Source organism: Amblyomma americanum, chromosome 2, assembly GCF_052857255.1.
Source record: "Amblyomma americanum isolate KBUSLIRL-KWMA chromosome 2, ASM5285725v1, whole genome shotgun sequence".
NCBI lineage: Eukaryota > Metazoa > Arthropoda > Arachnida > Ixodida > Ixodidae > Amblyomma > Amblyomma americanum.
In genome coordinates this window covers 25,532,868-25,676,017 of record NC_135498.1, presented here as the reverse complement: position 1 = coordinate 25,676,017, position 143,150 = coordinate 25,532,868, and the positions used below count along the sequence as shown (strand labels likewise).

Sequence of the window (143,150 nt, the reverse complement as noted above, 5' to 3'; positions counted from 1 at the left end):
CTGCAAAGTTTTTCTCTTCTACACCTTATGCAAAGCCTGAAGACTCGACAAAAGGTAGCTGAAGACTGGTTCAGCAGTCATTGCATGCCTGAATACATGCTACTTGTGAAAACAACCTTACGTCTAGTCAGAAAACTGGAACAGAGAAAAACATCGATTTTTCAAGCCTTTCCCCAGTATGCAGTGTCACTGCAGTTTACGAAACAATTTTTTTTAGAGTATGCCCAAGTGGATTTCAGCAGTGAAACTTCGGGACGGCGTGGAAAATTGAGCATGCATGCGCATACAGTAAAAACAAATTTTTTTGGCCACCTGTCGCGATTTAAAAAATGCATCCTGCACTAAAGGAGTTAAACCTATAGTGCTGTTATTGAGCCATTTAACTGCTTAAAAGTTGATGAAGTTTGGCAATGCGCATTTTTTTTTTTTTTTCAGTGTGTGCATTTAGTGTCTCCACCTGTGTTGTTTTTGTTGCCTGACCTCTCTTGTGATGCCTGTGCAGGAGGGCGAAGGCGTACAGGAGCAGGAAGAAGACGAGCACATGGAGTTCTGCCGGGTGTGTAAAGACGGTGGCGAATTGTTGTGTTGTGACAGTTGTCCTGCGGCCTTCCACACCTTTTGTCTGAACCCCCCTCTGAAAAACGTCCCCACCGGAAAGTGGAACTGTCCGCGCTGCTCGGCAAGTGATCACCTCCTCTTCTCTCTTTGGCCTTCTCCGTTTTCCTCTCTGTCTCTCTCTCGCTCTCTTTCTCTCTCTCAGGGCTGCTCCTCTGTTTTGCGCAGTTGCCCTTTACATTCCTTTTTTTTTCCTGATTGAGTTCGAGAGCGGCCACCTTAGTTGTCTCTCGATTTTGCATCGGTGGGAGGAATGCAGCAGGGGACGTGGCAAGTTATAAAAGGCCAGAATTCTTGAAATGTTCAACTTTTCGTTTGACCTTGGGTAACGTTTAGTGCGCACGGTTGTTGTGTGAACGTAGCTTTGATGACACTTTCAAAAGGTTTCATCTGCTTTCGGTCAAACCTTAGAAAGTCGATCTTAAAATAGTGATGAAATGCTTGCTTCTTGAAAATAGGTGCACAAAGAGGATTGCTGCAAAGGTGTCGATTTTTGCTTGTGCATCACAAAGGCAGAGTAAAGCTACTTCTTGCTGTAGCTATTGAAAAACGTCGGCTTTATTAGAATGCAGCTATCTCAACACACTGATGAGAAGGTTTCATGCACCTCTTGCATGGCTGATTGAGTGTGGTCTTACATTGAAAAGCTACTTGTTATGATTTAGAAGAGTTTGAAAGATCCTGATAGCTGCCTCGTTCACTACCTGTGGGTGCCAAATTTGGTTAGGTTTTAACGCGAGAGTGTTAAAGGCACTGTTTCAGAAAATCCGGTGTCGGCATTGTGAGCGCCGTCATTGTGAGCGAAAAATCATGAGCATGGCTCAGGCAGTGGTGCCCAGAGAGCAACATAGGAGGCAGGTGGGCCACTTAGGTCATGTGATCTTGCAGCACCATCACAACCTGGCCACCGGGTAGGGAGCAAACTGTCCACCATGGCAGGTGGAAGTTAAATTAATGATTGATTGCTCGGGAAGACCAACCTGGAACACACAAGGCCCACCCGCTGGAAGCACCTGTCATCGCAGTGCAGTGGCGCGTTGCTTAACCACTGCACCAGGAGGGGTATTAGGACTCCCAGGGATCGATTAATGTAAAGTAGAGAATGACCTTCTGTATATATGAGAATTAAAAAATTAGCAAAGGGCACTTTGTAAATTCTGAAGTGTGTTCAGCGAAAGTCTGTGGCCATTCGACTATGGGCGCCATGCAACGACACATCTGGCGAAGGAGCGCCATCGCAGAGCGTACTCACTCCTCCTGCCGGTGCAGGTGATGTCGCTGTTGCTATGCATAGCTGTGCATGCGCTTCGGCGCCGCAACCTCTCGCCGAGGGGCGAGGAAGGTGCGCGTCGGTGCGAGGGAGGGTCGCAGCTGGCACTGTTCCAGGCTTTGGATGTAACGTACGGACGGTTGCCGCGAGTATTAGCCATTAAAGGCTTTGGCCTTAAAGGGACTATGCAATAAATTAATTGAGATTACGTAAAGCAGACGAGAGATAGGCATTTCATCACTCGTCACCCCAACGCAAGAATTTTTAATCTAGCATCAATAACACCGAAGATATAGACGATTAAAAATTATGCCCCTCCTCTCTCCCCTCAACTCGTACACGCGGCGCACCAGACAAAAATAAAGAGAACAGCTCTGTGACTGGGCCCCGCCCATGAATACGTCATTCGCTGACGTTCATTTTGCAACTTCCGGTTGTCGCTCCTAGCACCCCAGCAGCAGCGTTGGCGGCGTGATTGTGGCGCGCATCGGGTTTCTTTGCTTGTCGTCTGTTGTAGGTAGCAGTAATGGACCCAGACCTCGAGGCGCGACTGCTCGCTCTTACGGCCGCGATGGGCATCAAGCATTATGCGTTCACGCGGTACCGGCTGAACACCAGCGACGACAGTAGTGACTCGGCGAGCCACTGCGAGTGGCTCTGGAACTCCCGACAGAAGGAGGCGGCAGAGGAAAATTGAAACCATATGCGCGAAGGCAATGCCCTGGCTCGCGCTTGCCTGATAGGGTCGCGCGGCGGCACGAGCAGACGATTTTCACGGCTGCCGGAAGTGTGCCCGTGACGTCGTGGCTGCCGTGGCTCCAGCGAATGACAGCATGTGGTGGCCTGGCGAGGTCATAGGTACAGTGACATCTTTTTTCCCGATTTTAGTTTCAAAATTGGTCACTACGAGCACACCAATCGGCCCGCGAATTTTAAAAAACACGGTTTTTAAAAATTCATAATAAATTGCCGGCTCAGTTCCGAAGACTCATACTTGGTGTGAATGCTTCTTAGCATCATTTCTAAGCATTGAAAACATTTGCAAACGACTTTTTATTCATTGCATAGTCCCTTTACAATGCTATCGCGTCATACCCTTAAGGTGCTTAAGGGTTCCCTCCAATTTTGTTTTGAGAGTTCCGAATCAATTTCAATTGCCACGTCCCCTGTCACCTTCAAAATGCACCCTCAGATTAACACGCCAGGCTCTTTTCATGTCTGGCGCTACTAATGCTTGTAGCGAACCTATGCAGCTTATTTACTTCAGGCTGTGCTACCTTAGTTGCAGAAGTAGTCTTTGCTGTAGTTCAAGGCAGAAGTTTCTATGCAATCTGTTGAGTTTGAAAGTGGTGTTAATGAAAATGGTGATGCTTAGTAATCTAAGTGCCATTTGATTTTGAAGATCGCTGCTGGTTATTCCAATTGAACTGCTGCTTATTTATCACTGCTGCTTAATCCATATCTTTCTGAAACCATGAGGTGTGATCGGTAATGTTCCACTTGCTTGTGTTTGTGTCCGTATTGTAAGCTGCGAAAGTTGCAGGTTTCCAAGACTATTGCTGCAACTAAGGTGTCAGTTTTAACAGCTCCTGCCTGCAAAGCTTGCTACATTCAATAAGCTTAGCTGCGTTGTGCTAGTCAGTGCTGGAAGAAAAAACAAAAAGGAAGTTCGCCAAATTTTGACGTCTCAGTGCTTGGCTTGTGGTTTCCAGTACTTTGGTTCTTACGCCATTGGTTCCCCTGCACCCTTGCCATGCACTGCACAACTTACCTCTGTGTAGTCTTAAAAACGTCTTGTAATAGTGTCCCTCATATCTTGGATGAACTTTTACCGAGGGCAAAGGTGAATTGTAACCAGTGCGGCGTGGAGATCGTTAGGATTTACTTTTTTCATGGCGTGTGTGTCCCTCGGAAGACTAGCTTCTTTCATTCAAATTGCTCGTGATGTACAAAGAAGGGCACATCTCAGAAATTTGTGTCCTCTAGTCTGTTGTGGCAGCGCTATACCTAAGGCCCTTAATTTTCTGCTGTTCCGCAAAAAATTGCGGATTTTAGCATTTTTCGTGGACCTGTATGTTTGTGGCAGCGTTCTCTTTTTGAGGATATTGTATTTGTGGACATCAGTAGGAATGATGGAAGGATGTGAATCTGAATAATTCAATTGTCTGAATTCTCTTGAAAGGCAGAATCTGGTAAGAAACAAAGTTTTGCTGATGCCTTGACCTGTCTGCTCCCCCATTCACTCATGCAAGCTAGCTCGTCAAGTGCTGCTGCTCTGGCAGTAACGTACTCACATGGTGTGTATGGGAACAGCCATGATACTGGTGCCTGTTGAAAGTGGTATTACCATATTTGCATGAATATAATGTTTTTTTTTTAAAGTCATCTGCTTCAGAAAGTACCTTGCATTATAATTTGGACCAAGCTACTAATATAGCGTGATTTTTTTTAGTGTTCATTGAGTTTCCCACAGCAAGCTGACCCATTAGGCTCATGAGCTGCGAGGATAGGCCAACTTCTCGGTGACCTTAGGCCTTTGAAGCATAGCGCACAGCAAGCGCTGGTGTGAAAGAGTTGCTACAACTATGGAAAGAAGGCAGTGCAGGCCACTGAGAAGGAAGAGTTTGTAGTGAAAGAGCCACGAGGAGTAGGGAAGGCAAAAAAAAAAAAATAGAGCGAATGAGCACAGAAGTGTGCAGCATGAAATTCGAAGCAGCCAGGCAAGAAGCAGGCAAGAAGCGGCGGCGGTACGGTGGCCTCTTCTGCATTTAAGGCCGCATGCGATAATGCACTGGAGGCTTCCCATGCGATATCACGCACTCCTCATTCTTAATTCGTGTGAAATAGAAATTTTCCACTGCACAAAATTAGGGGCCTTAACTATACCTTTGTGTTCAGATTTTTATTGCAGATTTGTAATTTGAAGTGAAAAGTAATGAAGAAATGCTGACATTAATTGGAGGGGCGGGGTTTGTTTGATGAGCATAATATACATTCCTGGTTTAATAGCATCTACAGGGAACCACCCTTTGTGATAAAGTGGAACGCAATGGTTATCCTTGTGTCGCAATGTTCATTAGAGCAGAGGACACATGCTGCTTTAATAATTGAGTGAGACAGTCTCTCTCTTGCTGTTGTGCGTTTGAGAAGTTGCAATTGTAATTGCAAGGTTTGGTCCTCCTTCACTCTGCACGTGGCTTGATCAGAACTGGCTGCCTTTCTGCCTATCCTCTTTGGTTTATATTTACGTTAATCTTTTGCTGTCTTCTCTGTGCCTGCTTTGCACCGTTCCGATTGGGCACCCCACATATAGCTTTGGTAGCACTGGCGTAACTGTTAGGTTGCACATAAGAATCCTTGAATCATTATTTAGGTTCCCCCCATTTTTCTATCCACCTCGGCTTTGAATTGAAGAACCCCATTTTCCTTGGAACTCTGGATGGCAGTTTCAGATTTTTGGGTTTGATTTTTACTTCAGATTTTGTTCACTCAATTGCCTGCTTTGTGCCTATCTTCTAGGATTACAGAAGATTTACCGGCTGCCGGGCACCTCTCAGGTGTACCTGTGGCCTTTGTGTGCATCGGAATGTGGCTCATTCTGTTGTCACGTTCATTCTTTGTTTTGTTTTCCGACTGTGTGAGTCCTTTCCTTGAATGCACATTAGTGCATTATTCTCATGCTGCTTGTCTCCTTTTGTTTTGCAGGTCTGCCCTTGCTATGTTTCTTTCAGAACCTTTTTTTTTACTCATGGTAGTAGTTTGGGAGGTGGGTGGGTGAAAGGAAACTGTAACACGACTGCTGTTGAAGTAGTTTAATATGAGAGAAGTCGTCACTCTTCCTCGCGTGGCACGTATGTGCAATGATGCCGTCTTCATTACCAATTTCTCTCGTGTCTTTCCTGTCGTGGTTGAAACAGCTGCTTTACATTGTTGGGGTTGCCATCTTCTATAACTCCGTGGACGTGTGTACATGATGGTAGCATCTTTGCTGGCGTGAGCATTGGATCTTGGGGCTTCATTCATGGAAATCAGAATTCGTAAATTACCTGCAAGCAGTGCAGCATGCCGTGAGAATAAGGCAGGGTATTTTATGTTTTGTTTTTCCCCCTTTTGTCTTTTTTTTTTTAACATTAGAAAGTGTTTACATCTTCACCTCAAAGGATGCCTACTGCATTTCTGGTTTGGAAATGGCAGAGGGTTGAGCTTTGCTAGACAGCTGTTAACTTACTGTCTAGCTTTATGTAGCTGACTTGCAGGTTTGCACATTAGGGTGCAGTTTGTAGCAAATAAAGTGAAGAGAGATCGTTCAGAGATTCAAGAATTAAAAAAAAAAGGAAGACACAGAAAGGTGTTCCGATTCTAAAATGTGCTTTTCCTTTTTACCTTTTCCCCACCCGTCTCTCTTGTTCCTTATTTTCTTTCCCTCTCCCCACTCCCACTTTCCCCATTTGCTCCTCCCCATTGGTGTGGCGGGGCCTGGATGACGTACGCCACCAGGTGGAGCCACTCAAGGGCAAGGTTCAGAGGATCCTGTTCTGGCGCTGGGCCGAGGTGAAAGGAGACGCATGCGGCGACGCCAAGAAGGAGGAAGGCGGCAAGGCCGAGGACAGCTCAAGCAGCAATGGCCAAGTGGCCGCAGTGCCGTCCACGTCGACGGCGCCCCAGCCGTCCACCAGCAAGAAACCACAGCCAAAGCCACTGAGGGAGTTCTTTGTCAAGTGGCACGACATGTCCTACTGGCACTGCTCCTGGATCTCTGAGAACCAGGTGGGCTTGCATGCTGATCCATCCATATGTGGTATCCAGGCTTTATAAACTCCGCTAGTATTTTGCTTTCTTCTTTCAACAGAAAAAAGCCTGATGTGGGTGGAGCATGTTTCCCCCGTGCTTTTGTTTGCACTTGGAGATCGCCTTCTCCCCTTTCTTTTCTCGATTGCCCCTGTATGTCTATCTTGGGACAAACTTCTTTTTCGACTGACAGAGTTGAAGGAAATCAACTTTGTGTGCCATATTTAGCTTTTCTTTTTCTGTTCATTCGAAATTTTAAAGCCTAGTTACAGTTTCGGGAGCATTGGCAAGTATTAAACTGCACAAAGCTAAATAGTGGAAGCAGCCGGACCATTGTGGAGCATTATGCTTGTAGCATTATGTGGTAGCTATGGTAAAATGGTTATAAGTTTTATGAAAGGCTCAGATGTGAAACTCTTTTGAGAAAGGTCTTTGCATTTAGGGAACTGGACTTTGTTTTTGATGTTATACCAGCTCTTTTGCACAATTTGTTGAATACACTCCATCTCAAAAGTTGTCTGTAGCACTTTAGATGCTAACAGCTCTCTAATCCAATCCGGGCTGCAGGAACAAATAGTCCTTCAAATATTTGAATAGTGTTGAACTACTTTTCAAATAATTATTGCAGCAATTCGAAAGGTAGTTCTGGCTTTCTTTTTTGGAAAGCATTGTGAGTGTTGCATTCACTGGTTATTAAGCACAGAAAGTTTTCATGAACACAGCATTACAGAGGCCATCTGCAAAGTGGTCCGCCACCATTCACACATATTGTGTCTGCCGAGTCAGTTGAATCTTCTGCGTGCAGCAGCTGGACACTGGCTCTCTTTCCTTCCCAGTAATGGAGCCACGAGTTGCGGGACGATGGGCGTGGAGGAACACATTTATACAGCACGCAGCATTCAGCTCGGGCCACCGTAGCACCCACAGTGCTGCAAACGACTTGCGAGTTGGAGTGCAGGCCTTTGTGTTGTTTTATTTTGTCAGTACAATAGCCGACCGATTTTTCGTACTCCAATAATTCGGACTTGCGCGATATTCCGGACTTAGCTGAGGAACTGTCGTGCACCTCATTGGAGCATGTACATTTTCACGACTGATATTTCGAACATTCTGGGTTCTAAAGGTTCGATTTTTCGGACTAAAACGGATGCTAACTATACTGTGGAGATCGTTTTTCAACCGAAAGTTTGTTATTTCGGCCTAGTATAGATGCACGGGCATCGCTGTCACAACCAGCCTGTTGTTTGCCGCCGTGAAAGGCGCCATCTTGGATTTAAACGGAATCGGCGGGCACCGACGGAGTGAACCAAACAGACTGGCTTGGATAGGCTTGGCTATTTCTTCTCCATCGTTGCCGTGCGACATAATGGGACGCTTTCCGTTGCCATCGAGATGGTCTACAAAGAGCACGCGGTCACATTGAAAATGATTCAGCGGCACAGCTTCAGCACCCGCCGCAGCTTGGATAACGCCACTCGCGGTGCAGGGCAGCAAACGCGCTATGGGGTGGAGTGCATTCGGAGGCTCTGGCTTCCGCTCGCGTCTTCCCATAGTTTACCTCTCGATCTTCGCGAGCGTCGTTGCCCCATGCAAACTGACTGTTCTTGCTTCACGCGGTGGGTGCATTTGTTCGCGGCATGACTTGTGGCCGCTTCGCACTGTCTGGTGTCATGACATGAGAGTGCGCGGAGATGACAAAAGCATGCCTATGGCTCACATACAGTCTAATATTATCGCTTGTAGGAGGAATACGGGGAGCGGCGATTTTCGCGATATTGAAAGCCAGTTTTTCGCGGAAAAGTTATTTTTTTGAAGTTCGCAGTTTTTTCGGACTGTTCGATTATTCGGGCCATTTTCCAGGCCCCACAGAGTTCTAAAAATCGGTCGGCGACTGTATGTTGATTGGAACTCTGGCTATGCTATCCAGAGTACTTGGCAGTTTTCTTCAGTGTTTGGAACAAACCCCTCATGCAGTTGGATGTCTACCATCCGGGGTTGTATCGCAACTATTGCCGCAAGAACGACATGGACGACCCCCCGCTACCGGACGACGGCTCCAACGGGACCAGCGACAAGAGCAGCCGGGAGGAGAAGCACGCCAGGGACAAGAACTACCAGAACCTGGAAGAGAAGTACTACCGCTATGGCATCCGGCCCGAATGGCTCCAGGTGCACCGCGTCATCAACCACCGGACGCTGCGCGATGGCTCCAACCTTTACCTGGTCAAGTGGCGAGAGCTCTCCTACGACCAGTCCTCGTGGGAGGCCGAGGACCCCGGTGAGTTCGAGATCCCCGATCTCCAGAAGGCCATTCAGGACTACTGGGACCTGAGGGCCTCGGTCGAGAATGCCGACCAAGCACCCGCTACGAGCAAGAAGTCCTCGGGCGGGAAGAGTAAGTCCAAGAGCAAGAAATCTAGGGATCTTCGGGACGACGACTCCCGGGGGGGCCGAGGTACCCCAACGGGCCAGGTAGCTCCCGTGGACCCCAAGCGCAAGTACGAGTCACAGCCACCCTTTGTGCTCGAGAATGACAACGAGCTGCACCCATATCAGCTGGAGGGGGTCAACTGGCTCCGTTTCTCCTGGGCCAACCACACAGACACCATCCTCGCCGACGAAATGGGTCTGGGCAAGACCATCCAGACCATTGTCTTTCTCTACTCACTCTACAAGGAGGTCAGTGTTTGACCCGTTTTGTTTTGGACACATTCGCAGTTTGGAGTGAAATCGCATAAAAATGAAGGCTGCCATTTCTGCAGCTCGGTGATTTCAGGCTCTTCTGTCCTGCGTGTCTGCTATCGTCAGTTAATGTGCTGTATTAGGCTGGCTGGTATGTAACAAGTGGAATTTGTGTGGTGATAAATGGTGTGTTTACTCATGTGTGACGGGTGCGGTTTACATGTTGACATTGAAGGGTCCTGGCTTATGGATGTCGTGCAGCTGTCTATGCATCCATGTCTTGTCATGGAGTTTGTTAATGACACATAAAGTGTGCTTGTGAAGCATTCAATTAATTTTAATTTAATTTCAGTCTGATAGTGCAGTATAGCTTTGAAGCAGCTGTGGTTCATTCGTTTGGGATGTGTCATCGCACATGAGCTCTTTTCTTCAGCTTCTCTCCTAATGAGCTGCCACCAAAAGACAGTGTTTTTTTTATAGGGGTGTCAAGTCTTCATTGTGCGTTTGTGATTCAATACCTTCTTTGTGCACTGTCTTTGGTTAGTCTTTGTGCACTGCAACATTTCTGGTAGTTTTCCGTGTTGGCCACTAAATTTCTATCTCCTTTTGCAGGGCCATTGCCGTGGTCCATTCCTTGTGAGCGCTCCGCTGTCTACCATCATCAACTGGGAGCGTGAATTTGAAGTGTGGGCGCCGGACTTTTACGTGGTGACCTATATTGGGGACAAAGACAGTCGGGCTGTCATTCGAGAGCATGAATTTTCTTTCGATGAAAAGGCAGTTCGGAACCCCAACAAGGCCTGCCGCATGAAGGTGAGTGCTGTGGTGTGGCACAGCAGCGCAAACTTGAGTATGTGAAGGATCTGTGTGCAGGGATGCTCTGTGTGCTCAAAAAGCAGGACAAAAAAAGCAGGACATCAGTACGGGGTTTTGCGTGGCTGTTAAGGAGTTGGCGCAGGCAGTTGAAAAACGTACTGTTCACACTGATCACCCTTTAGTGTGGTGTTGCATTGTGGTGACGGCGCAGGGACAGTCGAGGGAAAACTCCAAATATTGGTATTAATGACCAGGAAGATTTATGGTTTGACAGGGAATAATCAGGTTTTCAGCTGGCCATTATTAGTGTATGTGTAGACAGTCTAGTACATTTGGTGGATAACATGGCATTTTGAGACTGCACTGCCAGCATTATTTTTTTCTGAGTATTTTTATTTTATTAGTGCATTCAGCACTAAAACTCATTGGCACTATGCAACTTTGTTGTATTCAGCAGAAACCAATAGTAGAAGTGAATTCATATTGTACACTTGATCGCTGATTTGGTCAGTGAGTTGTGATTTGGTGTTAAATAATGTAGGGGATAGCTATCCTGATTTGACTTTTCTCTTGGCCCCTCCATGGGCCGCTGAGCTATGCGACACTTGTTTTGTCAACCAAGGGAGCAGTTCAGTCATTGACAGAGCTCACCAGGCTGCAATAACCGCACACATCACGCCTGGCATTTGCCTGGAGTTCTGCTTTTTTTGTGTCACTGTTTTGTTTAGTGCCTTAAGTTGTAAATGAGATTTCTGCTTTTTCGGTGTTGCAGGTTTGAGTGTGCACTCTTTGTTATTCACCGAAGTTTCCCTGGCTCATTGCAGAAAGACTCAGCAGTGAAGTTCCATGTGTTGCTGACGTCATACGAGTTGGTGTGCATCGATGCCACCATTCTCGGCTCGGTGGACTGGCAAGTGCTGGTTGTCGATGAGGCCCATCGGCTCAAAAACAATCAATCCAAGGTAAGCAGGGTGCATCTTCTTCTGTTTTTCATTTTTCCGTGCTGGTAGTTGAACTTATTTTTTGTGGATTGGATTGTCTCTTGTTGATGCACGAAGAGTTGGCCATGTGTTTTTTTTTTTTTTTTCACTTTGGGAAATTAACAGTACACATTGTGGGCTAGTCAAAGTGCAGGTTGTGGTCTTGCACATTTGTAAAGCAAAAAATGATTTATTGGACACTATCGGGGGAGCCAGTATTGAGGTTGTTCTTGCTTTCGTGGTCTGCTTTAGCTGCTTTATTCTACTTGTGTTTCCTAAAGCTTCTCTGGGCCTGATTTCAATGGCAAATTCTGTGTATTCTCTGGCTCTGGTTTGAAAAAAAAAAAAATTATTTGAGATTTCACTTAAAAACTGGCTGCCAGGCTTTGTTGGAATGAATAACTTCTTTTTCAGAGCTTTGATACCCAAGGGCAAATTTGAGCTTCTGCACGGCCTGCTTTTTTGCCTTTGTTGAATACCGCCTCTTGCACCCATTTTGCAAGTCATCGGTCTCTGGCTCACTTGTATATTTTTTGTGCAGTTCTTCAAAGTGCTGAACAACTACAAGATCAACTACAAGCTTCTGCTGACTGGCACACCTCTCCAGAACAACCTGGAGGAACTTTTCCATCTCCTCAATTTCCTGAGCCCCCAAAATTTCAAGTAAGGTTTGCCAGCACTGGCTTCTTGATGCTGCATTGCCAGGCTATTTTTGAAATCGATAGCTTTATTTGCAAGTGATGCTTGTTTTCACTCAGTGAATGAATACATTAATTCTTTTGCATTTATTTTAATAAGCTAACACTGCATTTTAGATGTGCAGTACCTCTTGACAGTAATGCTAAATCCTCTCCAGTCTTTACCCATCATCGCTGGATATATGAGGCCACTGTAACAAAAAGAAGGGTTCTACCAGAGACCTTCGGTTGTTTCGCTTGGGCATCAGCTGTGGCCACATATCGCTGCTAATTTGCTTTGCTTGTCACTTCATCTGGCAGCTGCTCCCAATTAAGTATTCTTTCCCTCGTCCACTCTGTTACTCAGATACAATGCCCGTTGTCTGCTCTGTGTATTGCATGTCCTGCCAGTGTTCGTTTCCTCCTTTTAATTTCAGTTGAAATGTTCTCGAGTAGAGTTCACTCATTTTCTTATTCGCACTGTCCATCTTCCTAGACTCCTGAAACAGTGTTTGCCTACCAGATTGCAATACTGTCATGATTGAACAGCCCTACTTTGGTGCACTAATTCATCATGGTTTGCTGCCGCATTACCTCAGCCTTTTTTGTAGAGTCCAAGTTCTTTTTATGTGACAGCATAAGGGCCTCGTATCACAGGCGGAAAAATCCGGATTGTTCGAAAAGATGGCCGTTTCATGAGGTTCGCATAGATGGTGCCAGCCACACCAGCAGTGCATAGGATCTTCAGCGATGGAGCAACCGCGAGCAGCGCACCAACAGTAACATAATAAGATGCCAGCTTTTAGAGTTTGTTTCGTGTCTGGGAGTGACTGTTTTCAGTCGTTTACAGCCGCCAAACGGTTTATAACCTGTTTAACATTTTGGATTTGAAACTTGGCACCACTGTGCTTTGATGCTTTATCATGCTGCGTTTGCTCGTAGGTGATTGTTGGCTGAAACTCCGATGGTGCGCTGTGTCTGGGAATGAATGGTGAATGCTGAAACACGAAAGATGACACCGTATGAGTACCGCAGTTTCTGTGTAACGTCATCCTCGCACTTTGCGCAAGTTGTATCGCCTCCTCGAACTGTGGTGTCACTGTTCCGCATGTGCAGTGACCTCCAGGGATTCCTGAACGAGTTTGCTGACCTGGCCAAAGAGGAGCAGGTGAAGAAGCTTCACGATCTGCTGGGATGCCACCTTTTGCGGAGGCTCAAAGCAGATGTGCTCAAGGTGTGTGTCATGCACAGGTCTTAAGTTTCACCTCCTTGCGTGGTCTGTGGAGTTCATTTTTTTCGCTCTTGAAAGGATTTTTTTTTTTGCCACGTTGAGGGGAAGGGAGGGAGGGGACACTGCTGATCTATTTTTGCCCGTCTTTGCATGCTATATGATGACACCACATTTTTTTCTTTATCTCTTAGGGAATGCCCTCTAAGAGCGAGTTCATCATCCGTGTCGACCTGACCCCACTCCAAAAGTGAGTGACCCTTCCTTTTTTCACTTGCCGTGATCAGTGGCATGTGCCCGTGCATTACGTAGCGGGAACCATAGGGGGCACTGTATTCCTGCCGCACAAGCACGTTTAGAGATTATTGAAAGAGGCTTCCAGTAAGCCTTCAGGTGCAGTCAGTGAGAACACAGCTGTGTGGTCATGACTCAGTGCTTTTTGAAAAGCTGGCCCCACTATGGTGTCATGTGAATTCAGTGTGCACACAGAGTTGTAAACGGTAGCTTCTATGAATGAGGCTCCAGCAGTTAACAAAATCAGTGCAAAAAGCACCTGTTTGGGCCTATCTCATCTGAGTGTTAGTGTGCAGAGATATGTTCTGAGCATTTTTAATGAAGGCCTTGTGGTCAAAGCCTTTATATGCTGACTTGACTGTAGATATGCGTACATATTTTGCAAACATGCTGAGACTCATTACAAGGAAGCTGTGCATCTCATGAATGTTGGGCTTGATTTCCATTGCTTAAATGTGCCCTGAAAGCACCCTTGCAAGGAAGTTATTGCTTTGAGCAGTGCTTGGCGGCTTGCTGCACTACCCGCAATGATCACCATGTTATGACAGACCTTTTGACAATCTCTTCGGTATAAGCTGTTGACGTTTTTGTAGGGTGCTGCCTTGTCTGAGGGAAGCTTTTCATGCATAGCTGTTCACTCGAGTGGTCCGCTGGTGCGGCTTTCAAACTGAGGACTCTGTGTGGTGTCTCCACTTGCAGGAAGTATTACAAGTACATCCTGACCCGCAACTACGAGGCATTGAATGCCAAGGGAGGCAGCCACTCTGTGTCCTTGCTCAACATCATGATGGACCTGAAGAAGTGCTGCAACCACCCATACCTGTTCCCTGCTGCCTCACAGGCATGTGCATTTCCTGAAGTTTGCTGGGCTCGCATGCATAACTGAGGTTGTGTAACTGGTAGCCTGGCAGGAGGGCAAAAAAAGCGTGTTAAAGAACCGTCCTTGGCAAACGTTAGCTGTTCCAACTATGCTGGAACTGTGTTGAATTGGTAGGGAGTGAAAAATAGATATGCTCCTCTCTGACCTTAGCTTTTTTGTGCAGTAACGTTGCACAGTTCCAGTGTTCCCCTTTTCCTATGCTGTGCTCGTGTTGTTAAAAATCAGATCATCGTAATTTTGAGTAACAGTCACTTATATGACACTACAGTGAAAGCTTGTTAATTTGAACTCGAAGGGGACCGGAAAATTGTTCGAATTAGACGAAGTTCAAATTATCGAATGGGCGCTGCAATGAACAGTTATCGCGCCCCGCTGCGCGGGCAGAACCCTAAGCAGTCACATCTAGACTCGTTATCGTGAGCTAGGCGCTACTACATGTTTGTGGCAGGCATATTCTGAGAATTAAATTCATCCGGTACTAGTGGCAAATAAAATAAATTGATCGGCCAGTTATGCGCCAGAAACAAGCACTGGAATGCATTCGTGCGGGCAGCGAGCTTTAGTGCTGGAATATATGACGCTATTTATGCTCCAAAACATGTTGATTTACAGGGAAGGGTTGCCACAATTAAATAATCGGCGAAGTGCATTTGCTTGCGTTTCTTTTGCCGAGACTCCATCAGCATCATCTGCAGCTTGCCCAAAGCTCCTGCGCAGCGTAGAATTCTCATTGACATAGAAGTGGCGTGCTGCAACATCGAGCGCCGACTCTACTTCATGTGCACTTGGCGGTGGCATAGTCTCGTCGCCGCCGTCGGACTCTTCACATTCGGCTGTTCTCACCGCACGTGAGCCCTGCGACGTCTGCTGGGAGCATGCAGCCTCAATTATATCGGCGTCACTCAAGGGCTCCAATGTCTCCACGCTGCTGTCACGTAGCTCGCGCTCGCGGCACCAACAAAAGCCGGCATCGCCCGAACCGCCATACTACATTGTTTACACCACGTGATCGCGACCGTGGCACAACGAAAACCTGGAACGGCTCGCGCCGAAGCATCAGCGGCGCGGACGAGTGCTCCAGCAGCAAAAACCTGCTACGGCATGCGCCGGAACGCGGGCTGCGAGAGCCTCATGCATTAGGTTTTTTTCTTTTCCACTCGTTTTAAATTTCTGGTAAATTTGGAGCGTGTTTTACTCGCTATGGGTCAACTTCTATCTATGAGAAGCAGTGTCAGCCAGTGGCTGCTGGTTCGAATTGATCGTAACGGATGCCGACTTGTTCGAATTATCGGGAGTTTTCCCCTATTGAAATACACGGGGCTGTGCCGGGACCCGGGTGTCAGTTCAAATTAATGAGCTTTTACTGTACCACTGTTACACCTGAACTTTGTGGCTGAATACTGGGACTTGTTCTTGCATGTGATGTAAACCATCGTCACTGTCCAAGGAGTGTTGAGTACCTTGTCTTCTTTATGCAGACTGCTTATTGCCATCTTTCTTCCTCATGTATCGTCTGCATCAGAGGAAACTTGAGTCTACGCTGTGTCAATAGAAATTCGATGTATTAAGTTGTTTTTGTTCCAACAAGGTAAGATGTGCTTTGGATGTGAAAGTGCGTGGCTTTGAAGCTGTTGGCAGCCTTCGCAGCAGTCGTCTATTGTACTGGTCTTGACTTCATGTGCCTGCTGTGTATTGCAGGAAGCTCCGCGTATGCCCAATGGAGCCTACGAAGGTACGGCTCTCACTAAGGCATGTGGCAAGCTGATCCTGCTGCACAAGATGTTGCGGCACCTCAAGAACACTGGCCATCGGGTCCTTATTTTCTCACAGGTTTGTGCTTGTCACCCTCAGCTTCAGGCTGTAAATTGCCTTCTTGGTTTTTGTTGCACTCATACTCCTGGGTGTTGAGTAACAGTCACTTATATGACACTACAGTGAAAGCTTGTTAATTTGAACTCGAAGGGGACCGGATGAACTTCTTGAAGGCAGTAGATATATACCTGCCCCACCAGATCTTGTTTTGTTAAACGCCCTGGCCAAATGTTGCACTTCTGCATGGTCCCCGAGAACATACATTTCCTTGCCCTAAAGGTGCTTATCTGTCTTTTCTTAGGACCATGGGGTGATACGTTTATGCACATGCACTAGCTGTTGAGTAGCTTTCGAAGTTCATGAATGAACTCTTGAAGAGTGAAGGCCACAGTGGGCCGAACTGCGGTGGGAACAGTGGAGTGGGGAGGCAAAAAGGCCGACCACTGAGATTAAATATTTGAGGATGTGAAACACTGCTTTGCACATTGGTAAGGAAAATTGGTAATAAGAGGAAGAGGAAGCAAAAAGGCAGTTATCACACATCATGCAGAGCATTTTCCATTTTGGTGGAGAGAGCAATGGCTTGAAAGTTGGTGCTGTGTGATATTGTCTTTTTCGTAATCCTGGTCATACGCTGTGATTTGGGAAGATTCTTATTAGTGACGAGTGCCCTTGGGTACTCGAGGCATGTTGGAATGTTGTGGACACCACCAATGGTCTGGAGGTTTGTCAGGTCACATGGCAGGCTATACAGATAAGTTTTGTTATCAGTTAGGTGTAGTTTGCATGTGTAGAAATATGGCTGTACTGCCATTGTATTGGTTTTTTGGTGATGGGTTTGTCACGGTTTATACGAGCCAGAACTCCATTTTTTATGGAGTGTGAATGACTACAATTACTTAACAAGTGTTCATGAATACACAGTGCTGGTCATTGTGTTGAGGCTCGATCATTAATTACACTCATTTAACATTTCGGTTCATGCCTGATGACACACCAACTTTTGCCAAACCCTTGCTTGTATACTGATTTATACTAGTGGGCTCACTCATGTGAGCAGCTGGTTTAATTCGGGGTTTTGATTTCACATATCCTGCCTAATGCACATTGGCAACTTGTTAAGTGTGAATGTTCTGCCATGCCCTTAAAGTATAAACCGGATGCATATGCCACCCCAACTGGATGGTTTCACTTTCGCATTCATTGACTTATATTTGGGGTCGTTTTTTTTTTTTTTTGCCAGTAAAGGTTGTGAGCTGGGGGTCAGCTTTTACATGGCAACACACGGTAATCGTAAAGTACGTCCAATAAAGATGGGCACACCTGGAATGGGCACACCTGGAATGAAATTTTTTTTTCCAGAGTCCCTCTTTTTTTTTTTATGCTGTGCTCAGTTAATATGAAAACCCATCTAGTTCGAGTATATTTTGTGGTTGTTTACTGCATGTGCCAGAAGTGGTTTTGAAGCAACTGAAAGTCAAGTAGCGTCTACTTTTTGTTTCTTTTAGTGCAGTCTCTCTATTACAGCATGACGTTGTAGTGCCATTATGCTTCGGTGATCGTGCAACGCTTTCTTTTGCATTGTTTTGCAGATGACCAAGATGCTGGACATCATGGAGGACTTCCTAGAAGCTGAGGGCTACAAATACGAACGTATTGACGGTGGCATCACTGGCAGCCAGCGTCAAGAGGCTATCGATCGCTTCAACGGTAAGGCAGAGCAGGGTGCAACGGACTCTGAATGGTAGGATGGGCTGCTGGGACCCTTGTGTTAGGGGCCTGGCTACAAATCATTTTACCACATGCCTTATCAGTAAAAAGAGACATCGACGGCCTTGTAGTGTTCTGTTGGTTGCTAATATGGGCCATGCTGTTGTCCAAAATGAAAACTAAGCAGCTTAACAGGGGATGCTGCTCTTAAAGTGAAGTTTGTGTACCGTGTTTACAGGTTTGGGAAGATTGGTGTGGTCATGTCACCATGTGCATCTGCAAAAGGTGCGAGTGATGAGGGCACGAATTGTGCGCGCCATTTGCCCAGCTCGCTCACGCTGGTGGTCGCTTTTATGGGCAAACAGTTGTGAGAGGAAACTTCTGGTAACCTCTGCCATGCGCCGGAATCCGAAACTACAGAACTGTCGGCTGTTAGGTTTGCCGCTAGTCAGCCGGACCACATGCGAGGGTTCTGTTTCATCACCTTTAGCTACTGTATCATTGCGCATTCATTGCTTTGACTTGCACACGTGCTGTCATGTCATCCCGTGGGGGAACATTGTAAAGTGGGGCGGGGCAGGAGGGTGCATGTGTCAGATTTGGAGTCATTTTTTTTTCTTTTGAGCCAGCAAGGAGTGAGAGTTGGGGATTGACGTGTAAACAGCAATATGCACAGCAATTATATCTATATTGAGTGTTGCGATCTTTGTATAGTTTTTTAGGGAGTGTTTGCAAAATCTTGTGTAATTTGTGACCCCCTTTTTTGAAGCCTCGATGTGAAAAAAAACAAACAAAAACACATAAATTACATGAGTAAATATGGTACGTTGTATGTGCATTGTAGACAAGGCAAGCTGAACCAGGATTGCTGTTGCACTTCTGACGGGTTTTGCAGTGGCTCCCAAGAACTTTCTGTGTGATGGCTAAGTGTTCTTCAATGTGATGTTCACTAATGGCCACTTCTCATTTTGACCTAGCCCCTGGTGCCCCTCAATTCTGCTTCCTGCTGTCTACAAGAGCTGGTGGCTTGGGTATCAACTTAGCCACTGCAGACACTGTCATCATTTACGACTCTGATTGGAACCCACACAATGACATTCAGGTATAAATAGCATGTTTACTCATTTTTTCGTTTTCTTTGTAGGGCTGTTAAAAGAAATGTATTGTACTCTTCAGAAAAATATCACTCTTATCTTGTTGAACAAGTTAAAATTAGACCTATGGCGAAGAATGCCCATCATTTAGCGCCAGTTTTTTCATTAAAACTGTTTTGAGCCAGTCGGCACTTCATGGTGCCCTCAGTTTCACTGCATGCTTTGAAAAGCTTATATGCTATGCCCTCAGTATCTAAACCCGGAGCTTCCAGGTCATTTAGGGTTTGCGACTACTGTAACCATAACTGTCACCTTTTTAGCCCACATTGTCCTGAAGCCTGCGTAGAGGATGTGTCAGTAACGGCTCAAATGTTAATGCTCCCCAGTTTGCATGTTGTCCAAGGTGTTATGGAACCGTGCGACACTTAGTGCATGTGTGCTTGAGATCTGAACTGTGTGTACCTTTGTGCCGTGACAAATGCAGGCGTTCAGCCGTGCTCACCGTATAGGCCAGGCCAACAAAGTGATGATCTACCGGTTCGTGACGCGCGCCTCAGTGGAGGAGCGCATCACGCAAGTGGCTAAGAAAAAGATGATGTTGACTCACCTGGTGGTGCGACCGGGCATGGGCAGTCGCTCAAACACAATGTCTAAGCAAGAACTGGATGACATTCTGCGCTTTGGCACCGAGGAGCTCTTCAAGGATGATGAGGGCAAAGGTGGGTGCCCAGAACTTTGTTGTGCTCCTCCTTATTTTCTGATTTGCCTGCTTGAGTTGCCACAAGTGCATTTTGAGATCTCTTTGTGGTTTGCAGGGCACACTACTAACAACTCTGTTTTTGTTCTAAGTAAAAACCAATTATGTGGCTCTTTCTGGGTGTGTTGATGTTTGATCGGCAGTTTAAGACACATGTATTATGGAGAAAAATATTAGCATAATTTTCAATTCATCCTGATGATGCCAAGACTGAGGAGGACTTTGTGATCGCCATTTTGAAACGAATAGCTGTGTAGCCTAGTAAGGGGACAGGTGAGGCTGCAATGTGCTTTTCACAGTGAGGAGGTAGCACAAAAGTCAGAGTGATATGATATGCCAACTTTGATGCAATGCCCTTCACTGGAATTCATTGTAATTGAATGTCCATGCAGTTGTATCGAAGCTGTAACAAGAGTGGTTGTGTGCGTAGTGCTTCCTGGACTGAAAACAGCCCGGGAGACGGGGATGGTGAGCAGGCAGCACAAGCGCGGCTTTGTGTATAGTGGGTGTCCTATCCTCGTGTGCTGTGTTCAGTCTAGCCATGCGGACTAACTAACCCAACTCGCTGCACTGGTTTGTGCTGTCAGACTTGTGTTTGGCTGAATGGGAGAATCTTTCAACCTTCCGCGTGGCACTGCCGTGCAGAGGACACAATCCACTACGACGACAAGGCAGTCGAGGAGTTGCTGGACCGGACGAAGGAAGGGATCGAGCAGAAGGAGTTGTGGGCCAACGAGTACTTGGGCTCGTTCAAGGTGGCCGCCTATGTCACCAAGGAGGCGGAGCAGGAGGAGCCCGAGACGGAGGTGCTTAAGCAGGAGGCTGAGTCGGCCGACCCTGCCTACTGGGAGAAGCTGCTGCGCCACCACTACGAGCAGCAGCAGGAGGACATGGCACGCTCGCTGGGCAAGGGCAAGCGGGTCCGCAAGCAGGTCAACTACACGGACGCCATGGGTGCCCAGGACGATGCCACCTGGCAGGACAACCTCTCCGACTACAACTCGGACTTCTCCGTGCCCTCCGGTGCGTAGTGTCTCTCGTGATGTGGTCTTTCTGTTAACCTTTGAGTGCCTTTGCAGAGCACAGTTTTGAGAGTGCTTGTACATGGGACGTGGATGGAAAAAGACAAACGCTCAAACTGTCAGTTGTTGATTGTGAGACAGTGCTCTCTGAGGCAGTTGCAAGTAGCTCGCAGTCTGTACTTTTTGTTGTGCTAGCACTTTTTCTTTCTTTACTCTGCATGCAGCATGATCTTCAGTGTCCGTAAATGAGATTTGTGGTGTCAAACCAACCAGCTGAGCTCGCAATGCCATGGTGCCTTAGGCTGCTGTTGTGCGCAATTAGTAGCTCTTGTTATGCTGAGAATGAAAATAACGAAACTGGGCCTCCATTTAAGCTACACATTTACTTGTGGTGGAAGTCTAGCTATATCTGCAGTATTGTACCTTTTGTACTACCAGTGCTTGCTGTCCCATGCAACTGTTATTTCATGGGGCAGAATTTTTTTTTGAGACGAGCAAGCTCCCCATTCTGGATAGTGTCTCGTCAAGTTAGCATTTTTCAGGAATACTGCGGTAGACTTTTTGCATGCAAATGTGTTGATAATGTCGGGGGTTGGTGTGTTTTAATTTAAGCCTTTTTTTCTGATGCCTTTTTCGTCGTTTTTCTTTTCCCCCCCCCGAGTCTCCTCAGCACAAGTGCTGCTAGGGGCGCATGTATAAAGCAGCAGCACGCACCCGCAAGCAGCTGGTGGCACCCGCAGTGGAGCTGGGAGCACAGCAGTGGGCACAGAGGATCCGTGTCGTAGAACACAAAAGAGAGTCGTTTCTCGCAGCAATGGCTGACTGCGCTGCGCAGTTTTGTGTGCTGCGTTCGGTATGCAGCCTCCTCCTCCTCCTCCTCTCCCTGGCCCTTGAGACTGGGCCTGCACTCTCTCGCAGCAAGACACGGTGACGTTGAACCTCTGTGCCTGTTCTGTTGTCTCGGCACCTGCGCCTGCCAACTTCTCCTAGTGGTGTGCTAAAACCTGTTCTTTTGAACCCTGATTCTTACTTTCGATAGATGACAAAGAAGACGATGATGACTTCGAGGAGAAGAACGACGGTGAGTGGATGTTTCTGCTGCTGCTTCCCTCTTTTCTGATTGCATGGGCAGGTGTGCGTTAAATGTGCTTGCTTTTAGGCTGGTTGAGTGGGTTCTTCGTTGTTTAGCCTAAACACAGTCCCATTTTTATGCTGGTGCAAGCATCGGGTAGCCTGCCTGTATGCCTTTCTCTCTATTATAATATATTTATTTATTCATATTTATCTTTGAGAATACACTCTGTTGAAGTCGGTTGAGCTTTATGAGACGACAGAAGGAGCCGAACTACTGTAAAAGCCTGCCTATAATACGCACCCACATATAATACGTGTGTAGTTTGGAGATAGCAGAAAAGTTTTCATCCGCATATAATGTGAATAACGAAAGGCAGTCAGCTCGAGAACGTTCCAAAGTCGCAGAATCTGAATGTCCTCGAATACAATTTGTGTGCCACGCATAAAACGTGGGCACCAAATATCTGGCACAGCGAGAATGCACAGACTGGTTCCGGCATACGCACAGTCGCGCAGGCGTGCTTTCTTCGGAAGTGTCCATAGTCTGATCTTTAGTGATCATCGTCGTCAGATGTCTTCCGAGAGGCCCTTGTCAGAGATATCCTTCCGCAGAAACACATGTTTGGTACCATCGAGTGCATTCGATATCCTGCATTTCTTGAAATCACAACCAACGAGGTCCTCGGGAATGCTGGCCAAAGCGTCCGCAATCCAGCTGCACAGTGTGGCTGTAGAGGCCAGTGTCTGGTGTCAGTAACTGCAGGCTCTCCTTACCTCATCCAGACCATGTGGTGGCGCTTGATGCAGTACCGATGCTTTCGGCAGCTGCAGTTGCTTTTCTTTTAAAAGCAGCTGAGCAAGGTTTTCGCGGTCTCAATACCATAGATGTAATCGTCTTGTGCGTCGGGTGGTCAGGTCAGCATAGTCAGATGGCGTTGAAATCGAAACTACCAACCGACAACACTGCTACATTGCGCCTCCTCTCGCTCAAAACGTGATGGGGATGGCACTTGAAAATAACAAGACTGAACTGCGTATTTCAAAAATTCTTTGGATTCGCATTAAATGCGGGGTGGAAATTTGACATGTTAAAATCTAGAAGAAAAAAAAGATCTCTTATTATACATGGGTTTTTATGGCATTCAGTTGTAAAAGAGTGTAGAGGCAACAGGAGTAAATTGGCACGAGAAAAGATAATTAAGGAGGAGATCATTTAATACTCAGAAATATTTTTGGAAATCCTGCACACTGCGCGCAGTCGGTCAGTCATTCATTTGTGAGTTTCAGCTTTTTTGGGAACTTTGCCTTTTTGTCACATCAGAAGAACTATTCCTGTGTTGAAAGAGCAGAATGTGTTGGTTTGCTAAGCGTTTGCAAGGCTAAATGCAGTTCACCACTGCTGCTGCCAGGCAATAATGCCTGCATGCACAGACCTTCACAATGATGCTTTTTGCTTTTTTTGCATGTCATTTCTTTGCTGCAATCACTTCATATAAGGAAACAATTGCTCAAGCCTGCTGGCTGCTTGTTACTGCAGGATGCTAGTCTCCTTAACACTGCTATAGTGCAATGTGTACAAGTTAGGTGTCATGTTAATGAAACCTTTTTAACATTGAATCTGTGGAAAGTCAAACAAACCTTCGTGCATTTTTCATCTTATCCAGGTAACTCACCATAATTTGTCTCAAAGGTACTTTATATGCCAGATGTATTGTAGCCTGTCGTTGCATTTTGCAGCTTTAATGCAGCCACACTAAAGTAGTTGTACCTTTCATGTTTTAGGATAACAGACATGCTTAAGCTTTTCTATATTATGCAGCTTTAAAAATCTAAAAGCACAATTTGTTATCTTTACACTTGAGTTGGTAGTTGGCACAGTGAGGAGTAGGTCCATGTCACTAGTGCAAATGCTTGCATGCTCTGTCTACCTTCTCTAAGCAGAGCTGCAAAGCTTTGTAATCAGTTTGTGCTGCGCATGCTAATCATTTTTGCCCCCTCCCTCTGATATCCCCGCGCTTGCTCTGTGGGCGAGCAGGAGGTGCAGGAGAGAAGTCACGCAACCGCAAGAGCCGGGGCGGCAGTGAGAAGGACCGGCCTCTGCCTCCACTGCTTGCTCGTGTTGGTGGAAACATTGAGGTGGGCGCTTTTTTCACCGTGAAATAATTTTGTGGTTCTCTCAGTTTCTGTAGTAGCCAGGATAGTTGCTGCAACTGTGAGATGCCTTATTCATGTGCTGCTTGAAGAATACTCATTAGCCTGTAATGTACTGCGTAATTGCAGAGTAGTTAATAAGGGGGTGTGCACGATAGTTTTCCAGATAAGACTACCAATTTTGCTTCACCTGAAATTCTTTTATGTGGGCTGTTATAGCCAGTTTGGTTGCAAGCCTCGTTGTGCTACAACCCTCTCCTTATTTGTGCTTCCGACTAAACCTCTCATTGTACAAAAGAACCTCGGCTTTGCTCAGTAGGCCTGAGGAAAGACTGTGGTTGTAGACGTGTTTGTGGCTGCTGTAGATGTCCCATTGAGGAATTTCAAGTTATGGCACTTTTTTTTATTTTTTAGTATTGCAGTCACGCAAAAATTGATCTTAGCAAGTACCTGGTGCTTCCAGCTTCCTTTTACACTGAAGGTACTGCAGCCTGTAATGGCGGTCTTGATTCGACTTAAACTCACTCGTTCATTGCCTTATCAGGGATAGACAACCTTGTGTGGCATTGCAGTGCTCCATTTAACTGACCTTGTACTACCTAGATGGAAAGAAGCGCGAACAACCCGGTGCCAACATGCCCCGCTGTGGGAATGTATTTTCATCGTGCTTTTACCTGTGTGGTGCGAAAAGGACGTTGAAAGAGTCGTCCTAGAAAGCACGGTGAAAAAAAAATTGAAACAGCGGAGCGTGTTGGCGCCGGGTTGTTCGCGTTTCTTTCTTCCAGGTAGTACAAACAAATGCATAGCATCAGGTTCAGTTAAGCGGGACCTTGTATTCGTTCACCTTATGAAGTTGCGTTCACAGCACACCTTTTTTCCTGGGAGAAGGCAGATGATGACGTCTTACTCATCTGACTGCAGTCAGTCCACTCATTGCCAGTAATGTGCCATTAATGTGCACAAACCTTTTCAGCATTGCCCCGAAGAGCCAAGGGTGATGCTGCTGCAATGTGGACACATAAAACTTGCTGTGGCCGCTCATGCATTATTATTATTATTTTTTTTTTGCGTGACGGGACAGTCCAGACTATATGGGAACCTGGAGCGAGCGTGTGCCCTTTGGTTCTAAAGGCAGTCTGGTACATGCATTCTTCCATCTTGTGACGAAAGCCATTGACGTCTGATGCCCGCAAAATTGTGTTACTTGACAGTGCTGTGAATGCGTGCAGTTCAGTGCAGGAATATGCGTGGCATTGTTTCTGTGATAGCGTTGCGTCACATGCGTCATTGCTTGGCAGTATTTATGCCACCTTGTTTAAATTGGCAGATCGCCCTGCAATGCAAGGTAAGTGTGCAGACAGCCTGGTGGTGGTCGGTGGCTTCTCTTGCCTTGTTTTGGGCTAAGCTGGGCACACGGGTGTTGCCTATGCCTTTCTGGCACTGAGGTGTATACTCCTCTTTTTTTCAGGTCCTTGGGTTCAATGCCCGGCAGAGGAAGGCATTCTTGAATGCTATAATGAGATATGGCATGCCTCCCCAGGATGCTTTCAACTCTCAATGGTGAGTTGGCAGCTGGCTAAGCTGATGAAGTCTAGACCTATTGCGGATTCAGAGGTGTGTTTGTGGTGATTGACATTTGTTAGCAAATGCCCCATTAGAGTGCGCTTGTATGTCAGCTGCCCGGAACCAGCTTCTTAATACAAGTCTCGGTGGTTGTGGAAGGTACCCTGAAGGTGTATTGAAGTTGCCTTCTACAGTAGAACCCCGCTGCAGTAAACTCTGATATAGTAAAGTGAAACTGCGGTCCAATTTCACCTTCCATAGATGACTACTTTTTTTTTGTTATAGTAAAGGGCGCCTGGCCATGGTGACATACTTTCCATGCAGTAATGACAGCACGGCATGTACAAAGTCTGGGATCGCAGGGCCAATTTTCCTAGGCGAATGCTGTGTTTACTCGTGCAATTTGCGCACCCCTAATTTATTGCCTAGGTTTATAAAAATAAACTTTTACGCGCGCATTTAACGCCCCCTGCTGCACCAAACCACCAGCATGCACACGAAGGCGCAAAAGAGAGGCTTGGGAAGATCGGCGTGGCTGCATCGCCATGTGCAGCTGCAAAAGGTGCGAGTGTTGGAGGGACACCGCCTCGCCGGACCCCCAGAAATTCGGATTGTGCGTTGTTCACTCGCCTCACACGCGCTAGCGGTCGCTTTCCCAGACGAACAGTTGCCAAACTGCCGGTAACCACAGGTGCACCGGAATCCGAAACTGCTGAACCGTTTGCTGTTCGGTTTGCCGCTAGTCGGCGAGGCCGCACACGAGAGTGCCGTTTTATCGCCCTTTGTCCTCATTTGCCCCTGACTGCTGGCTGGCCTTGCATTTGCATCATTTTTTGTGGCCAGCGAGGTGTGTAAATTGGGGGGCTGGCGTAAAGGTGGCAATATATGGCATATATATTGTGCATTATGCTGTTTGACATGTTCGCGAAATCTTCGTGTAATTTGTGCACCCTCTTTTTGAACCCTTAACTTAAAAAAAAAAAAATGCGCATATTACGTGAGTGAATAGGGTAAGTACTAAAGGTAATAAAAACTGGCATTCTGCGAGATTGCTTCACCACCAAGCTTGAGAGCTGCGAGGGGAAGCCAACTGTTTGAAGGCCTTGGGGTCGTGAGGCAAAGCGCACGGAGTGCATGGGGAAAAAAAATGTAAAGCTGGCAATGAATGTACAGAGAACGCAGTGCGGGCCTCTCAGAAAGGAGAGTTAGTAAAAGTGCATTGAGTAGTCCGGCAGGGAAGAAAAGGGTGAACATCTCACCACGGCAGCATTTTTTCTGCGCTTGCCTGTGTCACCAGCGTCTCTTAACTGTTGCCTCTTAGCACTTTCCTGCCCCTGGGGAAAGTATTAGTTTTTGGGTGGCGTAGTAAATTTTTTCGTTAATGCTACTTGCTTGCTACTAAAATTTATAGCGTCGTTTAGCGGAGGAAATTGTCTTTCTAGTGGTATTTGCCCCAATGAACACTGTTTATTAAAAAAATATGAAAAAAATGAATTGAAAAAAATTTGCAACACTGCAGGAAAAAATATACAAAAACATCAACATAAAAATATTTTAGAATATGCATTTTTTTTTTTTCAAGAATGTGTGCAATGTTTCGGAAAATTTCAGCGTTTTATGCACAAAATTTGTCGAGGCGTAAATGAAAACGTTAAGTCTAATTAATGTGTATCGTGCCACCGTGCAAAACAGTTTCTTGATCCATTAAAACACAAATTGGTCGCACAGGTCTCACAGAAGACATTTGTGTTTCTTTTCTTCATAACATAGCCTTCACAACTTCATAACTTTTCTTCATAACATAGCCTGCAGTTCCTGTATCACTTTATTGCATGAAGATCGTAAGCGCAAGAAGATAATGGTGGTCTTTGGAGCTAAGACTGTATACTCCCGTCAAAATGCTTCACGGTCCCAGCTGTCTTATCATGGTACCCGCAATATCAGCGTTTCACCACTCATCTAATTTCAGCGTTCGGAGAGGGTAAACAATAGCTAATCGCTGAAGTGCTGGGAACGAAAGTGTTGTACTAAGTACAAAAATTGGATGGAGTTTTCCTCGTGGTTCCTTTTAATGCCGGTGGGACCGACATCCTTGCATGTACTGATGCTGGCCTTGTTGGGCACAATCTCTGCGTGCGCAGTTTTTATCATTGTACAAGTGAATAGTTTGTTGTGCCTGGCTGTAGTGGCAAAGCAGCGACAGTGTGTTTTAACGTTGTGCTGTTTTCATTCTCCACCCAGGCTGGTGAGGGACCTACGTGGAAAGTCTGAGAAGAACTTCAAGGCGTACGTGTCGCTCTTCATGCGGCACCTGTGTGAACCTGGCGTTGACAACGCGGAGACGTTTGCTGATGGCGTTCCCCGAGAAGGGCTGAGCCGGCAGCACGTGCTGACGCGGATTGGCGTCATGAGCCTCATTCGCAAAAAGGTAATGCTGTCGTGAAGGGGCACATACGCCAAAATTGATTTCAATGGCTTGGTTAGAACACTGTGCATGTCAGGGGTTCTTAATATTTTTAGCCTCATTGAACTCCAGTGGCTTTCAAAAGGTTCTGAGAGATCTCATGTCTTGAATTTTCTTTCCTGGTTAAAGTGAATGCAGAAACGAGCACAAGGTGCACAGCCCAAAATAAATATCCAAATTGAATTACTAATTACTGGCTGTATTGCAAGGCAGTCTGCTATAAATAATTATATTATGATTAGCCTTCAAATGATGTGGGTAAAGAAAGCTTGGAAGTTGAAAAATTCATAGGTTTAGGTGTTTGAGGAATTCAAGATGCACTTCAGGAGACCCAGTTTAAAAACCCCTGGCCTGCTTACAGTGGGTTGAGTCAGTAAAAAGTGTAATAAGCTCATGTAAGGGCCGCTTTCTGTTTCACTTTCTTTTAAAGTCATTTGAGGTGGCATGCAAATGCCACCTCAAATGACGTAACGTTGCAGCTTTTGTGGTCTGCCCCAGCCTACTTGCTGGTCACACAGGGACAGTCGGTCCATTGTGTTTTACCTCTGGCAGCTAGTTTACCACACTTGGGTGTCCATTGCTGTCTTGTCATGTGCAGGTGCAAGAGTTTGAGCACATCAACGGCAGCTATAGCATCTCTCCCGAGGAGCTCGGCCTGGACAAGAAAAATGCAGAAGCGACGGCTGATGGGGCAGCTGCTTCTGAGGACAAAGACAAGAAGCCAGCCCCTGAGGAAAACAAGGACAAGGATGCAGCTGCCAAGGACAAAGACAGCCCCGAGGTGAGCTCTCAGCACCATTAAAAATGAAACAAGGGGGTGGAGAATTGTGTGAAAATGTCTCTTTCTGTTTTGCCCCATCTTATAGGCTGCAACATCTGCTACCCCGACAGAAATGGGAGACAAGGCTAAGGAGGCAGACAAGGAGTCTCCATCTTCAACAGCTGAGGTTAAGCCCGAGCCTGAAGGCTCGGAGCCCTCGGAGTCAAAGCCAGCAGAGAAGGCTGAGAACGAGGCTGAGAGGGTTGAGAAGGCTGAGGAAGCAGCAGCAACGACCACAGCGAAAGAAGACAAGGATGTGGGTAAGTTGGTGGTGGCCGTCAGCATTATTTTATTTTATTTATTTCCAAATACTGTTAGCCCTCGCGGGCTGTTTCAGGGTGGGAGTGGTATAATCAATCAGTGCAACACAGTTCCAGCTCTTTTGCAAAGGTTTCAAGTGAACAAGTCGGTCAGGGTTATTCCATTCTATAATTGTTTTAGGCAGAAACGAAAACTTCAACTCTCGGCATGTATGACATAACTGCAAAAGGATGGTTAGTACGTGATGACAGTCTTTCGGGTGGCTGCAAGTACAAGCTGGAATCCAGATTGAGCATACTGTGATAAAGCTGATAAAAAACTTTAGCCTAGCAATTTCTCCGCAAATAGCCAATGTTGGTAAATTTGCTCGTAAAAGAACTTCTGATATGGACTGCGTTCTTTGGTGGGACAAAAATATAAACCTCACTGCCAATCTTTGCACATGTTCAACTTTAGAGAGTTATAGCATATCGTTACCGTGTTTACGTGACCGTTTACGTGTTACCGGATGCCGCACTTTCCGGTTAGCGCGGCGCACGCCAGAAGGCGTTCTAGCATACCGTCTCTCCCGTAACGAGTTACCGTAAGGCTAAAACAACTGATGGTGATGGCAGATGCCCAGCTTTTATTGCAAACAAAAATACGGATGCATTGCAATCATTTCTATGAAGTGAGACGCTACATGCACTTTAATAGTCTTTTTCTCTGCATATAAAGGCGTACCGACTGCACTTCAGCTAACAGCCGACTCAGCGGCTTTTCAAATATGCCCGTGAAGCTAGACACCTTCGCCTGCCCTGGCCAGTTGACAATTTCACTACGTAGACCTCAGTAAGCTTGCATACGCAGCGCACGTTGCGTTGCGAGTGCTGTAAAAAAGCACAACTCGACACCTGTTTTCCGGGCCACATCGTCGCTTCTTTATGTGTTTGGATGTGAACACTGTGGCGCCATCTAGTGACAGTGAGTTAAAGCGCGCCAACTCCGGGCTGGAGAAAGTTTTTATTTTCTGCAATTACTGATGAATATAGCAATGAAATTACCAGTCTTTTATTTTTTCCAGGAAAAAAAATCATTAAAGTAAAGAAAAATTTAAGGGGGGATGAGGGTCTTGAAAACTTTTTTTTTATTACTTAACATATCTTCCTGAAAATTGGCATGCAGATATATCTTTGAACGCTAATCCCAAATATATATTCAGATTTTATATATCTCATCTAGAAATGAAGATATGGCAAAATAATTTATGCCACTTAGGTCTTTTCTTACGGGCCATTATGGTGGTTTCTTAATTAAAAAAACTAGTTTTAAAGTAATGCTGTCATTCTTAAGGGCCCATTGCACATCCTAAAGCTAAAGAAATTTTTAAAAAGTCACCACATAGGTCATGAATGAATAACAAAATAGGAAAAAAAAAACAATGTGGGAGTAATTAGCTTACATCTGACCTAATTGCTAGTCTATTGGGTTTAATGAAAATTGGAAAGCTTTAGGATGTAGCTGAGGTGTTGCTGAAAAAAATGATACCTACTTCAATAAAATCAGTCGATGCAAACATTATGAAAAGTTCCGTAAGGCAAAGGCATTTGATCGAAAAAGCAAAGCTGAGAAAATTGCATTCAAAGTTTTGCTTACTCTGCCATTTTTGTTTACTGATCATATGGAAAAATTTAATGCCTTAGCATGCCGCCCAGTCATTGCTGAACTCAGTAACACCAAATTTACAGAAATCTGTTCATGTAAAGATTATGAAAACCTCTGTATTGCATTGGCACTTGACAAAAAAAAAGCTCAGAAATTCACTTGCTATTTTCTTTGAATCTGCCACACATTCACAAAAGTCCTGGGCAGTAGTCCTGGGTGCTGTCAGGCTTGTGCTTCTTGGCCATCCTCTTCTTCACCTTTTCAGCATTGGTGTGACCCTTATCAGACCTGCACAGCCTCTGTTTATCTTTTTCAAGGCTCCTACCAATGAGGCAGCTCCCAGGCCTGTAACCGAGCTGTGCTGCAACAGCTCTGCTGGTTGTTGCCATTCCTTAATTGAAGCGAGAAACTGCTTCTTGCGAGGTTAAAAACAGGACAGTGAGGAGTGTCTAATGCGAATGTTCAAGCTTCAGCTTAGAGCGCACAACGTCTTGGCGCTCTGCCAAGTTCGCCAAGCCGCATCCCCCCCCCCCCCCCCCCCCCCCTTTAGGAGCTCTCCTCAAAATATATATAAAAAAACAAATGATGTTATCAGCGGCGGCAGCGGCTTGGCGCGCTGCCAAGGTCCAAGCTGCGCGTGCTTGTAGAAGCGTTAAGCACGCGAGCTCGGTTCAGCCCGGTCAGCGGCGTCCGTCTGCACGAAGCGAAGGGGCGTGCGCAAACGCCGAAGTCGATGTTAGGCTTAGGTCAGCGGCTCGGCCGCTTCCGACGACACGGAATTCGAAGCGGCTTGCAGCGTATCAAAAGTCGATATTTTCCACGGGCTTAGTCCAGGCACATCCACCGGCACTGCAGAGACTTGCGGTAACACCGAAGTTGACGGCGATCGGCATTGTCCAGCCGCGTCCACCGGCGATGCTGGCGTCAACAGGGTTTGTTCAGCCGCGTCCACCGGCGAAGCTGTTGTTGGCGAGCTCAGTCCAGCCGCATCCACCGAGGGTACAGCAGCTTGCGGCATCACCGAAGCTGCAGTTCTCGACGATGCAGCGCTCTACTTATTCCATGCGCGTCTCTTTTTGCCGACTGCTTTTCGCGTGCTTAATTTCAAGCGCGCGTCTCGGGCCATCGTGACACACGGAACAAAGACACCAGGCAGGCAAATACACGCAAAAGCACGAAATTCGAGGCTAAAAGAAGCGATTCAATAGCCAAAATATCTACAATAACAATAAGGAAAACGGCAGAACGAAAAATACTAGGAAACAAAGAGGAGCGCGAAAAATGACGGGCATGCAGGCGAAAGCAGACGACGGGAAGGAGCCGTACAACGCGGCCGCAGGGGGCAAAGCATGCGTCACGGCCAATCAGAGGGCTGCGCCTCGAGGAGGCGCCCGTTTTACCCAATCGGCGACTGTCTCGCGACGCTTTCCCCCTTGCGAACGGGTGCTGATAGCTCCGCTGTGCGAGGGTCTACAGCTTGCCGAAAGGCGCCAAATTGGAGAGTGGGAAACCAGCTTTCAAACGAGACCAAGATGGCGCCGATCGGTTCGCGTCGCGCGGAGCTACGGCAGCTTGAAAATGGGGAAAACCTTCGCGCTTGGCGTTCAATTTCAGCTCACCGACGTTTCTAAATTGCCGTTTTTTTTCATACTTTGAGCTCGAATTCAGCTAAAATATTTTGTAGAGGCATAGTTGGGACATTAAAGACTTCAAAATCGCAATTTTTGAAAATTGCCATTTTTGACCATTTTTCGCGATTTCAAGACCCGCGTCCCCCCTTAAATCGGGCACAAAACTGAAGAGCTGCAGTGTAGTCGTTGCTATTTGGCTATGTGCACGACATATAGTTAGGCTTAACTGCTCAAAAATCGGCGAATTATCTGAAAAATATGGCCTAGTTGTTACTCAAACCTCGACGTATGGGTGAGAGTCTGCAAATTAAAGGCGAATGCCTTCATTTATAGCGAGAAATGGTGCCGAAGAACGCGGCAGCGGTGCTGTATTTGGTCCGAAGCGGCAGTGCAGGGCGCCGCCATGTTTGTTTACAAGCGAACGCTAACTCTCCGCAACGCTAAAAGAGATTCCGTAAAGTGTTAGCTGACCGGTAAGTGGCGGCGCATGCGCAGATGTCGCTAGCCGGTCCCGGTAAACGGTAACGTAAACACGGTAATGATATGCTATAACTCTCTTTTGTCTACAAGATACTGCTGATTCAGATCCCAAATTATGCTTGCGTATTCCAGAGTTTGTCTTACTATTGATTTACACGCTTGTAGTTTGACATCTGATGGTGCATCTTTTAGCTTCAATCCAAATTTTCATTGAGCTGCTGCACAAATGTTTTGTACACGATCACTCCAGTTTAAGTCATGTTTGTAGTGTGCTGCCCGTCATGGGAGTAGCGTTCCCCTAAAGGTTTCTGTGGTCCCACTCAGAAAATGACAGTTGGTGTTGTTGATTGTGCAATTCCTACTGCGGTTTCGTGCAGGATTTTGTTCCTAAATGCTTAAGATAAATTGTAAAATTTTTGGTTTCCTATGTGATTGTTATGGGGTTTGAATGCTTGTAATTTTTTTATGCATGCTGGTGCATATTATGTGTACTAATGTGGTTCATGAATGTTTGTTTGCCATTCATTAAGAAAAGCAAATACAGTGCTAGAAATCCGAAGCTTAGTGTCACGTTTTTGTGGCACCCTCATTTGGAGGCATAGTTAGTTGCCTGTTTATGCTCCAATCACTGCTCAGTGCCAGCATGGTAGAATGGCCATCTTGACTTGTCTCTAAAGCTCATGCTGATTGGATGGGATCTTGGAGTGTAACGTGGCTCTTTCATGCCTTTCCAGTGGTGAAGAAAGAGCCCTCAGAAGAGGTCCCGCAAGAGGCCAAGACTTCCACTATTACGTCTAAGCCTGAAGAAGGTGAGAACGTAAAGCAAGCTTCCAAGTCGACTGAGGAGGAGAAGAAGCCCACTGCAGACGAGAAAAAGAAGGATGGCGGTGAAGGCAGCTCCACGACAACAGCACCCAGCGCAGCAGTAGGTGCAGCGGCGGCGGCCACGACGACAACCCCCATCGTGCCGCTGGCCAAACGCAAGTTCATGTTTAACATAGCAGACGGTGGTTTCACGGAGCTGCACACGCTATGGCAGAACGAGGAGCGGGCGGCCGTGCCGGGCCGGGAGTACGAGATCTGGCACAGGCGGCACGACTACTGGCTGCTGGCCGGCATAGTGAAGCACGGCTATGGCCGGTGGCAGGACATCCAGAACGACGTGGCCTTCAGCATCATCAACGAGCCCTTCAAGATGGACGTGGGCAAGGGAAACTTTCTCGAGATCAAGAACAAGTTCCTGGCCAGGAGGTTCAAGCTGCTGGAGCAAGCCCTGGTGATTGAGGAGCAGCTGCGCAGGGCAGCCTACCTCAACCTCACGCAGGACCCAAACCATCCGGCCATGGCGCTCAACACCAGGTGTGTGCAGCAACCTTCTTGTTTAAAACGATAGCTGGCTGAGGAACTGTGTTCAGTGCACGCAACATCTGTTGCAGGCATCAATTGAGTAACTCCTGCTGGCTCTATAGGGAACACTTGAAGGGAACACTAAGCCCAGCTCTACACTGGACACAAGTGGAGGAGGAATTCTCAAGGGCTGTGGGAGAATTCTATTAACTGCACCTGGTCAAGTAAACTCTCCTTTGGCTACGATTGGCTTGTTGCTTCCACACGCAGTGCTATTCTGACAAATAAGGACTGCCAAAATTGGAAAGCAGCACGATGAACTCTATTGAGGTGGGAGAATGTGAAGCATCGCCCGCTTTGCATAATGCCCAGTCGACATGGGTGAAACCATCGTGTGTAGTAACTTCAGTTCTATTTAGGCACAAGTTCTCAGGGTTGTTCACGTTTTAAATGAATGGTGCGCACACTGTTAGTATCACTGCACTATCGCCGTTTTGTGTGGTACTGAAGGCTGAAGAAATCAAGGACTCCATTTGTCATTGTCTCAGCAACACAGTCACTTTTTGGTCAGATGTTTAGGGGAATCCCCCAAGGTGGTGTAGATTTGTAATAAGGGAGTAATTCACTCATCGGCATTCAACCAAGTAGCGGGCAATATATATATATACAGTAATCTCTTGTTATAACAAAATCGCTTTACTCAAAGTATCGCTTTATCCGAAATTTCTTCAATTCCCAGCCCAAATGCATGCATCTTAAGCCGCATTACTCGAAGCGCACGAAGAGCTTGACCTGCTTAGAGCAAAAGGGAGAGCAGGGGCGACCCTTTTCTGCATGCAGTGTCAAATTAATTCTGCCAGCGAATTAGTCTCATGCGGGCACAGAACGTGGCACGAAAGTACTAAACCTACGACCGATGGCCTGCATAGTAACGGGTACCAAGCGGGTGCCAAGTTCTCCCAGCTATTTACAGCAGTGCGAACGGAAGGTGCCAAAGTTCACGGTGCAGCCCGAACCGTTAATCTCATTCTCAGTCGCATCGCTGGTGACCCCCGTGATAGAATCCACACGAATATAGTTATCCTGATGCTTTGCGATGCCAGGAAATCGTGGTCTCTTGAATGCTGAAGAGTGGTGAAAAGATCGCGGGCGGCAGACTTGCACCGTACCATTCCATGGAGTGCGCTCGATGAGCAAAGTTTTACCGCTCTAAAGAGCACTTCTGCACTCGAAACGTGCCAGAAAGCACAAAAGAAGTGTCTCTCCGATTATGGGCCCATTGCCACTTGCGAGTCACGGAGGTTGTGCGACTGTTTTGGTCGAAAAGCGACAGTTGCAGGCCAGTCGCTTGCTGCTAGATTTTCCTGCATTGCGACTGCGAGTCGCAAACCGCTGAACCAATCGGCGAGTGAGCTGAGCTTTCTGCAACTACGCCGATTGCGGACGTGCCGGGCAACGAATCGAGTCCCTGGCTGCCGTAGTCGTCGCTAAGCCTAACCGTTTCACATCGACCAAAGCAGACGAAACGCTCGAAAGCGTGTGAACGTCATTCCCGAGAGTTTTCTGGTTTTCGCTTCAAACGATAAGGCGACCCGCAGGTCACTTTCGCAAGTGTGAACAACGCAGGTGTCGGGCTGTTGCCTGGTCAGAAGCAACTGCTTAATCGCATGCCCTTTGCCATGTTCGACGCGATGAGCTACGTTCACAAATCAGGAAGACGACTTTGGGGAAGCCCGTCTAGGAATTTGCTCGCCGCTCGCCATAATTGGCCTGCATTAATATAAAACACCGCCCCTAGCTTCGTTGCACTTTTGACGGCGCAAATAGACCGATAACTTGCCGAAAACACGTAAAATCCGAGCGTCGCCAGCGGCGAGTCAGGCTGTCAACATGGCGGGTCTTTGCAACCATGATGTTTCCGATTTTCTCAGCCGGTCGTGCTCGATTCACGCCATCAGACTAGACAAATGGTCTAAATGCTTGGTGGGGTCATTGAATTTTCTTCCTAGACATTTGTCAACGGCGTGGACGTAATGCTGCGCGAACACCGACACTCGAACCGTAGAATTAGCAGTGTCGTCGATAACGGTGCGCCGAAAAACTGACGTTTTGCAAACTTCATGGCTGCACACCTCGGGGGAAAAAATTGCCCAGTGATCATCCAAAGCCGCTACTGCAAAACCGTTCAGCTTTCATGAGCACACTGCGTGCCCACAATGAGCGGCTAAAAGTTTTTTGAACATATTAAACACCTCAGACTCGAGCCACGGCATTTGTGGCTCTTTCCAGCACGATACTCTTGTTGTCTTCCGTGACTCCCCCATAAAAATGGCCACTGCCTTCGCGATTCGAAATACCCTGAAGGCTGAATGCATGGGCAGCGGCCACGGCCTCTTGCAGTGCTTAGTAAGATTAGAATAGGGGTTGCACGCACCCGGTAAGAACTTGAAACAGCCAAAGCTTACTGCCTTTTTTGCAAGTGAATAAAGTTTTGCTTCACTGAATACCTGCATTGTATTTTGAGTTCACCGCAGCTGCGGTGCAGTTACAGCTCCACTGCTTTAGCTTTTCTCAGGTGGTCGCTTATATCGAATTACCGCTTATAATGAATTTTTTCGCTGTCCCGCTGACTTCGTTATAATGAGGGATTACTGTGTGTGTGTGTGTGTGTGTGTGTGTGTGTGTGTGTGTGTGTGTGTGTGTGTGTGTGTGTGTGTGTGTGTGTGTGTGTGTGTGTGTGTGTGCGCACGCGCAGTCAAACCCACTTATAACAATACCGCTTTTAACAATATATTGGATATAGCAATAGACAGCCACGGCACCGTCACCTTTGCAATGTGTTCTATGGTAAAATAAACCGTTTATAACAATGCTATCATACTAGATTGTCGGTTATAACAATTAAATGTAGTCATTTGGAGCCAACCCTCGAAGAAAAAAAACTCGCAAACGCAGCTACCACGCCAGCCAAACTACAATTACGGCTCATAAAACGCGCGCGCGTATGCGGAGGCCCCCGCACAGCGGCCACAGCGGCTGCGAAAAGATCACGTGACGACGCATACAAGGCCAGGCGAGGGCGCATGGGGTGAGCCGGAGTAGCTTGTATGACTCGGAGGAGGAGAAAAGACGGGCACTTTCCTCTGGGCAGAGGTGGAGAGGGTAGGGAGGCGCTTCCTTTTGTTGCTTTTGTATCCGCGTGGGGAGCAGTCCATTCTGAGGGTGCGCCGCCCGTTGAAAACGCGTCACGGCATTTCAGCGTGGGCTGCCCTATCTTTCCCGCTTTCTTTGGCTCCTGCTTCACGAGCTGCAAATGAATTGCTTCCAAAAAGGGGCTTCGCCGGGGATATCAGTGACGCGGAGTGTCGCGAAGCTCCTGCCGATGGAGCGATTACAGAACTGTGGTCTACGGTGCGCGGTGATGACGGCGACGCAGAGTGGCTTGAAGAATTCTTGCACGCCGACGATGCAGTCACGACAAATGAAGAATTGACTGACCAGGGATCGTTGCAGCAGTCACCGGAGCGGAAGACGATGACAGCAGCGATGACGAAGATGAACCGGCACCAGCGCAAGTTGTGTCTCATCAGGAGGCCTCAGGAATGATTGAGTCCCTGCGGGACTTCATTTTTGCAAAAAACCTTTCACTCGGATATGTTCAGCATTTGGATGCCCTCTAGAAAGACATCAGCAAGATTGCCGTGAAGCAGTCGAAACTCGCCTATTATGGGTTTGTTTCAGCAAAGAAGTGAGAAGTGCAAGCTATTTTGCCCTATTTAAATGCTTTCATTTCGGGCACTAAGGGATTTTCAAGCTGAGAGGCAGCCGCAGCAACCTTCTCGTATTTTTTACAATGCCCCTTTCGGTGCCACCAAAACGATGCCTCGGCGGAGCTCGCATGTCACTTGCCGTCCGTGACCCCTCTTTGCAGTTGTTATGCTTCTTTTCGTGCAACCCGGTTATAACAATGGAATTTTCGTGGTAGTATATGGGCATTACCCCATTATCGCTATCTGAACAACTTCCATCCGTGAACAGTGGATCCAAACGCTTCAACTGAAATGAAAACCGAAGTGCTGGTGCACCTAATTTGCATTTGGCCTAACTACACAAATTGATTGCTTTTTTTTTGCTTTTTAGTTTTGGTATTTACACTGTTTATTTCTCGTGTTCTTGATTTCACTTTTTTTGTTGTTGCTCCCAGTTCATGTTGTCATGTTTTTCAGAAGCTTGCAGATGAGCATATCTATAGTGCCATGACGAAGTAACTAGAATGATTAACGACGGCAGCTACTTGAAACGTTGCTTCAGCTGTTGAGAGGTGGTCTGGGCTTTTTTCTTCTCTATTTTTATTGACTCCTCACCGTATTGTGCTTTCAGGTTTGCGGAGCTCGAGTGCCTTGCGGAATCGCACCAGCACTTGTCGAAAGAGTCCCTTGCAGGGAACAAGCCGGCAAATGCTGTCCTCCATAAGGGTAAGTTTCGTGCCTGCTGCTTGGCCTGTTCCCTTACCTCATGGGCAGCAGTCGTTAATCTTTATTCGGCCTAATGAAGGGAGACTGAGCCCAATGCAGCTCGATTGAGTCTAGGTACTAGTTGCAGATGTCAACTTATTGGAGAATTCAAGCTGGAACCACATTAAACTAGAGCAGTGACTCTTCCAACTAAGCTAATGAGAGCTGGCAGACAGTGTAGCATGCCGGATTGGTGATGAACTCGATTACTGTACAGTCTTCAATGTTTAGGGCTAAACCTCAAGGAGCGGTGAATTTCTGAGATAACAATTGCAGTTAATCCTCCATTTGTGGCTCTTTGGCTGCACTGATATGGATCTTGAGAGTGGTTATCCGCTTTGTAGAGATTTTGAAAAGTCTATGGTAATTCAGGCAGACGCTCACAGTTATTTTCTCAATTGCAGCTCATTTGTCATACTGGAGGGATGTTTCGTGTAGACAGTGTTATTGATAATTTTCCATGCTGGTTGATTCAAAATTTTAGTCTGCTGATTATGGCATGCACTTGTGCCAAATGAATGAACTGCTGAGGGCTGCTTGAAGGCTGTAAGATGTTGCCATTAGCTGACATCAGGGCTCCTAGGCATAGGCTTCATTTTGAAAGCCACCGCGGTGGCTGAGTGGTTATGGCGCTTGGTTGCTGGCCCGAAAGACGCAGGTTCGATCCCGGCCACGGCGGGCGAATTTTGATGGGGGCGAAATTCTAGAGGCCCGTGTACTGTACGATGTCAGTGCCCGTTAAAGAACCCCAGGTGGTCGAAATTCCCGGAGCCCTTCACTACGGCGTCCCTCATAGCCTGAGTCGCTTTGGGACGTTAAACCCCCGTAAACCATAAACCCTTCATTTTGAAAGCCTCTGAAAAACAGCTGGAGAAGATGCTCAGATTTTGTATGTTTCTATCCAGCATGTTAGGCATTGGTGGAGTGTGGGTGCAGCTGTTTTAACATGCTCCCTTTTTTCCACCCTTCCTGCTCAACTTGTTTTTCTGGATGGACCTCTGCCAGTGCTGAACCAGCTGGAGGAGCTGCTGAGCGACATGAAGTCGGATGTGAGCCGGCTGCCTGCCACGCTGGCCCGCATTCCGCCGGTGGCCCAGCGGCTGCAGATGTCCGAGCGAGGCATCCTGTCGCGGCTGGCCAGCCAGCCGGGGGCCGCCCCGCCCATGGCGGCCATGGGCCCCCACGCCGCTGTGCTGGCCCCGCAGGCCGCTGTTGCCGCTGCCGCTGCCGCCGCGGCACCTCCTCCGGGCGCTGCAGGACCCTCCTCCGCCGCTGCCGCGGCTGCGGCCGCCGCAGCGGCGGCCGCTGCCGCTTACTCGAGCTCGTCGGCCCTCGCCCAGGCCTCAGGTCAGGCTGACAGCTCTTCGTCCTCCACCTCGTCCTCGCCTCCCACTTCGGAGCCGTGACAACCATTACCCTTCCTTTTTCCTTGCTGTCTTCTCCCCACTCCTGGCCATCCCTCAAGCCAACTCGATTTCTTGCTGCTACAATCAATGCCATGATGAACACTGCCTTTCCTATCTTCCTGTCTCCCCTGGTGGCCTTCTCCTAAGGCAACCTGTCCCGTGCTACTGTGCTACGGGAACTACATGCAATGTTCCTTCCAGCCTCAACCGATCCCAGGCGTCCTTTCTAGTGCTACCTCCACCTCGTCACTTAGATGACACAAGGCTTGACACTGCTACTGTTCTGCAAGATGCACTTATTTCCTTACCTTGCACCTGCTCCTGACTTTGCCAAGCTTGTGATTCCTGCTCAAGCTGCCTGAAATTCCTTGCCTTCTCTTGGTATTCCCATCAGCCTGCCGCTTGCAAGACTGCAAGCCATCTGTCTTCTTTACTGAACCTGCCTGATTCCTCAGATTGCCTGCCTTGCGGATCTGTCTCGAGTGTTTGTTAACTTGCGAACTGCTTGTGAAGCTTCCACGTTTTCTAGGCAGTGCTCAGTGTAGTTGTCCGGTTTGGGAGGACCAGCCTGAGTGGTCTGTCTGAGCTGCTGATTGCACATGAAGCAGCATGCATGTTTTCTTGGTTTGGCTATTGGCTTCATCACCACTTTGTATTGCTTAGCTCTCTTGTCTCTGCTCATTTCTACTGTGCTCTTATGCTCTACCTGACTTGCGACCTGTAACTTCTTACAGTGCCAAGCCTTGTGTGCTCTCACATTGCAAACTTGCGATTTAGTGAGTTTTTTTTTACCTTAAGTCTTTTTCTTCTTTTAGACATTTCATGTGTAACATTGCAACATTTGCATGTGGTTTTCTGGATACAGGTTGTCTGTTTTGTTTGCTTCTGCACTTTTCAGTCTCTTCTTTGTAATGGCATCATGCATGGCATGTCTGTGCATGTGCCACATGTGTGCTTAATTTCTTCCTGCTCTTCTGTTTGCACCTCACACACAAATTGGCACACCAGCTGCCTTGCATTTTTTTTTTAATGGTTATTGTGACTTATTTTATTCTGGCAACACTTGTCAGCCTCTCTGTGGGACCTCCTCCCATTACTCTGCTTACCGTGTAAACTCGTGTAAGGACCACGATTTTTTTTTTTAACTCCTGTGTGAATTTTGAAGGTGTGGCCTATATACGAATTTTAAAAAATGTATAAATTAAAAAAAATTATAACCGCATTTTTTCCTCGAGTATCATGTCCAAAACGGAGTGTGGCCCGTACACAGGTGCGATCCTTACACGAGATTATACGGTATTTTGTTACTTGTCTTGCAATCACTGCTTTAAAATCTGTTGCTTTAACAAGACAATCACAATTGCAAACCTGTTCACGGTCTTTTTTTTTTTTTTCCAGTACCATTTCTTACTATGGTGTAATTCCCATTATAAGTGAAATGACCATTAATTTTATGCGAGTCAAAAGTGTATGTGGGGGGGACGTCACACTGTCAAAATTGGTTTCAGAAAGGCAGTGCATATTTTTCGTGTCATGTGATGTGGATCTTGGTAAGACAGCTTGCGATTTCCTTTCCTCATTAACAAAATTCTTTCTGCATACTTCTGCCTTGGGTGTTTTTGTTGAATGCAATAAAAGTTAAAGTGCAAATATTCTGTTCCAGCAGCTAGTGATTTCTGCATCTGTCATGTTTGTGCTGTAGTTTAGAGTGACAGTGTTAACACGCACTATCTGTAGATATTGCATTGGTGACATTCTGAGGCTATGTTGCTTTGTTGCTTGTGGAAGCTACTGCTCTGTTGCCCTTTGAGCAAAATATTTGTTCTTGTTTTTCTGCTTTGCCAGGGTCGGTATTAGAAGAGTCTATCAGTGCTTTTTCTGGTCACAGAACTCCCACTGGATTTTCATATAGCGTCAGCGCTGCCCACCAGAGGTGCCACTGTTGCGAGAGTACATCAGGCCACCTGCAGAACTTGCCAGCCGCGGTTACATTTCAGGCTGTATTTGCATCTAAGCATATGGAGTTTTCCACGATTATCTTATTAGCTTACGTTCAAATGTGCGGTAGCATTTAGTTCTGAAGTAAAATTTTCGCCTCCAATTTGGCTATTGTTGGAAGAAAGACTATGCTAATGATGTACAAATACGTCACTGGAGTAGATGATTAGTGTAAGCTGCTCTTAACTGTGCATAATTTTAAATCCAAATTGCAGTGCATGAAATTTATTCATGGTTTAACAGCGCAGGAAGACATGTATCGATGCTATATTGCACTAATCAGAGCTGACTTATTGAAATTTATAATGCGGCAGGGCACACTTAAGGCACATTGCACAAGATAAAACATCGCAAAAGCCAAAAGGTCATTTGCTTGTCTTCTGTATATGTACGGGCCGTCTTTGCTTGCCAGTTACAAGGGAAAATTTCACAGCAGTCTATATTCAATATTTGCTTTAGGAGCAAGTGGTGCATGATTGCTACATTAAAGGCATGGTCACACACATAGCTGACACGAGTCGGCAGATTGTCGGTGAATGCATTTTCTGTATTGCCTTTGCTTTTGTCACACTGTACCGACACTGACAATGCACCGATGGTTGGTGTATGGTGGTGTCAGTGGCACGCCATCGAGATCAGAGTACATTTGACGACCGATTTTTCGGGCTGGGTATACTCAGTTCCATACAACAGGTGCAATGCTGTGAAAGCTAGCGCTGTTGTTTGCACTGCCTACATCCACGATCAAAAAGTAGTGCGTTCTTTATGGCAAGCGAAAACTAGTGAATGGTATGCTTGCAGGCTTATTAACACTACTATACATATGCCATGATCTTAGCTAAGTGCACTCTTATTGCTGACGACACGCGGTCGCTTTCTCGTGCTTTAGTCCACTCGGCCACAAAACAAGCGCCCAGTAACACGCCTCCCTTTATTTTTTCATGCAGACTACTTCCATACCTTTCACAATGTTGCATCTGATGTATGAAACTGAGTATGAGGACTGCAAAAATGTCCGAAAAATAAAAAAAAATCACTTTAACAATCGCATTACGTCAACTTTTAATTACCATTATGGTGGATGATGGGGTCAGCAGTTTTGTGCACATGCTGATGGTTCGCGACTCTAAATCTCATAGCTATGTGGACAGATGACGGGCAGGTATCGCTTTCATGAGCTTGGTACTTGATGGCTGCACTGCTGTTGGTATGCTGTGGACGGACGTGCGAGCTGGGGCGAACTGCAGGCGCAAAAGTGAACCAGCCACTGCGTGAACGGCGCGTTGCCTCTGTAGCCGGAATGGAATGTCGGCACCTAATAGGGGCTCTGCATAGCCCTTTCCTATACAAATTCTATTTCCTCAACACACAAATGCACAGTAAACGTACAATGGCACCTTCGAATTTCCAGTGGAGGGGCAACAGTGTGGCCAGAAAAAGTATTGAAAGTATTAGCCATGCACGTCAAGTCTTAACAGTACATGCGCCGTGTATATGAGGAAGCCCAGCATTTGCTTGAAGATTCAGGTACTTTGGATTAGCAAGTAGGACTCACTGCAAATTTGCCTGCTTGACAGAGTTTGGGTGTCGCATTGCATTCAAGGGAGGCCTGGAGAAGTTGCTTTTGACTTATGTCATACGTTGTTTCTTTTTCTCTCTCCCTTACATTTGGACTCAGACATGCGACAGTGCATTGAAGTGTAAAGGTAGCATCTGTCATGTCAACTTTGCTGGCTGCATTTTTTTTTTTCTATCGCTGTGGCGACTGACAGAGCTTTCCCCTGCGTTTTTACCCTGCAGGATTTCCTGGTGGGGCAGCTGCATCGTTGATGGCAGGCAATTTCCCACACCCATTCAGGGGTCAGTACTAGTCGTATTCACGGCTAAATCAGGAATGTAAGAAATGCTTTGCTCCTTCCTTTTGTGTTCTGCGTGGGCATGCACAGTGCTTTTTTGTTTTCTCTTTCTTTTTGTCATGTCCGCTCAAGTCAGTGTTCGTTGTGTGTCACGCACACAGGCATTTACTGTTTCGTGTCTGTTGTCTCGTGTGATCAGTGATGGACCAATTTCACTGTGAGCACGCAGTTTTTCTTTTACTGCTTTTTTCTGTGTTTAGGTGGTGTGGTGTACACCCTTTTAGAGGGGCGTTCAACCACTTGTTGTACTTAGCTGCTTCCTTGTCTGTGAGGCTTTTTTGTCTCCCCTGTGTTGCTATAAAGCTCAAGCTATGGGGATACACCTATTGTGACATGTTTCACTCCTGTGTCCCCCGCCTATAATAGTACACTATGCTTCATTTTCCTTAATGGCGACGTGTTATTGCTGGCGCACACATAAGCGCACTTTTTTTCGGGTCAGGAATAGCGGCATTCTGTTCTCATGCTGCCAGGAATGGGAGGCCGACATAATGAAGGAGAGTAGTGATCTGAAGGAAGGCTGTCAAGAACTGTCAGAAAGAGGCATAGGGCTTCCCAAAATTACCTAGAGTGAAAAGAGGCACTGCAGTACCATATTTACTCTAATCTAGGCCGGTATTAAAAAAAAAAAAAGTAACTAAAGTCGGGGGTTGGCTTAGATTTGAGGATGCGGTTTGCCCGCAACCGCTAGACACGTAACGCCATCTAATGGCCACAGCTTGAAGCAGCTTGCAGGCTTGCAGGCTCCATTTTGCTTGTCGGTGCTGGCTTGTTCGAACGTTGCGAACAAAGGTCTCGCCGTCCCGTACCTGCTTGTGTTCGTTCAAGCTTACAAGCCCAGCGCGACTTTGGCGTGGACGCGAAGAATGTGCGCCGGTGGCGGAAACAGCGGAATGAGCTCTTCAACTGTGCTGCCAAGCGAATGAATGGCCTTCACTGGACCCAAGAGCGAGCAACACCACGAGGTGGAAAGGGAAGTTTTGCTTTCCTTCCCTTTGCTAGAGAGCAAAGGGAAGGTGCGATGCCCGTGATGGAGATAATACAGGCAAAGACGAGGGAGGTCGCTAACATTAGAGGCATTCCATGGACCCAATTTAAAGACAGCAGAGGCTGGGTCACGCATTTTATGAAGCGTTTCGGGTTCAGACTGCGGACTTCTGTATGCCAAAATCTGCCAGCTGATTTAAGCTGGTAGCATTTCAGCACTTTGGGATCAAGAAGCGGCTGGAGAAGCAGTACAGTCTAGGCCAATTCAGTAACGCCGATCAGACCCCAGTGTATTTCAACATGCCTGTGGCGTACACAGTCAATGAGAAGGGTGCAAAACAGGTGAAAGTAAGAACTGCCAGGTATAAGAAGCAGCGTCTTACCGTGATGTTATGTTGCATGGTCGACGGGCGAAAACTGCTGCCCTGCCTCATTTTTAAGCGGAAAATGCTTCCATCCAGAGAGTTTTTCCCTAAAAACGTCATTGTGGGTGCACAAGAGAATGGATGGATGAGTGGTGCCCTAGTCGAAGATTGGGTGAAGACCGTTTGGCAACATCGTGCCGGGGCCCTGTTGTTCAGAAAGTTGCTCCTAGTTCTCGACTCCTACTGTGGCCACTTGACAGATGCCGTAAAGCCAGTGCTTTCAAAAGGCGGTTCGGGCATTGCGGTGATACCCACAGGAATGAAGAGCCAGCTACAGCCGCTTGACGTTGCAGTCAACAAGCCCTTTGAGGATAGGCTGCGGAAGCACTATGACTGGCTGACGCTTCAGGACCACCAGCTCTCGCCGACCGGGTGCATCAAGCGTGCTTCGTTTAGCCAAGTGGCGAACTGGATTGCTGCGGCATGGGAGGAAATTCCGGCCGAACTGATTGGCTGGCCTAGATTCGAGTAAATACGATATTTCATCCACCGCAGGAATGCTGGGAAGTGCTAGCTGCGCATTCGGCTAAGCTTGTGAATGGCCGTAAATGTAGGTTTAGTTGCAAGAGCATGACTTTTTTCGACATGCTTTGCTGACGTCAGTATGTGCCCGATTCCTAGCATTTCCTCGCAACAAACATAATGCAGAAGTGAATAACGGACTTTTAAAAGGGTTTATTTTGCATACAGTGGGGAGCATTGTGAGTGAGCTACTATCCCACAGCAGAATTCATGTTTTGTAGCTAGAGCTATACTTGGCTACCAGTCGAGCATTTCGCTGTGGTTTGGAGAGGCCAGTTGTGCGCATGCGTTGTTACCATGGCAACCGGAGAGGAGCAGCAGGTGCGGCGTGCACTTCGTCGCCGCCTCGGCGCACGCCACTCTATCACACGAACCGCGCATCGCATGCACAGCATTTCGTATAAAAGGCGGAGATGTAATGGGCGGCTGTATCACAACGTTTGACATTGATGCAGAGAAGGAGAGTCCAGCCGCTGCTAAACGGCGGTATAGGCAAGAGAAGATTAACTCTTCCGATCCAGAGGTTGTCGCCTGGCACTTGGCTGCTCAACAAAGAGAGAATGAGCGTCAGAAGGCGAAGAGAGCAGCAGAGACACCCGAACAGAGAGAGGAACGGCTTGCCAAACGGAGATGCCAGACTGCCGAGCGTAATAGACTGCGCACAGCCGCCGAGATGGAGCCTATGGAAGACGTCAGTCAACAGGAACAACAGGCTCAGCCAGGGAAATGTACCTCTCACTATGTATATCCTGACATAGCCGAGCTAAGCTAACGGTAATTTTTTTGGCCAAACACTAAATAAGTCATATACGAAGTTGGCCTTTCTTGGCATTGCCATGGTGCATGGAGTAAGTTTTCTCTTAGGGCCGAAAAAAAATACCACATAAGCAATACCTTGCTGCAACCATTCAGCAGTCCTTTTTTTTTTTTTTTCAAGGTGATATACAACTTTCGAATTGACACTTGATGCCAGTATTTAAAAAGTTAGTTTATTTTAACTAACATTGCAGAATGAAAAAAAAAATACTGTAGACTAGGTCACACAACTGTCAGCAACACCGAGTTGGTTGCATTTGCCTAGGGCAGGGGTTCTCAACCTGGGTTCCACGGGCTGCTTTTTTGGGGTCCATGAGCACCCACAGTGGCCTCTTCCCCACCTTCCGGGACACTTCTGGTTTGTTGAAACTCGTTTTAGAGCATTAGCTTTTCTTAGCGCATTCCTCAATTTCGTGCCATTGGCGTCGGTGCCGTCCGCAGCACGGCACCGTGCGTTTGTTTTGACGGGAGCGCTGGCGACGGTGGCTCACCCAGCAAACTTGCCAGCGTGCCAAGGCACTGCTGCGCCCAGCTGTGCCGTTGCATGCATGTTTAAGCGCTGTCTAGATGGTGTGGAAGGGACATGTTACATGCAATCGTGCACGTGGCTGCTGAAAGTGCAGGCCGCAACGCCAAGCTAGCCCAGCCAAGAAAAATTTTAAAAACGCGTGCATGTTTCATTGGGTGTTTTTGCAGATGATTCGATGGCTTCGGCAGTGCTGGGCCGAAGTTTTGCCACCGGCAAGCCCATCTGGGCCAGAAAGGCAGTATCTGCCAAAATTACAAAAAAAAAAAAAACGCTGATGCAGGAGTAAGGAGCGGCAAATAGGCAATAAAAGCTGTACAAGGTGTCGCTTGATCTTGTGCACAGCCCAGCCAGTCAAGTGCGCGAATAGGGGGGAAAGTTTGTTTTATGACTGCAGTTTTCTGCGCTCTTGTCTTGAGGTTAGTGAGATGTGGGCAGTGAATAAAAAAACTGATTGCAAAAGCAAGAAAACGAACAAATACTTACAACAGTGAATGAAACAGCTGAAAAAGAAAGCACGCTGGCTCTATTCACAATCAGCACCAACCGACTATGAAGATGTGATGCCCAATTGGGAGGGGTTCTTGGCACATATTGAGGTTGACAGCTGTTGGAGCGCCTTGAGGCAAAAAAAGTTTGAGAACTCCTGGCCTAGGGAACTTTCTTTTTTTTAAAAACTTGGTTACATTTAGCTGGGTTTTCTAATACATGTGTGCTGGTTCCGAGCTTGACTAAAAATATGCATTTTAATGTGTGCAATAATTTTGGGGGTATAGGTGACTCTATTAATGTTTGAAGGTCCTCACTGGTGCCTGTGGCTCTTTCATGTGCTGCTGCCGCTGCATGAAAGGCTGCATGCGTTAACGCACAGGAGGCTATTGGTGGAATATTGCAGTTCTTTTTCGTAATTAACGAGATTAAGTATTCGGAGATACTTAAATGCGATGCCAGTGAGGTGTGGGGACTGAAGAGTGGCATTGTCCATAATGTTTCTCCATGAGCCAATAACAGTGCACATTAGTATTGGTAAATCAGTTTTGCGAGATGTGCTTCTGAGCATACAGTAGTCACTGCGGTATGTTTCAAGCAACTAAACAATGTGCAGACATATTTTCTGTTAATTTGAACTGTATTTTCTTTGTCTGGACTAAGTCCAACCAGTGGAAGTTAGCTGCATAGAAAATAGACGTGTGTATTAATCTTGGTATGTCGTTGGCTTCATTAATTTCTGTGTTGACCTTCAGCACAGATAGGTTGCCGATTCTCATTGAATGGCTTGCAGTTTATGCTCGAAATGAAAAATAGCTGCTAGCAATGTGTACTTGGGCCAGTTTTTGACTTTAAATTTTTGCATGCCACTTTATATTTGTAGTATTGCATCACATTGTACATTCTTGTTCAGGTGATTAGCGCCGTCCACATCTTTTTTATTTTTATTTAGGGGTGCACAAATATTTGAGTACTGATAGTTTATACAGTATTATATTTTAAAACTTTTTCGCGGAACCTAACCACAAAAATACAAATTTCTTTGCCACATAAAAAATTCATTGCCTCTTATTTCAGCTATCACTATTATAAATTATAATCTCAAGTCTGGTGTTAGATAGATGGGAGGAGCAGTTGTATAACAGGGGTGCAGTCGATAGGTTAACTTAATTGTATTCAGTAAAGAAAGTTAATGGGATTGTTCGGCTTAGTGCTGACCTGACAAGGGAGCTCACTGAATGCGGGAATAAAGCACTGTGTGCTCCGCAACATGTTCTCAACTTGAGCATTTTCAGAAGAGATGATCTCCTAATGACTGCAGTTAACACAGAAAAGGGGTATTTTCTACTGTTGTCTGGTATGGCCAGCTATTTCCATACTGGCAAAATCGCTATCAGATAGGTAGATTGTTTAACTATCCAAAAATTTGAATGTTTGCACACCCCTGATTTCTTTTTATTTTTTTATTCATCATTTGGATGGTTTTGCTTGCATCTGCACTCTTTAGAAGTGTGTGCATATTGAGCTCAGTTGTGTGGTGTTCTTTGTATTGTTGCAGAGAAGTGAGCAACAACTGAGAGGACCTTGTACAGCTTGGATAACAAGAATCAAACAAGTCTTCTTATCCCACAGTGACCGACGGATTCCCAAACCTCCAGCATCCAGATCAATCACACATCATTTGATTTCTTCCTTGTTTTTTCTTCCTCATTTATTGCGGTGTGTGTGCCACCCCTTCCCCTTTCTGTTTTGATCTGGGTTAAGGAGAATGGAGAATTAAAAAAAAACGTTTGGAAGGACGTTTTGTTTAATTTTGGGAATGTTGATTGCCTTCCCTTCCTGTTTATGACCTTGTCAATGGGTAAGCAGGATGAAAAAACGTGTTGGAAACTCATTTTGTTCCACTTGGGCAATGGCATGTGTGCCAATCCTTGCTGTTTACGACCTTGTCTAGAGGTAACAAAAACTGTGAAAAGACATTTCACTTGGGGAAGGTGTTGGCTCAACCAAAGTGTGTTGCTCTCATCTGTCCACAAAATTTAAAGGAAAAAAAAAAATCCCTTCTCCTCGCTTCTGGTCCTGTTGCCTTTATTAAAATGTGCGCTTGTGAAAGGGTGTGGGGATTGTGGGGTGGGAGTTATCGCGACACAGGCGCAGCTGCCAACCCCAGCTGTTGTCAAAGATCGACGAGAAGTATTTTTGTATTTGGGGTGGGAGGGGCTGCTGTCTTTTGCTTCCTGATATGCCCTTGTTGTCCTAGCTGGCCCATCTACGTTTGTTTTTCTTCTGTGCAGTGTCTTCTTGTCAGGCGCAAATTGTGCGGCGGTGTGTGCTTTTCCTCATTGTTTCCTGTGCCCTGCTTCCTATGGAAAGCCGGCAGACGCGTGTCACCAGCTTTCATCACAGTCGTGTCGTCTCATGGTTTTTCTTGTACAATAAGATAATACGCAATCATTGGCTCTGAATGGTGCCATTTTTGTTGTTTTTTTATTATTATTATTATTATTTAGCACAGTCAGCATGTTTCTTAGCCTGTCATTCACCATGGCCAGTTGTGGCCTGCTGCATACACAGAATGCGTTTATTTTGCCGATTTCAAGGAGCAGGCCAAACGATCGGGGGTTCTAATACAGTTTACTAGAATTTGGGTCATTTCTCTGTTGAGTCTTGCCTTCTCAAGTTGCTGTGAGAAGCAAATTATGTTGGTTCCTTAAAACTGGGGAGGGCATTTGATGTAGTCAGTGTAGACCACTGACACTCTTGAAAGAGTTTTATTGCTATTGCAGAACATTGCTGTTCGAACATTTCCAGCGGTGTTTTTCAGTACTCATCGTCATTGAGATGCTGCAGTGAAAGGCTTTTCCCCGATGCTCATGGAAAACACCTGCCAATCTCATGATTAAAAAATCGGTAATGCACTGTCTTTATCTTGCCGTGTTCATCCTGGCTTCATCATTGTTTTTCTTGCAATTGGTTTGTAACTTTCACTGTGCGAGCATAGATATGAAACTTCTTATATTATAAGTGTGCAGGTGTTCATGTGCAAAAATTTTGTTCGGTACCGTAGCGGCCATTCTTTCGTGTAGAGTTGTCAAAAATAAAGATCATCATTTCTATGATATATCTTGTCTGCTGTGACTATTCATTGCGGTTCATGTGGCTGTGGTCATTCCAGTGTAGAGCACTGCAATCATTCGAGTCGGCGTTTTACTGAAACCCAGGCAATTTTTACGGTATTCACGCAACCAACGGCATTATTGCCAGTGCTGTAGGCGTTACCGAAAAAAAGCAACTAAATACGTTACTTATTACGCTAAGAAAAAGGAAACGCGTTACATCCCTACGTTACCTACAAAAAAAAAAAGTAACGCGTTAGCGTTATTGAAAAAAAGTACCGCATGTTACTTTGCCGTTACTCCATGGCCATAAATATTAATTAGTGCGTCTTTGCCTTAGGAACTTGCGATAAGTTTCATAAAGCTCATATTTCACATAAAACTTCTAGCCCAAAGAACAATTTTATGCGAAATCTTGATTTAACGAGAATACTTTGCATAAATGTGCAGGAGCTTGGCAATGTTATAGTGGCCTAAAGTTCTGTGGCACATGGTGAAGCCATTTTCTGAATGTGACATTAAACACAAAATGACACTTCATCAATTCTAACTTCACAAAACATAGCTGCACTCAACAAATTTGCAGTAATTCTGAAAAATGTCATGTTCCAAAATGCTCTGCATGCTTCCATTCTGTAGAGTTCTGTGTGCGAGTGGTTCGGGAAGGGGAAGTATGTGAAGGCAAGAGTGTGAATGCCTGTTCGTGCACGTGTTCCGCGCTTTATGGGAATCCTGTCTTTTTTTTAGTTGGGTGCGTCGTCAAGAGCAGGTGTTTTCTGGCATGCATGCGAGCCGCAACAGAGGTCGCCGAGGGCACCTGTTTGTTTATTTTCAGCATCAATTTAGGTTTTCTACGTTTCTTTTTCTAAAAAAGGGGGTGGAGTGGGGGACAACTGGAACAAAAAGTAACCAGTAACGTGACACCTCACTTACCGAAAAATGTTAACGTAAGTACGTTACCCGTTACAGTTCCCAAACGGTAACGAGTGCGTTACTAAGTTACCGAAAAAAGGAACGCGTTACCGGTAACGCCATTACTTGTAACGCGTTACCGCCGCAACACTGATTATTGCACGTCGACAGGGTAGCAGTGAATGGCTTGTGGGTTCAGGTTGAGTGGTGGGCTGCTCATCTCTCAACTCTGCAATGGGTTTCCTCGCCGTTGCACAACATGCGTCATTCCTGAAGGTGCGTTCTCGTAATTAAGTCGGATACGATTTTGAGTGAACTAATGGCTTTCGTAGAAATTGGGTGGCTGTTTTTGAAGTGCCAGACCATTCTCGAGTGCACGCTGCAAATGTTCCAGTCGTACCCCTTGGTGGCGACACGTTAACCAGGTACAGTTTACGTTGTCAAGTTTAAAATTGAGCGCTCGTAGCCTTAAACACTTACGTTTTGAATAACTAATCCAATGCTACAGTGGCTAAAGCGGCTAAAGCTCTCGAGACTTTTCGGAATTGCTGCATCAGCGCCGCCTGTACTTGGCTCGAGTAAGGGCGGCATGAAGAGATGCGAGAGATGCTTTGTTAGTAGAGTCGCAAGAGAGCGGCTGTCGCAAGAGAGGTAGTGCGTTGGTGGACATGTTTGCAATCTTCACATGATTCTTGCCATGCTAAATTTCGACGTGACAGAAAGCGAAAGCGAGTCGAACCAACTTGTGGTTTCGGTTTCGGTTGCCGAACGCAAGTGCGCGTGCGCCAACTTTTGCTGGTATGACGTCATATCCTCTCTACGCGTTATAAAATGAAACTTCCTGCCAAAGTATTTTTCTCCTCGCAGTGGTCGCGAAGGGGCTCTCCGCGTCAAGCACTGAAGTCTTGCTTTTCTTCGTCGCTCGGCGAACTGCTTCCTCCAACGACCTAAAATGAGCTGCAAACAAGCAAAGTAAGTGCACAGCTCGTGAGTCGTGCACTGCACTCGCGCGAATTTCGTACTGCGTGGGCTCGGACCGGCACGCCGGTCGCACGTTTTGGTGTATCGTACCCGATCGTCGGTGGCGTGATAGCGTCACGCTCATCTGATCGCGTCTCTCGTAGTCGCCAGAACGCCGCGGATTTCAAGTTTTAGGTCCCCAGTCTTCCTGCTAAGCGCGAGTATGTCGTGGCTATTTTTTTTGTGTGTGTGCGATAGAGTAAGTACGGTGGTTTCAGCCGGCTGCCTTTAGCTACTGTGAACCGATCGGCTCGCTACGCGAAACCTTCGACTACCTCTACTCTGACCATGTGAGCAACTAGTACAGACAGCTTCGGCGCGTTGTGAGATGTGCAGAAAGGATGATAAAGCGAAAGCGAGCTCGTACTACGGCAGCTTTTTTTTTTTTTGTCGCCCACGAACGCTCTGTTGCGCGGGCAAAGCTGAGAGACAGTGCTGCGATTTTGTGTTGCGTTACGAGTGCTTCGATCGCCTGTGAGAGTCGTACTATGTACACGTGCCAGAGAGTCCACGATCAGTCGATTCTAATGTCGCACGGATACAGGCACTGCGCGTGCACTATCCCAGCATAGGTTAGATAGATAGACATCGATCGGTGCAGATCGAACCTGGTCGCGGTAAAGTTCCCAACAGCGTTGTGCACGCGTCCATCGGGCACGCCTCCTACCCCTCTACCTGAATGCCAAGTTTCTTCGTATGTGCAAGTTTCGCTTTTTGCCTGACAACTGAGAAGACATGTCGAGACGACTGTGCCGTCTGCCTTTGAGTTTAAAAAAAGAACCGCTCTCACCGAACACACATTAGAAGGCTTGCGTAAAAGTGTTTTATCTGTTTTTTTTTCTCGTGGACTGGCTATTGATTCGAGGGGTCTATAATTTTTTACGTGGACAAAATAGAATCAAACCGCTTCGCTCAGATTACGCATAGTGCGGTGCTTATTGGCGGCACTCATGACAATTGTCCCTGTTGCCGAGTTACTGTACATCGTTTTTTGCTTCTGATAGCTGTTTTCACGACGAACTACAGTTTATATTGCGTTTCAAACCGTCTAAAACTGCGGTCCATTGCTAGCTAATCGAGATCAGTTGATGAGATCATGCTCATGCAATTGCTTCGTCCAGTGTATTACTGCGCTCAGGTGGACGCCGATGGTATCTACTGAAGTTACTTCCTGAAATTATTTCCTGCATTGATGTACTACGCATACACACGTGCGCTCACAAACAGCTGTGAATCGCGAGTGAGCAAGTATAATTATAGTGTGAAAATGCGAACTATATTGAAGTATTTCTGACCTTCCTGTACATCGATTTTTGAATGGCCGCGAGAAGTGTGCCGTATTTTGCCTTAGAAGTTTGTTTCTTTGCAAAGCTTGCAGCTGCACCCCAGGTACCCCAGGCAAGCTACACCCCACAACTGCCTCTCCCTCTAGTTATGAACGCCCAGCGCTGGAGCTGCACTGAATCCGGACCTTTGCACCAGCTTTCAATACATAGAGGTGTTGCTACTATTTGGTTAAATACGCCACTTTTTTTTTTCTTTTTGAGACGAAGTTCCTTGTTGAAATTTTTCTTCGCTTGAGTGACGCAAAAGCTGCAACTGGAAAACCCAAGCACGTCTGCCGAACCTGCTTTCAGCGCTTAGTTGTTCCTCGTTTTAAACATGTCGCAGAGCGAACCTCGAGGACAACAAAAATTTAAGTGTTGCGGTTTATTATCCCGTGCCGTGGATACATAGGACTTAATAATTTACGTAGTGTCATCCTGTTACTAGTAAAACACTGTTTCTCTGGCACAGTACTTTAACACTTTAAACTCTTGAAATATCGGTCTTCGTTTTCATTCCTCCATTCTGCCTTCCATACAAGTGCGTATTGTTGCCACAGGGAGCTCGGTACAGACAAGTACTAAAATTTTTCTTCTTTCCCGGCACCCGACGAACTATTTTATTCTGAGGCCGTTTTACATGAACCATATTATTATAGGTTCACAAGTATTTACTTGTTTGTAGCCGTCACCCTCCATATAAGCACTGGCTGAGGTATATCCGCACCTTGATGGATGGAGTTGGGTGAGGAGGGAATACGTGCCGTTCTTATGGTGGGGGCCACATTCAGTTTGTGTGTATATGTGCGTGACCGGGGGGGGGGGGGGGGGCTGTATCGGTTTAGTTTTTTGGCCATTGCTCTGGCTATGGGTCTGTCTTTATCGGCTATGCCTTTACATATGTTAAGTTTAGAAGCATCGAGCCCCGTCTTTCTGGTTTGAGCAACATCGCGACTGTCTGGGCAGAAGAGAACCCAAAAGAAGCAGCTGCACCTTCCCGGAGCGCCTTGCAGGATGTAAAACTTCCGTGTGTGGGCCGCGTGCCGGGAATTGACGTCGTCTGCAATCTTTTTCGTCTGCTGGTTTTTCCCGCTTCTGTGTCTCTTTCTTGCCCTCTCTCATGTAGCCTTGGACGAAAGCATATAATTGAGGCGGGGCATAGAGAGAGGGTGACAGGCGGGGAAGCGCGTCGTTCAGGAGATTGCACGACGGGAGCGGAACTTTGTCATGTTGTACTCGAGCTTATTTCATTGTTCTGTATGCGCGCTGTTTGTGTGGAGCCTGTTTGGTTGCGCTGTATGCGGAGGTCAAACCTAGATGCCCCCCCCCCCCCCGCCGCGGTCTACGTCGCAGAGACCGCGATATAACAGAGCCAGCTTTTGAAAACGTGTTTAGTCGTCGCCATTGTTTTCGGCACCCTAAAGAGTGGACGCGAAGGATACAAAAGATGTGACGCGCATTTTAACTATTTTTTTATTCATCCTGTGAGCCAGAGTTCCTCAAGTGGAGCTTAGAAATTCTCCACAGGGCTCCGGTATCAAAATCCTGCGCCCTTATTGTTTCGAGACTGGAATGTCAGCTCTGGCTGCCACGCCACTTGCTAAGGCCTGACTAACTGCTCAAAACATGAATAATAAGGCTTGCAGTGCTTCGCCGATGGCATCGATACATCAGTGGCCGCTAAGCCACCTCCTAACCTCCAGAAACTGATCGCCGTACGAGTGAGTGCTATAAAACGAGAGAGTGAGCGTGTCCTTGTTTGTTCCGACCCATCGAGCTGTACATATACAGTCAGGCCGGAAGGAAATGCAAACAGCGCCTGTGAACAAAGCAAACATCTTACCTGTGTACTTTCAGCTGTAGTTGAGGTTTTTGGACTACCGAAGTACATAGTCATAGACCAGTATACGCCTTCTTGCAAAACAGAAATCTGCTGCATTTGCACCCGGGTTCGAACCCGACCGCGGCGAGCGCGTTGCGATGGAGGCGAAACGCTAAGGCGCCCGTCTGCTGTGCGATGTCAGTGCACCTTAAAGATCCCCAGGCGGTCTAAATTATTCCGGAAACCTCCACGGCCCAAGCAGAAAAAAAAAGAGCTTGGCCCTACGTCTAACCGACATACTGTGGCCAACCATATTTAGGTCCGCCCAACGTTCGGCGCCAAGGTCGGCCCAACTTTGGCGATTGACACTGGCCAACGTATAGACCGCAGACATAAGACCGATTTACGTGGCCAACCTTGCCAGTAGGCTCACGGCTGGCTGCCGAGGTTTGACCAAACGTGGCGATTGACACTGGCCGGAAACTGGCCAACGTATTGGCCGCGAACTTAAAGCCGATGTAGTACATGGCCAACCTGGCCAGTCATTTCAACGGCACCTCTTTCTTCCTTTCTCCTCTATCCCTTCCCTTACGGCGCGGCTCAGGTGTCAGCCGATATGTGAGACAGATACTGCGTCATTTCCCTTCCCCATAAAACAATTTTCATTTGTGTGTTCGCGTTTCGTTCCGGCCTGACTGTTCTTTCAGTATCAAACTGGACGACCAGGGCAAAGGGATCTCCCATATCTCTCCAATTATCTCTGTTCTGTGCCAGCCGCGGCCACCTTATCCACGCAAACCGTCCACCTAAATTCCTGCCGCCCCCTAGCTGCTACTCTTGCCTCCTTTTGGAATCCAGTCCGTTACCCTTAACGACCTTTGATTTCCTTCGCGTTGCGTGCTCTGCCCAAGCCTAGTACTTCTTGATTTCGACTAGCATGTCATTAACCCGCGTTTGTTCCCTAACCCACTCTGATGTCTTTCTGTCTCCTAACGTCACACCTATCATTTTCTTTTCCATGGCTCGCTGCGCTGCGCTGTGATTGTTTTTACTTTTTTTTAAAAAATGATTTTAGGATATTACAAGCCAGGACTCAAACTATGCTTGGTACACGGAATCATGGAGTAATCATTTATTGAATGCTCAAACGTCGGTTTGTAGTACATCGCTCATGTGGAAAGAACTCGAACGCCGCCAACCGTGGCGCCCTCTGCACCACAATGTGGCGTTCACGAGAGGCTGCAGAGTGACGTCATCTGGAGTTGTCAAAAGTGCCCGGCCCACAGTGTTCGCTGCCGGGTGCGTAGCTAGGCACCCACGGCACCGCAGCAGCCATTGGGCACAGCTCTCGCTGTCTCCTCTTGGTCCCGTAGGAGCCCGGGGAGCTGTTCAATAAAAAAAAAAGGGGGGGGGGGGTCTTTCCTGCGCGTGCATAATTTGGGACCCATATACGAGTTCGAATATAAAGAAGATTGCAAAAATATAAACAAAAGCTGTCAGGATGTGTACTCCTAAGTTTTCAAGACTTGATTCACCCTCTGAAAAAAATTCGTTGGAGGCACTTCTCTTAACTGCGGAAAGGCGAAAGCCGTTTTATACTCATTGGTAGTGTTTTTTTATTAAAATAGTAGTAAAAAGGGAGGAAAATATTTTTGCAGGCCCCGGCATCTGCCATCGATACTGAAGCACTTGAGCTGGGGCAGGGGAAATAAAGAATAGCAGGCAGAATGGAGAAATGAAATGAAAGAGGTGAGGGGACAGGAAGAGAGGATAGGAGGAGAGGTAATATACACAAACTATTTACATAATAAGAAATGTGTACAGGTTGCGTGTGTGATTAGTTGGAGGAATTAAAACGCACGCGCACAGCACTGTGTTGGCTACAACTGGAGTGGGGCGTCCAGTTATTAATCGTTCAAGGTTGAACTCGCGGAGCGTTCGGTCACTGCGTGTAACTACCTGACGGAGAACAGACGGGACGTCAAGCGCGTGTGTTCGAGTAATGTACAAAGATTTATTTGAATTTGCCGGTCGCGTCCACAGTGGGCAGTTTGCTCACAGTCCAGTTGGCAGGTTGTGATAACCTAGGATGTAACGGACGGTTACTGCGAGTATGAGCCATTAAAGGCTATCGCCTTAAAATTGGCAGTGGCTTAACTTGGCTAACCCTGGAATTCAGCGAAAAGCAAGAACGCTTGCTAAGCGTCTGAGGCTTTTCCATGGCAGCTCCGCTACACGCTCGCGACAGCCGTTCTGTGTATACCCACATGACCACGTGGCTATGACGTGTATCACATGTTCTTACGACACCCCCATCGGATGTCGTCACATGGCTTCACATCTCCTCTTCCGATGTTCTTAAGGTAAAAGGTCAACCCAAAGGGCATGGCTGAAGGTCAGGGATCTACGGTTCGACACCATAGCCGTACCACATATGGTCAAACACGGCTATCCATAGTTGGGCTGAAGGTCGTTCAAGGTCGTTGTGCTGCCTACCCGACGACTGCTTTACCTATAGCGTAGTGAAGCCTTTCGCTTCAAAAAATGCAAGCCAACAACATACCACCCGTTGAACGTCGACGAAAAAATTCCTTTCTAGATTTTCTCTTCCTACTGCTCAACCAAAAGCTGGAACTCGATCCGTCATTTTGTCCATTCCCACAGTCTGCAAGAAGCACTCGACGTTACCGCAACGGTTTATTATCACCGTACTTCGCACGCACCAATTCATTTAAGTATCCCTTTTTTTTCAGCACCATAACGGGCTGGAACTGTCTGTCCGAGCCAGCCGAATTACCTCCCCTCGCAATTTCTTGACATGTGCCACGCCTTGTAGCTGACTGTATGTCATAACTGCCTTGTAAACTGCAAGTTGCCGCGCATTTTTCGTGTACTTTTTTTTTGCACTCTGTGAAGTGCTTTCCTGCTTGGATCTATAATCATGGTCTGCAGTGTGCACTTAGATAATAATGATTTATTTACTAATATTAATAATTCGTATTAAAAGCGCCCATGCCGTGCTCTTGGTCATGTGACGTTTTGTTGAGGACAGAGCGCGAAGAGCGTGGTTGTTGATTTCTAACCGGAAAAAAAGGAACTCTCACAAGGAGAATGAAGCTTATTAAAGAAACTAATACAGTCAAACCTCGCTATATCTAAACAGTTTATAACGAAGTACTCAGTATAACGAAGGAATAGCTATTTCCATTTGAAGCTCCCATAAAAGCATGTATCTGGTTATCTCGTTTTACGAAGTAAGACTTCCCTCAAAAGGGATATAACGAAGCCCGAATGAGCCCCGCTGGCCCTTCCACCCGTGCCCGTTCGACGCGGCAAACTCAAATTTTACCGCGCACCACCCACTACGTCGAGCACCGCACAATAATAATAATAATAATAATAATAATAATAATAATAATAATAATTGGTTTCTGAGGAAAGAAAATGGCGCATTATCCGTCTCATATATCGTTGGACACCTGAACCGCGCCGTAAGGGAAGGGATAAAGGAGGGAGTGAAAGAAGAAAGGAAGAGAGATGGTTAACTTTAGTTTAAGGGGGTTTAACGTCCCAAAGCGACTCAGGCTATGAGAGACGCCGTAGTGAAGGGCTCCGAAAATTTCGACCACCTGGGGTTCTTTAACGTGCACTGACATCGCGCAGTACACATGAAAGGAATAAAGAGGTGCCGTAGTGGAGGGCTCCGGAATAATTTCGACCACCTGGGCATCTTTAACGTGCACTGACATCGCACAGCACACGGGCGCCTTAGCGTTTCGCCTCCATAGAAACGCGGCCGCCGCGGTCGGGTTCGAACCCGGGAACTCCGGATCAGTAGTCGAGCGCCCTAACCACTGAGCCACCGCGGCGGGTGGCACCGCACAAAGTGTGCAGAAAATTTTTAGCGCCCCTAGCGGGACCTGCGTGGGGGGTGTCTCCGGACAGTTCACCGGCTTCGGCGCGACTAAGTTTTCATGCCGGCGCGCCCATTTTCTTCGAAACTCGCGGCCTGCTGAAGAACATCGCGCGCAGAGTTGCTACGGTCATTGAAGTTCTCTCGTCCTCCATCCTCCTTGCTTACTGCACACGGCCCGCTGTGAGCTTACTGTTCTTCTCGGATGCTGTGTGCGCAGCATATGTAGTTCCCGTTCTCTCATCGTAGCCGCGTGGTGGCATGGTTTCACCGCGTAGCAATGCGTTTGGTGTGCCCACGGAATCGACGTCCCGCTGGCTTGCTCAAGGCCAACATTAGTGCCAGCGCGCAGTGGAAGACAAAAGCGCGAGACAATTTCCGGTGACCAGAAGGCGGCCATGGTCAAACATTTGCACCGGGTGAATAATAATAATTGGTTTTTGGGGAAAGGAAATGGCGCAGTATCTGTCTCATATATCGTTGGACACCTGAACCGCGCCGTAAGGGAAGGGATAAAGGAGGGAGTGAAAGAAGTAAGGAAGAAGGGGGTGCCCTTAGTGGAGGGCTCCGGAATAATTTCTACCACCTGGGGATCTTAAACGTGCACTGACATCGCACAGCACACGGGCGTCTTAGCGTTTTTCCTCCATTAAAACGCAGCCGCCGCTGTCGGGTTCGAGCCCGGGAACTCCGGATCAGTAGCCGAGCGCCCTAACCACTGAGCCACCGCGGCGGGGCAAGTATCGGATGGAACGAGGAGATCGCGGGGTCCCTTACAGGCTTGGTTCAGTTGTAATGTCAGATGCTTATGACGGTGTAGTCTGGTGCCTGAAAAAATGCACACCTCAGTGACTCTACAACTCAGAGTGCAGTATGTCAGATCGAGACACTTCAACCCGTGCGGGGAAAGCATTTCACTATTTTTTTCTCTCTCTCAAACGTACTCCGCCTGGTGCAGCCGTTCACATGCCGCATGCTATACACCAGTGACGCGAGTAGCGGGGTGCAGTTAATTGTAAACTGGTTCAGGGAGTTCAGGATAATCGGATGGGAGGCGACTTGCTACTAAAGGTTTAAATCACGCGGCTTGCGTCTACACGGCGCGGAAGCGCGCGGCTTCCGTTTCGCGCGGCCGTGATTTGATTCAAAGGGTGCACGATTTTACCCACAGGTGGCAGCACTAGCACTGGCGCGAGGGTAAGTGGAGCAGCTCGCGTTTATTGTAGGGCGGCTAGGCGAAGCAAATACTTTATAGTTGTCCAGCGTTATGAAGCACTCCAATAGGGTTACACTGGTCTTCGAGATCGCTACAATTGCAGCGCCGTTTTTAATATGCGAGCAGCACTAAAATTTGAGGCTACGAAAAACAAGCTGTCAAGGGCGATTTCTCATTAGTGGCAGCGTCTTTCAAGGAAGCACCCTACCGCGACTGCTGTGCTGAAATCGTGGAGTTCCCGTGTTCGAACCCGACTGCGGCGGCTGCGTTTTTATGGAGGAAAAACGCTAAGGCGCCCGTGTGCTGTGCGATGTCAGTGCACGTTAAAGATCCCCAGGTGGTCGAAATTATTCCGGAGCCCTCCACTACGGCACCTCTCTCTTCCTTTCTTCTTTCACTCCCTCCATTATCCCTTCCCTTACGGCGCGGTTCAGGTGTCCAACGGTATATGAGACATACTGCGCCATTTCCTTTCCCCAAAAAACCAATTATTATTATTATTATTAACTTCCCGAACTGCTGGGTAGTGGTTCGCAAAGTTCATGATTGAGTGCTACTGAGCTTACACACGAACGCAGCAGGCTCCTTCAGTCTCGCAGCGCGTTGCTTCTGAGTGCATTTGCATTCTATGCCGCATACTTTTTTTATGCGAAAGCTTCACTACGCTAGGTAATGCCGGTTTCGCCGTGCGTTGTCGGTTGACCTTAAAGGTCAGCGAGAGGTCAAGTGTGGCTATAGGCTTTGTCGTCCACCAAAGTGTCGCACCACTTGAACTTTGACCTTTGCATTCGGCGGTTGAGGGTGGTAGATATAGTCACGTGACAATCGCGTGGTGATGTGCGATGCCGTTGTGAATTTAGTCGGGGGGGAATATATAGGCCGCAGTGTTCTTTGGTTGACAAACACCTCGCGATCAATCAGTAGTTTAACGGCCACCTGCCACGGTGTCAGGGTGTGCGCGCTGTCTATTCACTGTGCGGAATGCGCTTAACGTTACAGACGCCTAGCCACGTCTAGTTGTCCGATACACCATAGCTTTCGCTCTCTAACCAGGTTCAACAGTAGTTAGACCGCAGCTAATTTTTAAACCTATGGATAGTGGCCCACGAAAAGTTACATGCTATAAGGAAGCCTCGTAAATTAAATTTTATTCTGACCTTGGCGCGCACGTTAAACGTGAAATTGGCATGGAGTTGTGTACACATTGTGCGTGCTTTCTTTCGTTTTATTTTAAGTTCTCAAGCAAGTGATTTTTCTGCTGGGTTTTGTACTCTTACTCTCCGTCTATCTAAACCTCCCGATTACGCACAGAAGATACGCGGTTCGATGGGTACATATTCGGTTATCATTCACCATTCTTTTTGCTGCGTCTGCTTTCCAGAAGCTGAAGTTTCCATTCTTTAGTACCGCATCTTCTGCCATTGATTTCGGTTTGCCTCAGCTCTATACCTCTAAATTTTAATGCACCTGAATAGCACCCGCGAATCATGTGTAAATACCTTTCACCTGTGCACGATGTCTCGGCTTCAGCTTTATCTGTTTGCGTCCTTCTACATCTTTATGCATTTACGCCTCAGCTCTAATCGTCGACTGATAATTGCACACGTTCCCTTGTTTCTCTTGTCACGTTCTGACGCTTTGCTCAGCTGTATTTCAGCTGCGAGCGCTACTACCTTTCGTGGCCTGTCTCACCGTCCTGCCATCACCCCCCCGCCGAGATTCGCTGCTAGAAGGTGCCAGATACTTGAATATATGACGATGAATTTTTATGGCACAGGGGCATCTGTGGCCAAAGAGCACAAGAGATTTTTATCTTCTCGAGGTGGGGTCAAAGACACATTTGCCAAGCATTTCGCTCGAAATAAGCCGAGCGCCAGACCAAGGAAAAGCTTGTACCCATTGTATCACCGGTGGGTACCCGGCGGCGCTGGGGATCGAACCCCGCACCTTCCGCATGCGATGCGGATGCTCAGAGCACTGCTGCGGTGGACTTGAATATAAGAATATTACATATGGATCACATATCCGCAGTAGACTGCTGATGTGTAAACCTTAGTCCAGTTTCTATCTAAACTGTTTCGTCTCCGGAGCTTCTTTGTAGATTTTGCTGCGTCTCGTTCATTCTTAAGTTTTCTTTAACTCTTTCTCTACTACTGGAAAAATGGCTATTTTTCTAGGCTCTTCTTATTAATTTTTCGTTGAAAAAAAATTATGTTTGTTACTTTAGCATGAAGCACATCAAACTGAAGCTAAATAAGTGCAATATTTGATAGTCTGTTTCAAGTGGAAATATTAGGCAGTAACGGTAAATTTTATTTGTCTAATGCAAACTTCGATGGAAATTATGATACTTAATTGTGAAATTGGGCTTATAACGCGGAAAGAAAAGTATTCGAGAAATTTGGAAGATAGAAAACTTTGCTTGTTTTATTGCATGAAGTACCTGAAAGTTTTGAATGTTGATTTGCAAATACCTCGAACTACAAACAAATGTTTGCTACCTTAGTGGAAGCGACTTTTTTTTGTTGTTGTTGTAGACGAGCCGTAAAATCGCTTGTGGAGATTAACATGTGACGAAAAAGGCCAGAAAACAAGCTGGCATCGCTCCATTAGAGGTGCAGTCATAGGAACTCAACGACGTTCTTGGAAGTAAATGAGCGAGTCATTGGACGGCGTGCTTCTGCTCTTGCGGCCTTCTTTATGTGTCATCGGATTTATTTCAAGGTTATTTGCTCAGGATTAGCACCCAAACATACTTATTCGTGTGGAATGAAATCTTATTGCCGCGATTGAGAAAAAAAATGGTGGTCGATTGATTTGCGCCGTAAGGGAAGGGATAAAGGAGGGAGTGAAAGAAGAATGGAATAAAGTGGTGCCGTAGTGGAGGGCTCCGGAATAATTTCGACCACCTGGGGATCTTTAACGTGCACTGACATCGCACAGCACACGGGCGCCTTAGCGTTTTTTATGGAGGAAAAACGCTAAGGCGCCCGTGTGCAAAAACGCTAAGGCGCCCGTGTGCTGTGCGATGTCGGTGCACGTTAAAGATCCCCAGGTGGTCGAAATTATACCGGAGCTCTCCATTACGGCACCCCTTTTTTTCCTTTCTTCTTTTTCTCCCTCCCTTATCCCTTCCCTTACGGCGCGGTTCAGGTGTCCAACGATATATGAGACAGATACTGCGCCATTTCCTTTCCCCCCAAAACCAATTATTATTATTATTATTATTATTATTATTATTATTATTATTATTATTATTATTATTATTATTGTTGTTGTTGTTGTTGTTGTTGTTGTTGTTGTTGTTAAAAAAAGCTCTCCAGGAGCAGTAATCATGAAAGCAAACCGAGAAAACCGAAGCGTGTTGTGACTAATTAATTACACGCCGTTTTTTTGTCATCAGTTTTAATTTAAGCCAGTGTGCAGCGTGCGACTCCCGCTTCACGTCACATTCAACCCGTTGCAGCGTCGGTGGTCACGTGGGCTCGGAAATCTTGACGAGAAGCCCGTCCGCTCGCGCCTGGTACCACTTGCAGGCCAGCGTCCCGTTAGGTTCTGCATCAACCATTTTTTTTTTGTCTTACAGACACAGAGGCGTCATGATGGTCTTTGTTCGGCTCGGATGGCGCGTCTCCGGATGTCGGATGGATAGATGATAATGGCATTACCCTTTGTATCGGGCGGCAGCTTGCGCCACCTAGCCTATACTTTTGAAAAATGTGAAAAATAAATAAAGAAGCGTCGACCAAAAAAGATGTAGTTAGACACGAAGCTTAAATACGTTCTACTAAACGCCGCGTTGTACAGCGTACTTAAGCTTTGTGTCTGATTTTTTTCCTTCAGTGAACAAGGCTTCCGTGTGGAAGTCGAAACGTCTCTAAAATCTTGACTACACCTTTTTTGGTCGGCGCTTCTTTATTTATTTTCCACATGTATTCATCCTACCAGACGTAGTTACGTCAAACCTTACATTTCAGCCTGTACTCTTCCCCTTCTAATTGATTTTTTTCTGTTCCATCTATTTCGTTTTTAAACTGCCTAGTTTAGCAATTTGTTCCTCTCCGATTTCCATACGGATGGCGATGTCGATGCTGCTCGCCGGTTAGTACTGAAAATCGAAAATCGTATGACATTCCAATCAATTTCTGCTATTGAAACTTGCTGGATGTCATCCCTGAGGAAGTGAATTATATGAACTTTATTTATTGATTAGACCCTCAGGGCCTTTGGCATTAGAAAGGGGATTGATTACATTTTAAGAAAAAATGAACAGCATGAAAGTAGTAATGGATAACGTGACAAACATATAGGCTCCTACTCATATAATGCGAGCTACAGATTTCTTAAAGTGGTTATGGTCACGAGTTGTCGCAAAATAGGCGCGAAGCTCCATTAACCACAATTTACATCATGCACAAATAGAGGTCAGATTGAAGCGATAGGGTGTAATCGCGAGATGTTCTTTGTAAATTACACAGACATTGAAAATATATGAATACTAGAGCCGATCCCAAAATACGACAGAGTCCTGTCGTTGCAACTAGTTTTTCTGTATTATTGCGAAGGTCTCTGTAGTCACGACAGAACGGGCTCTGTGGTTACGACAGGGGACTGCACTATACTGCAGCAAATCCTGCTGTTACAACAAGAATTTTTGTTGTTGTCAGGTCCCAAATTACTGCAGGAAAATTTGTCGTGTCAACAGACAATTTTCTGTTGTGTCTATCGTCTGTATACAGACGGAGGCAAGTCATGAATGTAGATGAGGGAATAGAATGGGGCCTAATGTCGAACCTTGTGGGACGCCAGACCAGAATGAACATCAGTTGCTTGCGAGTTAAAATTGGTAGCTGAAACGACTTGAGGTCAATTAGACAAAAATGGTTCAGACCATATGAGAAGTAAGGGAAATAACAAACTAATCTACGCGCTATGCTAGACGTATAGGTTATTCCCCGGGAACAACATTTTCCCGCTTTTTCTTTTTTTTTTTCCGCGCGGAAAGGTGCGGCTGCGTTGCTGAGAAAACCGCACATGAAATTACCCGCGTGGTTAGGGCGCTCGACTACTGATCCTTAGTTCCCGGGTTCGAACCCGACCGCGGCGGCTGCGTTTTTATGGAGGAAAAACGTTAAGGCGCCCGTGTGCTGTGCGATGTTAGTGCACGTTAAATATCCGCAGGTGGTCGAAATTATTCCGGAGCCCTCCACTACAGCACCTCTGAATGGCACATACCCACGGCGGGGGATTGGCCAAGGTGCATTGCTGATACACATGGGTAAGGAGTGGAGTAATTGGATTAGAGTGCTGAAGCGAAAGACTCGGGTTCGTGTCTTTATCTTTCTCCTTTTTGTCCGTCGTCTGGTTTGCGCTGTTTTTTTTTTGTTTAAAGCGAGATTCATCGCATTGTCTACGCTCACCTGGATGCTTTCATCATATTTCGACGGTATTTGCCGGCACACGGCGAAATATAGCTCTGCACGAGAAAGCGATGAACTAATCGTGGCTGGCGAAGAAATTACGTCACCGGGCGCACTTTCAGGAACCGGCGAGGGGTGCCGCCACGTGTACTTCGCTTTTACTCCATTCTCAGGCTGGCACAGTTTTTTGGTAGAAAAAAAGATACATATTCGCTTATTATAATCTATCAGTCCAGCTTGACTTAATATTGCTCTTTTAGTGTCCCCTTTTCTCTTTTTTTTTCATTCCTGTCTCCTTGTTCTAAGCAGTTGTAAGTACCATATATGCGGTGTTAACGGTGTGGCGTGTAGGCGGTTTTAAACACGCCGACTAGAATGTCTGCTTTTCGTCGACGTTTCTCTCTCTACTCTTGCCGCGCGCGGTTTCTGGCCTTGGAATGCAGGGCTCTGCTACTGTATCAGTCGCGCTGTATTTATCGCCAGCTCCAGATGCACGTTTACCGAGTTATTTCTCATAGAACCGTAAGAGTGGCGGATCGGGCTAGTTGATACAGCTATGTCATATTTTGAAGCGCAGGAATAACACGGACGTATAATAATAATAATAATTGGTTTTTGGTGGAAAGGAAATGGCGCAGTATCTGTCTCATATATCGTTGGACACCTGAACCGCGCCGTAAGGGAAGGGATAAAGGAGGGAGTGAAAGAAGAGAGGAACAAATAGGTCCGTAGTGGAGGGCTCCGGAATAATTTCACGGACGTATAAAGAGATTGAAACGGACGAGCGCTACTTCCAACTGGTTTATTGTGTGAAAACAGATAGCGCTTTACGCGTATCATCAAACACTAAAAAGACAGCAGCATAGTGCACGTTAAAGATCCCCAGATGGTCGAAATTATTCCGGAGCCCTCCACTAACGGCACACACCTCTCTCCTATTCTTCTTTCACTCCCTCCTTTATCCCTTCCCTTACGGCGCGGTTCAGCTAGGTGTCCGCCGGTATGTGAGACAGATACTGCGGCATTTCCTTTCCCTAAAAACGAATTTCATTTCAGCATGCGTACAGGTACAGCCAAAATATTACGGAGCACGTTCCGGTGTTTGAAATTTTCTCGCGCGTTCTGCAGAGAAGATGCATGGATGGATGGAAAACTGTTTGATCCTGCAAGTAGTTTGGTTTGGTTTATGAGGGTTTAACGTCCCAAAGCGACTCAGTCTATGAGGGACGCCGTAGTGAAGGGCTCCGGAAATATCGACCACCTGGGGTTCTTTAACGTGCACTGACATCGCACAGTACACGGGCCTCTAGAATTTCGCCTCCATCGAAATTCGACCGCCGCGGCCGGGATCGAACCCGCGTCTTTGGCCCAGCAGCCGAGCGCCATAACTGCTCAGCCACCGCGGCGGCTGGTCCTGCAAGTAGTGATAGTAGAGAAAAATAATATAGAATATATAATGATAGAGAATAATAGAGAGAGGGATAATAGAGAATACAGAAGAATAATAGAACAGAGATAATAGAGAAGATATGATGGTTTCTCGGGTTCATGCACGAGCGCATCAGTAGAATTTGCTAGCACATGTATAAAATGCTTCATAATTTTCGCTAGGTAAGGCGTGACAAGAGTTTTATCGCCGAAGCGTCCTCCGCAATATTATGGCCGTGAGTGTACATGTGCTAGATAGTAGTGCGATAGAGCAGCAATGACAATCTCTTTGTTACTGTAATTGACGGTCGAACTGACGCAAGTGACGCTATTTTTGATGCATCGATAATTTCTCGAGCTAGTTGATCATGACTCCTTACGATGATTTGACACTGATTTATAAATGGAACGAAGTTGAGGCACTTTCTGTAGTGAATGCCTAATAACCCCCAGAAAAAGTTGTGGCATTGTTGTGCGCCCGCAGGCTGTCGTTGAGACAACGCCCTGTCTGGCCCACCTAATTTTCGCCTACACATAAGGTAATTAGTCGTCCCTGTGAATTTTTTTCGCGTCTGCTCTTCTGACGTGGTCGTGCAGGTCACGTAAGTCTCTAACGCACATGTAAAAATTGGTTATTGAGGGGCGGAAATGACGCAGTAGCTGTCTTACATAACTCGGCGGACACACGAACCGCGCCGTAAGCGAAGGGATAAAGGAGGGAGTGAAATAAGAAAGGAAGAAATGGGTGCCGTAGTGGAGGTCTGCGGAATAATTTCGACCACCTGGGTATCTAACGTGCGCTGACATCGCACAGCACACGGGCGCTTTTTGCGTTTCGCCTCCATCGAAACACGGCCGCCGCGGTCGGGGTTCGAACCCGGGCACTCCGGATCAGTAGCCGGGCGCCGTAGCCATGCACTGAGCCACCGCGGCGGGTAATAGTAATAATAATAATTGGTTTTGGGTGAAAGGAACTGGCGCAGTATCTGTCTCTTATATAGTTGGACACCTGACCCGCACCGTAAGGGAATTGATAAAGGAGAGAGTGAACGAAGGAAGGAAGAAAGAGGTGCCGTAGTGGAGGGCTCCGGAATAATTTCGAACCGCGGCGGGTAAAAAATGTTTTTTGAGGGGGGGAAATGGCACAGTATCTGTCTCACATATCGGCGGACACCTGAACAGCACCGTAAGGGAATGGATAAAGGAGGGAGTGAAAGAAGACAGGAAGAAAGCGGTGCCGTGCTTAGTGAAGGGCTCCGGAATGATTTCGACCACCCGGGTATCTCTAACGTGCACTGACATCGCACAGGACACGGGCGCTTTTTGCGTTTCGCCTCCATCGAAACACGGCCGCCGCGGTCGGGGTTCGAACCCGGACACTCCGGATCAGTAGCCGGGCGCCGTAGCCATGCACTGAGCCACCGCAGCGGGTAATAGTAATAATAATAATTGGTTTTGGGGTAAAGGAACTGGCGCAGTATCTGTCTCTTATATCGTTGGACACCTGACCCGCACCGTAAGGGAATGAATAAAGGAGGGAGTGAACGAAGAAAGGAAGACAGAGGTGCCGTAGTGGAGGGCTCCGGAATAATTTCGAACCGCAGCGGGTAAAAAATGTTTTTTTGAGGGGGAGAAATGGCACAGTATCTGTCTCACATATCGGCGGACACCTGAACCGCACCGTAAGGGAATGGATATAGGAGGGAGTGAAAGAAGACAGGAAGAAAGCGGTGCCGTGCTTAGTGAAGGGCTCCGGAATGATTTCGACCACCCGGGTATCTCTAACGTGCACTGACATCGCACAGGACACGGGCGCTTTTGCGTTTCGCCTCCATCGAAACACGGCCGCCGCGGTCGGGTTCGAACCCGGACACTCCGGATCAGTAGCCGGTCGCCGTAGCCATGCACTGAGCCACCGCAGCGGGTAATAGTAATAATAATAATTGGTTTTGGGGTAAAGGAACTGGCGCAGTATCTGTCTCTTATATCGTTGGACACCTGACCCGCACCGTAAGGGAATGAATAAAGGAGGGAGTGAACGAAGAAAGGAAGAAAGAGGTGCCGTAGTGGAGGGCTCCGGAATAATTTCGAACCGCAGCGGGTAAAAATGGTTTTTTTGAGGGGGAGAAATGGCACAGTATCTGTCTCACATATCGGCGGACACCTGAACCGCACCGTAAGGGAATGGATATAGGAGGGAGTGAAAGAAGACAGGAAGAAAGCGGTGCCGTGCTTAGTGAAGGGCTCTGGAATGATTTCGACCACCCGGGTATCTCTAACGTGCTCTGACATCGCACAGCACACGGGCGCTTTTTGCGTTTCGCCTCCATCGAAACATGGCCGCCGCGGTCGGGTTCGAACCCAGGCACTCCGGCTCAGTAGAGGAGCGCCTTAACCACTGAGCCACCGCGGTGGGTTTCATGCGCATGTATTGCGGGCATTCGTCGCGCGGGGACGCGGCGACTTCTTGAGCACGAAGGCTGGCACGCGTACGCGCCGACCGGAACTCTAAAACGGGCGGTGTGCGCGGTGTGTGCATTGCACGAGTTGCACACATCTATTCTCAACTGCGTAACGCGACGAGATTGACGACCTTGGCCCGTTCTGCCCATTGAACGCGGTTGCGGCGTAAAAGCGGCGTCGTGCAGGAGATGCGCATAGCATTATTGTATACGATGTGTCTCAGTGTGGCCACGCTTCACGCTTGGGCTGCTTTCAAGGCTTTCTGCTTCCGTGGAGCGCATCGGAGAGGCTCGCGCTGAATTTCGTCTTCTGCCTTGCAATGAGACCCGCCGCGGTGGCTCAGTGGTTAGGGCGCTCGAGTACTGATCCGGAGTTCCCGCGCTCGAACCCGACCGCGGCGGCTGCGTTTTTATGGAGGAAAAACGCTAAGGTGCCCGTGTGCTGTGCGATGTCAGTGCACGTTAAAGATCCCCAGGTGGTCGAAATTATTCCGGAGCCCTCCACTACGGCACCTCTTTCTTCCTTTCTTCTTTCACTCCCACCTTTATCTCTTGCCTTACGGCGCGGTTCAGGTGTCCAACGATATGTGTGAGACAGATACTGCGCCATTTCCTTTCCCCCCAAAAAAACACTTATTATTACTATTATTATTATTACTTGCAATAAGTGGGAACTTCTCAGTGGTCCATTCAGCGACGGCAGCTCTTTACCGAGAATCTCGGGATATATTGGTACACAGTGTTGGAGGGGAAGCGCTTTGCGGAGAAAATGGTTATAACAAGGGGACGATTCAAGTTAAAGCCCACTTAAGCGTCCTTGTACGCAGGTCAGAGTGATTGGATAATATGGTTTTCTTTCGTGCCATTTTTTTTATTACCATGAACTTGTGGGTACACGCTTTTTTCCTGCAAACAAGAAGCAAACTATTTTCTCTTGAGTGGAACCTGAGTCCGCGTGTGCACGGCAGTTTTATACTCTGCGAATTTATATAAATACTACAAGAACTAGCATAGGCAATATGAACTTATAGTATCAACGTATAGTATCAACTGTTATGACCCTTCATATTTAAAGGGTCATAACAAGAACAAAGCCGCCGCGGTGGCTCAGTGGTTATGGTGCTCGGCTGCTGATCCGAAAGACGCGGGTTCAATTCCTTCCGCGGCGGCCGAATTTCGATGGAGGCGAAATTCCAGAGGCCCGTGTGCTGTGCGATGTCAGTGCACGTTAAATAACCCCGGGTGGTCGAAATTTCCGGAGCCCTCCACTACGGCGTCCCTCATAGCCCGAGTCGCTTTGGGAGGTTAAACCCCAACAAACAAACAGAAGAAGAACATTTTGACAAAAACAATGCAAAAAGACGAGCCTCGTATGTTGCTCAGACGGGACGATGCATCGATGATCGCCTCAGGGATCATGCATCGTCCCTAAGACATTGCTTCCGAAAGCAACTTAGCGCCCCACTATAAATCGTGCGAAAATTGCGTTCCACTTTCCGATCAGTGCAAGGGAAATCTATGAATTAAGCCCTTGTCATTGCGCGCAAAGGGGCTTCATGCGCATGCATACCTTCGATATTACTGTCTCGCCACGAGTCGGCATATCTTAAATCATGATGAAGAGCTTGCAGTGTTTTTGCTGTTGTCATTGCTGCTTCTCCTTCTTCCCTGTTTCCACGCATCTGTCGGTCTGTGTATTTATACGCTCACGGATTAAATACTATCAGTTACTATAGTCAGTGCTCGTGTGTGTCTGCTCCCATCCGTATCTTCTTTTTGGGCTGTTTTTTTTTTTTGTCAAAATGTTCAGTCACCAACTCGCCCAGCAACAATACACTTTGATGACTCGGAACAAGAACCGACCTTTGCACGCAGGCTGCATCTTTCTACGCGTGCGTTGCTTGCAGATAAGGCATTTAAAAGTCGCGCCGTTGTTTAACGCAAGCCCTGGCACTCGAGCTGAGTTCTACAGCGTGGAACGTATATATACCGAAGTACTCGTTGCCGAAGTTGGTCAGCAGAAACGTTGATCTTTAGACCGGCTAATCTCAAAACGAACGTGCATGCTGATTATTGTTGGAGACTTATACTAAACGCAACTTCAAAATGTTGGCATATAATTCTTCTGGATAGAGATGTCTCGAGGTTGAATTGACTGGCAGGATGATCCAATTTTCTCGCCGATAAGTGCATCTTTTGACAAACGGCAACATACGCAAGGAAGAGCTTAAGAACCAGTTTTTACTGAAAACAGGGATCAAATTAAAATTCGCATTTGCGATACAGCGGATCGCTCTTTGTGGCTAAATTATACCGTAATTTCCAGACCATAGTCCGCACCCGGTGTGTAGTCTGCAGGGACGAATTTCGGCTGAAAATAAGCTTTTTTTTTACTTTCTCCGTAAGCAGTGTGCAGTGGGTAAATAAACATTGTACTGTGAAGCAAAACTGTGCATTTTATTAGACCGCATTGGTTTCAGTCCTGGAACCCTTGCAAAATCGTATTCCCCGGGGCTGTCGGAATGAAACAAGTCAATCATGTCAGATTCGACGAACGGCTCGTTACTATCTTCATCACCGTCAGAATCCGATACCTCTGTTGCAGCAGTTTTTAATCCGGCTTTCCTGAAGCCGCTGGCGACAACCTGTTGTGGCACGGCGTTCCAGGGATCAACGACCCACGTGCACACTTCCACTTGCACAAATACTGTCGGTACTGGGATAGCGTTTGCTCGCATATCGAAGTTGATTGCCGATCGGAGTGCTGATTTCGCGATATTATTCAGCATGGTAACATATGCCGCAAGCGCCCTATCGTGGAACGTTTTTTTTTCTTTCATAGCCACCGGTAGGCTGCTTTTACAAACCACCGGAAAAAAAAATTAAATAATGTATAGTCATGTATAATGAAAGGACCACTTTCTGCGAAAACTGTATGGCGGTCTGTGGATGGCTCACAGACTTTTTACCTGCATAGACTCTTCAGTAGACTTCTTTGTTGACTTTGGTGGCCTCATTCTGCAAATGTGCATGCACGTCTTGCTCAAACTGGGATTTAGGAGACCTTTTGCAGATTAGCGAATTAAGGGTCCGGTTCCGGTACGGGCAGGAGCCGCTGTATGAAGGACTTCGGGAAGCGGTTTTGTTCGTGTTTGGGGCTTGAGGGTTCTTTGATCATACCATTTGCGAACATTAACCTGCAGAGTCTGTGTACTGAAAGTGGCACTGGTTGGTCCGAATCTGGAGGTCAGCTGACTGCCACGCCACCTGCAAACATTCGAGTGTACTGCCCAGATCTGCTCTAAACCGCGAACGTGGTTTATAAAGATGAGTCTCCGCAGGTATCACCGTGGTTGACGTTTAGTACTGGTTAATGCAAGACATTGAACGGACGGAGGACATCGTTACCCACTGCAGCGCCCTTCAACTTCCAGTACACCAGGCTGCTACAGAGACGTCCCAGGTGTTAATGCGAAAGTATTTAGGTTGTCGTCTTGCAGAAACCACCCGGATTCTCCGTAACGAAATTCTCTGGTTGGTCGTGACGTCATCGGCGCCGGCAAATTTGAAAATCTGAGGACTAGATCTGTTCGAGTACCTTCGATTGGATTGTTATATGGGATTGTACTAACTAGATCCAGTCTTCCACTTTAACCCACCCTCCAATCCACATTAATTCACCCACCATTCTACCTTAATCCGCCCACTAATGCAATTTAATTCATTTTTTGGCGTGGACCCACTTTCAAAATTCGGGAGTTCTTTGGAATATTTGGGGGTGGGCCAACTTCCAGAGATACCATCGCATTTTCTTCTTTACGAATGTGGTTAAGGCCCCAAGTTTTTTTTTTTTTTTGATATTCAAAAAAACAGCCAAAATGTAGCGAACTTTCAGAAATTAGAAATGCGAGAAAGATAAGGTTAGAGGATTCGTGGAGGAGAGCGTAACTAGCGCATAGCCATGGAGGGAAGCTACCAGAATGGTTTCTGAAAATATATCGGGCGTTATTACGTGCACTTATTAGCTGACATCTAAGGGAAAAGCTTGTCATTGTTTGTAGCCTGAAACAGCTGCGTGCGGCATGTCATGCCTGGATTCTTACTGGGAGTTTCGAAAGGCCTAAGAGCGAAGGCTTCGGTTCACCGTCGTCACTCTCTCGTACACTCTCTTTACGCATATCAGCTGACTTATCGGCACAAGCAAGGCGCATCTGGAACTGGCGATACTCGCTGTATGTACACTTTCTGTGGCGGCTCAACGAGACGAAGTAGTCGTCGCAGGCACGGGTCCGTCCCGGGCCAGAAACAGCGGCGGTATAGCGAGCCGCGAGTGGCTGCACCGTCTTCTTCAGGTTCTTCTCACCCTCGCCCAACGCGGCTTTCTAAAGCGCGGAAACGTTGGTGATGAACCGTTTCCTCCGCCGCTTTCTGTCCCGCTTTTTTTTTTCTCACCTCGCTTCCACGTTTTGCGCTTCGGCGTGGAGCACCACTCTCACGCCGGTAGCGCAGCGTCGGCATTCCTCGCTGCTGGCACGCACCGTTAGCGGCTGTCGGCGTGCTCCGCCGTTAGTTCCGTGCGTGACGGGGGAAGCGCCACTGACCGAGGAGATGGGGCCAGTCAGTCAGGCCGGGCAGCGTGGAAGAATACGAAGCGACAGCTGTCTTCTTTCTCTTTCTAAAGAAAATTCTTGTGTTTTTCTCTTTCGTCTTTCTTTTCCGCCAGGAAAACGAAAAACGAGGCTGGGGGATGCCCCGCTGCTCCTCATCGCGCCTTTCGTCGGTCACAGATTGATTCGTCACGCCTCCTGGTGTAACTTTGTAGTTCCTCCCTTCCTCCTCTCCACGACGAGGCAAAACAGAGTATCTCTCTCTCTCTCGTCTCACCAGCTCGGTTGAGCCTCCTTCCGTTCTCCTCCCCCCCTCCCCCTCTCTCTCCACCACGCTGGCAGGGAGGGACACAGAGGAGAGGTGCATCACGGTATCCCGGCACGCTTGGCGCGCGCGCGGCGTGCTTTCTTAACTTTCGCTAATCTTCTGCCTTGCCTGCTTCGGTGCCGCCTTCTCCTCCTCAATCTGAGCCAAAAGCCGGCGTGAGCCTCTCGGGCGAGTGAGAACGACCAGCAAGCAGCGACAGGAGCGACTCGGTTACAGGGGGGGAAGGCAACAACACTTCCGCGCGTTTCACGCGCTCGCTCCGCGGCAGCCACCACCGCCACCACCTAGAAAACGGGTTCCGCGTTTTACTTTTCTTAATTCTTTGTTTTCTTTTATCTCGCCGCGTTTGCCCGTGGCGGCGCAGGTATAGCGGCGGCCGCGGCGGCGGCGCGTTTAATTTTGCTTTGCGGACCGCTGCTTACTCGTCGCTGGAGCTGGCTGCGGAGTCGGCTGGTGGTAGTCGCGCTCCGTCCGCGCCTGCTTGTGCGGTGTGTGCCGTCTGTGTGCCCTCGCTCTGACCTGGACCGCGCAGTCATTGCCGACTGTCGCCGTTGTCGTCATCGCTAGCTCGTGTGTGTGATTGAGCAATCGGCGCAGAAGAGGAGTGCGCACGTCCTCCACCCTCGTTGAAAGGCCGTTAACCACCCCCCGTGTATCTAGCCTGCCGTATCTAGAGCTCTGGCTCTTGTGTCAGCAGTGATTTCCTGTGGTCGACTGTGAGAAGAAGCAGATACGAAGCTCGTGTCCAATCAGCGCCGACCTATCAACGTTCGCGCAGTCACTTTGCGGCGAAGAAGGGTTTACGCCCCCTGTAGTTCTTTTTTTTTTGGGTTCTTGGGAAGTGTGAAGACTGAGTGGAGGAGTACTCGATTTGCCGACGGTCCCGCTTAATCTGCGGTCCAGAAGAATCTGTCTCCCCCCAAGCCCTTCCTCGTCCTTCTGCGAGCAACGGCACGGTTCGTTGCGATTCGTTTAGAGGAACGTCCGCCGCCATTCAGTCTGCAAGATCCTTGTGAAGTTCTGCCTTCTTCCAGACCCGCCTTGGACTACGTTCATCGCTGAGAAGATTGCATTAATTTTGCAGTAGCTGGCCGTCGGCGACACTGCATTTTGCTCGCTGTAAGCCCGAGTCGCCTCACGCGTTCTTTCCGTCTGCACAAGTTCGAGGACCCAGACGGCCTGACGCGCGTCTTTCTTGGTTGCACTCTCCGGCCAGAAGCTCCTTGCCCTCCGTTGTTGACCGTCTGGCGGCAACCCCCCCTCTGGATCGACGTCTCGGGGAAAATTCTAGCCTACCGGACCTTCAGCGTGTGCTGTGCGCCCTTTGCTGTCGCACAACCGGACGCGCATTACTCACAGCCGACACCTACCTGCCTCGGTGCACGACAGCCTCCGGTCAGTCATGGGCGCCGGTCTTTGCAGCCGCTCGGCCAAGTGGCATCCTGGAAAGGAGTGAGTGACTACGAACTACCGTTGGCGGTCGCGCATTGCTCTTTTTCTTAATTTTCAACTTGCCCCGGTATTGACGGGGTTATGGGTGCGTTCATCGGAGGCACGGCTGAGGACTGTTTCCCGGGGGAAGGTCCTCTGTCGAAGAGCTTAGTTTTTCAACCATAGAAGCGTTTTTTTCCCGTTCTTTAGCATGCCGCGCTAACGTGTAACAAACACTGGTACATGCCGCTATCATAATGTACTCGGCGCGTTTTAACATTGAAATGTGCGCAAAACGACGATAGTGGTCTGTCTGTGCAGCGCATCCGAACGCGACTCTGGACTTACTAGAATTGGCCCTTTATTGTGGGTACTCCCAGTGGGTACTCCGTTTTACGGCCGGAATTTGAAAAAGAGCTCTAAGCAACTAGCTGGTTAGAATTTGACGACATTGAACCCGCGTGACGAATTATTACCGGGTACACACTTTACCTGTGCGGAAATACTTCAGATACATTTAATTCAGTGCTGCTTCCGGGCTCCAGCTACAGGATATAGGAGAACTTTAATGGAACAGGAGAGGTCTGCCTGGTTGTCGGCCTGACATGCTACTCCAGCTACAAGACATAGTACATAGCACGCATCCACAGCTCATTGTTGTCTTTGCGTTCTTCTAGTTCACCTTTTTTCCGGCACCGTTCAGTAGGCTTGACTGGCATTCAGTTTCTCTGCTGGCGCGATCTACGTGGGCGTTTTTATCGCGCGGTCAATGTCGCGTCACTGAGCACTTCCAGGCTTTGTGCCGACAGCATGGCTTCGAGTCTTCAGACTTAGAAGAAATTCTCGTGCTTCGCTTCGGGACGCAGTATACAGCCGCACCCAAACTGGCGACCTCCGTCACCTTGCCAGCTGTCTTACTCGCGTGGTTGTTTATACTGCTTCGCGAACCGCTGCTTACTGTGCTTGGAAATGCGTTAGACGGGTCTGTGAATTGACACGGTATGCCTTATAGCAGTTATGTGCGATTCCATTTAAGTTCCGCAGGAAAATCGCGGGTATGCGGGGTCGGCGTAATCTTACGGTTATATTCAGCTTCCAGCTTGTTTGTTTCTTTTGCCGTTCGTGACTGTTGCCGGGCGCCCAGTGACAGGGAGGGTGTGGCGTCGCCTCACCCATTGACATTGAGCGGAAGTTGCGAGGGTAGTACGCAGTCGAAAAGATTACGGGGACACTTAATAATCATTATGCGATGATGATGCATTAGCTCTGTAGGCCTTCTCCTTGCTTGAAGAACTAAGGCTGCCGGCTTGGCGCATTAATCAGTAAAGTCTGATTGGAATTGGCTGATTGGCCCTCCACCATCCACGGTCTCCACCCCGCCTTGTTGTTCCCGTCGTAACCACCCTCAGGTTGCGCATTCTTACGCCCGCGTCCAGAACCTCCTTTCACTCTACACTCTAAAACAGAAAGGAGTAAAAAGGGCTGCCTTCTAACGCACTGCCTTTTATAAAGGAGAGCGATAGAGGACAGCTTCGGTACCTTTTTACTCCCGTATCGGTGTATTTGTGTTTAGAGTGTAGGCATCATCTGGGTTCTTCCCGTGTCAGTCACCTTCCGGCAAGTGTAGCTGCGGATTTCCCTATGTCCACTCTGCCACCTGCCAACCGTGGCAGGTGCAAGGAGTTGGCAGGTGGTGTACGGAACACCACGCCGCCGGACGCCGGGCACTTTCTGTTCACGGTGGGGCTTTTCATGCTAACGCGTTAATACAATCGTTATTATGCCGGGCCTCAACTTAGCTTCACCTGTGTGGTGGTGAGGGTCGCGAGCAGCTACCCGTAGAGTCCGCGGCCTTTTTAACCCTGAGCGTGCCAGCCAGTGACCTGCCGCATGAAACGCATATCGCTGACATGGCCGATAGTCTGGAGCTGCTTAGGGACTCCACTTGATTGCTTTAGATTACCTGTGTCCCGTCTTGCTTCAATTCTATATACCGTTTCCTCGCGACGTCATATGAACTATATATATATATATATATATATATATATATATATATATATATATACAGCTCCCGCTCCACCCTTCTCACCTCTTGCGAGATGAAAAATTGGTAGGAAAAAGTATTCAAACTACACATGTATAAGCCTGCGTAGTGACGAAATATTAAAGGCCTTTTTTTTAGTTAACTGCTACCACGGGCCGAGCGGCGGCACTTTTTTTTTTCTTGTAACTGAGAAGTTAAGTGTAACTTCGCCGTGGGGGATTCTATAGCTGTTCGTGAAAATAGTCTAAATTTGGCTTTTCCGAGCTCAGGTCTGCCTCCAGCTGTCTATTTCGCAGAAACGAACTACTCCCGTGGCTTGACAGTTGTGCGCGGAACATTTGCTGATAGTTTTTTCGTCCGAGCCTTCATAACCGTTATCCTTGACCTCCGAGGGACGACAGTCGTCTGGCACCGCATGCGCACATTGTCGTTGCTCGGTCGGCAGGTGAGGCAGAGACAGAAAAAGAAGTAGAGCGGGATCAGTTTCGGGCAGCCGTCATTAGCGGGGATTGAGGTCGAGGCGGGAGAGCACTGCGCTCTCCGTGCAGTGTCCTGTCGGTCGCTGCCTCCTTTCCTTCCTTCTGGCGTCCAGCTTCCGGGAACATCAGCGGAGGCATGCCGGAAGAAGTGAGAGACCCCCCCCCCCCGTTCTTGACGACCATTTCGCTTAGCGACCGACTGAGATTAAAAAAAAAATACTAATTCCTTTTAAACTATATACCGGCTCGGCACGGAAAAGCCACCTCTGTATTATACAGTCTTTCTCACACCACTGCTGCGTCTCACTGTGTACGGTGCGTTGAACCCAGTGGGTATTGCCCAGGTTATTCCCGAAGCTTAGTAGGCTAGTCGAACAAGCAAACAAAAAAGGGAGGCGGCGATTAGGGAGTGACTATTGCAGTAATTTGCTGAGTATAGAGAGCATTGCGTTGACTGCACCCTGAAGGAGCGTAGTGTGTTGCAGTGAGTGCTCTTCCTAAACGAGTGTCGAGTATCGCCGTGAGTATGCCTGCTAATAGACGTTTTTAGCATACCGGAGGCGTACTAACGTAGACATATGCCGGTTTGCCGGACCCCTCCTGCGCACGCACAGTGGCTCCCCCTAACCACAACAGTGCCACTGCGCATGCGCAAGAGGTGTCCGGTAAACCGGTATACGTCTCCGGTATGCTAAAAACGTCTACTATTGTTACTGCCCGCCCGTGCAAGACCGCTGTATCTGTTTTGCCGGAGTACTTTTATGCAGGAGACATGACTTTGCGCAGCCGTATGACATTGTAGTTGAAACAATGTTACTTACCGGCCCTCCTGTCTTTTGCGGTGGTTTCGTTACGAGAATTGGCACCTATTGTGCCTTATTTTTCGGCATGCGGTACGTGCCGTAAAACAGCAGTCGACAAGTTCGCTATGAGATTGTAGTTGAAACAGTGTTATTTACCGGCCCTCCTGTCTTTTGCGGTGGTTTCGTTATGAAAATTGGTACCTTTCGTGCCTTATGTTTCGGCATGTGGTGTAATTGCCGTAAAACAGGAGTCGACAAGTTCACTACACGATGGCATGCCCGTTGCGCCCATACTTCGGGGACAGGTTTCTGTAGCACTGTACATAGCAAACACTGCGAGTACCGAGGCGCAAGTGTCGTTCCACGGCTGGATAGTCCCGAAGACGACTGCCGTCAAGTTTTCAAAAGAAATTCTACCTTGCCCGCTGAACGAGTGAACGAACCCGCGAGCTGCCTCTCGCAATCATGGGATTAGGCGGCGGCAGGGAGAGGGGCATAAAAGCACTGTGTCAACGACCGCTCGGTAGCGGTAACGCTTCCTGGTACTCAGTAAACTCGAGTGGTTAGCCAGGGAGCTCGCGGATGGTTCCAAAGTGCACTTGAAAGCGTATACGCGTCACAACATGAGCGGGCGATTGAGCCTGGTGCAGCTGTAAGACCGCATGCAGCGTATACAGCTTATCATAGTGTAGCCACTAATACCCGTACTTATACGATTAGAGTCCCATGCTTGCGATACCGAAGCGAAGCGAAATTTGTCTCTCGACGGAAGGGTGCGCAATGCGAACTGACCAAAGTCGTGCACGCGTATACGAGCGCTCGTATTGACTAACATGCCGCGGTAACGTGCAAGAAGCTCTCCCTGAGTTCTTCGTGCGTGTAAAGCGGCAGGTGTGAAGTCTCCTTCGTTCCCGAGAACGACACCTGTGGTCCAGGAGCATGCGCACCCGGGCTGCCGTGCAGCTCTTGCTGTAACTTCTCACGTTTATTACAGTCCATGGATAGTTCGTATACGTTTTATGGATGGTTCATAAACGTTTTGTAATTCGTAGTCGGTCTATAATTGGTTTTGGGGGAAAGGAAATGGCGCAATATCTGTCTCATAAATCGTCGGACACCTGAACCGCGCCGTAAGGGGAGGGATAAAGGAGGGAGTGAAAGAAGAAAGGAAGAAGGAGGTGCCGTAGTGGAGGGCTCCGGAATAATTTCGACCACCTGGGGATCTTTAACGTGCACTGACATCGCACAGCATACGGGCGCCTTAGCGTTTTTCCTCCATAAAAACGCAGCCGCCGCGGTCGGGTTCGAGCCCGGGAACTCCGGATCAGTAGTCGAGCGCCCTAACCACTGAGCCACCGCGGCGGGGCAAACTAGAGCCAGTTTTTAAGGGATCTTCGCCCTGGGGCTACAGTGTAGCAATTAGTCTCGGAAACTTTATTTTTTTTAAGCAGGCCGCGATTAGTATAGCACACCTATCGTTGACTGGTGTCAAGTCTTCGTAGTTTGGTCCCAAACTCGGCTGTTCGTCTGTAGAACCACTTGCGTTATGCAATGTTTGCACCGATTAGAATGACTGCAGCGGTGGCCTAGTGGCTTGAGCATCCTCCTCGCATGCGGGAGGTGCGGGGCTCGATCCCCAGTGCCTCCGGGCACCCACCGGTGATACAATGGGTACAAGCTTTCCCCTGGTCTGGTGCTCGGCTTATATAGGGTGAAATGCTTGGGAAACGGGTCTTTGACCCCACCTTGAGCAAAACGAAAAATGCTTTGTGCCATGGCGCTCTTGGGTCGCAAATGCCCTTGCGCCATAACAATTCACTATCATCATTTTAATGCAATCTGCTGCATCTCAGGGAAACGTACACTGCTACTGGTGGAAGCAGGACCTTGATTCATGCTTTTCTCTTTTTTCCCGTAAATTGGCGAGAACGGAAATCTTGAAACAAATTTTTGTGACTGTCTAGCTCCTCAATGAAAGGAAATATCGAAATTCTATAGATTGCAAACTTAAGCGCTAAAAGCGAATAAGAATTTGGTGCATTTTCACGCGCTTTTGCAAAACAAAAAAACATAATTGTTGAATAACAGTTCAACACTGTCCAATCAAAGACGTCAATTCTGCCCCTTTGAAACTATAGTGTATAGTGTGCATGATTCCGATATTATCGTTATACAGAGCTTCATGGTCTCTCTTAGTTCGGACTCTTGAGCCCACTTTGTTTTTACTTTTACGTCGAACTAGAAAAGGCTTTAAAAAACGTCCGCCCTCAAAAGTAGTACAAGAACAAAAAAAAAACTGCTGTATTTGGAGAGGACTCGTTGATTGGATGCAAATTAGGTGTTCTGTTTAACATTTTCTGTACCTGTAATTTCTCTAAGCTCCGTCTGACTTCGAACTTGAGGAAGTTGGAGCTCGGTTAGCCTCAGGGGGCAGCGAACGTTTATGGTCGGCTTCCGCCATTGTGACTGGCTGACAGCGCGCGCCTTTATTCCGAGGCCGCAGTCTTTGATATTTTGCTTCGCGCTTTTACCTAAACGAATTGGGCAACGTTTCCGTCCATGTCGTCGTTCCGAACGGCGTTCATTTTCGCGTCATCGAGAGGGGGGGCATAGCGCGTTTTTATCTCCGCCACTTTTTGATGTGGCCGCGGGGCGCATGCATATACTCTTCCGGGCTCGCCAAAAATTGGACAGACTCCACCGCCGCCCCACCGTGTTTGCTTCAGCGGTGCAACGTCCGCCAGCGACCTAGCTGCCAAAGGCATATCCTGTTTGTTTCACCTGTCGCCAGGGGGGAGGGGGGGGACCTTATCTCTGTTTCATTCTCACGTGCTGCTTTTGATCTCTTCGTGCCGACCACTTCATTTCCGGGGGTTCCTTCATTGACACGGCCTCTCAAAATCTGCGCGCCCGCAGGCCACGTAAAACGCTGCTCTAAGCTGATTTATTATGCTTATGCGGTTTAACTTTACGCCCTAACGTTCGCGCGCGCTGTTTGGGAAGTGATTGCGGCGAAAACTATTAACGAGTTATCAGCTTCGCGTTAACCAGACCTCTTCTGAGCCTTTGCGGACTTGTCTATCGTGGGCTTTAAAGCGTTTTGAAGGCGCGAACTGTTCATCGTGCCAACACGCAAATGCTTCGCGATATATCGAGTGGACCAAAAGCGCTAGAATACATAACCTATCGATATTCGTCGCCGCGCAGAGTTGTGCATTTTTTTAAAATACACCTCGTCTGTCAACCTTCTCGGTATCGTAACGCTCGAAGCCTCCGCAAAGATCGACGTTTTCTTGTTTTCACCTCTCGTTGGCTGCCGTATCAAGCGCCTGCCTTGTTCTTGCGCGGAAAAGAAAATTGCGCCGCGCCGGTTTCGACCGCGCGATATTCATCATCAGCTTTCACTGGAGCGCGCTAGCTGGAGCACGCGATTGCGTTCTTGCGTTATGCACTTTATTTCCGGAGGAGGTCAGCCTCTCGATTCGCGCATTGGGCGGTCGTGTAATATAAGAACGCAGCCACACATCCAAGGAAGCAAGCTACTAGGGGAGCCTGCGCTGCCAAGGTGGCACTGCAGTTGTTCAATTCGGTGACTCAAAAGTGCTTTTGTCAGCCGCTTGGGCCGCTGCAAACGCGAGAACACCTTCTGCGCGATTAGACACCCGCGTTTGGCTGACAGCATTCATTGCCTAGCTTCTCTCGGCGTAGCCCAGATAGCTGACGCACGGCACGTGCGCCTTCGACAGCGCGGAGGCTCACGCCAGTAAGCGCCTGAAGGTGGCGCGTAAAAGCGCTAAGAGTACTACCCAAAACTGCTTGCTCTTCTCGCTAGGTAGTGTTATGGCGCTGCAATCGGCACCGCAAACTTCAGCGCAAGTTCCCCTAAGGAAGAAAGAAAATAGTAAGAAAGACGGGGGTGGGGGGGAGGAATATAAGACAAGCTAGGCGCGCCCACTGTGGGCAGTGCGAAGCCGAAAACGCCCGTTAACGGCCCTCGGCAATAATTGAAGGACGGCCGTTTTCCCCCCTTTTTCTGGCACAAGGCCGCAGCGCTGCGGCCGCAGACACGCCGGCAGCTTTCTTTTCGAGTTCGATGCACGCTATGTGTACCGCAGCTCGGCCAACCGACTCTCCTCCTCCGCTTCGTCGGTCGCCGTCTGGCGTAAGCGACGTGTGGTGTGTGCAGTGTTGCGAGTGTGCGTACGTGCGGAACTTTTGGCGGACGCCTTGGCTGTGGCGCGATTAGCGGAGCACACGTATTCGCCCTTACGTATCGCCACCCTTCCCTTTTTCCGTTATGTACGCGTGTCTGTGTGCGGGCTGCACGTGCGCAGCTCGAAAGCGGGTTCGGGATTGAGTGAGCTTTTCTTTTTTGTTCCCTCGTGCACCGCGCGCGACGGTTGATTCGGCCAATATCTGATCCAGGGAGTGCGAATGCACGCGCGCTGGCTGCTTGTGTGCTGCCAGGCCGAACGATCGTGGTGTTGTTGTTAGTTCTGCCTTTTTCTGTTTACTTTCTTTGCGGCTGTGGGCGTTCGTCCTGAAAGTTTAGTACTGTGCTCTGCATCCATAAGCAGACAGTGTAGAGCAGTGAAAGGTGTCGTCTGTTTGAAGAAGCAGACGTGAAAGCAGACGTGAAATTTTTTTGCCTCGTCGTCTGCGAAACTTTCCGTCTGCATTGGCCTGTCGTTTGAACGGTGCACGAAGGTCTCGCGCGCGTGTATCCCTAGTTTGTTAGTTACGTCATTTGCGAAACTACGTTTTGAAAAGCGAGTTGCCATATCTTTCGAATTGACTTTGGGGGGGCTTCGATAAAAGCGCTCTCCGCGCCTCGTCGTATGGCTGATTGGACTGTTGTGTGCACCTATGGCAAGCGCATGGTGCAAGCGGTCTACATGTATTTGCAGCAGTCCGAAGAGCATGGGTTTTGACCCCTGTATGCGACAAGCACGCTGACCAACAACGTCCGAGCAGTTTATTTGCCCGCTCATAGGTGGAGCTGCAATATGCAGGCGCTGTGATCGCTATGGTTGGCTTTTCTGAGCACAAATAGGTGCACATGGCAGGTTTACTGTGGAGGGTATACAAGGATATACAAGGGCGGTATACAAGGCGGATGAACTGCCTACGGCTAAATTGTACGGAGGTGAGCATAGAGGTTTACGTCAACGGTGCCCCCTGTCTGCACTGCTCATGTCAAGGCATACAGCAACGAAGGAGAGTATAGGGCTAGGATTAATTTACCATAAAGTCGAGAGGGACTGGCACGTACCCCAATGTCTTCCGTACATGGGCGTTTCTGTGACTCGATTAGGTGAAGAGCGGTTGCGTAAAGCTCGCTAGTGGAACTGATCGAGAGCCGGTGCCCCAGATACGCTCCTCCGCTTCTTGCCCCGCTGCACGCAACAAACGGGGCCGCATGAGAGATCCCTTGACGATGTGCTGACGTCTTCTTTCGGGTCGTTGCCTTTCCAGCCTTCGGTTCTGCGTTTCGGTGCTCGCTTGCGGTCTTGCGCGTGCGGTGAATGCCTATTAAGTATAGCTGCTTGGAGCCGCCGGCTCCTTCCTGAAGTTGACGGCTAGCCCTTAATGGCAGCTCAGTGTTCGGATTGATAGCTCCGCTCAAGCTGCAGACGTTCTTATTTGTTTTTTGCAACGGATGTGATCGCGTGCGGGCCCAATCTGGGTGTGTTGAACCCGATATGCGCTGCAGGCAGTTTTAATTTTACACCAGTGCGTAAAGGCTGTCTCAGGGGAGCTGTTGTCGGCGTTGCCGTCGGCGTGACGAAAAAATTAGGACTAATCGATTACAAGAGGCCCCCATAGGTGGCGCCAGCCACACCAGTGGCGCATCAAAGCACCTGACCATCGGGCCCTCGGATTGCGAGTAAAAACACGCTACCAATACGTCACACACACGTTCGTACGGCTTGGGGAAATCGGGGCATTATGAAAGATGAGACGTTGTCCGCGTGGGCAAGAGGAACCGGTTTCGCGTGATACCCTTCCCCATTTTTATCACCTTGACAGGGAGGGGGCGCTTAGCTTTGGCTGCAGAACTTGATCAATTCGTAAATGCTCCTCCGTCACGACCGCTCAAGGCGCTGCTGTTCTAATCCGTGCAACGGTTGCGGTTGTGTTTTCAGTAGTTGTGACGATGTGTATAGCTACTACCTTTTCGTAGTGTACAGGCCGTCAGAATGGGCACATACCAAATACTGTTGAGCCCGCTTACAACGGCCGCAGTTATAACGAACTCTCGCTTATTACGAACGAGGGTGGTGCTACCGTCACAACATGCTATGCCACTGCGTCTCATTTAAAACGCTGCACAACTCGGTTAGAGCCAACAAGGAGGCCCCGACAACTCGCCCCCAGCAGTTGCAAAACTTGTGCTTGGCGCCAGCGCAGAGACGTCTCCCAACCTACGTGGAAGCCCTCCTCCCTACCTGCTCCCAGTAAAGCGTTGCTACAAAAAAAGAAAAAAAACCGGCAATAGAGATTGCAGTTAATCGTCGCGCAAGCGCCCCCTGATGTGGGGTACAAGGTCAGTCAGAGCTCGCGTGTATGCTAGCTGGTCAGTCTGAATTCGAAGTAGAAGCGTGCTGTGCGCGAGAGAGGGGCAGGGTTGAATGCGAAGCTAGTGCACACGGTCGATGATCAACGAATGGCAGCGACCTAAGAAGTACGAATACTAGTAATGCTAGTAGTAGAAGTAGGTTGCTGGCCTTCGCCACTTTGCGTACGATTCGAGTTCAGGAGAGGAGGCCCACTTGTCGCCAGTGGATACAGCGTTTCGACGGCGATTAGTTTATATTGCGTCCCTAAAACCGCTTGTTGGTTGCAAGTCGCGGCGAGAACATCGCCGCCCTAAAGCTTTGAAAAGCGCAGAGACAGGGTGTGCAGAAAAAAAAATGAGGGCCACTTTTGTTTTTGTATTTCTGGTTGTAATATGGTAAGTCCACTTACTACGAACTTCGGATCCAATCCAATCCACGGAGCTGTGCTGACGTGTCTCGCATGGGCTCCCGCCTCGAAGCCACTTTTCGGCAGAAAGAGTCAGCCTTCGGGCTCGAATATTTTGGACGACATCCGGGCCATTGTCCAGTGCCTGCTGCAGCCGGATTTTGCCAATCTACGGACACCTAGGCATATTGCCGGCTGACTGCCGGCCTAGCCATCGAGCTCGACCTAGCTCGTCACCTCTCCGCCGGGAACTGAGCGCCCAGGGACCCGCACAGATGGAGTACGCCGTGGAAGGCGAGAAAATATCACCGTCGGAGCTCGAGGCCGGAAAATGGGAAACCATTCTTCGTTACCGCGACCGACAACGAGGCCTGAAGAATAAAGGGCCCGCATCAACCGCCGACGAGCCTGCGCAGGGGCACGGCCAAGGCAAGTCTAATTCCAATTTTCCATCGCGAAAGAACGGGAAGAAGCTATTTGCACTCAGCAAGAAAGCCCTTCTCCCGCGCTTACCGACCGACGACTACAAAATCGTCTGCCGACCACAAGGTTGGAATCTGAGGGACTTTGCGCCCGGACTACTACTCTTCTGCGCCTGCGAGGTGGCCAGGCTGCCGTATGATACGGTGAAGAATGAAGACATTATCAGAGTCAATACGGCCAACAACACCTTTACGCTATGCACGCCCGATCGTCAACGGGCGACTGCATACGCCAATATTGAAAAACTGAACCTCCAAGATCAAACCTACAACGTAACGTCGTACGTGGCGGCGCCCGAAGACTCGGTAAAAGGGGTCATTTACAACGCCTACGCGGGAGACTCGCCCGAAGCGGTTCGCCAAGGCTTCGGAAACCGAAACGAAGGAATAGAAGTTGTGGATGCCCGAAGGATCGGGAAATCCAGAACAATACAAATCACCTTTTTTGGAAAGAAGCTACCCAGCCAAGTAATCTATCAGTGCGGCGTCTTTCGGGTCCACCCCTTCAGGGAGCAACATGAGGTATGCTACAACTGCAGGAGAGTAGGACACCGGGCCGATGTCTGCTACAAACCTACAACGAACCTTTGCCGCCGCTGCGGAGAAAATCACTCGCCTCCACCTGAGGGAGAACAGCCAACCTGCCAACCCGTATGCATCGTCTGCAACGGGGGCCACAACACAGGCAGCCGGAACTGCAAATTCCGGCTGATCAACAAGAACAAACAAGGAACGCCCCATGGCAACCAGACACCCAAGCAAGGGGACAACGACTCATCACTACACGGACACCAGTCTAGGCCCAGGAAGAAGGAACACGGTGCTACCGGAAAAGGAGGAAGCCACAGCCGGAACAACTCCAGCTCCTTCCCGCCCCTGGGGAACCCTGCAGGGAAAGACAAGAGGAGCTCAAGCCGCGGACGCAGCGATAGCCGCTCCAATAAAAAGGTGAGCTGGCCAGCAGAGGCCTCCCAATCTATTGACGCTCGAGAGAAGGAGTTTCAGATCCAACTACAATCCCGAGACAGAGAAATTGCCAGCCTTAAAAAAGAGTTGGCTGACATTAAACGCCTGTTACAAGCGCATCAGGTACAGAATGCCACTGCGGCTAGAATGCCACCCACCGCGTCCCAGGATTCGACCAATAATGCGATGGAAACAGACGCTATTTGCCACACTCCCTCCAACGCGTCCCAGTCTTCAGCCCATAACGCGACGGACACAGACGCCAGAATAGCAACTAAAAGACCGCATCCTACAAAAGAAGGCGAGGAATCCAAAAGAAAGGCCGAGGCTTCGGAATCCGACACCCCGCAGCCGTCGAAAGCGCCTACCAAACTCAGGGCAGACATCAATACTCTGTCAGAGAGAACTAGCGCTATATCAACAGAACAAGCTACCTTCCAAGGCCTCGTTACTACCAAATTTGCAGAGATAGATATTCGCTTTGCAACACTAGAGGGACAGGTATCCCAAATAGCCACCTGCATGCAGCAAATAATGGATAGGCTTACAACTATCGAGGCCCGCCTGCCCCCCACCGTGGATCTGTCCACGACGCCACAACCATCTATAACCCAACATGGCACCACGCCAAAAATTTGAAATTTGGCAATGGAACTGCAGAGGCTTCCGCCGCAAGCGGGCCCACTTGCAGCTCCACATCCAACAAGCACCGTCTGTTCCAACCCCAGACGTGATTGCATTGCAAGAAGCTAGCGGCAGGGCTACACTGCCAGGCTATAAAGCATATCTGCCACCTCATTATGATACTAGTAACGCAGCCGGCTCCTTCACAGCCACTCTGGTGCATAGAAATATCACCGCAATTCAACATTTTATAAATGATTCGGAAGAAGATTACACCCTACTTGAAATAGTACCAAGGCAAAAGGGAGGCTCAAATCTCTTCATCCTTAATGTATACAACCCTCCCAGAAACAAAGGCAATGGACTCCCACACTTGTTGATAAACACAGTAAAGCTGGCTGCTAGGGCTCAACTATTAATTGTGGGAGACTTCAACGCTCAACACCCAGCATGGGGATATACCAAAGCAACTCCGAAAGGGAACCTGCTCTGGCAAATCATACAGTCACTAGGGCTCACAACGCTAAACAACCCGAGCGACCACACACGCATGGGTAACAGTGTATGTGTAGACACATCTCCAGACTTATCCCTCTCTAAAAACGTCAAGGACGCAAAGTGGGTCAACACCGGGCAAAACCTTGGCAGTGATCACTTCATCCTTAGCATCACGTTCCCCACGACAAAACTTAAAAACAAAGCAAAAGAAATACGAACCACGGATTGGGACAAGTTCAGGCAACTTCGCGACAAAACAGCTCCAAAGGAGATCTCTAACCTTAGCGACTGGGTTATCGCCCTGAATGAGGATGTCAGCTCCACTAGCGTTGTGGTGCCAGTTGAGAAGGAGGAGCAGATTGCAGACTCAAAACTGTTACACCTGTGGCAGGCACAAAAAGGCCTCCAAAAACGCTGGAAGCAGCAAAAACACAACAAGCGACTACGCAAAAAGATTGCTGAAATCGAGAGGCGAATCGAGGAACATACACTTACTCTCCAAACACAACAATGGAACCAAATATGTGAAAGCGTCAATGGACAGCTCGGAAATAAGAAGACATGGCATCTTCTAAGACACCTGCTCGATCCAGAACAAACACGTCCCGTGCAACAAAGTCAACTGTACAGACTCATACATAAATATGAGGGTACAACTGAAGACCTAATCAAAGAGCTAGCAGAACGTTATCTAAACACGGATGATAGTACCACACAACCAGACTACCGGGGGACTCCTAATCCAAATTTAGACGCAGACATCACAGACGCAGAGGTCTGGTACGCAATTGGAAAACTGCGGACAACATCTGCGGCAGGACCAGACAAAGTTACAAATAAGACTCTCAGGAACTTAGACGCAACGTCGATCGCGGCGGTTACAGACCTTATGAACAAATACTGGCATGCAGGCAACATACCACCAGAGTGGAAACACGCGAAAATCACTTTTATTCCTAAAGCGGGTAAGAAACTCAGCACTGAGAATCTACGGCCAATTTCATTAACTTCATGCCTAGGCAAACTCATGGAGCATGTCATCCTCAATAGGCTCCAAAACTATGCGGAGGACATGAACCTCCTACCTGAAACAATGTTAGGATTCAGGGCCCAACTATCTACCCAGGACATTCTCTTGCAGCTTAACAAGGACATAATTGAAGCTGACGAGGGAACAGGAACGAAAGCAATATTGGGTTTAGACCTTGTTAAAGCTTTCGACAACGTCACCCACAAAGCCATCTTGACAAACTTGTCAGAAATCAACCCCGGAGAAAGGACGTACAACTACATCCGATCCTTCCTCACTAACAGAACAGCAGTGATAACGGTCGGAACAATAGAGTCTGCCCCAATCAAACTAGGAAGTAAAGGAACGCCACAGGGCTCCGTCCTGTCCCCTTTCCTTTTTAACCTCTCCCTCATCAAAATTCCCCCCAAACTGGCACAAATACCAGACCTACATCACACGTTCTATGCAGATGACATCACACTTTGGGTAACCAAAGGATGCGAAGGCTACATAGAAGACACACTCCAAGCAGCAGTGGACATCATCGAGGCATGCGCATGGGATTCTGGCCTCACTTGTTCTGAGCAAAAATCTGAACTCTTCGTGATCCGTCGTAAACAAAGCGGTAGGCGTACCACGACATCCCCCCCGCAAATAAACGTCTATGTTAATGGACGATCTGTCAAAGAGGTACAGACCATGAGAATACTGGGGTTGTATTTACAAATAAATGGAAAAAATACTGACACACTCACTAAGCTAAAACGCACGGTAGAAGCGACGGCGCGATTACTCCGCCGCATAGCTAACCGCAGACAAGGGGTGAGGGAAAGAGATTTATGCCGCCTAGTGCAGGCCTTTGCGCTGAGCAGGATACTCTATGCCACCCCTTATCTGAAATTTTCGAAAGCAGAAAAGGACAAATTGGATAGCATGATACGGCAGGCCTATAAGGCTGCGTTAGGACTCCCACTAAATGCCTCAACCGAAAGGCTTATGAGGTTAGGAATACATAACACCTACAATGAACTGAAAGAAGCCCATTTAATGGCTCAAACAGCGCGATTAGCCAATTCCAGAACTGGCAGGAGTATTCTTACCAGGCTCGGAATTAACTTTCAACCTACGAATAACGATGCTAAAGTAGACTTACCCCGCGCCTATAGGACGGCCCTACTAATCAAACCACTCCCCAAAAACATGCACCCCTTACACCATGAGGGTAGAAGACAAGCACGAGCCAAAGCCTTGTATAAGAAATACAGACAGTGTGCTACAACACTTTATGTAGATGCGGCAGAATACAAAAATACCAATGCCTTTGCAGTTGTGGTTGTGAACGAGAATGGTGACCACATCGTCTCGGCGACAATCAAAACGAAATCCTCTGAAACGGCAGAAGAGGCGGCTATAGCCCTCGCCCTAGCACATACCCAAGGGAGCATCATCCTCAGCGATTCCAAAATGGGTATCAATAATTTCGCTAAAGGGCGAATTACAAACACCTCCCTTAGAATCCTTAACGCAACCAAATTCTCACCAAATTATTCCGAATTGATATGGGTCCCAGCCCATTCGGGGAATCCGGGGAACGAGGCAGCCCACAATAAAGCCCGAGGTTTCGTCGACCGGGCAGTGGATGAGTCTGGCTCCCTGAATTTCACGAAGGACTCAATGATCACATATCATGATCTCACCAATCATTTTAAACTAGAGAGGAGAATTTTCCCCCCTCCAGACAAAAGCCTTACTAAAGAACAAGAGGTTACGTGGCGTCGTCTACAGACGAGATCGATACGCACCCCATCACTCCTCGCGCACATTTATCCAGATCTTTACAACCCAAACTGCCAACACTGTGGCCAACGTGCTACCTACGATCACATCCTGTGGGACTGCAAAATAGAGCCACCTCCGGGTGATCTAGTTACAGCCCCTTCTCTCGAGCGGTGGGAGACCGTGCTGGCTAGCTCTGACCCCAGAACGCAAGTTTTGGCGGTGGAGTGGGCTGACAAAGTCGTCGAGGGCTATGTACTCTCGACCACTTAACGCGACTTCTTGCCAAGCTCTTCCCGGCGAATAAAATGTTTTACAATCAATTCGGATACAGAGAACGAAACCTCCCTGCCGCGGCAGTCGAATTTCGATGGAGAATTTCTAGAGGCCCGTGTACTGTGCGATGTCGGTGCACATTAAAGAACCCCATGGGGTCGAAATTATCCGGAGCCCCTCGCTACGGCGTCCCTCATAGCCTGAGTCGCTTTGGGACGTTAGACCCCGCATAAACCAAACCAAAGAACGAAATCTGCGTGAACGTCGAGTTCGTTATAAATGGGATCGACTGCCACGAACCCTTGACACGCTTCCGTTTGTCGCACAGTTAAGTTTTTTTTAAAATTCTGTTGCTGCCTGCTTGCCCATAACGGCAAGCGGTCGTTCAACACACACATTACTGGATTCCGCGCAAGCTAAGTATGTACATAGTCGCCTACCTTTGCAGTGAAGTTGAGGCTGGAGTTCCGAGGCCGCAGGAGAAAATTGATAGGGACACCTAATTACATTGTGTTCTCAATGCGATAGCATTTGAATGTGGTGATGCCGTTATCGAAAGCGATGTCATTTCCGATCTGGTGACGCCACTTCCCTCCATCCAGTCATCGAATTTAGCTTCTGACGACACATCTTCCCCTTTCCCGATGAGGGTTCTAATGCTGTCGCATCAACATAACGAGCGCGGAGCAAATGACAGCTATCGAGCACCGACCTCACCGTTCCTCGTGCTGCCAGTGGCTGCCCAAGCTATCTATACATAAGTAGATAGCTGGAAGCATTCGAGCATCGTCAACGCCGCGCGGACCTTTAGGGCAGCATAGCATGATCTTCCATAACGTCATGGAAAATTTTCAAGACCCTAAGCGCCTTGGTGGACCCTTTTCTTAACGTTGAGCTGCATGCAAGTGCGCCAGTCTGCTCCAAGAACACCGCGGTTCTCGCTTCATACCAAGCCCCGCCGCATTCTTTCGCAGTTTTATCGCCCTAATGTGCTGTCTCCTTTTCCTTCCTTTTTTTTAGACTCGCCGCTGAGTCCAAGGACGTGGGATCGAATTCCGTCCGCGGCTATTCCGTTTTGGTGAAGGCGAAACGCAAAAACTGCCTACTGCTGTGCTGTGTTAGCGCGCGTTTATGAGCCCCGGGTGGTCGAAGTGAATCCGGAGCCCTCCACTGCGGCGTCTGATGTAGCTTCGTTGAACTCCGTGCATGCATCCACGTGTGGCGGGCCATCTTCTTTCTTGCACCGTGTAATAATAATAATAATCATCATCATCAGCCTTACTACACCCACTGCAGGGCAAAGGCCTCTCCCAGGAAATGGCGCAGTGTCTGTCTCATACATCGTTGGACACCTGAACCATGCCGTAAGAAAAGGGATAAAGGAGGGAGTGAAAGAAGAAAGGAAGAGAGAGGTGCCGTAGTGGAGGGCTCCGGCATAATTTCGACCATTTGGGGATCTCTAACGTGCACTGACATCGCACAGCACACGGGCGTCTTAGCGTTCTGCCTCCATAAAAACGCAGCCGCCGCGGTCGGGTTCGAACCCGGGAACTCCGGATCAGTAGTCGAGCGCCCTAACCACTGAGCCCCACCGCGGCGGGTCTTGCACCGTGTGCCAGCCACGAATTCTGCGTACCTTCTGAGGCCTGCATCTCGTTTCGCTGGGGGCGTTCTGTGTTGCTTCGCAAAACCGCGCAAGTGCGCTCACTTTCGCGCGGTCGAGTGCGTTGTTCGTGCCGGGCAGGACAGGCGCCGGCTCGGCCACACAATAGACCTGCACACCAGGCCGCCACTTGTGGGCGCGCGCGTTCCTCGTCGCCGCATCGTTGGCCCCCATCTCTGGCAAACGATGGCCGCAGTGCGTGGCACGCGCGCCGCTCGTCGCCGGTCGCGCAACGAACACTCGCCACCTAGTGTTGCTGCTCGAGGGCCCCCGCGAGGAGAAAAAAAACGTTGATTTGCTCGCTCGTTTGCCTGCTTGCTTGCTTTGCGGGGCCACTGTACCTGCACAAAGTCGAGAGGGTGTTTCCTTTTCTTTCCGCGCTCTTAATGGCTTCGCGTTTACAGTCTAAGCGCACGCCCAAGTCGCGAATGAGTTGCCCGCCCGCTGTCGAGTTTGAGGCTTGAAGCGGGCGGCTCCTGTAAAGGGGGGGGGGGGGGGGGGGCTGTGTGTTGTGGAGGCGTGGCAGGCCTCTTTTGTTGCGCAGTGAGAGTGAATGGGCCGAGGAGCGATTGAGCTCGAGGACTCTTGGAGAAGCAGCTCCACGTTGTTGCGCGGCAAGTCAAAATGTGGGGCAAGCGGCGTTTTACTCCGTGTTTACACCCTCGTTATCCCCCGGGAAGGAGCCAAAGGGACGTGCAGAAGGTGTAGCTTGCGCACGCTGCGCAGCGAAGGCGTACTATAGGGCGTATTTTACACCCGTGGCGTTTTGATGTACGACATTTGTGACCGATCCCGGATCCCTTGTAAAAGCGGTCTATAGAATGTTATGGACTTCTATTGTTTGTCTGTATTTTTTTGTCTATTCATAGTCTAGACTGTCTACAGACACGTCTACTAAGTGTACGGCCACAAATCTATAGACTGTTTATAGACTGTCTATAGGATTTGTCTATAGAAAGTTTATATACTGTATAGACAATAATAATAATAATAATAATAATAATAATAATAATAATAATAATAATAATAATAATAATTGGTTTCGGGGGAAAGGAAATGGCGCAGTATGTCTCATATATCTTTGGACACCTGAACCGCGCCGTAAGGGAAGGGATAAAGGAGGGAGTGAAAGAAGAAAGGAAGAAAGAGGTGCCGTAGTGGAGGGCTCCGGAATAATTTCGACCACCTGGGGATCTTTAACGTGCACTGACATCGCACAGCACACGGGCGCCTTAGCGTTTTTCCTCCATCGAAACGCAGCCGCCGCGGTCGGGTTCGAACCCGGGAACTCCGGATCAGTAGTATAGCCAAGTGTCTGAAGACATTTTTGTAAGGGATTGATTGATAGATCACGAATTGTATTGTAATTAATCTGCGAGTGTTTCCTACTTGTTTGTTCTCGCAGTCCGGCGACTTTACTTCCCTCATATTGGCCCCTAATTACGCCTTCCAGAAGAGGGAAATTAATAAGTTTTTCAGCCTTCAAAGAGCTTTATTGTTTGTGAACGTCTGTTGCTAGTATTATAGTAAATGTTACTTTGGCAAGACTTAGCTATGCAGGTTTTTACTCAGCCCTTAACATAATCCGAGCTTGTTACGGTGTGCTCGTGTATTAGTGAATTGCGAGATATTCTCATTAGTCTCCTGGCTGCAGCTTAGTCTTCTTTAATAATAGTCAGGCAGCATTAACAGTAACGGAAGGTTAAATAGATTGAAGCAAGAGCTACGTGAGATTTTTTTTAAGCGACGAGAGGAAGCATGGCTGCATATTAACTCCAGGCTGCCCCTGGCTGACAGTCCTACAAGAGTTCTTACTCTGGTTGTACATCATCCCTTGGGCACGCGAATAGAATACGGGTCGAGGGAATGCTGACGAGAACAGAACTCCTTTGTATGGCTGCATTTACTTCTCTGCGTAACCGAACAAATCTTTTCCACAGTGTTCCTTGAATTGAAATATTCTCTTGCGCTAGATGCGTGAAGATATGCGCATGAAAGGACTGCAGGGGAGGCGCGTCCGTATGAATATTCCTGCGTAATAAACGGCATAAATCGGGAGTGCGTTTACTTCGCTACGCTTGCTCTCTAAGCACGAATGCGCCTATATGGGAGTAAAAAAGGAGTAAACCGTTATCTTCTTTTTATAAGGGATTAAACTGTCCTTTAATGAAAGGGAGTGCCCTAGAGGACAGCTTACTCCCTTTTTACTCCAATTGTGTTTAGAGTTTGCTTCTAATGGAGTTCATTTTCACTGAGATTACGTACGAGCGCCGGGTCAGTTTCATCGTGAAAAGATAAGTTTGGACAGCCTGCTGTGGTCGGCCCCATAAATGCTCTTCGAAGATGTGCTGAAACCAGGGGCCCTATTCTCGACACGCATGGCCGCCGTTCGCCGCCATATTGTCTCTCTGATTGGCTTATTTGGAGATCACGTGCAAGTCACGAGTTTTAAATTTGTGGCGCGAAACTATCAGGCTTCGAAATAGCTTTCTGCCGTGACGTCAAAATGACGTGTACTTGAAGACTGATTTTTAGCAGTTATATTTTGTGCCGGGTTGGTAAATTTAAATGTCTGTGGAGAAAAAAACGAAGCTACAGCTGGCATGGAAGAAAACACTTGGCTCGTTTTAGCAATTTTGAGAAAAAAAAGTTCGTACTGTGAGGGTTGCTTCCTAGAATGTGATTGGCTGGAGGAATGTCACGTGATTCACGTGATACGCAAGCATAATTCAGTGAGGTCAAAATGACGTTTAGTGACGCAAAGGAAATGCTGCCATTGCTGAAAAATGCCCCATTTGGCCGCCATAATTTGAGACGGCCGCAAGATGGTCGAATTATGGTGGACATAGTCGAATTATGACCACACTGATTTATACGCCTGTTAGCTCACCGTAGTTTGGTAGGCGCTTATTTGAAGTAATAAACTGTTCCGAAACATGGTTGTTTTAAATGTAGAAGCATTGAAACGGCGTTATAATGGTACCTCTTAATTAAGCAGCCTTTTAGAGCCTTAATTATCAGAGCGTAATTTTACACCCGCGTGAGGACTCTAGCTGCGCTCCCGTTTCAAACGCTTCTCTCATGATAAGAAATTATCGGTCCGCGCGGTCGCGGTTGCTACAGCACGGATATGGCGGCGTCCGTAGCTGCCGTTTGTTGTCACAGGCTGCGAGAAGCGAAGCATTCGTGAGTGCGCCTCAGTGTTTTCGAAGGACTGCCCGGTTCGTGAGTGTGACTGCCTGGCCAGCGATATATGGTGTGGTGGCTGTGCAAGAAGATTTGCGGGAAGAGGCAGCGCGTGAGCACACTGGTCTGCCTTAAACATGGTATTGTAGATGCTCCGGCCGTTACTCTGATCCTGTGTTTCAAGGCGCGATCGGTAGCTGTGAACGTCTGGACACCAATTAGTTCAGTGTTTGCCTCTATTTGCACGCTGTCGCTGACCTGATATTCAACTGCGTGTGTGATGAGAGGGTGGCACAAAGGGTTGTCTGCCGGCTGAGCAACATGCTTCCAGAATGTGCTCGGCTTGTCGGCGGGACTGGGCTCATCAGGAAATTGCCCTCATCAGTGCATCATCTGTGTGCTCAATTTGTGTGCATCAGTGTCTGTGTGTATAAGGGCAGTTTCTGAAGACAGCGGTGTCAGCAAGACAGCGTACATGTGCCAGGTATATCGTCTCGAGTATCGATGAGGTAAGGGAAACAGCAACGAAAAATTGCTTTTGACTTTCTTCAGATGGCTGCATGCAAAGTTCATATTGATGGCTGGCGGCTTTCTTCGGGTGTGTAATAACAAGTCCCTTATGTTCCTACCCTTTTTTGGTCACATGCAAACAGCTGTGAATCTCGTGGCACATTTATTTGTAGCCTATTAAGCGAGGAAGCCTTGCGCAAATAAAAACAGCATTTCAAAATAGTCTTGTCTGTAAAGTAAAACGCACAACGAGTTTTCAGATTACTACAATATGCGGATGTGGGTGACTCGTAGGGCGTCTGCATGTCTATGGTTCTCTTTCGTTGCACACAAATGCAATGGCTTGGCATCTGCATTTTGATAAATGCAGTTGCAAAAGCATTCGTGTAGTGAGATTTTAATGCAGTTAAATATTCTGAGGTAAAGTTAACCTTGGACTTCCCCTACAATGTGCCTTGTAGCAGTTGCCTTCACTGCAACACAATAAAAATATGTAATAATTATTTATACCCATCAGTCTGGCTGTAGTCAAGCTGTTTTCACAGTTTTGTTTTACTTCCTCCATCATTTTGATAGAGATGACCAATAAAATATAACTGTTACAAAAGCAGTTTATTTGAGTAGTAGTTACAGTCATACATGAAACTTTAGTTTGATAATTACAGCCCTGTGATGTCTCGCATTTGAAAGTCTTTTCTCTTGTGTGTATGAAACTTGCATTGCACTCAAGCTCACGCACTAAAGACAGTGTTGATTGCCTTCCAGGTGACATGTGTATAATGTGCCTCTTCGATGCATCACTGCTATCCTAGGAAGTCGTGTGCTGAGGAATGCTGCTGCAAGGTTCAACATCATTCACCTCTCAGCTAGAGTGCTTCTCAAGCAAAGAATCATTCTTTGGAAGGGTTGCATTGGATGTCTTCACAGGTGTCAAGTGCTGTACATTTGGAACAGGATTCTTTTCAAAGGCGATCAGAACTTGCACTGTGCGACACATTGCATGCATCCTCACTTAGCTGCAGGACTCACTGCCATAGTTTTCACCTGTAGTCATGCTATGATCAGTCTATGTAAACATTTTTTGTGCTTCAAGTTTCATTGCACACAGCAAGAAAGCTGTTCAAGTCTTTGATTTTTGTGCTGCTCTTTAAACAGGACCAAATTTTGCTTTCAGTTTGTCACTAGAGTGTGTAATGACAGGTGTGTTTGATGTGTAGACTAGGCTTTTCTCGAATGCTGCAGTTCTTCACGTGACAGGAAGCGTAGAAGAAACTTTAATCCTACCATCTGCAAATTGGCCGGATGTGTGCTTAAACACATGCTTTAACGCTACTGAACAGTTGCTAATTCTTAATGTACTGCAATGCTGTGTGCTCTCTTTATGCAGAATGTGCATGTTGGTGCTTTAGTGCAGTGAAACTGAGGAAGTCACCAAAATGTTTTTCTCCTGCCAGCAGAGCTTTGAACCAGTACTTCTCTTTGATTTCTGTTAAAAGTTTGTGCTCCATGACGTGATTACTGCTTCACTGAAATTTCTTGACATGCACGAAACATAGGGATGTGTATGCAGTCATTTATCACATCTTGCTCAGGGCGCAGTCTGATTTTGTAGGCAACTGTTCGTCCGATAGGAGGTCCCTACTGTGTCATTTGTGTGTGCTCACAGAGCAAATTGTCTCCTGGTTTTAAATGCTATGTGTAGTGATACAGCAATCCACTAGTTTTCCTCTGAGCAAAAAGTGAGGCAACTCTCATGTTTGCCATCTGCCAAGCTTGTATAAATGAAAGACAAGGCAGCTGTCTGCTGGTTCGACCAGTTTCGCTGTGTAAGGCCCCGCTTTTACCAGCCTTGTTGCTGGCACTTTGCTTCTTGGCTGCTGCTAATGCTGATAGGCGAATTTGACAAAAATTCCAGACAATCTGTTCAACCTATGTTTCTTTGGTAAAACTGGGGCATCAATGGACGCATTGCTATTTTTTGATTCAACACAGGAATCTACTGGATTTGGCACTTCGTGAAATGGGCATTATCAATGTGCACATATACCGCATCACAATTCTTTCACACGTTGCAACTTGTCTTGTTACCGGAGAAATCTGCCTCTGTGACCTTGATGTGTGTGGGCTTTTACCACTTTTGCTGTGTGGCAGCAGCAATTGGCTCATTACTGTCATTGCCATCACGTGCCATCATCATTAAATTTTCTTGTGTATCAAAAACACATGGTTTTGTTGTGATACTTTGCACAAGAGAGTTTGTTCTACAGCTGACTTGCTCCGAAATTTTTCTTGAGCTTCAAAAGAAAATTGGAAGCAAAGCAATTATTTTTTTTAAAACAAGCTAATATTTCAGGGGCTAAAATTGTGTGCAATATATCCTCCAGTGCACTCAATTTCCACTAACATATTGCAGTTTTCTCTGCCTTTGTATTACAGCTGATTTGTTTAGTCAATAAAATACACCAGTTTCATTTACATCTATCCTGATCACCAGTTTATCGTCTACTTTACCCAGTACTCAGGCCTTCCCTTGCGATTAACTGTGTCAGTGCCACCAATGTTTTATCCCACCTCTGTGTAAAATTATCTGTGCATGCGTACCTGTGCTGATGTTAGGCAAAAAAGATGCAACTGACTAAATGCACGAGAAAATTGCATTCAACCCTTTAGGGCACTTTGTACACTGCTGCATACATTTCGAACTAATTTTTCTCGCGGTTTGATTTAGTTGTCACTGATTTATTCATTTCAATCCAATTTAGCATCCATCGTACTCTAAATAGGGTGCTTTTAATGGTTGCAGCGCATATTGTTCTGGCAGAATACAACAGCATAGTAACTGTTCCAGTATATATGTTTGTAAACAATGCCTAGATCAAAAATTGGAATGCTTGTTCTGCTTCGTATTTGAAATTTCTGTTTTGGTTTTTAATGGTGCGCCAGCTGTATTCAATTGTAATAAATTGCAGGGTTGTAGTCAAAAGTCTTCAGGCCACATGGTCTCCTTTTGATCCCCGAAGTGCAACACTCAGTGTTCTTGAAGCTTAAAGGGCATTGAAAGGCTAAAACAAGGGTTTTTCTCACCTTGCAGAAGTTTACAGCATGATGGGTGCCTTGAATACTCCACTACGCAGCTAAAATTGAACCCTGTGGCGTGCAATTCCTACTGCTGACTTCTCCTTTTAGCTGTGTATTGTATGGTGCTGTGAGGATAATTTATTTCGTGTTGAACAATCTCCTGTGGTTTATTAATTATCATGAATACATCCTATGCGGTGCGCACATTAAAAAACCTACCGAAAGCCAGTGGCTACCGTCGCTGGCTAGATTGCTTTTTGTGCATCCTGGAGACATTTATCTTAATAGTACCCTAACCAGAACACTACCGCTGTCTGTATTGGTGCCTCCCATATGTTGTCCTGAGGGCGACATCAACATTGTATGTCTTGCCTATTTTCTGTCTAATCTTATGCTTTTGTTTTTCCTGCCATGTTCCTGCCTCTATTGCTGCAATATTTGGCTGTATTAAATTCAAAAAAGCGGTTACCAATTTTATGTGTTCCCCCACTCTTCTTTGTATACTTCCGGGCCTTCAGAGTATGGAAATAAATTAATTTCCTCCTTGTCTGTAGTGCTCCTAAGTTTTACTGTCATGTTTTTGTTCTCCTTCAGCTCTTCGGCTCATGGTGCCGCTTAGTTGTCTCTTTAAATACTGCGTGCAAGACCAACTGGAATGCTTGGCCCCAAAACACATGTTCGGGCTTTGTGTGACGTGTACTAGGCAATGAGTGTGCATACATGAACATTAAATTAAGTTTCTTGCATCACACAAATAAACCTGCCGCGGTGGCTCAGTGGTTATGGTGGTTGGCTGCTGACCCGAAAGACGCAGGTTCAATCCCGGCCGCAGCGGTAGAGGCCCGTGTACTGTGCGATGCCAGTTCACGGCAAAGAACCAGAGGGGGTCGAAATTATCGAGAGCTCTCTACTGCAGCATCTCTCATAGCTTGAGTCACTTTGGGATCATAAACCCCATAAAACAAAGCAAATAAAGCAAGTATCTTGCACATTGCATGCGTCTTACTGTAATATGGTGTCCACCACCGATATTTACTCTCTACCTCTATGTTCCTCCCCTGCCCCTTTGTGGAATAACAGGTGAAGGAACTTTTCCTTATCCGACCTCTCCACCTTTTCTGGCATATATCTTTCTCTCTTACTTGGAAGCTTACTGTACTGTACTTGATCAGGCACCTAAAGGAGCTGCTTGATTTTATGGTAGGTGCATAACTGTTATTCTACGACGAAGAAACTTCAAGATGCTGCCTGGCTCGTGTTGCTTTTATGGACAGCAAGGGAGGTGAGGCGGCCTGTAAGTGCTCAAGAAAATAATTTTGCCCCACCTCACAGAATGTTGTGCTTACTTGCATCGCACATATAGTGTAGCTGCTTCTGTGTGGTGGTCGTGAGTGTTACGCATTCACTTGAACAAGTAGAAAAAATTTATGCCTTTCTAGGAAGGGAAAAACAAGCAGAATTGCTGACAGCATTTGTAATTTTTATGAAGTAATATATGTGCCACTTACATCACAAAAGTGCATGCGTGCAGGCTTGCGAAGCAAAATATGAGTACATCACAATGTTGTGAGGATACGCTCTATTCAAATTATGTTGTGTGTGTGTGGGGGGGGGGGGGGGGAGTTTTCGCTTTGTTTTATGTTGTTTGTTATTAATGCCAGAAAGGAATTTTTTTCCCCGGCTTTGCACATTTAAGTTCACAATAAGGGATGCGCACTCGGTGTGTTCTCCTTGACGAGATTTACTCCGATATTCCGCGCTTTGCAGTTTCGTTTCGTGCGCGGGTGCATGCAAACATGACTAACAACAGAGTCTGGTGCAACGCGTTGCCTAAAATGTGCACATCGGCTTGCCTTGCCAAGCATGCATTTCAGCACTAAACACATCTTGGAGGCCTTCCAAGCGCACACAGATACAACTCCGCTGCACCCCGCTCTCTGTTAAAGCCGATACGTAGCGATTAAAAGCTTTAGCACCTTTGCTGACCTGACGGTAGCTGACGCGGCGCCTAGGAAACAGTGGGTTTCCGCAGAGTTTACAACGCTAAGTATGCGAGCGTTGTCCTCAGACAGGGACTGCTGGCCTGCGCGTATTTAGGCGCCGTTTCAGCAGTGGCGGCAACACTCTAAAAATATAGCTCCCGTTGCTTCCTTTCCTGGCCCGGCCGAGATGACTTTTCCCCCAGAAAACTGCCTTAGTCTCAGTTCCTGCATTCAACTGTGGCTGGTAAGCAAATGTGCGAAGCTGTCGTCGATCGTTATAAGGAGCAATGCCACAAAGGCATCATGCCGGCCAAAGCTTTCACTTTCCGCTCCCATTCGGCACGTACGCCATTACGAATACCCTGGCCCCGTTCCTGATGTTCGCCAGCTTCTCTGGGCAACAGTACGCACGCGTGTGGCGCCGCTCGCGACTCGCGGGTACGCCATCAGTTCACCTCGACTGAAAAGTCGTCTAGGCTGCGCCCTCGCTCGCACCGCCGCATCGAACTCGATGAATCCTTTGACAACCGACGTGCGAGTCTTTCGCACTGAGTAGCCTAAGTCGGTCTGCCCTTAGCTGCTGCCGGACATCCGACATGATACTCAAGAGGCCGCAACATATTTCACTCCTTCGCACTGCCCCTCGACGCGTATGCACCGAAGATTGCAACGCAGAGGTTCAGCGCAAGCTCCCGGAGCGGCGTTCTGTACTTGGCTGTTCCGTACTTGGCGCCACTAGTAGCAGACGACGGTATTTATTTCTAGATCAGTTTTTACTTTTTTTTTCTCTTCACGTAATCAGATTCTGTGCGTACGTAACCTGGAACCGCCTTGATGGTTACGTCACGCCTACGTCACGATTTGAACAAAATGGCGAAATGTCGAGAATAGGGCCCCAGCTTTGTAAGCCTTCCCTTACGGCGTGGTTCAGGTGTCCAACGATATGAGACAGATACTGCGTCATTTCCTTTCCCCCAAAAACTAATAATAATAATAATAATAATAATAATAATAATAATAATAATAATAATAATAATAATAATAATAATAATAATAATAAGCGCTCGTCACCTTTTTCCACGCACTTTTGGAGGCCTAATCAGCTGCCACGGAAATGACATCAAGGATGAGGGCCCTACCCGCCGCGGTGGCTCAGTGGTGAGAGCTAGTGACTCTAGTTAGAGCGTTCGGCTACTGATCCGGAGTTCCCGGGTTCGTACCCGACCGCGGCGGCCGCGTTTCGATGGAGGCGAAACGCTAATGCGCCCGTGTGCTGTGCGATGTCAGTGCACGTTAAGAATCACCAGGTGGTCGAAATTATTCCGGAGCCCTCCACTACGGCACCTCTTCCTTCCTTCTTTCACTCCCTCCTTTATCCCTTCCCTTACGGCGCGGTTTAGGTGTCCGCCGAGATACTGCGCCATTTCCTTTCCCCGACAACCAACCAATTTTGAGCGCTGGTTACCTTTTTCCGCGCGCTGTTGGAGGCCCAATAAATTGCCACGGAAATGACATTCAGGATGAGGGTCCATAGTCTGCGACTTTATTGGGACCTCCCGTGCAAGGTATAATTAGAAAACTAGTGTGTTCATCATCAGAGTAGCGCGAGCCATCATCATCATCGCTCTCGAAGCTGTGCTGCGTGTTTGTAGCACGCGCGGCCGAAGCCGAGCCGGCCGAACCACTGGCGGCGGCGAGGCCCACCATGGTGGACCGGACGCTTTCGCCGCCGCCGCCGCTGCGGCCGCCGCTGCTGCTGTCGCTGCCGAGACCCAGCGGCTGCCCGTGCCGGATGTGCCTGAGCGGCGATGAAGCTCAACCAGTGGATGAGAAAGTAGGCGAGCCGCCCGAGTACGCCCCCGCTACGCGACGCTTTCCCTTTCCTCTCTTCGTTTGCTGTGTCTACGCGGTGTCTCGGTCCGCGAAACTGTAGTACTACATCCGCCGTGTCGGTCGCTGCCGACGGCGCCGGCGTCGTCTCTCCCGCGGTTTTTCCAGCACCGCTACAGTTCGCGCGGCGGCGGAAGCGAATCGCATTCTTTCTCCCATAGTCGATTTCCGCTGGTGCTTGTATCGTGGGATAGGCAACATATAGCTGCGGGCACTGTATGCAAGACTGACTCGTCCATCATTTTATATCGCACTTGCGGTACAGGTGCTTACAGAAATTTTCAAACCGCGGAAGCCACGAAAAGGCTTCATTTCCTCGCAGCTACTAGAGACATGGCCTGATATCGAGGGGTGCACTTCAATGGTTGCACAGAGATGTGCAGAGCGCACACTTCACTACGTGGCTATACGTGCCTCAACTGTCAAGAAATCACTCTTTGATCATGGCATCCCTGTTTTGAATGCTTCTTATATTATTAGACTTAAGAAAGCTGTCTTGAATTCACAAGCTTCACTTGATTCTGACTTGCGGTCCTCACAGCATAGTAATACGAAAGCTTTCCACTGAAATTCAGGTTATCAGTTCAGCATCCTGAATACATGTGGCAGTGATGGTTATTCGTAGATTTCTTACCTACGATTGGGCTTGCAATTATTTTTGCTGATACTGGGAATCATTGGTTGATGATAGGGCCTGGTTATATTTCGGGGTAACATAAATTTGCATTGCTCATTTATTGTATACGCTAAAACTGAACCATATGAAACAGAACCAGTTTGCTTGTTTTTATTATGGGTCATTCAAGGTGTTCACTTTATTTTGTTCATTTTATTTATTTTCTTGTGTGCAGGGCAGACATAGGCCTCATTGGCTTGGCTGTCATGGGGCAGAATCTGATCCTGAACATGAATGACCATGGTTTTGTGGTAAGTATTGCCACAGGTTGTCTGTTTTTCCCAAGCAAGTTGTTTAGGCTACACAAGCTTTTCTGATATCTGCACGTGTGTGGTGTTGGTGTGTGAAGGAGCATTTAGTTGTGCAAAAATAAAGTGGTATTTTGCGTACTACCAGGCTGTAATCTGAGGCAAACTCTGCTGTGTATTAAGGCGAAAGCCTTTATATGCTCATGACTCGCCAGCGGGGATGTTCGCAGAAAAGTCTCACTGTAGCTGTCAATCAAACTGATGACATCATCAGTGGTAGAGTATGTTGTAGCTGTACTTAGTAAATTAGTAGTCAGTTATTAGTAATTGATTAATTATTTAAATAACAATTGTTTTATTTCTAATTGGTGAATTAGTAAATTAGCAATAGTAGTGGTTGGTGTAGTATGTCGCAACTGGGAACTCGGTATACGATAATGCACTGCGCTGAACAATTGTGTAGTCTTTAATCAATGTCTTCGCCACACATCAGCAACAGAAGCAGCAACACTGCGCTAAAGGCTTTCGCCTCACCGCATATTAGGTCAACAAAGTGCCCCCCTGAATTTTTATCATGTATGGTAAGACATCAATATGTAAGCAGTCGATATTCATTGATATAAGCAGGATACTTTATACTATGTAACAATTCTGCACTTACTTTGCAGCAGCGTAACTCTTTCTAAACACGTCTAGTAGGAAGTAGGAAATTTAAATAGCGCTGAATGATTTACCTTAAGAATTCGAAACAGTATGGGCAAAAGTTTCCATATATATATTTACATATACATACCAGGTGTCCGAGCTAAATGTACCCAAGCTTTTAAACACAATATCCTAGCCACGTGGGACCAACTGAGGATTGTTTAGAGTCGAGTGACCTAGTCTGCAGTTTTTTTTGTTCAAAATTACCTTTTTAGTTCAGCATAATTAGCTAACTTTTTAATCATTATTTGAGGAACAAAGTAATAGAAAAATTGTAGATCACTTTGAAAAATGGCTGACTGGAACGTTTGCACCGAGATACCATTAACATAAACTAGTTTTTGGACCGGCCTTAAGCCCCATCTCGCACAATAAAAGAACCGTCAACGTGACAATGGTGCCATTTAAATGTCCCAAGACGCGTCTTAGAGAACAAAATCTATTTTTACTGAAGGGCTCTCCTCGATGAGCCTTTGCGTGCACATTGGGGTAGAGGTGCGACCCAGCAGCTGGTCACATGATAGCTTTGTTTTAGGGCCAATAAATAAAGCTGTGTAAATTGTACCTCGATAACAACAGCACTACTGGCAGTTTTTCGAGACTATCTACAACATTTACATTCACACTTTGTTCCTAAAGTCAATAATTAAAAAGTTTGCTAAGTAGACTTAACTAATTAATTAACTTTGAAGAACGGGAAAAGAAAACACTGCAGACTAGGTAACGAGACTCTGAACAACCCTCAGTTGGTTTCATGGGCCTAGGACAGTCTTTTTTTAAAAAGCTTGGTTACATATAGCTGGGACATTTGGTATACTGGTTCATAGAAGTATTGTGAACACTGTTGTCCTTGCGCTCTTGAACACTCTGTAGTTACCAATGTTGCTCCATAAGCACGCAATTTGCATGTAATCATCTAAAAGCAGAACTATAGAGATAAAATGTGGCATGTCCGTAACTGGTTTATGCTATTTACAGAAAAAGTGGATTCACATTGAATGTGCAGACTTCATCTAACTGAAATAGGGGCCAATTGATTATCACTGCTTCAATTGCTACCCATGTGTCATGCATTTACCTACTAAGTCTGGAAAAATACTTTGTAGTTTCTCTCCTATGCTGAAAGACATGACAGAGATAGCTGCATGTTAGATCCGAGTTGCTGAGTTGATGTTGGAAAAAAGTATTGTTTGTTCAGCTGGAACAGTTTTAAAATTGGTTGTCTTGGTTGTAGACACATGTATCTGTTGTTGGACAATGTTCACTTGACCATATTTGGAGATAAGCTTCTCTTCCATTTTTAGTACCTTTAGCAGCTTGCATTAATGTGCCAATTTAGCGTGCAGCAAGTACTAATTCTTCCCGATATTATTTTTTTTAAGTTGGCATCAGATGCTTTCGAAGCAAAAGAAATTATTTCTACAGGTTATTAAACAAATATAACCTGAAGCATAATTGTCTTAATACCATGCAGGTACAGGCATTGCTTGAATGAATTTCACGTGTACTTGGACAATGAAAATATTTTCTTTCTATAGCCTGCTTGAAAATTATGTGTACTTATTCTGTATCATCTCTGTGTGCCCCATTCTTTATGTAACACCCTTTAAAGAGGGTGAAGTGGAGTTCCTTTGTGTTTTATGGCTGCTTATTCTGGGGTTCTAAAGTGTGGAACAGTAACAGTTGGTCAAAAGTGGTAACATAGTAGATGTTGAAGCTTAGAAGTAGAGCGAGCCTGAGAAAGAAATATGCTCAAGAAGTACTTTGATTTGGGCTAGTTGGTTCATATCTTGAAAGAAGTTAGGACGGCGCTGAAACGACAACGACAAAGAGGCACGAACACAACAGGACGGGCGCCCGTCCTGTTGTGTTCGTGCCTCTTTGTCGTTGTCGTTTTAGCGCCGTCCTAACTTCTTTCAAGCGCTGAGAAAGAAGATTGGACAACAAAAAAGTGAGCTTACATTGGGGGTGATGATTGATTGGAGAAGAGGTGCTCGAGGGACACATGCCTGTTATAAGGATGGAAATTCTGGGCGAAGTGTTGAGGCAGATTTGCTTGCTCCTAATATTTCACTTATACTTTTTTAGGTATGTGCCTTCAACAGGACAACTGAAAAAGTGGATGAATTCCTCAAGAAAGAAGCCAAAGGAACCAAAGTTATTGGTGCACACTCCCTCGAGGAATTTGTCTCCAAGCTGAAGACCCCGCGCCGGGTTGTGTTGCTTGTCAAAGGTTAGGCACATCTGTTGTACACATGGGAACTTCTTGCCATGTGTAATCTTTGGTGTTTCTCTTTTTCACAATGCTTAGTGCATGCTCAAAGAGGCCCAGCAATCAGCAGAAAAATGTCAGAGCAGTGTGGGCCACGAAACCATTATACGATACAAAGAGTACAGCAGTGGGCTAGTCAAAAGAACCGGTGTTTATTCATTGGAGCCTCTCGATAGTATCTTTACCATAATTTGAAGGCACATCTTTAAACACTTGCTTAGAACCTAATTCTTGTACTTTTACGCATATTCTTATTCATTTTCAGACTAGCGTAGCTGTGGCACTCACTCGAAATAGCCATGAAATTTCCAGGCTGTTGGCAGAGCAGATTTTTAGGCCTGAGCAATTAATTTCAGCCAGCTTCTGCACTTGTTAGTGAGGTAATGAGCACAGTGGTTAAGATGTTTCGCTTTGATGTTCTGGGATGGAATCGATGTGTTATGGGGAAGCTGAATGGAGAAATATTCACATAAAACTGATATCATGGAATGTTTGATCATTACATACATTCAGTGGCACACTCGAATTGGAGACTTCACCCATGGCTCCTGCAGGAATTTACGTAACTGTATTGAAAATAATGCTGTCGGTGTGACCTTTAATGTGCTGAGGTCAGGGTAAATGGTGATTGTAGTGCAAAAATTAAGGGTTTTTATTTAATCTATTGTATAGGAAGTATGCATGCAACCGAATTTTTTTCTAAAGGTTTGTTGGCAGTCTCCACTATGTCATTTTGTTTGACTGTTGGCAGAGTGGCTATGCTAATAGGACATACTGCTGTCTCCTTCAAAGTAGCCTGCACACTTGTTACTAAGTAGTACGTTAGCCTGCCGTTGGTTTTATTGCAGCAGCAGGTGTCAACTACCTCCTTCCATAGATTATTTTGTATATTTTCTATCACATTAGGTGGTTAGGTTTTGGTCGCAATTAGCATTTGGATTAGTTTCTTCCTTAATGTTTCATCAGTATGAAAAAGGTGCAATAACTCTCTTGTAATGATCATTTGAACTGCGCCGTGAGAGAAGGGGTGAAGGAGGGAGTGAAGAGTCGCCGTCGTGAAAGGCTCCGAAGTAATTTCAGCCACCTGGGCTTCTTTAAAGTGTACTGACAATGCATAGCAGACATCCAGGCGTTTTTGCATGTTACCTTTATCAAGATGTGGCCACCACGGCTTGGTTCAAAGGAAAAGTGCTTGCTCTCGCATTGTGATGCAGCTGGAGAGGCTGTGGACGGCTTCATCAACAAGCTGGTCCCTCTACTGGAAAAGGGCGACATCGTCATTGATGGCGGCAACTCTGAGTACCAGGACAGTGAGCGGCGGTGCGAGGCCCTCAAGAGCAAGGGCATCCTCTTTGTGGGATCGGGAGTGAGTGGCGGAGAGGAAGGTGCACGGAATGGCCCGTCCCTCATGCCTGGCGGCAATCCTGAAGCCTGGTGCGTCTTCCCTCCTCGCCATCATTCGCCCATAGGAGAGAGGAAGCGTCTGTTGTTAGAAGTGCAGACATGCATGCTTATCTGCTGAAGAACTGTGCCCATTAGTTAAATTGTATTGCCAATTTACAATTCCTGGTCAGCACAGAGTGCAGCTTCAATGCTGCTGGTCACTAAACACAACTACCAGGCATGCATATCTTGACCGAACAGCCCTGTTGCCTAGTGCAGTGTTCTCAGGTTAATTTGAACTCTCATAATTTGAACGTCTGGTTTATCGAACTGACAGTTCGGGGATGGCAACATCAATTGTTTCAAAGTGCTCCTCTTAATTAGAGCTTCTAAATATGCAGCAAATTTTTGCTCCCATTCTAATGGGAATTACTGAGTTGACTGTAGACAAGAGCAGCTGTCTATGGCTATAGAATGGAGGGGTTTGTGTGCAAAAGTGGGTAACGAAACAATGAAGAATAAAAACGAGGCTCACGAGAATTTAATAGGTTACACTAACGGAAAAAATTACAGTAAAAATGCTATAGACTAGTTAAGTATGCCCCGTAACAGCGCAAATTGTGAAGACTCCATTTGGCGAACAGCTAGGGACAAAATCACTTTTCTAGCAGATGTCTTGAGCTGCATTGTGGCACCCTTGAAGAGCCAGCAGATATCGGTCACTGCACCACTGGAACATGTGTGTGTTTTCCGGAAATAAGGCTGTTCAACATAGCGACATGAAACACATTTGTGCAGCAAATCATAAGATGTGATAGATTAATAATAAAATCAGAAATATGACTTATTTCTCATTTTTAAATTATGAACAAACTGTCCCCAGTTCACATTTTCTGCTTGCACAGTCATTTCTTAGTCGAATAGGGGTTATTCACATTATGCCGTGGGTGCCATTTTGTTGACCAGTGTGTTAGCTTCAGCAGTGCAGGCTGGAGCAAGTGGCAATAAGCCCATTAGACATGCATGACCTTCAGCCGTGCTCCATGTATAGCAAAATGTTGGTCGTTGTGATGTCAGTGAATACATCTCTATAGTGTACTGAATGCCAATCCTTTTCACAAGCCCTGTGTCATTATGGTTGTGCTGGGAAAGCTAGGTTTTAAAGCGTGTTTCGTTGTCATTGTTGGTGCTTTTTTTTTTATTCTGATGGAGGGTAATGGCTGCTAGCTGGTCATATAACTTGTTCAGATGTAGGTACTTCATAATACATGTGTGGTATCTCTCGCATGGCTACTGTATCACTAATCCTAAGCATTACTCTCAGGCCTCACATCAAGGAAATATTCCAGAGCATCTCGGCCAAGGCTGACGGCGAGCCATGCTGCGACTGGGTTAGTAATGCTGACTTGTTCTTTGAAGCATACCACTTTACTCGACTTTTATCTAAACAATGCCATTTGAATAAGAGCATGATGGTAACTTTATTTGTTGTCGCAGGTGAACAATGAGGTATTAAGTTTTCGATAAAATGTCCTTGTAACATCTCTTAGATTCTGTAAAATTCCCCTAGTATGGTCGATTTCCATTTAGAGGGTTTATTTAAGAAGTAACTTTCATAGAAAAAATTCAAGTTGTCACTGGTGCACTCAGGTTTTTCTTTTTTCCTATGTACTTGCTTCAGAATATGGATAGAAGCAGTAGTTTGGAAAAAGGGGGGAGGGTAAGGGCTGGATTTCTGGCCAGTTTTTTTTTTTGGCTGTACATATTTTATGATATTGCTATGTTTGAGTTTGAAATATGTCGCCACCTGTCAGATTAAGTGCATGTGCTGAGCCAAGACTCTTTCCTTGATCTTTTCATTAGTAAAATCTCCAAAGCATCGTTAATGTTCTAGGCATGGTTGCTTAACAATGAAATAATTCTCTGCGCAGGTTGGCGATGGTGGCTCTGGTCACTTTGTCAAGATGGTCCACAATGGCATTGAATATGGTGACATGCAACTTATCTGCGAAGCCTACCACCTCATGAAAAACGCAGCTGGCCTGAGCCACGACCAGATGAGTGAGGTGAGTTGTGGACATTGCTTGCGTCCAGCTTGGCAGATTAAAATCTGTCATTATTGCTATGATTAGCAGTTCACTGCAGTGTGCAGTTCCCTACTAGACACAGTATACAGCCCCCCTAATGTTCTGACTTGCCTTGTATATTGCTGTCGCGCTAGCATTGTCTAGAAGTATTTTAAGCAGTGCACTGTTAGTGCAGGGAAGAAAAGTTCACATACGTTTCACATGAACAAAGTTTAATTTTGGGAAACATTAAGCTTTTGGGGTACTGGGGTACTGTATACCCAGTTGTCTTGTGGTGGCAGGTGAACATTTCAAACGGTAAACCTGTGCCTTCTAAAGAAACTGTTGTGGTGATAGTAACACATCTGATTGGCACTTTTCAATTCACAGTTCCACAGCTCTCTGCTACATTACAATAGAATTCTGCATACATGGTTATAGTCGTTTGCAAGGAATCTGGCCCTGTCACACATTCGTTAGATAACTGGCCCTATGCATCAAAGCAGGAAATGTGAGGGTCTCAATACCATGCAGCAGTGCCTTGATGGCAGGAAACAGCACTGATAAAACAGAAAACTAAACTTCAAAGCAATAATGCCGCATGATTTCACATGTGTTACTGCATTGGATACCATTCTTTAGCTTTGACAACACAGAAGCAGAGTACTTATGGTTTTCACCAACATTGCTGGCTTGTAGGTTTATACATGATTCAAATCTGTTAGAAGCAGGCCTGACAATAGTGCATATTCTCCTTGCCTTTCACTTTAGGCTGCATTTGCATTTCCTTCTAGTAGGTATTCAGTAGGTACTCTGAAAGTGTTACCATTTCTGTAATGTGTACAGAGGCATATTGAAAAGAACATCGCAGAATGACAAGGAACGCATCTGCCGGTGTCTGTTCATTGAAATTGAAATGCAAAAACGCCCGTGTGCTTGCTTGAGATGCCAGTGCGCTTCATAGAACTGCAGGCAGTTTGAAATTAATTCTGAGCCTCCCATTACGCCATCCTTCATATCCCATGTGTAGCTTCCAAATCCCTAGTTACCACACCATTTCCTTTTCACTCACTCCTGGCAGCCTTTCTTGTATCTCTACACACTAATGCTTTAGCATCTACACCTGTGTTCTTTTCTGGCCCATAATCGAAGCTGGTTTGGTGCCTGAATAACCTCACTATTTAGTTCACAAAAGCATGAAAATGTTAGCAGCAGCAACCAGAAGGCTTTCAAAGCAGTGTTGAAGCAATGCTTGTAACAGAAAGTTTATTCATCTTTGGTGCCAGCAGTTTTGCAATAGCGAGTTGCAGGTGGTAACATCAAACCAGTACTGTGTTGGGCAGAAAGCTGCAGTGTTGGGCAGGTGAACAGGAGATGTGAGCAGTAACTTTGGTTTCATAAAGGCATGACTTTGTGTGACACCTGGTAGTGGTAACCTAGTATCTCGACCTACTGCTACTGCTTTTTTCTTAATTGATCATGCATTGTGAAGTTATGCCTAACTGCCAGCATCAAATGCTTCACACAAGGCAGCTGCTTATGCTGAGCACCTGTGTGTGCACTTGAGCCTCTTTATAAAGGTAGTGACCCTTCTTATTGCCACCAGAGTTTTCAGGGAATCCAGGAAAGGAGGCTTGCATATCACCTTTGGATGACCAGGGGGACTCATTTGTTAAATCATGTGTCCTATTAGTGATTTGTTTCAAAAGAATGTGCACAAAGACTGCTGCAAACCTGCTTCGCTTTCTGCCGTTTTTCGATGGTCTCTGTGCAGTCTTGTTTGCATGGATTGGCATCAGGGCATTGGCAAAGGAGGAAGTGCAGTTTACTAGGGCATTCATTCAGATGACCACCGGGGGGCGCCAGCTGCTATACGGCACTGTGAAGGACTGTGTGCATTTTCTCAGCTGCACAATTCGGAAGGAACGCTGATGAGGTCCCACTGCTTTTTGTTGTACTGTTTGTTGTTGAACTATTTTGTATGAAGGCCGCCTTTTCATATGGATGCTGTAATCTGTTGATAGAGGCTAAGTGTGATTTGTCCTCGATTTTCCTTTAAAATATAGCCTCATACAATGAGAACATAAGTGCCAGTAGGGGGCAGCAGAAGGTCAAGTAAACAAATGAGATTAGGACAGGACTAATTGGAGGTCAAAAGAGAGGGCCTTTATGCAGTGGATGTAACAGAGCTGATGGTGATTATGGTGCAGTGTTTTATCTTTGAATTCATGCAAACTGCAGTTCTTATCTCTGTTGTCCCCTCGTAGGTTTTCACCGACTGGAACAAGGGTGTTCTGGACTCATTCCTTATTGAAATCACGAGCAACATCCTAAAGTACAAGGACACCGACAATGAGCCCTTGGTGACGAAGATCAGGGACTCTGCTGGACAGGTGAGTTAGTTCTGGGTGTACCTCGCCTTAGGAGTCAAATGTGGGACCTTTGCTTAGACCCCCACTTTTCCTAAATTCTTTCCTGATTCACATATCTTATTTTGGTTTAATGAGATTGCATTAAGGAATACAGGCTGTATCGCTATGTACGTTGAGTTCCTGTTTTCGTGCGAAAGTTGTCTTGATTTAGCTATTGTCGACCACTTCACTTCTTGGATCTGAAATGTGACACTGCATTTAGTACAGCAGTGAAAAAATTCATTCTTGACAGGGCGTTTTATTTCCTATCGTGCATTTCTTTTACTACTACCGGGGGATGTCCTGCATGTGGAAGCTGAATGTGTCATCATTTCTTCACAAACTGATGCCTTCTCTCAACTTCCAGAAAGGAACAGGAAAATGGACGGCAATTGCTGCGCTTCAGCACGGAATTCCAGTAACCTTGATTGGCAAGTTTATTTTGCATGATTTATTGGGGTAGCATTAGAAGCTGACATTGACTAGCATGTTTGAGTATGGTAATAACCCATTGAGCTCCTTTTAATGACAGAGCATTAAGGCTCCCGTTCTGCAGAAAATTGGTGTTGTTGTCATCTGCAGCGTTGTGAGCGAAAAAGCAAGTGATCCACCTGCCACTTCGGCCACGTGACCTTGTGACGTCATCACAACCTGCTCACCATGTCAGGTGGCAGTTAAATTAATGATTGGTCGTGAGAGGTAGCTTGGGAAGAGCAAACTGGGTCTCACAAGCCCCAGTGGCTGTGTTTGAAACAGCTGCCTGCTGGGATGGTGATACATCACTTAACCTCAGCCCCATTGTGCCAGTAGAGGCATATGAGGACTTTCTGCGATCTATGAATGTAGAGTATGACCACTTGCACACATATGGGAATGTAGGCAGAACATAGGTGACAGAGGAGTACATTTGCAGCAAGACTTTCATTTGAGCTAGTTGGTTGTAGCTTGACATGGTTTACGCAAAACGCGTACAGGCGCTAAAAGACGAAGACAAGCACACTCAAGACGCCTGTCCTGTCTTGAGTGTGCTTGTCTTCGTCTTTTAGCGCCTGTACGCGTTTTGTGTAAACCATGTCGGTACATTTGCAGGTGGGATCTCTAATGCTTTTGCATTATGCTCTTAAAGGATGGTTAAGCATTACGTGATGGTGAAAGAAAGAACAATGTCTGTGTCTGCGAAGGGATAGGCAAAGAAGACCCCAGGGTGCTGAAGGGGCCCATTAAAGCAGTTGCATCAACCTTTAAGGCAGAGCTTACGTGTCTCCTCAAATTTTATTAGAACTAGTCGAAAAGAAATGTGTTGCAAGATTGTCAGTCAAAAAAGGTTTCAGAGTCCACCTACTCCATGCGAACAGTGTAGGTCCTTTCTGGGGATGCTGTATCAGTGCTGCATGGTCCACTGCAGTGCTGCAGTAGACCATGCGGTGCCCTGCAGGCCTCAGACTGGCCCTGGCTGGAAGTTCACTGTGCCCGCTTCACCTCCAGCTGGGATCAGGCAGAACCATTGAACTCCCAGCTTGTATACAACTAGAAGTACTATTTCAGGCTGTCAAGAGCCAGATTAGGTCGCAGTTGGTTTCCTGCTACTACCGCCACTACTGGAACCAACTTTCCACTTACCGTATGTCATTGGTTTTCAGCTGTAGTCAGTAGACTTCCATTTGCAGCCTGCTGATCTGTGTTGATACAGCTCAAGAATTAAATTTTTGGCTCGAGTCTCACCTCAAAATGCATACAGGGTTTAAATTGAGTGAGTAATTAAAACTGACAAAAAAGTAAAGCAACAAAATTCTTTGAAGCATCTTTGTCACAATAATTTAACGAATTCCCTGCGCGTCAAGTGGTAGCTCTGCCCGAATTTATTTTCGGGAAAGAATGGACTGCTTTCTGGCCATCCAGAAAGCCGCTGTGGAGCCTCCAGAGTGGCTCTCGAGGCTGGAGCCGCTCTGTATGCTTCGTGAATTTTAGTATGACGAAGCCAGACTCATGCTGGCTGACCACGACAGTGTCGTATGTACATAGTGTTTTGTGCGTTTTTTGTTGAGTGTTTTTTGTGTAAATGTTATGGGCCAAAGCCAGGCAATAAAGAAAAAATTCATTGAAGCATATGAACTGTGTGGAGTTTGTGGAAGACGGTAAATGTCGTCTGCTTTTCTGCAGGAGAGGCAGTATTTGCCCGTTGCCTGTCTTCCCTCAAGGACCAGCGAGTCGAGGCTAGCAAGATCTTGTCCGGCCCAACTGGAAAGCTTACTGGTGATCCTACAGAGTTTGTGGAGCATGTCAGGAAGGTGAGCAGGCAGAGTTGTGGGCATGCAGTCTCCCCCTTTTTTTTACTCCTTTCAAAAATGCAGATTCCGGAGCTGTTTAGCTATGTACTATATGAAAGCAGTGCATACATGTCTTGTCTTTGCGGTTTTGTGCAATCCTCAGAGGTTATCGTAAAAGGCTTTGTAGTGACCAGCTTGCTGTGGAAATAGCATGCGAACGTACCATAATGTACTGTATTAGGGACAAATGTCTCAAGGCTGTGTGAAACGCAATTTTTCCGTACACATTCCACATTTTTTCCACATTCCACATTTTTTTTAGTGATCACGTGATTTCGCTAGCTCACATTGCAGAAGACTAGTCAGGCTTTCGCCTCTGCTGCAAGTGCGGTCTCAAGCCATCGGCTTGAAACTGTTATCAGCTTCTGTTCCCGATGATGTGTCCTTGAAACTTCTGCCCCCCAAAAATACATACTACATAGATTGGTTATAAGAAAATACCAGCTGGAAACTGGAAACTTTGCTCTTCTTAGTTCTTTTGTCTAGAGATCTGCTTTCAGAGACTACTATTTTATCCTCCGCTGAATACAAGTCTAGTGCCACCAGCTATTACCAAGTAGTGAATGAAGGTTCAGCTGAGTTCCTGAACCTAAATGATATGAATAACTTTGCATGCAACAAGGATTAGCTGCAGATGTCTCGTCTATAAAGAAAGCCTCATGTACACCCACTTTCAACAATTTAGAGGATTGCAAATTTTTGCCTCATGTGCTTTCAGGCACTGTATGCCTCCAAGATAGTCTCATACGCTCAAGGCTTCATGCTGCTGCGAAGCGCTGCCAAGGAGTACAAGTGGACCCTCAACTACGGTGCCATTGCTCTGATGTGGCGAGGTGGCTGCATCATTCGAAGGTTGGTGCTGCTGTCTGTCTCTGGTTGCATTGTCCTTGTTACAGGATATGTTCATATCTCATATGACGCACAAACTATAAGTGCCTGAAAGGGTTTGCATTTTTGTTTATTTCTACAAATTTTAGTGTCCAAGTGGATTTCTGTGCTGCTGATGTGCAATTGTGTCCTGATATATCAGTTTTAGAAGCTGCTCCTCTAAGTTGTGGAAATTAGTACAATTTGAGCTAATTTAGGAAAGAATTCCTTCTGGTTCTTTTTGCTTGCAGTATTACGCACAGTGCTTCTGTTTGAAGCAATAAACATTTAAAGGGCATTTCTAGAAAGCTAGGAGGAGCGGAAGCTGGGAATGGATTGTCGCAGAACCTTGACCACTCCGCATAGGCTTACATAGCTGAACAAATTGTAATAATTTGGTGGCACTGCACTACGCCCGACGTACTGAAACTTAACTTTTTATTTCGTTGCACTGTGGTGAAAAAGTAGGGGTCATCACTAATAGCAACATGTTGATCCTTGTGCCCTGTTTGTGGTGTGGAAAAAATGGAACCATGAACATGTAGAAAATATAGAATGATTATTGGCTGCCTGTATTTCAGAGTGCATAAAAAAAATTGGCAGTGGTTTCTCTGGTTAAACCTGGAGTGACGCAATAGCTACAGCTGGCCGAGTGAAACTTAGTCACGTGACCAACCACGTGACGAACCACGTGATCAATCACGGCTGCCGTGCCGCCGGCAGCTGCTCTGCACCACATGACCAACCACGTGACAGCGTGGCGGTGCAGCCACCCTCTGGCTGCACCACCACGCTGAAGGCTCGAAATGCTACCGTAATGTAGCTATCGCTACAAAAGATAGTTAATAAAATTAAATTTAATGGAATGGAGAAATGCCATGATTTGCCAGTGTTGTGGCTGATTAGTAAATCACAGAAACCAGGCAGCCTGAGAAAAAGCACAGTAACTCCAAAAAGCTGTAAGATGTGCAGTTTGTAGCAAAAATCCATCGTGCCGATCGTCGGAATGGTGCTGTTGGTGTCGTCTGTGTTGACGTGTTTATATACGTGTTATCAATATTTTATTTTACAGACCTGCAGTCTAGTGATATGATAAAAGTAGCTCTTACCAATATAAAAATCTATGCTGTGAGCCTTTTTCTTCTATTGCCTAGCAGTGCTGGGACGAGCCTTAGTTCTTTAACATTGGAGCCAGCCAGATATCTTAGCAGTCTAGATCTTCTATCCCTGTAGAATTTATGCTGGAGTTTTACAAATGCAGTCCACTTTTCAGAAACAAGCTCATTAACATGCGGGCACTGATGCACTTTGTTCACTTTCATTAAAGGTGTGCAGTTCTTTTTGACAGATATGGCCTCGGACAAATATTGAAAATGTCTACACATCTTACTCCTTAGTGAAATGCAATGGAAAGAAAAATGATAGGAGATAACCTTCAGTGATGAAGAGAGGGCAACGGTGATCAGGGAAAGAACTCAAGCTAATTACATCCTAGTGGATATTGAGAGGAGAAATTGGACCTGGGTGGGAGATGTAATGGAGAAACAGATTGTTAATGGCCTGTTAGAGCACGAGTATGGATCCCAGGGAAGGAAAAGAAAAGTAAAAAGTAAGGAAAGAGTAGAGTATAAGGTGTAGTGGATGGCAGCTGGCACAGGGTGGGGGTGTAATTTGAGAGCCGAAATTGGCTTTGTTCCACAGTGGGTGCAGTCTGGCTGATTGAGAAAGAAGAGGAAAACCTTATTTAGAAAGGGTGACTGGGAACTGGTCCTCCTGGCCGGGACAAGTGTCTTGGGCTCCTTTTGAAAAAAAATGAGCCACTGCTGATCACCTAGGCTAGAGCTGGATAGAGCAGCTTCCCATAAGGAGGCAGTGGTGTGGGAAGGTGTGCATGTGGTGGAGGTGGGGAAGGAGTTCATCTGGAGCTGGTGCCATGCACTGGCGTCCACCCTTGTTAGGGGTATCGATGGGGCAGTGGAAGTGTTTTGTGTTGGAGTCTATAGTATTCTAGTATGCGAGTGGCTTTGGCAGTAGTGCATTGTTGAGGTTTGACCACTTGGTGCAGGGCCTGCAAGTACTCATGGGAGCATGTTTGCACACTCTTTGCCAAGAAGGGGCATGTGGCCTGGAGCTCAGGTGATGCGTACCACGGGGAATGAGTCGGGATCAGGGAGATCCTTGAGTACGTGTTTTGCATGGGGAGTAAGCACTCCACGTACTTACGCCCAGCAGGTGGCCTGTGAGCCAGTGATGTGTATTGTGCTCACATCATCATGTGGGTGTGATGCAACTTCTAGTATGGGGATGGTTATGGTTCCCTCTTCTGCCGACCAGCTCGAAGTCGAGGCGATCATTGCAGTATCTTCCTTATTCGTGACCACCATGCACACGGCCGGCTTGTCGAAGTAGCTGGGGGCATCAGTATATAAGCGTAGACGATCTTTTTCAAGGGAACACATCAGTGCCTGCACTCTGGCCCACCTACTGCCTCTGTGGTGATCAGTATGCATGTTGCTCGGAATTGGTGCCACCTGCATCTTCTCACAGATCTTGGGTATCATGGTCACTGTCTGAGCTGATTGGCTCTTATTGTATTCATTTCTTAAACTTGCCTCCTCCTGACTTTTCACCCTGGACGTAATCAACAGTGCTTTCCTGGGCAACATCAAGGCTGCCTTTGAGAAGAATCCCGAGCTGAGCTGCCTGCTGCTGGACAGCTTCTTTGTGGAGGCCATCCGTGACTGCCAGGCGTCCTGGCGTCACGTGGTGGCGACCGCTGCACAGCTCGGAATCCCCACACCGGCCTTCAGCACTGCGCTGGCCTTCTACGATGGATTCCGTTCGGACACCCTGCCAGCCAACCTTATACAGGTGTGCCTCCATAGCCTGGCTTGTTCTCACTGAGTCATTTTGGTGCTCATATTTTTTCCTATTTTATGCAATGCACTTGTGCGTGTGCTGCTCCCTCCTCGTATGCTAGGAAACAAGCCAGTTTTGACGTTCATTGAGAATCTACAGCTGACACTACAGAAGCAACAAATCCAAAGGCTCAAAGGTTTGAAAGAAAGATGGGGTAGATATGATTAGTGTGTTCTAATTGTCTCTTATTAGACATTGGTGGATTGTTGTAGGTATTTGTTGATGGCTGTTGGATACTTTTTGATTAGATGGTAGTAGTGGTTCCTCTTTTTGTAAGTATTTGTGTTTACTTGTGTTGATGTTTTAGTTTTGTTCTTTTCTGGTCTAGCTGATGGCTGCTGAAGGAAGCAAACACTGTCCTTCTAGCGAAGTAATAGGGCATATTCTCTTTGGCAGTGACATTGAATGTAGCAGTGAAAGACTTTTCAGTGCATTGTTCTGATAAGAAGTGCAATAGAATTGATGAGGTGGACTGCAACGATATAGAACCACCGAAAGCCAACCCCAAAAATTCAGTGACCAACAAAGCAATGTACCATCCGTAGGAGTCTTCAGTGTTGCTTTCAGAGTGGAAATAACCATCTTTTTTCAGTATTAAATTTTTTTTCATGATGCTTTATTTAGATCAAAAGATGCGTTTGAGTATTTGCACTCTGGGGGAAAAAGTAAATCTGTACAGAGGACCCAGCAGTGCTGTAAAAGAGCCTGGAGGTAGTGAAACTAGCGGGTTTGAAGCTAGTGAGCAAGAAAAAATTGGCACAATTTTTCTTAAAATTTTTTTGTTACATGACTTTGTAAAAACTTGAAATTTCATTCTTTTTGAACACATCTTATGGCATCTCTGTAAAAATATTGCAAAAATATAACAGCTTACTTGGCCAAATGTGAAATATGTACACTAGACGTTGCGTCTCATTTTGCTTTCATTTAGAGAGGCTAGGGTTTCAAGGTCAGGCAAAGATTGTCGAAATCAGTGATAGGAAACATTAGTGGCAGCACACTGTAAATTTTTGGGACTGCTTAATGTGCCTTAAAAGGGCATTGCTATATGATGTGCTCAGGATGCATTACGTATAGATGGAAGTTGATGAAGACAATTACATGCAATGCACAGCTCTATAGTGGCAGTTAAACACGTGGGCTGATCTTTTGGGGCGATGGCATAGTGCTCTTGCGTAGGGACCAGAAAAGCTGATCTGTTCGTGCCGCTGCGGGTTTGAAACCCAGCTGTGGAAATATTTATTTTTTCTCAGGCTTAGCTGGCTTCAAACAAACAGATGGTTTTTTTTAAATTAAAAGCCTTAGTGCTAGCATGCTAAAAATTGTAAATTGTAAAATGCTTCATATGCAAGTTCATGCACATTTTTTTTGTATTGTCTGAAGTTCTTTTGAAAAGAAGAAATATAGAAATGTTTCAGTTTTCTTAAAATACATTTTCCTTGCTCATGCAGGCTCAGCGGGACTACTTTGGTGCGCATACGTATGAGCGGCTCTCGGAGCCCGGCAAGTTTGTTCATACCAACTGGACCGGCACCGGCGGCAACGTCTCTTCTTCTTCCTACAACGCGTGATCTCTCTCCACTTAGCTTGAGTTGCCTCTCCGTGCCCACTCCCCTCACTTGCACCTCTCACAAAGAAGGCTTGTCACCTTTTGACACCAGTTTAGGGAGATGCATTGTCTTAAATATTTTCTGGTTAAAATAAAAAATTTTTAGTTTTCAGAGTTTCTTCACTTGCTTTTTGTGCAGAAATGTACACTGCAGGGGTGGAAACAGATAAAAAAAGTAAAATTGTGTTACCATTTCGTCAAAATTGGAGATAGCGGCAATGTAGAAAAAATGTCAGTCAATTTGGGTAATTAGGTCAAATGAGGATATCTGCGCTAGCATGACGTCAGGGTCCATATTCAGAGTGTCGTAATAAAAAGCGTCGTAATCTGCCGCAGCAGCTACACCTGATTGGTCGAAACGCCGGAAGCGGATATGGTGGTTCGGATGCAGCGAAAAGGGTAGAAGAAATCGGACGGTGACATCAGACACAAAGCGTACGCTCCTCTAGCAGCAGATGCTCAAGGACAGCCAACACGGCGCCGCGCTCCGGAGCGGAGCCTATCACTTCGAAGTGAACTCGTCGGTGTTGCTGAGTTTTTCGGCACGATAATTTTGGCCTGTTTTATATCTTGCTAGACGATTCAGTAGCTCCCAGGCCTAACGAGCACTGGTTTGTTATAGAAATTGTTCTCTTCATTCAAACCGGATGGCACCAGTATCACCAGAGTTATCTTGTCTGTGTATGTTAAATGTAATATAAAGCATAATGATCTGCAAAATACTTGCGTTTACTGCGCAAAAACGTGCATATCCTAATCTAGAACTCTCTATCAGCTGTTGAAGCATCCTGCATCATGATAGTTTGTAGTGTCTGGCAGCGTGAAACCGCTCATGTGCATGGATGGTCAGTCGCCAGCGAGCGCTGCTATACCGACGTTTGACATGCCAAAGGTGGTTTTTAAGTGTCCTTTATGGTGGACACCGCGCTGGCGTGGCCATGGTGGTGTGGCTCTGTATGGAGCTGTTGAGTTAGCTTGCAAGTTAGTTTTCAGGCATCAGTGCGGGCACGCCTGCGCTTCGTACCGTGGCGAACTTATGAGAAGTTTGTCTGCTAAGTCTCCCAATGCGTCTATGAAGAAGAAATATAGCAAGATTTTTTTAGCTAATTCCTTTTATTTATTCACAACATAAAAATTAAAAACCTATCAGTGGCATCTTGCGGCTCTTGCAGTGCCTGCATAAAAGGAATGAAAAATGTAAACTACCTTCTCCAACACCGTCTGATAACAGTGCCAACTTGTGTTCAGCGGTGCCTCCTCCTGGCACTGAAAAGACATGCGTTTTGCATACAATATTTTCTTAAGTCAATATTTTCTCCGGCCTTTACGGTACAGAAACGGGTATCTGAAGTATTGTTTCTATTTGTTGAAGTTCATTGGGCAAATAAAGCGGCTTTCATATGACCACTATAAATTCTAGCCACTATAATTGCAATTTCAAGATATCTCCTTCAGGCTCTGCGTGTACGTTTGTACGTTTTCTAACCAGTCGAACCTACATATAGGAGGTGAGTGAAATGCACAGAAATGTGGATATTGCAATAAAGTGCCAGATTGTGCAAAATAGTCTGTGGAATCATCTCAAGCCAGGCATATAAAATGAATGCAAAAATGTTTCTAGTTTGAAGCCTACACATTCTAAGGCACTTCTGCGTGGTATAGATTGATTGTGTGAATTTTAATTTGTTCATTTTAATAGTTTATGGGGGTTTAATGTTCCAAAGAAACTCTGGGTATGAGGGATGACATAGTGAAGGGCACTGCCAATTTCAACCACCTGGGGTTCTTTACGTGCACTGACATCACACAATTCATTTTGTAACAGTGGGTTCTTACAGGCATTGAATTGTGCTGCGTTGTTTACATTATCTCTTATGATGGAATATGTCAAATTGTTTAATAGAAATCTTGAAACTAGTGTGGAGCTAGGATTTGGGGAAGTGCGGTCTCTGCAGGAACTGCACAGTTAAGCATCTGAGAGGATGCAAATTTCTTGTGATGTCTTGGCAATCTGAATATTATATTTTGTTACCTTTGTATAATTTGTGCTTGAAGGGGGTGCTAAAAAGATTTCTTTTGAAAACTAGATGTTACTGCTTATAGCAACTTTCTGTTATCACAAGGAGAACGGGACAGGATTAGTGGCCATGTGGACGAAGCTTCCTGCAAGATCTGTAAACTCTTGTATGCTCAATAACAAACTTCGTGGTATTGCAGGAAAGAGTTTTCAATTAAATGGATTGTGAAGAAAATGATAGGTCGAACTTGTGATTTCTGGAGTCCAACAAATTCAATTTTGGGCTGCCATAAACTTACCCGCCGCGGTGGCTCAGTGGTTAGGGCGCTCGACTACTGATCCGGAGTTCCCGGGTTCGAACCCGACCGCGGCGGCTGCGTTTTTATGGAGGAAAAACGCTAAGGCGCCCGTGTGCTGTGCGATGTCAGTGCACGTTAAAGATCCCCAGGTGGTCGAAATTATTCCGGAGCCCTCCACTACGGCAACTCTCTCTTCCTTTCTTCTTTCACTCCCTCCTTTATCCCTTCCCTTACGGCGCGGTTCAGGTGTCCAACGATATATGACAGATACTGCGCCATTTCCTTTCCCCAAAAACCAATTATTATTATGCCATAAACTTGATAAACCGCGATTTAACGAACATGGATATTGCTAATTATTGCCTATATCGTACATGACTGAAATAAATGCAAATGCAAATGCGAAAAAAAAACACTCAATTTTTAATTTATATAGCGAACGCTCTTGGCCATTATAAACGTATATCGAACCCCAGCGCCAAGCGGTAACGGTTCAGATGGCAAGCGGCAGGCTTTGCTGCACTGCACAAGTGACGTCGTGATACGACAAAAGTTCGCGGCAAGGTTCGCGCTCTTATCTCGCGAACACCGCATGGAAGATAAAGCGGCGCGCAGGGTGGCAGTCGGCCAGTGAGCATGCGTTCACGCCTCTCGCACCCGTCAACAGCGCCGTACGGAAGCTGTGATGTCGACGGTTGTATGCTTGCGGTAGTCATACTGCGCTCATGTCGGCTGTCACGGATTTGGCGAAGACTGCGATTGCTGTCGCTCTGACGGGCCGCTTTCCACGCGACACAGCTGTGATGCGGGGAAGGAACCCTAGCTGCCGTGCGCGCATGTGTTGTGTGGAGAACCCAGGTCAACTGCCGTTCGTTTTTTGCGGCGTTCGAAACGCCGCTAAAACCTAGGAGAACGTCTCTCTGTTGTTTAACCCGAAGCGATGGCTCAGTGGTTAAGGCGCTCGTCTACTGATCCGGAGCACCCGGGTTCGAATTTGGCCGTGGCAGCCGCGTTTCAATGGAGGCGAAACGCAAAAAGGCGCCCGTGTGCTGGGGATGTCAGATTAGAACCCCATGTAGTCGAAATTATTCCCGAGCCCTCCGCTACGTAACCTCTTTCTTCCTTTCTTCTTTCACTCCTTCCTGTATCCCTTCCCATACGGCGAGGCTCGGGTGTCAAACCGCGATGTCAGGCAGTGACGTCGCCATTTCCTTTCAACCCCCCTCTCCCCCCTCCAAAAACACAATGAAAAAAAGGTAAGAAAAATAGTATATATTTGGCCGTGGCGAACTGTGGATTGGCTCGCAAACCGAAACAGAAGCTTCGATTGGCGGGCGACGGCTTCTGACCTGGAGTTCCCGTGTTCGAACACGGCCGCGGCGTCCTTTAGGATGAAGACCTTGAAGGTAAATGCTTTCCGGGTAAAGACCTTTGGTGTATAGGTATTTAGGGTAAATGACTTCGTTGTAAATGACTTCCAGGTAAAGGCCTTTAGGCCAAAGGTCTTCATGGTTAAAGCCTTTAGCGTAAAGACGTTTAGATCAAAGGATGCTTTCGAATTCACAAGACGTAAGAGCCTTAAGTGCTCACCGTAACTTTTCCACTCGTATCTTTCTCCCTTCCCTCACGCCGCGGTTGAGGTGTTCACAGAGAAATACGTGAGGCAGTTACTGCTGCTTTCATTTCCTCAAAGCCAGTTTTCGTACACGTTTGCGTTGCTCGTAGGAATATCAATTTCTTTTTGCTGAGAGATAAGCAAAATGATTTAAGATTGTCGATGCAATACAATGCTATTGGAGGATGTTATCGTGATTTGCGCACGCATCAATTGCGTGTCTTGGCGTGCCTTGCATTACATAAAGTCGGCAGCTGAGGCTATAAATTATTGGTTGTTCCGTAACATTTAGTTCTTAGAGCGTGTCCTCGCATCAAGCCAGCAGATGAGGCTGGCGAATAGTTGACTCTGAATATTTCTTGCTTTAGCCCATACATTCACTCTTCGTGGCCGCTGTATATTTGCCACTGTTTCACTATCGCTCTCTTCGCCTAATCTGACACCTTAAGGTGGAGCTGAGAATATTATTTAAGCGAAAAGCTTCACTACGCTAGGAAAGCAGTCGTCGCGTAGGCTAGGGAGTGACCTTCAGCAAAACGACGTTAGCCGTGTACGACCATATGTAGTACAGTTATGGTGTCGAACCCTTGTCCACTGAAGTGGACACATGACCTTTAGTTGACTTTTTTCTGCGAAGGCAGTGCTATTTTATCCCTGCCCCCAACCGGAAATCTGATGTCTGTTCAAGGCGCCTCCAACCCAAGCAAGAAACCGTCACCCTCCAGACACCACCCGCTAGCCACCTCCTTGTCGCACCCCCAAGCGAGGGGACTTAAGTGCCCCCCCCCCCCCTCCCCAATTTTTGTGTGTAATGTATTCTTTTGCGACCAACAGAGCATATATCTAGGCAAGAATGAGGCGTTGGATCGCCTAGAACACATGTATATCAGGAAGATTCTCGACTCATACATTTTAAGAGAATGTGCTTTAATTACGGCTAGTTCCCCAAGATTCTCCTGCGCGTAACGGAAATTTCGGCCGCATATAACGAGAAGAGGACGTAAAAGATCGAATAGAACAGAATGAGCTCGGGTGTTGACGATGGTGATGATCTCACCCCAGAGAATCCGTACACCGGGTCATTGGGGAAGCTTCTAGCCATTGGAAATGTATGGATACCCAAAGGGCACTAAAACTCGCTTAGACGTCACGTGGACGTCCAGAACGTCCATGGGACATCCTAGACGTCTCGTGGACGTCTAGGACGTCCATGGGACATCCAAGGAAGTCCCATTGGGAGGTGGCACTGGGGATCGAACCCCACACACCCCCTCATACGAGGCGGATGCCCAGACCTCTAGGAAACCGTTGCGGTAGTGCTGCTGGCGGCACCGAAGGTCCGCTCCAGTTATGACATCCTCATCGTACACAGAGAGCGCTCTTGGAAATGTTGCCTCTCCTAGTAAAAAGAAACACGTGAAGTCCGATGGTGCGAAGTCCGAGCTGTAAGGCGGGCGAGAAAAAAGAGCCCTCCTTACTCTACGAATGCATTTGCACCGCCTTCGGAAGCGTGTCGCCACTAGCGGATTCTATATGCCGAGAAAGAAAGTACATTCCAAACTTTCATTATTCTGCAACATCTTTCTGTTCTATCACATGATAAAAAGTTGGAGCCCGGGATGCTGAATTTATTGAGCAGCCCTCGTCCATCTGCATGCAAAAATAGTTGCGCATTTTATAACAAAAAAATTGAAAAAAAATGAAATGGAGAACTGTTTGCGGGGCCGGAGTATTGGTTCCTCATCATTATTTTTTTTCTTTCGATGTGCAGAACGGCAGAAAAAACAGGGTGTGCAGGATGCGACACAAATAAACAACAAACACAGCAGCAATTCGGACACCCGTGGGCGGAAACGAAAGTATTGAACCCGACGAAAAGCGAAACGGAAGGGAGCGGCGGCGCTCGCTCCGTCCTTTCTTCCGGTCCGTCGACGCGCAGCTTTCCATCTGTTTAACATGGATGTATGCAAACCAGGGGACTTCGTCGGCGCCGCGCGGCAAGGCTCCCTACTTCTTTGAGATGTGCGCAGGGAAACAAAGGAAGCCTGTTCCGTCGAGCGTTTCTATTAACTCCCTCTTTCCCCTCTTTCCCAACCCTTCCCCAACCACCTCTTGTTTTCTCCCAGGAACGGCCGGGCCTTGCGCTTCTAGAAGTTGTGCGCGGCCATCCCCTTATAATATCACGTGCACACATACACATCTCTTCACACCCCGAAGGCCTCCCGGGAGCGCTCATTTTTCGCGAGGCTTAGGAATTGCAAACAAGAGAAAAGGGGGAGAGAGATAGAAAAAGAGAGTGGTGATTTGATTTGGTATTCTAACGGGTCCTCACAGAAACTGCGTTCTCCGCTTAAATAACGCTCTTTTCAGTGTTTCCGGGCTGAGCGCTTGCGGAAAATGAATGCAGCACACTTATGTGTGCAACGATGAGGCGCGCGGGCTGTTGTGGCTTGAAGGCGAAGTAAATTTTATTGCCGTGCAAGACTAATTAGTGCGTGGGGGGTGCGATTGTCTCGCTGCTGTGGTAATCCAGTTGTGTGAGATGCGGAATTATGGGCAGCGAGCAGTGATCAAGGCTTCCTATATGTACGGTTAATGCGGAGAGGGAATTAAATAAAAATTGCCGGCGCTTTAGCATTGTTAAGCACGAAATATGGTGCGAAAGCACAGTTTTTCGCAGATGGACACCACCGCCACGTACCTGAAAGCGCGATTGAGGTTGGTTGGTTGGCCTCAAACAATGCTGGCACATACCCAGTGCGGGGTAGTGGCCAAGACACAGGCGATTAATTGCTGGGTACAGGAACGTTTTGACGGGAAAATGAGTAGTAATAGTATATATGTATGCTGATAGATTAGAAGACGCAAGGACAGGGGTCCTGTTAACTTGGAGGTCGAAGACGGGACAATGGCTTAATGTTCAGTTCAGTTCAGTTTAGACCCCTATTCAGGGGTATTACATAAGGGGCACAGTATACAATGCCTGTAATGTTTCAATTTCGTACTGACTGAGAGCGGGAAAAAGAAATTATAATGGGAGTCGCTGCGTTTCTTGAAGGAAATTTTTCACAGCAGAGCGCACACTCCTGTCGCTTCGTCCAAGCAAAGAAGCGCCAATGGAAAGAACAACCACAGAGGACACAGGCAAACCCTGATGATGAAACGGAATTTGCAAAAGATGCTACCTCAAATGAGAAAAACGGCGGCAGAACAGCAGGAAGTGAACTAATGTCTCAGGTTCAGCACAAAAAGGGCACAATGGGGAAACCGCCAGGCCAGATCTGTGAAGGTAGAAATTTAGAATGGGAACCCGACTACGCAAACGCGTGAAAGAGACCTCTAGTCTGCGCTAGCGCCAGTCTTTGGTACTCCAAAAATGCAGAAGATGGTTATATTCGGGAGATGACGTAAGAGCCGAGGCAGCAAATTCCTGAAATATTGTGTAGCTGCGAAACCTCAGCGCCGCTGTATATGCACAGGTTGGGAGGACAGCAATAATTGGGCCGCAGAGAGAGGCCCTAGCAATCTGCAACCTCAACGAATCTGTAACCTCATTTAATTGAAAGTCCATATGCCCCGGTACCCAAAGCAACCTTACCGAAATTTAGATGGAGCGGGATCAGGAACTTAAAGAGGCGTAATGCCCGAGACTCAGTGGGTGATGATAATGAAGAGCAAATGGGCAGAGAGTCCGTCATAACCACGACCTGGGAAAAGGTAGTTTCTAATTTTCGTAAGGCTAAGATTACTGCTAATAATTCAGCCAGATAGATTGAGGTTTCCTCTGAACCAGGGAGTCAGTTATCCGCGCCTTCAACTTCATCATCAGTGCCAATTTACCCAATGTACGCCGGAGGCCTATGCTCGAGTGCCGCATTTCTACAGCAATGTTGTCAACTCCAATGCGTAATGCTCTGTTGCTGAGCAGTTTGTTCAGCAAAGTCGAGCAAAGAACCTCTAATGAGCAACGAAGTGCGTGGCAGAGTATATGAGAAGATATGAGGAGAAGACAAGAGGCATACGAGAAGTCATTCAAAGCAAGGAGAAAACCTAATGCTAACGCAGTTTCATCGCATAATGATAATTAAGGGCCACCGTATTTTTTTTTTCCGTACCGAAAGCATTTGTACACCCAAGCGGGTAAGCACACCCTGATCATTCGCGGTAAACCTTGCAGTAGCGTCTTCTTTCTTCTCACTGGCGCGATCGCGCTGCCAGTTCCGGAAAGAAAAAAGAAGTTAGCAAGAGGATCAGTTTTTTTCTCACTTACCCGAGAGAAAATGTCACGCTTTGGTTAGACTTTTGAGAAAATGGAAGAAAAATATCGCGCCGCCACTCATCGTTTCAAAAACAATTTATGGAATGCGCTTTTCAACTACCACATCCTCTGCAAAAAGTCGTATCGATGTCACGGCCTTCCGCGTTATTCTTCAATTTTGTACTCTGTGTCATGTTCACTCTCGTACGCAGTGGTGGGCACATAAGATCATGTGCGCGTCTTCTACTTATCCTATTGCCACTGACACTGACAAGCATATTCAGTTCCTTGCCTTGCTCTTCGCAGGAACGCTAGTATTCGAACTTCATAACGTGACAGTTCTGCTTGAAATCCAGCGTTGTCGCCTTCGGTGCTGCGAGCGAAATATAGGCCGGGATAGGGTGGCCACCAAGGTGGAAGTTAAATTAATGACTGGTCTAGAGTGGTTGCCCGGGAAGAGCAACATGGGTCTGAGAAGCCCCACCGGTGGCAGCACCTGCCATAGAAGGGCAGTGGCGAATCTCTTAACCGCTGCACCACTGCGCCAAGAGGAGTGTGAGGACTCCAGGGATCTAGGAATGTAAGGTAAGTGAATGTGAGGTAAGAGAGCTTAAGTGTCTCCTCCAATTTTTGTTCTCTTAATTTTGGGACGATTGCCTCACTTATACACGTTAGACTTCGTTTGCGCTTCAAACTGCTCAGCTATTCAACTTCATGTTCGCCGGTTGTAGTTTTAACTTATTTCTTCTTCCTTCCCGAGCACTCTCCTCCGCTACCATCTCTCTTTCTAAACTCCCTCTCTAACGCAAATTATCTCTTCGGTGGTTTCACCTCCACTCCTGAATAATTTCAACCACATGACGATCTTTGTCGTGCCGTGCAATGTCAGCGCACGTTAAAGATTTCCACGTGGTCGAAGTTATTCCGGAGTCCTCAGCTATGGCACCTCTTTCTCTCTTTCTTGTTTTTTGACTTCTTTCCTCCGTTCCCTCAGGGCACGTTTGGTGTGTCCACACTGATGTAAGATAGATGAGCTCTTTACTTCCCTCAAAAACCATGCAATTACATGCAGGAAAAAATGCCTTTGAGTGACTATACTTACAGAACGCCTCCGCCTGTTTTGCGACCAGCTACTAACCCTCCGGATTCAGATAGGCTCTTCAGGTTCTTTGTACGCAGGCTGAATTCACGGACGAGGACCGAACACTATTATAGGCCGTGTGTGCATTCGCTCCGTCAGAAAGCCGGTAATCGCGGTTTTTCTATACGCGACCAAATGTTTGATCAGTGGAACAGCGAAGCGGCTACCGACCGGGAGGACAAAAAGCGCCGTACATGTTGACACAACGGGAGCGGAGGAATTCGGTTCGACAAGTAATGAAGTAAAATGTAAGGAGAAGAAAAAAAGAAAAAAAAGAGGGAGTTGGAGAACAATAGGGAGACAAAGTCAATCTGATTAGCGGCCGCTGCACCCGCCGCGCTGTGAGCATGGCTTTGGCGGCGATCGTACAATGTTTGAGTCGCAGCGTACGACCGATGTTGACTCGCTCTTGGCTGCCTCTGTTGTACCCGCTGAGGGCGCCCCCGGTGACGAACATGAGAGAAAAGAAGAAATGGAGGGGAAGATGCTTTGTTCGGTTCTGCCGAAGCCGTTTAATTTGTGGGCGTACACACGCCGTACTTTGTTCGAGGCTGGCAACAGGTAGAGTCAATTGAAACTACTACGCAGAAAAACCAGCTTCTCTCTCTCTCTCTCTCATATGTAATAATCATCATCAACACGGCCATCGTCACAGCTATATCCACTGCGGTATAAAGGCTTCTCTTTTCAGTTTCTAATGCGCCCTGTCCTGAGTCAGCTGCGGCCACCATAATCACCACAAACTTCTAACCTCATCCGCATCTCCGTCGCCCCTGCTACGGATTCACTTAGAATCAACTCCGTTACCTTGTAGGACCATCGGTTATCTTCACATCGACTTACATGTCCTGCCTGTGTTCATTCCCTCCTCTTGGCTTCTGTGATGTCATTACCATCCGTTTGTTTCCTGACCCACTATCCTCTATTTATATATCTTGACGTTACTCTTGTCATTTAGGTGCCTTTCTGTACAGCCCACTGCGTTGCCCGCGATTTAATACCAAGCCTTTCCGGTAGCTTCCAGCTTTCTGTTCGTTTAGGTGAGCAATGACAAGAAACAACTATTATAAACTTTCTTGGAGCGATATTGATAAAATATAAATCATGGCTTGCCTCAGCGTGTCGGCCAAATGCACTCCACCACTTTCTTATCGTCCAAGCTATATGACTGGTTGTCCGGATCTGCGTCCACTATTTGCTCCATACGGAATTATTCCCGCGTCGCATCCGATTTCTCGCTGCCAATGGCAAACTTCTGTCCCTTTCTCTGTCTCTGCCTTTTGAACACAACTGTTGTTTTCTCATTAAATTTTATCCCTTCAGTGTTCTGCTTTTCAGACTTCAATCATGCCCTATAATTCCTTTGATACTTAGCACGGATTTGTCACCAGAAAATCGGAGATTGCTGAGGTGTTCTCCACGTTTAAATATGCCTTTTCTATTCCCTGGTTGAGTACTGCCCCCATAACTGCTGATGTTTCGAATGAATTGAATGTTTTTTTCGCAATCTGTGGAGGCTATATACAGGGGCTGGTTATATTCTGCACCATTTCTGTATCACCTGATTTATGGTGTGGGTATGGTGGTTTGTTTCGTACCCTTTCCACAAACAAACCCATTTCCTCTGTTGACCTGAGTATAAGGCTGCTCTGATTTTACAGGGACTTATGTTATTATGTGTCTGGTTAAAAAAAAATGTCACTGCGCAAAATACTGGCCTAATCGAGAGCAAACACCGCTCAAAAGGTATAATATTATTGCCTAAGTTTTTTGAGATCTAAATAAACATCGGTACTTGCCTGTATTTGGCGGAATCAGCGAAAAACTGTTTTCAGCTACGAGTACAGTTTTTGCAGACGCGAGCCAAGCAGCCGGTCTCGCAGGCTGCGCCATCTGCCGGACGGCGAGGCAAACGATGTGTCGGCTCGGTGGATGCGTCCAGGCTTCAACCCTCCTGTGGTCGCTGCAAATGGCCTTGCCTAGCACCTCCTCATCTTGTATGAAGCTGTGGTGAACGCAAAATACGGAGCCTGTTGCACTATTAACCTCCCCATTCGGGTTTTCCATGGTCATTCCTGCTTTCGAGTTTCAGGAAGAAATATACAACATGAAAAAAAAAGTTTACAACGTAGAAACTTCATCGTTTAAAGACACTTCCACCGTGGTCCTATTGCCAGCTCACTGACAATCGCCCCACTGTTTCCCCGTCGGTATCAGCAGCGTATCTGCCTGAAGGGTGCATATTATACACGGATGCATCTCATTCTGCAGAGAGGGGAGTTACTGCTGTGTATAGTCCATCTCATCCGCATCTCAACTCTCGCGCGACGTATACTGCGGATACGTGCACTCCCCTGGCATTGGAACTTCAAGCCATTTACAATGCCATTGCTTCCCTTCCGCTCGTTCCAACATTCAATACAGTTCACATTTACACCGACTCCCGCGCCGCCCTTAAACAGCTTAAGGCTGTTCGACGAACGTTCCAGATTTCACAATCTATTCATGTGCTCTGCGCAAAGTATCCATGCCCTGTGCGCATACACTGGATTCGCGGCCATGCCCAGGATCCACATAACATTCAAGCGGATGCTATGACTCATCTTCATACATTAGACGATCCGCCACCTTCCCCTCTTCCCCCAGATCCGCTCCTGTCCCATGTTTCCGATTCCGAAGTTCTGCGCCAGCGAACACGCGCTCTAATTCCTCCGTGTTCGCACCCTCTCCCCCGTAGTCTTACTCGGCAGGAGGAGGTATCCGTGCGCCGGATTCGGGCAGGGGCGGCTCTGACACCATCTGTCCGTCATCGGTGGCGTGCCAAAGATCTGCCACTACCTGACAGGTGCCCTCACTGTGGCGCTGCACCGGACATATGTGATGTGCGGCACTTGTTGTGGACGTGCCCAGCGACGGCTGCTAAAAGAAAACGGCTCCTCAGGGAGGTGGGCCTGCGGTGGAACCGCGAAAGTGACTTCGTGAAGTGGACAATGGACAACCGTTTCATTAACAACCTCTGCGACTACCTCAGCGCAACGGTTCTTCACTCCTTCTTTTAACTTTCAATCCCGTGCATTCCTTCCCCCCCTTTCCTTTTTCAACTTATGCCTCATGGCACACTTCTCGAATAAAAAAATAGTATACAACGAAGAAAGTATACAGTTGATTGTATACAGCGGCAGCTGTAAGCTGTTTTAGAGCGCAGTCCTTTCGTGCGTTCTGCGTCGTAGTCGTTGGCGTTGTCGGCGTAACCAGTTGTCCAAGTAGCAGAATGAAACGTCACATCTCGGAGGGTGGCCAGCAGAGTAGCACGCCACCTGCCAGTGGTGGCGTCTGTATACTCTGGCTCTTTTTTGTCTACTCCGACTTCGTCAGGTCTCACTACATACAAATATAGCTGAAGACTGTAAAGACGAGCTCAGAGAACGCCTGATGCGACGCCCTCGAGAAAATGCCGCATCATGTTGACCTTTAGCCGCAGCACGAGTGGATAAAACACATTGCGAACTAAATTGGGAAACACCGTGATTTTCGCTCGGCCGGCCGCAGAAAGGATTTAAGGTTGCAACAGAGCCGAACAGAGTGCTTGCGCAACGATCCTTTCCGTGCAGAGCCATTATTTCGTCGAACAGCGTGGGCTCACACGTGCAAGAACGACGTTTCTCGGGAGCTATTTTTGCCGTCAGTAACGAGTAACGTAACTGAAGGTCTCACCTATTCGAATACCTCGGCGCTCGCACCGAAAAAAAAAAGCATAATAAGCAAAGGAACGCAAGAATATAAACAGCATAATAACCCAGCATAATAATCCAGCACCATGTAATCGTGGTGCTGATTGGTGGCGACCTTACGAGCGTATCGGCACTGTATACTCGGTTTTTCATCTAATATGTTCTGCAATTTTTTAAAATAGGCATTTTTAGGTAGTGGAGCGCTTTTGTAGCGACAGCTACACTACGCCACCTCTTCGACCCTTCAGCGTGGCACCACTTCACATGGTCACGTGGGTTGATCACGTGGCGGCGCCGTTGGTCACGTGGGTTCCTCACGTGGTGCGGAGCAGCTGCGCAACAGCTGCAACAGCTGTGCGCATGCGCCGTGTCAAGCGGGGCGAAGATAAAGAAGGAACGCCCAGCGAAACGGAGCGGCGAAAGACTGACGTTGCAATTAAACTGAGCGAGTTCCACTCTGGCAGCTGTAGCTATCGCGTCACTCCAGGTTTAACCAGAGCTATACCACAGCCTTTTTATTTTCGGCAGAGTATTGCCAGTGGTCCAGCGCATCATAATACAGCCGAGACGTAATAATTAGTTGGCTGGTTAACTAATATTAAATAGTTAACTTTGTATTATTACTATTAGTCTGCTTATTCATTGAGAGGTGTATATACCATCGAAAGTAATATCCATATCAGTTTCTAGAATTAGGAAACGCAGTTACCATCGGTGCTGTGGCCCTACACATTCTGCCTACATATTGCGCCAAAATTCATGCGCTTTCGAAAAGCTTACAGGCAAAGCAACCCCTCCAGTGCATGTAACTTGTAGAAGTAGCAAAAATTTGTTTGGCCACAGCGCCGAGGGTAAGTGCGCTTTCGAAATTCTAAAAAAAAAGATATAGATATTACTTGCGACGGGCTAAACGCCTATAAAAAAATAAGAAGACTAATAGTGATAATTACAAAGTTAACCATTCCATACTATAGTTAACGAGCCTATTAGTCAGCACGTCTTAGCTGAATTCTGATGCGCTACACCGCTGAAAATGTTATGCTGAGAGAAGCGGCCTTCTAATTAAAAAAAAAAGCCTATTTTTAAAATTGCAGAACACCTTATAAGTAAAACACCCAGTATAGCTGCACGAAAGTGCATTGTCCAACTTAGTTTTTTTTTACGTTTATCAGCGCTGTGCTCACATCAACTTTCTGTGTGTTCTTCATTCATCGGGTTGTATGCGGGGCTTAAGAATTGATGGCACTGTGCACTTTTGTTTTCCCTTACAAGTTTGCATTATCATTTGTGCGCGTGCGTATGTGCGTGCGTGTGCGAGTACAATTTTTTGCCAGGTCGGTGTGCCGTCAGTTTCTCGCGACCGCGCATTCATGACGCGCACATTGCCTGCTTGCTCAACAGAATCCCGATTTGGACCGGGTTCCGACAGCTATCGAGATATCGAAGGGGAGAAATGGCGTATAAGAGCAAGAAGCACGCGCTCCCGAACGTCGAGCTCGCATTAAGTGAAAACGTTTTAAGCCACCGAGATTGCCGGGTGGAAATTATACGCGTGCTGATGGCACGGCGCCAGGTTTTGAAATCGGGCGCCTGTCACATTTCGCTTGCACTTGCGAAAGATGCCTTCAGGTTAGGTTGATCACAATAAGGTGCAGCGCTGTTACACACCAAGGAGCCGCGTGGCGTCAAATGTAATTAGTGGGTCGAATGTATGTGCATAGTAATAATAATAATAATAATAATAATAATAATAATAATAATAATAATAATAATAATAATAATAATAATAATAATAATAATAATAATAATAATAATTGGTTTTGGGGGAAAGGAAATGGCGCAGTATCTGTCTCATATATCGTTGGAGACCTGAACCGCGCCGTAAGGGAAGGGATAAAGGAGGGAGTGAAAGAAGAAAGGATAATAGGTTCCGTAGTGGAGGGCTCCGGAATAATTTCGACCACCTGGGGATCTTTAACGTGCACTGACATCGCACAGCACACGGGCGCCTTAGCGTTTTTCCTCCATAAAAATGCAGCCGCCGCGGTCGGGTTCGAACCCGGGAACTCCGGATCAGTAGTCGAGAGCCCTAACCACTGAGCCACCGCGGCGGGGCTCATCAATTTAACTGCCACCTGTCAGGGTGGGCAGTTTGCTCACTATCTGGTGGGCAGGTATCACTATCCGGTGGGCAAGGTCACGTGACCTAGGTGGCCCACCTGCTTCCTATATTGCTCTCTGGGGACCACCTGGCAGAGTCATGCCCGTGATTTTTCGCTCACAACACCGACGCCTACAATGCTGGCACCGGATTTTCTGGACAACGAAGCCTTTAAAGCTATCGCCTTGAAATTGGTCACTGGGTAGGTACTTTACTTTTCAAACTCTGCGTACGAAATAGAGCTTCAGAATGATCAGTACCTCGGACATCGCATTATACGTGTCATGCATCATATATCGTATCGTATGGTGTCGTGTCGTGCGTATCGTGTAGTGTCTTGTCGTATCGTATCGTATCGGGTCGCATCACTGGCTATCCTGACTGGCTCATACGCGGTGCAAGCAAATCACTTAATTGAAAGCAACGTTGGAAGTTAAGTTGCTGATCAGTTTATGCCGGCGCTAGCCTCCAGAACACTGCACAGTTTTAGGCAGCCTCCGTTTCCACTGTACCCTGCGGAGACGACGCCCAGGGAGGGAGGGCGCCACAGGAGCGTGGGTAATGATAACCTCCCCAACATAGTTATGCGCTCGCAAGGCGATATCAAGCTAGAATAATGCTGTGAATCGTGAAATGCACGTCTAAGGAGCGAGTATGTTTTATTTGTTCGAGCGTCAGTGTAAAGCATGAAGGGGAGAGAGGAAAACGGAAGATCGGCCTGAGAAAAATTCTGGCCGGCCATGCTGCACCGGATGAAGAAGGAACTGATGTAAATAGGAAGAGGGAAAGCAAGGGAGAAATAGCGTGCAGAACAGGCATGCTACGACTAGCAGGCATATGTCTGCGAGGCAGTCTGTTCTTTGCGGAGCTCAGCCGGACGCTTCAAAGCGCGCTAGCCCTCAGGCATGCAATCGGAGCGTGACAGTCTCAGGATAATATTCTGCGATGGATGCAATCTTTGCTTTTAATGCAAGTAAACATATAAAAAATACTCCCTGCCTCATATCCCTTCCAAAGGAGCGGTGGGAATACAGCGATGGATACCCTGTGCTCACTCAGAGCTGTTTCTAAACTTTGGATATTGTTTTTTTTTAAATCGAAAATCCACTTCGCTTCCAGTCTGGCCACGCCCAACTTTGTGATTGTGCAGATACGATACTTGCCATTTCTCACACGCTTACTAGTTTCACTTTCACTTTCTTTATTTTCACTTCAGATATTACAAAACGTTTGCGAAAATTGCTGGGCCGTAGCTAGTAGCTCCTCGCCCCTTAAGATTTTGGGTCTTTAAAACCCTTTGTCCCGGTTGAGCGGCCCCGTTTTTCCCTCAGTAGGCGTAAGCTGAACTCAGAAACGAGGTCAAATTCGTTCTAACTCAAGATATATTGGCCAGGCCGTGCGAGTCTCCGGTGTAGAGTACATGCCTCTGCCCTTCAGTGACGCTGAAATAGGGAGCGTGAATACATGAAGAATACCCGAAAACGCTTATTTGTCAAAAACTGCCTTCTGGCCCAATACATTTAAAAAATTATTTTCCTGGTTCAGCTTGTCTTTGGCCCTCTACTATTGAAGGGGACAAGAGTGACGCCACAGCGAAAAGTTATAGCAAGCAAAGTCATCCGACGGCTTCATCATCAAAGGCGGCACAGATGGCCAACAAAAAACGAAAAGTTTGAATTGAAAAATTAATATTCACAAAGCAAGATCCCTGTTCTGAAGTATGTTGGACATATTCTGAGAAGCATCCCTCCACTATTTTATCCATTCTTTCTTTTTTTTGTTGGCGTAGGGGCGAACCATTTGCGCACGACTGAAAGACACCCCGTCGCCTGCCTGCCTGCCTGCATTCATTCATTCATTCATTCATTCATTCATTCATTCATTCATTCCTTCCTTCCTTCCTTCCTTCCTTCCTTCCTTCCTTCCTTCCTTCCTTCCTTCCTTCCTTCCTTCCTTCCTTCCTTCCTTCCTTCCTTCCTTCCTTCCTTCCTTCCTTCCTTCCTTCCTTCCTTCCATTCCGCAAGTCCTTTCTTCCTTTTCCGCAAGTCCTACGCGGTATTTTCTCGCTTCAGCAGCGCGAACAACGCAAAACGTGTCACATTCATATTTCTCATCGAGGCTTTATACCACTACCGGCACAATGGCGCAGTGGCTAAGCCACTCGCCACTGCTAGCGGGAGGTGGATTTGCATTGCATAGCCATCGGTGAGGAATGAGACCCAGGTTGCTCTGCCAGAAAAATAGGGATCCCAGAGCAGGGTGGAGAAGCAATATCTCACGCAATCCTCATTTTGTGCAGGTATGGTTGCAGTGGGTTGGCGCACAGAGGTCGGTGTTTAGCACCGGAGGTTCTTTTTGGTCTTTCCGCAAGTCCTACGCGGTATTTTCTCGCTTCAGCAGCGCGAATAACGCAAAATGTGTCGCATTCATATTTCTCATCGAGGCATTATACCACTACCGGCACAATGGTGCAGTGGCTAAGCCACTCGCCACTGCTAGCGGGAGGTGGATTCGCATTGCATAGCCACCGGTGAGGATTGAGACCCAGGTTGCTCTGCCAGAAAAATAGGGATCCCAGAGCAGGATGGAGAAGCAATATCTCCCGCAATCCTCATTTTGTGCAGGTATGGTTGCAGTGGGTTGGCGCACAGAGGTCGGTGTTTAGCACCGGAGGTTCTTTTTGGTCTTTCCGCAAGTCCTACGCGGTATTTTCTCGCTTCAGCAGCGCGAATAACGCAAAATGTGTCACATTCATATTTCTCATCGAGGCATTATACCACTACCGGCACAATGGCGCAGTGGCTAAGCCACTCGCCACTGCTAGCGGGAGGTGGATTCGCATTGCATAGCCACCGGTGAGGATTGAGACCCAGGTTGCTCTGCCAGAAAAATAGGGATCCCAGAGCAGGATGGAGAAGCAATATCTCCCGCAATCCTCATTTTGTGCAGGTATGGTTGCAGTGGGTTGGCGCACAGAGGTCGGTGTTTAGCACCGGAGGTTCTTTTTGGTCTTTCCGCAAGTCCTACGCGGTATTTTCTCGCTTCAGCAGCGCGAATAACGCAAAATGTGTCACATTCATATTTCTCATCGAGGCATTATACCACTACCGGCACAATGGCGCAGTGGCTAAGCCACTCGCCACTGCTAGCGGGAGGTGGATTCGCATTGCATAGCCACCGGTGAGGATTGAGACCCAGGTTGCTCTGCCAGAAAAATAGGGATCCCAGAGCAGGATGGAGAAGCAATATCTCCCGCAATCCTCATTTTGTGCAGGTATGGTTGCAGTGGGTTGGCGCACAGAGGTCGGTGTTTAGCACCGGAGGTTCTTTTTGGTCTTTCCGCAAGTCCTACGCGGTATTTTCTCGCTTCAGCAGCGCGAATAACGCAAAATGTGTCACATTCATATTTCTCATCGAGGCATTATACCACTACCGGCACAATGGCGCAGTGGCTAAGCCACTCGCCACTGCTAGCGGGAGGTGGATTCGCATTGCATAGCCACCGGTGAGGATTGAGACCCAGGTTGCTCTGCCAGAAAAGTAGGGATCCCAGAGCAGGATGGAGAAGCAATATCTCCCGCAATCCTCATTTTGTGCAGGTATGGTTGCAGTGGGTTGGCGCACAGAGGTCGGTGTTTAGCACCGGAGGTTCTTTTTGGTCTTTCCGCAAGTCCTACGCGGTATTTTCTCGCTTCAGCAGCGCGAATAACGCAAAATGTGTCACATTCATATTTCTCATCGAGGCATTATACCACTACCGGCACAATGGCGCAGTGGCTAAGCCACTCGCCACTGCTAGCGGGAGGTGGATTCGCATTGCATAGCCACCGGTGAGGATTGAGACCCAGGTTGCTCTGCCAGAAAAATAGGGATCCCAGAGCAGGATGGAGAAGCAATATCTCCCGCAATCCTCATTTTGTGCAGGTATGGTTGCAGTGGGTTGGCGCACAGAGGTCGGTGTTTAGCACCGGAGGTTCTTTTTGGTCTTTCCGCAAGTCCTACGCGGTATTTTCTCGCTTCAGCAGCGCGAATAACGCAAAATGTGTCACATTCATATTTCTCATCGAGGCATTATACCACTACCGGCACAATGGCGCAGTGGCTAAGCCACTCGCCACTGCTAGCGGGAGGTGGATTCGCATTGCATAGCCACCGGTGAGGATTGAGACCCAGGTTGCTCTGCCAGAAAAATAGGGATCCCAGAGCAGGATGGAGAAGCAATATCTCCCGCAATCCTCATTTTGTGCAGGTATGGTTGCAGTGGGTTGGCGCACAGAGGTCGGTGTTTAGCACCGGAGGTTCTTTTTGGTCTTTCCGCAAGTCCTACGCGGTATTTTCTCGCTTCAGCAGCGCGAATAAAGCAAAATGTGTCACATTCATATTTCTCATCGAGGCATTATACCACTACCGGCACAATGGCGCAGTGGCTAAGCCACTCGCCACTGCTAGCGGGAGGTGGAATCGCATTGCATAGCCACCGGTGAGGATTGAGACCCAGGTTGCTCTGCCAGAAAAATAGGGATCCCAGAGCAGGATGGAGAAGCAATATCTCCCGCAATCCTCATTTTGTGCGGGTATGGTTGCAGTGGGTTGGCGCACAGAGGTCGGTGTTTAGCACCGGAGGTTCTTTTTGGTCTTTCCGCAAGTCCTACGCGGTATTTTCTCGCTTCAGCAGCGCGAATAACGCAAAATGTGTCACATTCATATTTCTCATCGAGGCATTATACCACTACCGGCACAATGGCGCAGTGGCTAAGCCACTCGCCACTGCTAGCGGGAGGTGGATTCGCATTGCATAGCCACCGGTGAGGATTGAGACCCAGGTTGCTCTGCCAGAAAAATAGGGATCCCAGAGCAGGATGGAGAAGCAATATCTCCCGCAATCCTCATTTTGTGCAGGTATGGTTGCAGTGGGTTGGCGCACAGAGGTCGGTGTTTAGCACCGGAGGTTCTTTTTGGTCTTTCCGCAAGTCCTACGCGGTATTTTCTCGCTTCAGCAGCGCGAATAACGCAAAATGTGTCACATTCATATTTCTCATCGAGGAATTATACCACTACCGGCACAATGGCGCAGTGGCTAAGCCACTCGCCACTGCTAGCGGGAGGTGGATTCGCATTGCATAGCCACCGGTGAGGATTGAGACCCAGGTTGCTCTGCCAGAAAAATAGGGATCCCAGAGCAGGATGGAGAAGCAATATCTCACGCAATCCTCATTTTGTGCAGGTATGGTTGCAGTGGGTTGGCGCACAGAGGTCGGTGTTTAGCACCGGAGGTTCTTTTTGGTCTTTCCGGAAGTCCTACGCGGTATTTTCTCGCTTCAGCAGCGCGAATAACGCAAAATGTGTCACATTCATATTTCTCATCGAGGCATTATACCACTACCGGCACAATGGCGCAATAGCTAAGCCACTCGCCACTGCTACCGGGAGGTGGCTTTGCATTGGATAGCCGCCGGTGAGGATTGAGACCCAGGTTGCTCTCCCAGAAAAATAGGGATCCCAGAGCAGGGTGGAGAAGCAATATCTCCCGCAATCCTCATTTTGTGCAGTT

The 143,150-nt window shown here is 47.2% G+C and overlaps 2 protein-coding genes across 19 annotated transcripts in view; both read left to right on the top strand.

The window, feature by feature from the left end:
* Nucleotides 1-50,780, top strand: part of Mi-2 (chromodomain-helicase-DNA-binding protein Mi-2 homolog) — a 63,416-nt gene extending 12,636 nt beyond the window's left edge. Inside the window, exons 7-31 of one of the 16 annotated variants that reach the window (XM_077653530.1) lie at nt 503-556; nt 6,383-6,652; nt 8,648-9,352; nt 9,968-10,168; nt 10,996-11,133; nt 11,693-11,814; nt 12,945-13,062; nt 13,251-13,306; nt 14,050-14,191; nt 15,929-16,060; nt 17,635-17,752; nt 18,730-18,854; nt 19,331-19,565; nt 20,249-20,626; nt 21,677-21,706; nt 23,735-23,835; nt 25,319-25,410; nt 27,655-27,841; nt 28,476-28,658; nt 28,744-28,957; nt 33,448-34,072; nt 38,441-38,535; nt 39,580-39,921; nt 43,779-43,838; nt 49,218-50,780. In XM_077653530.1, coding sequence (XP_077509656.1) covers nt 503-556; nt 6,383-6,652; nt 8,648-9,352; nt 9,968-10,168; nt 10,996-11,133; nt 11,693-11,814; nt 12,945-13,062; nt 13,251-13,306; nt 14,050-14,191; nt 15,929-16,060; nt 17,635-17,752; nt 18,730-18,854; nt 19,331-19,565; nt 20,249-20,626; nt 21,677-21,706; nt 23,735-23,835; nt 25,319-25,410; nt 27,655-27,841; nt 28,476-28,658; nt 28,744-28,957; nt 33,448-34,072; nt 38,441-38,535; nt 39,580-39,921; nt 43,779-43,838; nt 49,218-49,225 — 4,731 coding nt within the window. In that variant the 3' untranslated portion in view covers nt 49,226-50,780. Of the gene's footprint in view, nt 1-502; nt 680-6,382; nt 6,653-8,647; nt 9,353-9,967; nt 10,169-10,995; nt 11,134-11,692; nt 11,815-12,944; nt 13,063-13,250; nt 13,307-14,049; nt 14,196-15,928; nt 16,061-17,634; nt 17,753-18,729; nt 18,855-19,330; nt 19,566-20,248; nt 20,627-21,664; nt 21,707-23,734; nt 23,836-25,318; nt 25,411-27,654; nt 27,842-28,475; nt 28,659-28,743; nt 28,958-33,447; nt 34,073-38,440; nt 38,536-39,579; nt 39,922-43,778; nt 43,875-49,217 lie in introns of all 16 variants that reach the window. The other 15 variants (XM_077653529.1, XM_077653528.1, XM_077653527.1 and 12 more) reach the window with 15 other exon arrangements.
* Nucleotides 50,781-52,521: 1,741 nt separating this feature from the next.
* Nucleotides 52,522-122,489, top strand: Pgd (phosphogluconate dehydrogenase). 3 transcript variants are annotated; one of them, XM_077653515.1, is made up of 12 exons: nt 52,522-52,659; nt 105,746-105,821; nt 108,612-108,756; nt 110,010-110,229; nt 111,503-111,569; nt 112,110-112,244; nt 114,512-114,637; nt 115,023-115,086; nt 116,816-116,943; nt 117,701-117,834; nt 120,498-120,720; nt 122,220-122,489. In XM_077653515.1, the coding sequence occupies exons 1-12, from the start codon at nt 52,640-52,642 to the stop codon at nt 122,337-122,339; spliced, it is 1,458 nt and encodes a 485-aa protein (XP_077509641.1). In that variant the 5' UTR covers nt 52,522-52,639; the 3' UTR covers nt 122,340-122,489. The 3 variants fall into 3 exon arrangements, with proteins under 3 accessions (XP_077509641.1, XP_077509639.1, XP_077509640.1); XM_077653513.1 differs by lacking the exon at nt 52,522-52,659 and adding an exon at nt 75,637-76,680; XM_077653514.1 differs by lacking the exon at nt 52,522-52,659 and adding an exon at nt 104,304-104,838.
* Nucleotides 122,490-143,150: the final 20,661 nt, after the last annotated feature.

What these genes read in the sequence shown, in the direction of transcription:
- Pgd (XM_077653513.1), top strand. Translation starts at nt 76,631, where the DNA reads ATGGGCGCCGGTCTTTGCAGCCGCTCGGCCAAGTGGCATCCTGGAAAG. An exon ending in GCGAGCCATGCTGCGACTGG is followed by an intron (nt 111,570 to 112,109) that starts GTTAGTAATGCT and finishes TTCTCTGCGCAG; the next exon opens with GTTGGCGATGGTGGCTCTGG. An exon ending in AATTCCAGTAACCTTGATTG is followed by an intron (nt 115,087 to 116,815) that starts GCAAGTTTATTT and finishes GCTTTTCTGCAG; the next exon opens with GAGAGGCAGTATTTGCCCGT.